Source organism: Brienomyrus brachyistius, chromosome 18, assembly GCF_023856365.1.
Source record: "Brienomyrus brachyistius isolate T26 chromosome 18, BBRACH_0.4, whole genome shotgun sequence".
Classification (NCBI taxonomy): domain Eukaryota; kingdom Metazoa; phylum Chordata; class Actinopteri; order Osteoglossiformes; family Mormyridae; genus Brienomyrus; species Brienomyrus brachyistius.
The window spans coordinates 22,256,962-22,370,882 of NC_064550.1; the positions used below are offsets into that span (position 1 = coordinate 22,256,962).

General features: G+C 48.2%; 3 protein-coding genes and 2 long non-coding RNA genes across 9 annotated transcripts; 3 read left to right on the plus strand and 2 right to left on the minus strand.

Moving 5' to 3' along the window:
- Positions 1-39,544: 39,544 nt before the first annotated feature.
- On the minus strand, positions 39,545-43,198 carry mafba (v-maf avian musculoaponeurotic fibrosarcoma oncogene homolog Ba). Its single transcript, XM_048983685.1, has 2 exons — positions 42,977-43,198; positions 39,545-42,752 (listed from the first exon to the last, which is right to left on the minus strand). The coding sequence occupies exon 2, from the start codon at positions 42,697-42,699 to the stop codon at positions 41,566-41,568; it is 1,134 nt and encodes a 377-aa protein (XP_048839642.1). The 5' UTR covers positions 42,700-42,752; positions 42,977-43,198; the 3' UTR covers positions 39,545-41,565.
- Positions 43,199-46,099: 2,901 nt separating this feature from the next.
- Positions 46,100-73,795, plus strand: LOC125713137 (uncharacterized). Its single transcript, XR_007383485.1, has 3 exons — positions 46,100-46,328; positions 73,224-73,325; positions 73,504-73,795. It is a non-coding gene; the product is annotated as an uncharacterized LOC125713137 (long non-coding RNA).
- An 11,943-nt stretch (positions 73,796-85,738) lies between these two features.
- On the plus strand, positions 85,739-87,909 carry LOC125713279 (uncharacterized). 2 transcript variants are annotated; one of them, XR_007383526.1, is made up of 3 exons: positions 85,739-85,764; positions 85,986-86,113; positions 87,645-87,909. It is a non-coding gene; the product is annotated as an uncharacterized LOC125713279 (long non-coding RNA). The 2 variants fall into 2 exon arrangements; XR_007383527.1 differs by lacking the exon at positions 85,739-85,764 and adding an exon at positions 85,893-85,908.
- A 357-nt stretch (positions 87,910-88,266) lies between these two features.
- On the minus strand, positions 88,267-95,193 carry rnf114 (ring finger protein 114). Of its 3 annotated transcripts, XM_048984279.1 has the most exons (6): positions 94,504-95,173; positions 91,739-91,889; positions 91,214-91,317; positions 91,000-91,114; positions 90,302-90,409; positions 88,267-89,966 (listed from the first exon to the last, which is right to left on the minus strand). In XM_048984279.1, the coding sequence occupies exons 1-6, from the start codon at positions 94,638-94,640 to the stop codon at positions 89,901-89,903; spliced, it is 681 nt and encodes a 226-aa protein (XP_048840236.1). In that variant the 5' UTR covers positions 94,641-95,173; the 3' UTR covers positions 88,267-89,900. The 3 variants fall into 3 exon arrangements, with proteins under 3 accessions (XP_048840236.1, XP_048840234.1, XP_048840237.1); XM_048984277.1 differs by having other exon boundaries at positions 91,000-91,317; positions 94,504-95,193; XM_048984280.1 differs by lacking the exon at positions 94,504-95,173 and adding an exon at positions 93,720-94,491 and having other exon boundaries at positions 91,000-91,317.
- Positions 95,194-95,536: 343 nt separating this feature from the next.
- On the plus strand, positions 95,537-100,859 carry spata2 (spermatogenesis associated 2). Of its 2 annotated transcripts, none has more exons than XM_048984272.1 (3): positions 95,537-95,669; positions 96,731-97,197; positions 97,621-100,859. In XM_048984272.1, exons 2-3 carry the CDS (start codon positions 96,874-96,876, stop codon positions 98,839-98,841), a joined length of 1,545 nt encoding a protein of 514 aa, XP_048840229.1. In that variant the 5' UTR covers positions 95,537-95,669; positions 96,731-96,873; the 3' UTR covers positions 98,842-100,859. The 2 variants fall into 2 exon arrangements, with proteins under 2 accessions (XP_048840229.1, XP_048840230.1); XM_048984273.1 differs by lacking the exon at positions 95,537-95,669 and adding an exon at positions 95,691-96,345.
- Positions 100,860-113,921: the final 13,062 nt, after the last annotated feature.

Here is a 113,921-nt window from a genome sequence, read left to right on the forward strand (position 1 = left end):
CCTTCCTGCTTCACTGTTTATTCATTAATGAGAGTATCTAACTCTGCCTGGGGTAGAGAGGTGAAGTATATGTCCATTCACAGGTGGGTGGAGAGGAACAGAAAGTACACGGAGCATAATCCATGCGTACGAGAAACCCTCTCTATCGTTTTCCCCTTTATCCTCCAGAACCTTATCTCCAGGTGGTTTAGACCACGCCCCCTCCCCTCTTCATCTGCCCCTGTGTGCATGGCCTGTAGGTGAAACTACCCCCCACCCTTCGAATATCTGCAGTAGGCAATCAGCACGTCATGCAGATTGGGATTAAAGGAAGCTGTGATGAAGCATTATTGTGCTTTTGGGGGGGGCGGGTGCTTGGAGGGGAGGGCCAATAGGCACAGTCACTCGGCGTTTTAAGCTGAACATCCGATCAGACAGACCTGGACAGCGGGCTGATCTGCACTCGCCTGATAGGCCGCGACGATGACCTCGTTTTCATCTCTTTGGAGATCCTTTTCAGACGTGAAGCCTGCACCCCCTACCTCGACACACCCTCAGACTATTTTAATGAATGACATTTCGCGTGTTGTCCTGGGTTACCATGGAACAGAGACAGAGTAAATGGCTGCACAGCGATTGCTTCCAAATCATCAGGTGACAAGGGGCAGGGCCCAACAGGCCCCATCTCAGCAGAGGTACTTGGTGAAGCATGACAGGGCAAGTCAGTCTGCGAACATCTGGAAGGTCCCATCTAGACTCCGTAATGGAGCTGTGATCTGAGGAGGCAGACCTGTGTGGGATGGGGGAGTTAAGCCGTGCACCTCCTAATTTCCCCCCCCCCATGCCACAGGAGATGTCATCAGTACGATTTGGAGTCCTACTATTTTAACCCTAACCCCTTACATTTTTTTTTCCCCCAGAGGAAGGCGCCAGACTCAAGCATGAGGAACAGCTGTGACCGTTTGGCCGTGACGCGTTACTTGAGGCGACCCCGTGACCTCACTGCAGGCGTGACTGACCAATGGGTGACAAGGATCCATGGTGAAACAGGGAATGTTTTAAAGAGGAAGCTGTCTGGTACAGAACCCATACCCTTCTTTCTTTGCCAGGCTCACAGAGAGCCTGCAGGCCATCCAGGAAGTGCAGGGTCCAAGGCAGGGGACATCCAGGGCAGGATACGAGCCCCATGCAGGGCACGGACATACTCACACACTAAGGGCAACTTAGAGACACCAATTCACTCTGACCAATGCATATAACAAGCAAATTCCACACACACAGAGCAGGGGTGGGATTCGAACCCTATCCCTGGCGGTGTGAGGGTGCTCTGCTGCTCTCTGAACTAATGCATCCCCCACATCACCCCCGCACCCTTGATTTCTGCCTTTCGAAAGCCCACTGGCAGCAGTCGAGCTGGACGTGGAGACGAGCCACAGGTACAAGATGCCATGACCTATCGGAACGTAGAGATCCTGCCGATGAATGGGGCTGCCAGCCGCAAGGCAGGATGTCAGCAGAGCCACTTCAGCGCTCATCAACCGGGCACTGATCCCATCCCATTCCGAGCCGAACTGGCTGTCTGTCCAGCAATGGACATCAGACTGGGGGAATGGGAAGACAATAATGCAATCCGAGATTATGTAACGGTGATAGTTCATCCAAAATCAATCCATAACTGCTTATGCAGTACAGATAATCCTAGGGAACACAGACAGCTAGTATCCATCCCATCCATCCATCCATCCACACACACATCTTCCACGAGCTTATCTAGAATAGTGTTGTGGGCTTTACACATTTCACAAGTCTCTCTCTCTCTCTCTCTCTCTCTCTCTCACTCCGGGTAACTAGCGTTCTCCTGCTGTATCTCAGGAGCGACCACCACTGCATGTCTGTATCCAGCGCGAAGGTAGACACACTGTTGCAGCCGGCGCGTTGTTAGCGTGTTGTTAGCGTGTTGTTTTCAGAACCATGCGAGTCCAAGGGTGGGGGGGAGGGGCATCACGGGTCACAGGAGCATGCTCCAGGACCCTTTTCACCCCCCCCCCCCCCATATTATTCTTTAATTTTCACACCCTGTGTTGACAAAAGACCCGGATTGTTCTGGCTCCAACCAGTCCCTGCTGACTTGCTGCATAAATGGCCACCTGATTACCATCATCAGTGGGAGATGGGAGGGTGGTGGCAGAAAGCCTCAGATGTTCTTCGGGGGGCGGAGGAGGTCCTGTCGATTCTGCCATGCGAGGAGGGAGGTTTCCCTTCATGTTTCCAAGGACCGTCAGACGTGGGGGATGCAAATGCACAGAATTTTATCAACATGCCATCTTCCCCCTTCCTGCACTGGCACAGCAATATGGAGTGTCGCTGTGGCCAGGATGGGGCGAATGCCCCCCCTCCACCACCATGGGGAGGAATGCTCGCAGCGTGAAAACGCTGGCTGAGCGCAGTGCCCCTGCTGGGACTGCTCCAGGGCAAGCTGATTCCTCTAGGCCCCCCGGGGTGCCCTTGGCCCCATCAGTGTCCATTACGGCCCAGGTGTGATTCACAAACAGAGAGGAGGACCGCCAAGCAGAGCAGGATCTTCTCCTCCTAGGCAACGCGCCTCAGAAATTGGAGACAGATCTCAGCAAATGATTCACGGAGAGTACAGAGTGTCGCTGACATACTACCCCTCACGGCCTGGAAAGCCAGCCTGGTTTCGCCTTGCTGATGCCTTAGGTAAACTTACATAGTGCCCCGTTTGCTTCAGAAGCACTTCAATGGAAGGTGAGTTCAGAGAAGCCTTTCTGCACACTGCAGCTGTACTGAGCTGTTATCTTTTCACTCGTGTCTTCCCTGCTACCTTTAACAAATCTGGCCATCCTCCTCTGGCCTCTCTCATCAACAAGGTGTTAATTTTGCTGACTCCATGCTTTTTGTTCGTCATATCATTCTCTGTAAACTCTAGACACTGTAGCGTGCCTGAATCTCAGGAGGGCGGCTGTTTCTTGGATGCCGGAAACCGCCATTTCTGGCACCGGCAATCACGCCATGTTTAAAATCACTTAGATTGCACATCGTAACCATTGTAAAGCTCAAATGAACAGTAACCAGACCTTTTGACCTTGTCTGTGTGCTGTATACATTCAGTTGGAGCCACGCGATTGGCTGTCTGTGTTAACGAGCAGGGTGTACCTATTAAACCAGCCTCAACCTCTTGGCTCACCTGGATATTTTTGCCTCACTGATATAATATGCAGACAAACCTGCTGGATGTTTCCTCGGCGATATAATATCCCGGGAAAACTGCCTGATGTCTCTGCACTAATGTGATATCCTGACGTTATTCACTCGTTAGCAACACAGAGCCGAGGCAGCCGGAGCCGTCAGGGAACAAGGAGGGCTGGCGTCACGGATGAGTGTGTTACACCACCCACCACACACACCCGACACTATTACCGACTACTTACCGACTACTTACTAGTTGGACATGGTTCGCTGCTTTGAGAGCGGCAGATGTGACCTGCCATCGCAACCGGCAGCCAGGTGCTACCCGTCAAGTGAGGCCTCAAGGTAAAGAGGACCCTTTTAACAAGACATACGCGAAAGCACTGGTGTGACTGGGAAACCCTGTCCTCTGTAACTGGAATCCAGTCAATCGTTCACTTCCTGAAACGCGGCCCAGTTGGGCTTCATCTGCCTGCTTGTCGAAGCTGACCCGACACGGTCGTTTACCCTCGCCTTCCTCCCTGTTCCCGGTTTCGCCGAAGCTTCTGGGTCGGCGGTCCGAAAGGAGGCCAGCAGAATTCTGGTGATATCATGGATCGGGAACGAGCCCTGCGGATCTCCCGCCGGGCCTCGCCGCGGATTCCGGACGCCGGCTAGCGGCCAGCCATCTCGGAGGCCACGCGGCGCTAATCGTGCCGAATTAAGCGCGAAGAGGAGCCGGCCGTGCCAGGGAATGACATCATGAAGTTGGCAGTGCAGGTGTTGCAGCGGGTGCCTTATGGTGAGAGCTGGGGGCGGATGGGGGTGGCGGTTGGGGTGGAGGTGTGGGCGCTCTCACAGATTGGACCTGTCTTTCTTGGCATCGTAGCTTAGCATGACTGGATACGATGAACCTGTTAGCATCTCATCCACAGAGACCCCTTGACGTCGTCAACCTCTATCATGGTATCACTGGGTAGCTTTGCTGCAGGAGTTTTGTCGCGGGATCGGAGACAAGCCAGCACTGTGGGGGGAGCCCAAACATCTGCTAGCGTTTGGTTCCTGTAACAAATACCAGCTACGGGCTTGAGGGACGCCGAGTTTAGCTTGTTAAACACACCGCGTCTTGCGCAAATAGGATACGCAGGGAAGAAGGAGTCAAAAGAGAGAAGTGAGATACAACAGGAGTGAGAACGGGGGGCAGAGGAGGAGCCGTGAACTCAAGCAAATGACCAAGAGAAGTAGAGGAAGAGAGGGAGCGTGGAGAGGCGCCAACTCCACATCTGAAAGGAAGAGTTTGCTGAGGCCAGAGGAAGCCAAGCCAAGTCAAGCTCAAGTTGCTTTCAGCTGAATCCTCCAGCTACTGTTTTGACAGTAAAACGTTTTGAGCGTCAGGGATATAATATCACGTTATGTCCGCCACATGATATTACATACAACACACCAGCAGCTGTGAAGGTTGGCGAGTTGTTTACTAGCGGAGAAGGTTTACATTCCTCTCAAGCTGATTTTTTTTTCAGATGTTGTTTTCTTTCTGCAGAGAAATGTGTCCCTAGCGATGCAGTAATACCTGTCCACACAGGACAGCGAGCGCTGCCAAGGCGACGGCTGGGAGGCGTCCTTGGCTTGCTGGGGTGTTCACGGTGAATCCCGGAGTCCACCCACACAGGCAGGCCTAGTGAAGGCCTTCTGTTCGCTCGGCTCAGCCAACGTGACACACGTGGGCACCGTGCCCGGAGAGGGCCGGCCCGGACACATAAACACATATACACACACCTTCTCCAACACGCCATTCCCACTTATCCTGATTTACACCGCATGGAATTCCAGCCTCACAAATGTCGTCCCCAAACAGAAAGACACATCAAAACATCCAACCCCCACACTCTGAGGTCTGCTCTATACAACCAGCGGCACAAGTCCCTGAAATCCAGACCCAGACTCACACGCACTCAACCTCCATAAACTGCCCCCGTCTCCCAACATGCACCATCACCCCACACACCTGATTTCACACAAACACCACCACCTCCTACCACCTTCTCCCAACATGACCTCACACGTCTCCCTTCCCAGCTACGCCTCCTCCAAACAGCATACTCACACACGCTCCGGGTGAACGAGGGGATATTTTCAGTTTAGAGACACTCCAGTAGAACTTTCTTTTGGACCACGAGTCAACACTACACTACCGGCTCAGGAACAACTGTGGCCCATTGCACCAATGCTAACTAGCATCAGTTACCAGCCAGTTGTATCTGCTTCCGGAAGCTGCATATTAAAGTAGCGGAACCTCTTTTTCTCTGTACGAGAGCTTCTTCGCATCAAGAAGGAGAACCAAACATTTAAACGGTTATGAGTCTTTTGTTATGTAATGTCCACCCAGTTCCTGAATGAAAAATCATCACAATACTAATGGGTATACCAGTTACCATGGGCTGACAGAGATTTATCTAGTTCACAGGGCCCTGGGAATAAAAATAACTAATAGGAGAATCCAGAGTCCTTACAGGAGTTTAGTGTCTGCTAGCCTGTTAACCTTTCTAATGACCACTTTCAGTGCCTCGCTCAGAAGTTCGGGCGCCAATCCCGATCCTTCTTATTGCTGATTCACGTTATTAGCTAAATATGTCACCGGAAATGGCTCAGCAGAGCGGATAGTGCCTTGTCACGAGTCACGCTCACGGGTGGTGATGGAAAAAGTTGGTAGCAATTGCCAGTGGAGCCTGCTGGCCCCTTGACCAGATTTCCAAACCTTCACGTGACATTCCTGACGTGGGTCGGAGTTTGAGCTTTCACGCGACCTCAGGCTTGCGACACCGCGTCTGGGTGGGGGTGGGGGGGGGCGCTGTGTGTGAATCATGCCAACTCCCCGACCACGTTGAGGGGAGCACGACACCCATCTCCACAGCGACCCGCACCAGCCCCTCTCTCTGCTCCCGAGCTCCTTCCACATAGTCACTTGACCAGACCACACACTAGAGTGAAAGAGGAAGCTTCCAGGCTACTCGCCACTTGCACGTGGTGGGTGGATGGGATCAGGTCATAGTGGGGGTACTCTGCTGCTGTTGCTGAAAATAACCCCAGGTTCCAACTGGTTCTGTCAGGCTCCATAGGAGGGGGTGATGCAGAAACTGGACCAAATTGGGTTGCCGGTGCTGAGAAAGCCGCTGGAATATCACATGTTTGCTGGAGATGATGTGTTACCACTACAGATGAGATCCTCAGATTCTGAGCCGTAAAACACGTATTAATACTGCCACTGCCTGCACAATGGATCCATGCTTTGCTACACAGCTATCTAACATACCATCAACAGGTCCACATGTATGTGCGTGTGCGTGTGTGGTGTGTTTCATTGGGGAAAATATGACCCCTACAATGCGATAAAAATCTCTTATTTTGATATTGTGGGGACCGTTTTTCAGGTCCTCGCAAAGATCTGTATAGGCAATCAAAACAGAAAAAATGCCAAAAGCCTCGTATTTTGTTTCACTACTTATGGTGAGGGTTATGGCTGGGTGGGGGTCAAGGTTAGCGGTGGGTGGGGGTTAAGGTCGTCATGTTGGGATTACAGTTTTCCCCATAGAAATGAATGATCATAGATAGATCCCAACAAAGTTATAATTACAAACCTGTGTGTGGGTGTGTGCATTATTTTTTTATTTTAATTTTTTATTATTTCTAATTTGTGTTTCCATTTGTGAGTCCTTTGCTAAATGAGCGGCAGCTCCGTTTCAGTCGACCCAGAGGTACCAAGAGGGACTCCCAGCATGCCCTGGGCCCAGCCTTTCACAGAGGTGCATTTCGGGAGTTACCCCTGAGTTTTGGCACCATGGAACATGCCTTTTTAGAAATTTGCTACAGTAGGGGTGGTTGGCATGCCCCCCCCCCCCCCAACCCAGTCACGCTTATAATGGGGGGGGCCTGGTGTTTGCCGATATTGAGGTGACCTCCTCTGTTGATTAGTGGAACAAAGGAGCTCCTCCCCCCAACCAGGGCCCGGTGCCGGAGGCGCTGGCGCCGGCCCGGCTCCGTAGGAGGCCCCTGCGGTCTCACTAATTGCATTCCTGCACCTCTCACTCCATAACAGGACAAATAACTGGGATTCCAGCCGCCATACCCACTCAGAGAGGAACGAGCGCGCCTTGGAGCCAGCATCCGGGGCACTAGCGCCCCCAAAAATCACCCCCCCTCCCGCAAAGGAACATCTCAGGCTGGCCGTACAGAGCAACACCTAACAGTAGAAGAAGAGCACCAGGGTGGCTTACATGCCCGCAAATGATGGGACGCGTAACCGACTCGGTTTTGTTTTCCATTTTCGTTTTGCTCCGTCACTGTTTCACCAAATACGAAACTCACTGGCACGGCTCTGCATGCAGTTCTTCCTCTCCTCCATCCTCCACCCTTTTCAGTTCCTTTCTTCCCATCTCATCCTCCCGTCTCCTCTTTCCCCATGTGCCCTCTTCCATTCTCTCCTTTCCTCTCTTCTGCTCATCTCTAACATTCACCTCCTCTCCCCCATTCCTCCTCTTTGCTCCTCACACTATCCCTTCTCCTCCCTTTATCTCCTCTCCCTCTCCCCCTTTCCCTTCTCCAAAGGCCCCCCTCCCCACCCCACACACACACCCACCCTTCCACAGAATCCAGGAAGGCCGCGAGTTTTGATTTCGCAACGTCTGTTCTTTCTCGTCCGACGGTTCTCGACCCCTGGGGTGAGTCAGGGTGAAATGAGGAACAGGCCAGAGAAGAGAAGGAAAATAAGAAGAGAGAAGGAGTCTCCATCCTCCTTTCAGTTCTGAACAATGACCAGCTCTGTCCCCATCTTGCAGGCCCAACAGACACCGCAAACGCCACAGGTTCCTCCGTGGGTCACAGGACTCATCTCTGGGTTGGACACGCCGGCACCACCCTCTGAGCAGAGGACATGCTCCGTCCATACCTGCTCCCCCCCCCCCCCCCCCACAACATCATCCAGGAATCTTCTGGAACGACACAACGACACCAGTCATCAGCCCACCTTTCCCACCAGGGGGGCCTGCAGTGCTGGGTCACGGCCGTCCCTGTGGTTCAAGCACAGCTGGCTTTCAAGACCAGGGGTGAAGATCATGGCACCCGTGCCTCCTCAGTGTGAGGAGACTGTCCCAACCCGGGATTATCCCAACCTGTGGCTAAAAGCTGCACAGGGATCAGCCCATCCATCCACTGCCAGGGACTCCTCTCCTTTGTCCATCCTGTCTGATCTTTCTGTGGTTCCCCTGAGGCCGTTGAATACAAAGGATCCCGGTATCACACGACACAGCCTGGCACGGAGCTTCGCATGTGTGATACTGAGATACCCGGTCACCGGCCACCTCCTGCCTGGGCAATTTATATAACCGGTGCCGTTTGATTTCCCGCTCAAAGGCATGAAGGGGTAACGTAGTCGGACACAACTTCCCGACGGACCTCAGAGAGCCCCGGGAGATGCCAGAAGGGCCCGGAAGCTGGATGAGGCTTCCATGGAGATGCGGCCAGGCTGAACAGCAGATCGGAACTGCTGAAACGTCTCTGTCAAGCAGCTATGCGGAGTCAATGTGATGTCTGTCATAGCAGAACCAGATACAGCTGTACAGTCAGATTTATATCTGGGGGGGGGGCAGTATTTCTGTCACAGTTCAGTGTAATGGGCATTTTAACCCCCCTCCCCCACTCAGAGTTAAATTTGACGTGTAGTTTTTACCAGTCCTGCCACATATAAATCCTATGTCTCCCATTTTTCCATTCATGATGTTTTTACATCCAAATTCTGGCCTGGTGTGAAAAAGGGTCCTTCCTGGAGGGGGGGTCGGGGGTGGTGGGGGCCCTGTGGGTGGGCACGGAAGACAGGGGGGCATAGGGAAAGGAGGGAAAAAAAAGATTCACCTCAAATATATGCGAGTATGACACATGTGTCAGCAGCCCAATTTAACTGGCCCCTCTATGTGGGTCTGTCTATTTCACCACCTCTATCTATCTCCATCTATCTCTCGCTCTCCCTCCATCTCTTGCTCACACCGGTGTAATCCGGATACTGTTCTAATTAGGGCAGGCTTGTTATTTTAAGTGTGGAGCACACAGTAATTATCCGGACTCAGTTGTCCATGTGGAAAATGGGAGGGGGGGGGAAAGGCAGTAGTTAAACCCAGTGCCCTCCCAGTCCCTCAGGCCAGGGACGAGTGGATTACTGCAGAAATGGGATTTATCTAATGACCCGCCCCCCCCCACGTCTCTCCTCCTGCACCTGGGGGGGGGGGCACTTTACTTTTGGGTGATGACTCACATGCAGCCAACACAAAAGACACCAGGGTTCCGGGCGTGAGGTCACGCAGAAACGGGACGAGCGGGAATGGCGAGGCAAGAGCTGAGCGGACCGGATCTGCCGGAAGAGCAGGTGGAAAATAGGAGGGAATAATGTACTGGTCTCAGTGGTAATGGAGCGGGGACACCGAACAGTGACATGTGGACCTCAGTGGGAAAGAGGCGAGCACGTTCCTGACATGGAATCCGGATCACGGCAAACAATGACTTGGAGACAAGGCGGACTGGAACCTCATCTGGGCTCTTTCCCCTGCACAGGCAGAACATCCACTAAAGTTCCGGGTTTATCCCAAAAAGAGAGCAGTTCCCCGTAATCCTATTAAACTTTTATCATGCCGGAACACTGCTGTGAGGGTCAGATGACACACTGAGGGTCCCAAACACACAAACACGCAGAAACAGCTGTCAGAAAAACATACAGAGCAAACACCCCCCCCCCCCCCCCCCATAACAGACTTGCACCTATTAACCAGAATTCCTGGAAAGAAAAGGCGTCCGTTAAAAACAGAAGGTCAGGCAGACGCTGTTTAACTGCTGCAGCTCTTTCCCGTGTTCTGTAAAAGCCGCTAAGCCCCATCTGTCAGGAATATCGTGCTTCCGGCGGCACTGGGTTCAAACCCGGAGTCTCTGTGCGGGGGGTGGCGGCAGCAGGCCGTCACCAGAGGGGCCCCCGGAGCTCAGCTGGAGCGCCACCTGCTAGGCGGGGGGGGGAAGTACGCTCAGACAGACAACACAGGGAGAGAATGGGGACACCGCGGAGATGCGGGGAGGTGCACCCCGGGTTCGGCCCAGAGGCATGGCGGAATGAGGGGTCAGTCAGGGGTGTCCAGTGGGGGAGGGGAGGGGTGGCACTCTGCTGGCATGGGTGCCCGGTTTTCCAGGGGGTCTGCCAGCGAGTCCACCCCTTTTATCAGGATATGACTTTCACCAACCGACCAATACTGAGCACTGAGGGGCACGAGCATCACTGAACGCTGCAAGAAATTACCATTTCTGAACACCATAGAACACGGTGATAACTGTATGGTGCAAGGCATAACTCATACTGAACGCCAAAGGACACAGGTATCACTTAACACTGACAGATAGACCATCACTAAACACAGCACAACATGACCATTCCTGAACAGCACAGAACACAACCATTACTGAACACAGAAGGACATGAGCATTCCGCTACCAAAGCCCGACCTGTAGGAGGCGCTGGCATGCTCCTCACAGGACCCAAGCACCCAAACCCTGCGTCCAGCGTACGGACACTCTGTGGCAATCAGAGCCACCGACGAGGCTCGAAAATACCGTGCAGCGATCAGGACAGTGAGTAAAGCACATTCTCCCATCACCAGGACACAACTCTCAAGCTCACATCATGCTATGACGATCAGGATAAAACAGCATTTCAAATAGGCCCTTCTTGTAATTTCCATTCTGAAGTTTTACTTTTAAAAACAATAACTCCCCCCCCTCCACATACAGCCTCATACCTTCTTGACATGGACCATAAGGGTGAGGGATTTCGTGCAGGACCCCTAGTGGGTGCACATGGTGACCATAACAGTCTGTTAGCTAGCTGGTGTGTGTGTGTGTGTGCGTGTGCGGGAGGGGTTATCACTATTACAACCCCTCACCCCAGCACTTTATATGCAATACAGTTTAAGCCTATTTCAAACCTGGGGAGGCATTTTATAACTGCTTATCCTGGGCAGGGGGGCATGGAGCTGATCCCACTTCCACGACACACCCTGGACGGGATTGCCAGTCTATTTCAGGGCACAAACTAAGTATACTCTCATCCAAGTGCACTTATGCAAAGTACATGTGTACTACAAGTGAGAGTTATCTGTATAGCAGCCAAAGACTATCTGCCAGCACAGCAGATAATTAACCAAACAGGTTAAGTGAACTTCAGCTTTGAGGGTCCATCTGATGATCCGCGTTAATAAATGTGTGCGCTCGTGTCTGCGTGCGTGTGTGGGCGTTCATGTGCAGGCGTACGTGTGTGTGCGTGTGTGTGTGTGTGTGTGTGTGTGTGTGTGGGTTCGCAATTGCATGATTCCAGGAAAGCAGCAAATTGAAAGCAGTCGGGGTAAAAAGCGGATGTCTCAGCCCAGCCTTCTGCAAACATGCCCCCGGTCGGGCACTCGGTCTCTCGGTGCGGCCCGCACTCTCTCCCCGAGCCTTGCCAAACCCCAGCGGTTGTGTAGCTACATGTGCAATAACGCACTGGTGCCTGCCTGTCTTTGCCTCTAGGTTACGCACGCATCGCCAGGGAACGCCTTTGAGGGGAGGGTGTAGACTGGCTCTGCAAATCGGAAAGACGCGCTCCCGTTTTCCGCTTTTCATAACTTCAACATTTCGCCCTCGGCGGCTGGGAGCTGTATGGCTCGTCAAGACACAGCCAGCCTGATACCCGTTTCATTCTAATTGTTTCTAACGACCCCATATGAGTCGAACCCCCCCCGTGCCCATCATGCTGTATAATTTATACTCCCGTATATGATATTATCTGAAACCTAATTAATTACGCAGGGCGTTTGTAACTGTGTGTAATATCCGATGTCAAAAATCACATATATCACGCATCGCGTTTTTCTATCTATGATCAAGTTTATAAGATAGTTATGGGCTTTCATCCAGTCGTCTGTAACTCTCTAATGACTGGCAGGGAAGGCAGCTTCTGCTCAGCGGCGTATTGGGGTGGAGGGCTGTCATATTTTCCAGCAGAGACGTCTGCCTGCGATACCTCAGGAATGCAGTGGTGCCTAAACTCTTTAAACGGTAATTATCAGTACCAATAAAAATATATAAAACACACGCGCACACACACACACACACACACAGACACACACACACAACAGCGCAGTTCCTCTCTTCCCGATCAGACTAATTTCGGCACAGAGTCAGATTATGCCTGTAAGCAAATCCCACAAATAACAGCACTTCTCAATCACCCCTCTCCGACCACAGCGAACTTTACATACAGTACTTGCGCAGATGCATTTCGTAAAAGGGAGATATTCCAGCATCGCTCAGAAAAGCAATAAAAAAATACTATATATAGCAAAAAAATTGTAATATTGTCATATGCAAATTTGGCATGCCTATTTAAAGAAAGCAGATAATTATTCACTAGTTAGACTGGATGCACAGGTATGCACAGATGGGACTGCTATTCTGGTTTAACTGGGAATTCCGATAGACAGAGGAAGGTGATGAACAGTGTGGATGGAGAGGAAGATCATCGCGTGACGGCAGACGTTGAACCCGCTGCGTTGATCGTGAATCCTGGCACTGCTAGGAAAACAAATAAACAACAAGTCCCCTTGGGAGTCGCCGTGTTTGTGCACCGTCACTGGGGACCGATGTCTGTAAACAGCGCACAGCGGAGCCGGCAGCGAGAACACACCAGCGGGAGTGCGCGTCGTGGGCGCGCCGGGCTTAGCGGCGTTGTATTCATATTACTTGTTTGCGTCTTTATTAGCAGCTACTTTATTTTCCTACAGTTTTGTTGCTAAATGGTGAATCGAAAACAGCAGGATGTATATTTCTCTCCTCTTTAAAGTAACCCCTGACCCAACTCGTCAGGGAAAGTCCTCTGATCTGCCAGTATCGTTGTCTCATCCTCAGCTGGGAGACAGACGATAATTGACCAGCTGGCCCTCGGTTTTTTGCCCTAAATGCTCGGAGCTTCACCCTCACCTCGCTCTCCAACGCAGCCCTCCCCCCATCCCCAGTCTACAGATATATAATTACTAGACAGACTGATCTTTGTGGACTCTTGGTTTAATCCTCTTGAAGGTTAGATATAAACGTGAGATTCTACTTCTATATCAAACTTGAGCAACAGCATATATTGGTCCTGCTAAGACGTGGTATCATGGGATATTTGAATGTGTGTTACAATAACACCGTGAGAGACGGATGAGAATACAAGATATAGTGGGCTTTCCGGGTCACAATGCAACAGACCAGGGAAACTTCTATAATCTGCAAGAAATTATGTTTAAATCGATGAATATGTATCTAGTGGGATCTGATCACATGACAAGTGTGTTTGCCATGATATATGAAATGATTTTATCAGCAGTAAAGACGTCGGGGGTGACAGACGGCTAAAATGCTCGCTGTCAGCGAGACCCAGCGGCGTCTGGGACGGGACGCGAGTGCGGGGCGGGGTGACACCGGGAACAAATGCCGCAGTCCAGAAGAGCGCATAATTAGCCCCGGCGCTAATCTGCCATATTTCCCTTTGTTTGTTTGTCTGGGACAGAATCCGGCCACATGATTCTGCCTTTTAGCGGCAACACTGTGAAGGGAAAATTACCGCGGTGCATTAATGCGCTGTATAACGGCGGGGGCTCCCTGCCCTGACCTCTTGTCTGAGTCTCTCTGACGCCGCGCCAGGGCAGACACCTTCGTTCACAGTTGACTCAGCGCTTAGCCCCAGGCTAAAGGGGGTGGTGGGGGGGCGGTTAGAGGGGTGTTTGCCTGAAAGGAGGTCGAGTTGGTGGCCGCTATTTAGAAAACAGCACGGTAATGACTTTCACAATCACACTCACTTCTTGGTTTTGGGAAGCAGGCTGCAACCATGCACACGCATGTAGAGACACACACGTGCGGATCGACCACGTGTACTCACACACACACACACACACACCACACACACACACACACACACCCTGTCGCCCTACACACAAGCACAGATTTTCTGCCCGGTCACACAAAGGGCTGGACACCATGCTGTTTTTATAGCGGGCTGGGGGGCAGATCCATGTCGCTGTGGATTTTGACAGGCGACGCCGTTCCTGCCAGTGTGACGTATCCTGATTTGACCTGGTACCCCCCACCTGCCCCCTATCCACGGATCCCTCGGAATCCAGCAGGGGTGCACAGAGGGTGGGGGCGTTGAGACAGCGATTTTTATTCTGGGCGAACATCGAGAAGAAGAACAACGTGAATTTCTTTGCGCTGCGGGAGAATGATGGAGGTCGGCCGTCCAAGGAGGGAGAGTGAGGTGACCTGGCTAATCTGTTTTAATGTGACATCTGCCGCTGCTTTCCGGTGATTTAAACATGCGTGTGTCCGGTTTTGGCCTCCTCTCCGGTAACCTGGACTCCAGTGTTGATCACATCCCAAAAAAACTCCGCTTATCCACTTAGTTCCCCTTTTCTTGGCTTGATGGTAACACCTCTATGTCCTGTCAACTTGCCCCACACATCTGAGTGTCCTCGGTGGGCTTGGACATTGAATCTCCAATGGAAGGTTGCTAGTTCAAATGTCGGAGTCAGTGGACTGTTTCCTCTGTCAGGACTTTGAGCAAGGCTTTCAATCTCCAATTTCTCCAAAGAGCACATGACACTTTCAGTTGCACATGACTTGGAATAAAGATACTGCAAAAAGGGCAGAGTATATTTTTTATTCAACCAGCTTCTTACTGCTCCATTTTCAGGTGTAGTGTGGTTTTTCGCTGTACATTATAATCCAAAGACAAGCAATTAGGCTCACTGGGGTGTCCAGTGGTCTCAGTTCATATGTCTTTGCCCTGCAATACACTGGCATTCCATCCAAGGTGTCTCCAGACTTGTGCCCTGTGATGGACTGGCATCCCATCCATGATGTCCTCTGCCTCATGCCCTGTGCTTTCTGTGGATAAGCTGCAGCTGGTCATTACCACATACTGGATAAGTGGTTGGAAGATGGATGGTGTCACATGTCAAAGAGCTTACACATAATATGTGGGGGAAAATTCTGCCCAGTGCATTCTGGGGGCACAGCACAAATTTCACAAATTGTAGTAGTGTGAAGCCCAACCCTGATGCAGGTACTCCTGATGTTTTAGTGCCCCCGTTTTCCGGTTCGTTCTCCACGGTTTCCCATAAATTCTGAGCAGGGAAAATATCGCGCTTCGCTCTTTTCCGATCACGGAGGCGTGACCCGGTGTCGCGCGGAAGGCAGGAACATTTTTACGATCGATGTCGTCGCCAATCCAATCAAGGCAGATGGTCATTTTAATTAGTAATCATCACTTTAACGGAAAGATTTATTAGTTTGTTTGTTTGGTTTAGTTTCGTACGGCGATATTTCATAATTCGTCACCCGAGTGCTTCGAACCCATTGCAGTTTATTAGAGAAATGCGACGATTTTCTCACAGACGTAAAAACACATAACAGCCCGCCAAAAGGCCGCAAGACAAATGTTAACAATAGTTATTAAATTTCTGAATAAGTTTTGTTAATACCCCCATGTAATACTGTTTATTTCGGATCTGGTACTATGGAATTCTGCGCAATACTTTCTCTGAAATTCTGTACTGTCTATTGTATATTACTGTCTATATGTCTTTTTACAATGTTTTTGCTACTGCAAACCTGCAATTTCCTATCTATCTATCTATCTATCTATCTATCTATCTATCTATCTATCTATCTATCTATCTATCTATCTATCTATCTATCTATCTATCTATCTATTTCCTTTTTATGTACCTAACAAATAAGGGATGGATGATATGAAACTTTTTTCAGCTGCTTTCTTCTGGTTGTCTTTATTTCCCGCGGTGCTGCGTTACGCATCCGTGTACTGCTGTTGTATGTAAACTGCCTGGATCTGGACACCTGCATGACCCCCCCCCCCTCCGCCCAGCTGATCAGCTTTGGTGTTACACCGGGGGTGGCGCAGGACAACTGAACACCCACGGTCACAGACCCATACTCAAAAATATGGCTAAAACAAGTTTTTTTTGCTCCACGTCTGATTGGAGTAATTATCTGCTGAATCAGATGCCGGGGGGATGGCCGGGTGGGGGTGGGCTGGGGGGGGGGGGGGGGGGGGGGCAGAGCCTTAAGGATTCTAAGAGTTCATCCGCATTATGTTGCATTTCATCATCTTGTCGCGAAGGAGACGGTCTCATAGAGCTTCGGATGGCTGTTTACGGTTTTGAGTTGCACCCTCTTATGGTCATTTGCTGAGTACCCCCCCCCCGGCACATCTGATTCATACCCCCCTGAAACCATATTCCAGGACGTCATCCCAAACCTGTAGGTCACGTGTTAGCAGCTCCGGAGAGAGGCTTGAGGAGCACAGTGGTTGAGGATAACTTATTTCTAGGTTAGCGGAACACCTCGCTGTGGAGGATTAATCCTGACAATTTAATAACAAAGTTTTTTTTTTTTTTTTGTTAATACAGAATTATTGCTATTATGAAGATAAAGTGCTACTCTTAATTTCCCCAGTCATGTCTCTCATCATCCTTTTAGGCCTGAAGAAGATTTATTTGAAAACAGACGGGATCTTGTTGGGCGGGTGAGTTCCGAGGTTCTTATTCTGCCGCCGGCGATCCGCAGAGAGATAAGAATCCAGCCGGGATAATGGTAGCTTGTTTGGCTGGAATTAAACGCCCCCCGTCAAAGCTCGCCTCCTCGCTCACGAGACGGTCCAGGTCGCTAATGCCCGTTCCACACCGCCTCCATCTCCCGGCGAGGTTCCGGAAAGATCCGTCGGCGTCGGAAATTCTCGCCGACGGGCTGAGAGGATGCCAGTGCTGACACACATCACTCCTAAGAGTCGTCTCCCGTGCCATCGCCCGGTTCAGATAGTTTCGACAACATAGAGCAACACCTTCACATCTTCATCCACTTATTTTAAATCACCATTACATGTTATTTATGTAGTAGACTTGTTTATCCAAAATAATGAACATTTTTTCAAAAGCAGGGTCAGACAGTCTCAGATGCATGTCGGTGCTGAGGGGCTAAAAATACTCGGGGCTCGGCTTATAATACTAGGGGCTTCAGCCCCGAGTGATCGGACCTAATGACGCCCATGACAGGCACAGCAGAACCATAACCTACTGAGTCACAAACCACAAACCCTGCAGAAAGAAACATTTTCTTCTGAAAACCTGCACTGATGTAAATCCATGAGCAATTTGCAACAACAAAAAAAAAAAATCAAACTCGTGCTTGAAGTCTTGTGCTGATTAGAAACAGCAATGGACGGATATGAATATGTTGTGTAAAAAGAAAATTACAGCGGCTGGGAGGGATCCTGGTTTCTGAGAAGCCTTTATTGAAAATGATTGCCCTCATAAAATCCATTAAATACAATTACTTCTTACCTCCCACTAAAACATTTCTTTTAATTCCAAATTTTAACTACTTGGGGAATTAAATAAAAACACCTACTGGCTCAAAGGACGGGCTGACAGATCACAGATTCAGCTTTTTTTTTCCGCATCATAATTCAGTCGCCAGGATTCTGGGGTTGCCGTGATTCGGTCTCGCTGTGTCTCCCGGTGACGGGGGCGGTGGAGGACCTTAAAAGGGACCTCCATGTTTGTGGATCGAGACCCAAAACTGTATGGGGGCTGGGAATCTCCTGCGTGGGGGTGGCAAGCTTGACAGAGGACCATTTCACTGCTTCCTTACTCAAATGTGTCCTATTTTTGAAGAGAGAATGATAAGACAGAAGGGTGTTACTCTCCCCACCACTGAGAAACCAGGGATGCGCGGCACATTCGCTTGTCTGCGGGCTTGTACACTCACGAGGTTATTTTTATAAATCTGAGAAATGAACGCAACAACGTGTAATTGCAGGTGTGGCGAAGAGTCTTTATAACAATTTAACAGCAAAGTTGGGCCCCAGGACATGTTTTGGAGAAGCTTCGCTGCCCCAAGAGGGTTTCTGGTGCTTCAGCCAGGCAGCAAAACAAAGATTGGCTCCATTCTAACCTTTTTGGCACCGAGAGCAGTGATGTTCGGTGAGGTGTGTGTGGCCACAAACACTGTCCCCTCTGCTACTGGAAAAACAAACTTCTCGCTACGTGACTCGCATCACCACGGCTGAGTGTCTCTCCCGTGTCAAGCTGATTTCCGAGAAGAAACTCTTAGGAAAGTCAAGCAGGCAGCGAGTAACTCTTCCCAACGGGAGACCGACATTTTGTTGACACTGCAGATGATCTATAACAAGACACTCCAGATGTGTCCAAAATATATAAAACACCTTATTAAGGCATAACGAGACAAAAGTCTTGGATAAAAAAAAAAAAAAAAAACACATTTCAAACACAACACAATCATTTTCTTTGCATTTTGTAATTAAAACTTTTTGTATTACAGAATTACAGTTTCAATCAATTAAAATAATACATTTTAATTGTAATTGGGTTCAATTTAAATTGAATTAGAATGCTGTGCAAATACAAATTAATCGCAGATACTGCTCCAACTACCATACATGTATGTTTGCTTTACCGGTGCAGGCAGAAGCCACCAGCTCCATACAAAATATCCGGAGGAGGGTGTGGGGGTGGCCTGCTTGGTGCCCGAGGAGAAAGTTTGTCCCATCTCATCCCACGCAGCTGTCAGGCACCCTCCGAGGTCAGCTCACGCACCCACCCCCCCCCCCCCCCCCCCCCCCCCCCCCCCGGCTCACAGGCCGGCTTAGCAGCTGCTTCTGCCTGACCTCCGAGTGAAAGTCGGAGAGAACAGCCGACGTGTCGTGAGAGCAGCTGACACGTGCCGAGGCCCCGGAGGGCCGCCGCTGTGTTAGCGCAGCGCTACCTGCCCAGCCGCCAGTCACCTTTCATTCACATGGAGATGCACTCTGCGGCCTCTTCATCACCCACACCTGCCCGCGGGCAGCCAGCTGGCCGATCGTGAGGCTGGGGCCCGAGTCCCTGCAGCGCGCAGGTGAGGTCAGGAGGTCAGGAGTCAGGACAGGCAAGACGTCCCACCATTTTAAACGTGGTGGGGTCGACGCTCCCAGGCACGGTGCGTCCAGCCCTCAGAAAGAGCTGCCCGGCTGGAATTTCACACGCGACAGAGTTTACAGAGAATGGCGGGATGAACAAAAATCAAGCAGCCAGGGGACTTCAGTGGCTGAAGGCGCCGAGTTGCAGACAGCGGTCAGAGGAGGAAGGTCAGACTCGTTAACAGGCAAGACACAAGTGAGAAGATAAGAGCTCAGTACAGCTCTGTGCAGAAAGGCGTCTCTGAACTCGCCCTTATAGTGGGTCCTACCTGACACTAGCCAGCAGTTCCTAAGTGGCCACCGAGTGTATAAATGCATTCATAGGTGAACTGCTGTCTCTAAATTGCCCATAGTGTCTGATTATGTGTGAGTGTGTGTATATGTGTCCTGTATGTAGCAGCCACCCCACCCTGACTGCATGCTCTGTCCTTACCAGTCTCCAGGCCCCTTCTGTGATCTGGGCCAGGATGGATGGAAATATGCAGTTTTTGTATGACTAGCCATTTTCAAATGCCCCTGTTAGACCTTTTTAAAAAGGATTTCATATTTCTGGAGCCCAAAAGTGCAGAACTTTTATGTGTACCTAGTGTATGATTTATATACGTCACGAATGAATAGACCTATTAGAACTCCCCATGACTCCAAGTAGTCGACCAATCAGAGCACTTCCCTATGGCTTCATGTAATTAGCCAATCTGAGCACTTCTTGCACTGGGTCAGCAACAATTGTGCTTGTAATATTTGTGCACTTAACAAGGTTAAAATGACCTCTGAGCTGCAGCTCAGCTTTGAGTGTTTGCTGGTCACCGGACCATGATTCTTGTACAGCAGAAAAGTGAAGGGATAGGCTCCGCCCCCCTGCCCCCCCCCAGCATCTGTTTGACCACTTTTCCCCGCCTCCTCAAACCGGCAGCAGGTGTGACAGCCACCGCTCATGACAGCCTTGACCCCTTGGGGCACAGAGGGTTGCCCCTTGACCCCGTCCTAACAGGAGGGCTGGATGGGGGACGTCAGGGAGAGGGTGGACATGCCGGAACGAGGGGGCCTTCCGTCAAAGTCATTACGGCCAGGCAGCTGAGGAGGGAACGGGAAAACAGCGATGGAGGCGACACGAGGGGTGTAAAAATAATCACTCGTCCACCAGTGACCTGTTTCTGTTTACATGCCCCCGCCACCCTCGGCTCCATGCAGGACAGTGTGGGAGCTACAGTGCACTGGTAATTAAGCGTTACACGGCGGGACAGCCAAACCACCGCCAAGAGCCGGTCACCACGGCAACCTCGGCCAACTCCGCATCGGACACAGACTGGCCCTGTTTGTGATTAAGGGTGTTTGTGCCCAGGCTGAGACCTAAGCCCTGCCCCGGCCTTCCCCCCCCCCCCCCCAGCCCAATGGTGATGTTTATGTTTAATTAGGGCCCCCAATTACACGTCTCCCTCACCCATCGTTAATCACAGTCTTTCGCCACGGGAGCCGTAATTAACCCTAATGCTCGCATGTCTACCTGACGTTAGCAACAGCTGCTTCCAGAACTTTCCGGCCTGCCTTACTCAGCGGGCGAGAACCGCAGAAGTGGGTCGTTAGCGGTTAGCACTTTTGCAGGCGAGACGACCCCTCCCGTCCGTATCCCAGAATCCCGTGGGCCAGTCCTGTGTAAGCGATATAATGTGACAGTGGCCCGTAGTGAAATGAACCCCCCTGTTGCTTTTGTGAGGATCTAGTCATCTCCACCACCTTCCCACGGTGGGACGGCTCCGCCCTAAATGAGATTTGAGCAGTGCGTGTTGTGCGATATCACAGAGAAAATATTTGCGAAAAATTGTACCTGCCTTATCAGAGTTCAAACAAGTGGGGGGGGGGGGGGGGGGGTGGGGGTCAGAAAATGAAGAAGGAGGAGGAGGAGGAAGGGGGAGTTCGGGAAAATGGGATGGAGGAGAACTTCGACAAATGATTCGCAAATGACGAGGTGGGACTCTCTGTTTGCCTGGAGCACCAATGGGTCACCTCCAAGGTTGGGGGGCATGGGGTAGTTTCCTCAATATTGATAGTTTTTGCTTTTGCATCCCACTTCAAGAAAATATGGCTTCTCTGGCCTGAATTCACAGCTCATCCACCCCTCAGCACTGTGCCGAAACGGGGCTCTCCCAGTCTAGACATCCCGGTGAGGCATCAGTCTGATATCGCCCCAGGAAAGGAGAGGAGGACTGGGGAGATCTTTGTGAGTGTTTGGGGGGGGGGGTCATCATTTTAGGGTTGGGGGACGGACCTGTGACCACCCCCCTCATGACTTCACAGCTTGTCTGCTGTATAATTGCAGAGATATGGATGGGATCAGCGTAAAGGTGCAGGGGAGGGTGTCATTATGGGACAGGCTAAGTATCATCCCGGGAGGCATGGAGCATAGGCTTAGCTGTGGTTAGGGGTGTGGGGGGGGGGGGCAGGGCAACAGGGGAGCTATCCTATCCCATCCCAACCCGCTGCCCTCGAACCTAACCGCCGTCTGTCCCAAATCAATTAACAGATCTCAAGGTGATTTCAGGCTCGATAACAGTCCAGCGGCTGGAGGGTGACAGGAAGCACATGGCAAGCAACAGTCAGCAAACGATCACGTCACATCAGCGCCGCTGTGGGCCAGTGGCGTCAACGGCAACCCGCGTAAGCGCTCAGGGCCCAACCGGCGCGTACCACTTATCAGCTGGTACGGAGATGTAATTAACTCGCCGGTGCTCCAGGGAGGCCGCGCTCCTGTGTTCCCTCCCCCGCCGCTAAGTCCCAGGCCAGATAAGTGGCAAGGTTCTGATAGAGTCACCGACAACTTCAGGCACACCGTACCAGGGCAGTGCCCCTGTCATCACAGGACCGTGCTGGTCAGGCTGGAACCCACACTGGAAATGTCAAGGTCAGAGGGTCACAGGGTCACTGCCCTTGTCTCCTTTCGGTGCCATCTTGAGGGTGCTTGAGAGAGCGGACACAACACTGCTGTCTAAAGAGCACATTACTACAGTGGGTTACGACACTATACCCGTGATCGGAAGGTAGTTGGTTCAAATCCTGCAGCTGGCCGAGTGATTCCCCCACTGGGCCCCTGACTGAGGCCCTTAACCCCCCAAATACTCCAATCCCTGGCCAGCCCATCTTTCTCAATCTTCAGATAAAAGCGTCTGCTACATATGTATATTTACGCATCTTCTATTTTCCTGAGCATGACTGGGTGGTTGTGGGCAGAGGAGGGGGGGGTTCCTCTTTGACAGACACCCATCAGCTGATGGAAAAAATGAATAGAGAAGAAGCAGCTGTGCTCTGCTGGTTCTGCTCCCTACCTCGCCTTCCCCACCAGCGATAAGCTGTTTTTTTATCCCAATGGCCCGTTTAGGGATACGGTGCGTCTCACAGCAGCAGAAAGGCCTATTTAAGGCCCCCAGGCCGCAAGTGGGGAGCTGTTTGTTTCGGTGGGTCACATTTATTGCAACTTACGATCACCGGGGTTAAAATATACCCCAGCGGTGCATTCACATTAGACCCGCTTAACGAATAGATCAGAACAGCAGCCATCACCCCCCCCCCCCCCCAGCCCACCAAAAAAGACTTTCCTGAAACAGATTCTTTGCAGGACTATGGCAATAAACAGCCTATGTTTTTTTTTTTTTTTTTTTTGGAGGTGAGCAGTGTGAGGTTTTATTATTTGCCGGGGAGGAGGGTGAAAGGGGCACCCAGGCCTAATTTCTCCCTCCCCATTATCTGCATATCTGCATGCTTCATGTTCAGGCAGAGAGGGCCTGCCCCCCCCCCCCCACCCCACCCCCAACTTTCTTGGTCTGGAACCTTCCAGGAAGCCCCCTCCCCATCAGGGTCATGGAGTGACAGTGAAATGAGGAAGACTTATCCTCCCCTGCCAACTCAAATACAGTGTGTATGGCGGGGGGTGGTTGGCAGGCTAAATGGGTGCTTTCACATACTCCCATTTCTGTTGCAACACGTTCTATCTCGGGGGGGGGGGGGGGGGGGGGGTGGCATCAGGGGAAAACGCGCGGTACGCGTCGGGCGCATGTGTCTGCGCCTCTGTGCATGGCTAACTCTGAGGTCTTCAGCTAAAACGGTGACTGCAGGTGAAGAGTCTAAACTAGTCTTTTTTACACACCCCCCCCACCCAAACCACAGGGTTGGCTCTGAGACAGGATGGGCAGGGAGTGGGTCAGGCCCAAATTGGCGCGTTCTAGCAGCCCCTCAAAGCTCTCAAGGTATTTCCTTACATAAATATACACTGAACTTAAATGCTAAGCTATGTGCTAAGCTATGTGCTAAGCTATGTGCTAAGCTATGCCGATTCCAACTTCGCGCCGCCCCTGTCGCTCCAGTGGCATTCAGGACCTATCACGGGGTTGTGAGGAGCGAGGGGGCTGAAACCTGAAAAGGCATGGGTGTTGTTTTTGCAGTGGGGTGGGGGGGGGGCGGCACAGAGTAGCAGGCCTCATGTTTGCTTTTCCTCGCAGCAAGGGATGGGGCTCCTTCTTACCGGTGGGATCTCGGACAGGAAGCGGCGAGTGGAGGCAACATGGAGTGGGGGTGGGGGGAGGGGCCTATACGGGAAGGCCCCTGACAATCCCCCCCCCCCCCCCCCATTGCCGGGCCAGAATGGGGCATCTGTAAAGAGGATCTGACCCCTGCACTACAATGACAGTCGGCCCCCACCAAAAGCGTGCCCTTTATACACCAGCTGCTGACCATCCCATCGTACACACACCACACACACACGTTAGGACAGTCCTTAGTGTCCCCCCCCCCCGGTCCTGGTTCCCCAGTCATATTCCCCCCTGCTGTGTGTGTGTGTGTGTGGGGAGGGGGGGGGGTCTTCCAGGGATGGCGCGGGCTCTTCCCAAACACCCCACGAAGTGATCACTGGTGACACTGGAGGAAAGGTCCCACCGCCAGGGATGAGAGATTTGCAGGGGGTCCCACAATGGGGATGGGGGCAGCCATGGATTTGTCACTGAAGAGAGCAAGAGACACAAATAAAAAAAACAGCCGATGCTGTAAAATCTGCTCCCATACAAACTGCCCATTTATGAAATCCCCTCCCCATATGGCGTCCACCTCCAGGCACACTCCGAGCACATTCCGGGCACACTCTGGGCACATTCCGGGCACACTCCGGGCACATTCCGGGCACACTCCGGGCACATTCCGGGCACACTCCGGGCACATTCCGGGTACACTCCGGGCACATTCTGGGCACACTCCGGGTACATTCCGGGCACACTCCAGGTACATTCCGGGCACACTCCGGGTACACTCCGGGTACATTCCGGGTACACTCCGGGTACATTCCGGGCACACTCCAGGTACATTCCGGGCACACTCCGGGTACATTCCGGGCACACTCCAGGTACACTCCGGGTACATTCCGGGTACACTCCGGGTACACTCCGGGCACACTCCGGGTACATTCCGGGCACACTCCGGGTACACTCCGGGTACATTCCGGGCACACTCCGGGTACACTCCGGGTACATTCCGGGCACACTCCAGGTACACTCTGGGCACACTCTCGGGTACACTCTGGGTACATTCCGGGTGCACTGCGGGCACACTCAGGGCACACTACGGACAGACTCTGGGCACATTCTGGGTACACTCCGGGTACACTCTGGGCACACTCTCGGGTACACTCCGGGCACATTCCGGGCACACTCTGGGCACACTCTCGGGTACATTCCGGGTACACTCTGGGTACATTCCGGGCACACTCTGGGCACACTCTCGGGTACATTCCGGGTACACTCTGGGCACATTCTGGGTACACTCCGGGCACTATGTGTCAGCCAGGGAAGACCCAAGCATCACCAACCCTCCGGTGTGCAGTGGGGGGTCACACTGGACCATGGGTTGTTTGAAATTTCAGATTACAATGAAGCACCGTGTGACCCCCACCATTTTCCATTTGAAAAAGGAGAGCGGAACAGGGGGGCTTTCAGAATCCTGGATGGCTGCCTTTGCACACCCCCCCCTCCCCCATTTGTGTCCTTGGAGGGTATGTCCCGGTACCCGTGACAGGAACAGCCCCTGGTGCCTGGTGTGTGTGGATTGTGTTTATACTACATGATAAAACCTGTTATTTTGACGTTATGGAGACCATTTCTCAGGTCCCCATAAAGATCTGTGAATTCAGTCAATAAACTAAAAATGCCAAAAGTCTCATATTTTGTTTGGCTACTTATGGGCTGGGTAGGGGTTAAGGTTCTCATGTTAGGATACAGTTTTCCATAGAAATGAATGGAGAGTCCCCACAAAGATATAATTGCAAACCTGTGTGTGTGTGTGTGTGTTTGTGTGTGTGTTTGTGTGTGTGTTTGTGTGTGTGTTTGTGTGTGTGTGTTTGTGTGTGTGTTTGTGTGTGTGTTTGTGTGTGTGTTTGTGTGCGCTCGTGCGCGTGTGGCACTAGGGGCCAGCTTGTGAAGGACAGGAAGGAAAAGCTGCACATCCTCTGATGATCCACTGCCGGTGGACCCGTGGAGATAAGGCCAGGGGGGTGCGGGGGGCAGCAGGCAAGTACAACCCCCCACCTGCCTGCCCCACACAGCACCGCCTTCCGGACCCTCAGACCAGACCGGTCCCAGCCAGTTCTATCGGGTCTAACCCAGACCCTGTGTGTGGGGTTACATGACTGCCATTAAGAAAACAGCTGAGCCAGTCGCGTGAATCAGCGCAAACTGCACAGCAATGCCCCCCCTCCTCCCCCCCCCCCCCTCGCGGCCACCATCTCTCCCTCAGCAAATACAAGAAAAACTCATTGAAAACTTTATGTCCAAGCGGATGACTGCCAGGGGCTTTAGTGCAAAACCGCGAAACAGCATCCCGCTAATGACCATCATTCTGTTAGAGTTACAGTCTGGGGGTGGGGGGGGGGGGGGGGGCAGGCTATCACCACTGATCAGAATCAGCTTATGCCAAAATTACCAGAGCTTTGGGCACTCGGGGGCCTTACAACGATGATATAGGTTGGCTTAATGGCTAAAAGGAAGAGATGCTTTAGAGCCCCTTTCTGTTAGTCGGCACCCTGTTGAGCCAGCTTGCTGCTGTTAGCTGGTAGCATGTAGCGTGTTACGCAACATGCCGACATCACACAAAATGTGCCCAGAATGGGGAAATTCCTCGGGATGCTCCTGCTGAAGGCAGTGCCCCTTATCTCTCTCCCACTCTGTCAATTTCTCTCTCTCTGTCGTTCTCTCTCTCCCTCCATCTCCCTCTGTCTCTCTTCCTCTATTTCTTTCTCTCACTCTGTCTTTCTTTCCCTGTCTCACCACCTCCCATTCCCTCTCTCTCTCCGCCACTCTGCCTTTTTCCTCTGTCTCTCCCACCGTCTTCCTCCCTCTTCCTGTCTTTCTTTGTCTCTCTCCATCTCTTTCTCTTCCTGTCTCATCACTTCCCACTCCCTCTGGCTCTCCCTCACTCCATCTCCCCTTCTCCCTCCGCATGAGGTAATGCGGACACCTCGCCCTGGCATCCCAGTGAGGGTGTGAAAGAATGAGCCAATCAGGTCACAGGAAGATTATACCGGGACGCACCAAGGGGTAGGGCGCTGGGTAGGCTGAAATCGGGCCAAGAGCTGACTGACAGCCCAGGGGAAGCTCGGGGGGGGGGGCATCAGGAGATCCAGCAAGACCCCCCCTTTCATATGGTGACTTCCCCCTTAAGAGCAGAATCGGCCGCCCGGGGAAGGATTTAATCGCATTAACAAGTGCCAGTTGCTAAAAAGGATTGATATAATTATAGGCATCGAACGCGCAGGAGTTGGAGCCTCTGATTAAGTGTCTTTAGGGTAATGGATCCCCCCCCCCCGCTGGCCATGACTGGACTCTCACCAACACGCTGACAGATGGGCACAGGAGTGTCTTTACGAGCAGGAGAGCATCAGTGGGGCCCCCGGGCAGGGCCAGAAAGGGCCTCATATCGCCGGCTTCTCTTACCCATGGACGCCAGACGCCCCCCCCCCCAGATTTATTTTATCCCTCTCGAAACTACCCCCCCCCCCCACATGGGGAAAATTGGAGGTGCACAGAGTGTACAGGAAACATGTCAGAATGAAGCGGCAAAACAGCGTAAAAACAGTGAGCGGCAGGAAATGGGCGGGGGGGGGGGGGGGGGGGGGGGGGGGGGGGGGATCCTGTAAGCTGGCACTCATGGGCATTCTCTGCCCGCTATCTGGAGACGGATGAGGGACATTAGGGGGTGGGGAGGCTGTTGAAGTTGGTTACAGTTCAGCCCAGGATCACCTTCAGATAGCTGATCTAATCCCAAGGTGGGGGGGGCAGGTTCCTCCGTAGGGGGGTTGGAGTGGGGGCCCTTGGTGTCTCTCTCCCGCTGGCATGCCAGCACATGCCCTTCCCCTGGCGAGCATCCCAAAACGCTGCCGCACGGGGGGGCGGCTGCATATTCCTGACCGTGTCGAAGCACTGCGTGACGCGCGGCATGCAGGCTTCTGAACACCGTCTGCAATTCTCACTGGACATCACATCCCCGGCTGCTTACAGATTTCAGCCCCAACTCCCCCATCTGGGAAAGTTACATATGAGTGGTTGGAGTGTGGCTGTTAGCGTGTGCATTAGTGTATGAGAGTTAGTGTGTGTATGTGTGCATGTTTTTTTACTGTGCATGTGCATTTCTTTACTTGTGTGTCTGCGTGTTAACATATGCAAGTGTGCATTAGTGTTTGTGCATTTGCATGCATGCTAGTGTATGTGCCAGAGTGTGCATTAATGTCTGTATATGCCTTAGTGTGTGCGTGCATTATTGTATGCATGCTCGCATGTTAGTGTGTGTGCCAGTGCGTGCATTATTGTATGTATGCGTTAACGTGTACGTTTGTTTTATTGTGTGTGCGCACTAGTGTGTATGCCATAATGTATGTGTGTGTGTGTGTGTGTGTGTGTGCGCGTGTGCATTTAGCACTGATGAGAGCTCCAGCCCTGTCTGGGTCAGTGGTTTGTTTAACATCAATTAGAGCCTCTGTCTTCATCAAGGCAAGCGTGCAGAGGGGGCTAACGTGTGCTGCAGATTCCCCCGGCCGGCATGTTATTACACAGAGCGCTTCATCTGGAACGGGGGGGGGGGGGGGGGGTGTACATCTCCACATGCCCCTGACTGACAGGGAAAAGCATCGTCAGACCATCGGTGCGTGTGTCTCATCTGATGTTCCACGTATTCCATAATTACAGCTTACATTAGTGGCTTTTGAAGGAATTTTACCATGAAATTACTCCACTTCCGTCGCCAGGGGCAATTCTAGGATTTTTTTAAAGTCTCGGGGCAGAAGAGGGGCCAACCTTGTCATTAGCCAAAGATGTGTTTTATGTCAGTGAGCGACACCAGAAGGGGTACTTGGGGGGTCAGATGGGGCCAGTTCCCATGTGGTCCCGCCCCTGCATATGATCCTGTATATAACTTCTTTAGTTCCTTGAAAAGCACCTTTATTCCCCTGAGCTCATTTTCACAGACAGTCTTTTTTTTTACTTCGCCATATGACAGTATTGTCACCAAGGTCCTCATTGCTCTCACCGCAGCCCTCTTCAATCTTCCATGTCCAGATATGCAGTATAGTATCCCATACATCTTGGAACCTCCTTTGAACAGAAGGTTGTTGGTTTGAGTCCCGCGGTCCATAGACTAGCCACATCTCCCCCGAAGAAGTACAGGGTAGGAAATAGGTGACATCGTGTTTTTGGACTGTGGAAGGACACAGGGGATCACACAGGGTGCCCCATATACGTAAGGAGAACAGAAACAAACATGACCTCAGTACTGCCCTCTGAGCCACCGTACCATCCTAGAGCATGATTCTAGGGTTAAGGACCTTGCATAAATGCCGAACAGAGATGTGGCTAGTCTATGGACCGTGAGACTCAAACCAACAACCTTCTGTTCAAAGGAACAGCAGAAAGAGGGCCCCATTCCATTACACCGCTATAGTACACGTGACTGTAGCACCAAGTAACATTGTATAGCGAGCTATGATGTGGCTACTGAAGACACAGGAGCAAAGGCCTGAACCCAAAGCGTGGAGACACTCTACAGCTAGAGAGAGGTACTGGGGCTGGGCCGAGCCCACGACAGTATGCTGTCGAACGAGAGCGGCGCTCGAGCAACGCCCAGGGAATTCCGAGCAAGACGCCTGCCCCATGTAACTGTTTCGACTCAAATGAAATAAATCAATCTCATTATCGCTTTTGTGGAAATTGCTTTATCGAACAAGAGCCCCCGCTCGCGTTTCAGGATCTCGCTAATCTTAAAAATCGTCAGCTATTATGTGCAATGTGAATTTTTCTTGTCACATTGTCTCTTTTACCTGGAGCTTAAGTTGCTGATACAATGAAAAAGCCTCATTTGCATGAGGTGACATCAGGCAAGCCTTCACTGTCTGTGTTATACAAAGGACTGTCACCGGTGCCCTTCACTGGTTCCCTTCACTAGTTCCCTACACAGGTTCATTTCACTAGTTCCTGACATATCTTTGCTTCACTGGTTCCCTTCAATAGTTCCTTTGCTTGTTCACTACATTGCTCCCGGGATAGGCTCTGGACCCCCCGCGACCCAGTAGGATAAGCGGTTTGGAAAATGGATGGTTCTCTTCACTGGTCTACTTCGTAGGTTCCCTACATTGATTTCCTTCATGTGTTCCTTCACTGGTTTTCTACATTGGTTCCATCCATAGGTTCCCTACATTTTTTTATTGGTTCCTTTGGTGGTGCTTGATATTAATTATCTTCCCTGGTTCCCTTTACTGATTCATTATATTGGTTCCCTTCGATGGTTTCTTTACTTGTTCCCTACGAAGGTTCTCTATATTGGTTTCCTTCACTGTTTCCATACATTGGTTCCCATAACTCATTCCTGTCACGGGCTTCCTGCATAGTTTCCCTTCACTTCCTTTTGTTCAGTTTTCGCAGTTCCCTTCACTGCTGATGTCACAGGCCCAGCTACTGATCTTAAAGACTCTGCCGTTCATAAATCTTCATTTAGTTGTCTGACATTAACAACAACAGAAAAAGCCTCATTTTATTACGGGTCTGACAAAGTAAATTAAGGGGTGTTTGCTGTTATTTATCATAAAAGTTCCCTAAAATCGTTAGGAAAGTAAAATATACAGACACTCCTGTGCTTCTTACAGTATCAAGCTCCCTGCTTGGGCTATTCAGGCTCCACAGAGCACTGGGGGCAGGATGCATCCCCCAAGCCAGGAGGCGTTAGCCTAAGGTGATATCTACTGAGCCCCCATAATCAGGCAAGGTAAAAAAGCATTAAAACACCAACACGGTCATATCTAATGAGGGAAAAAGACAGAAATCGCTAACGAACGTGTTTGTGTTAAATAAGCCCATTAAAGTTTTGCAGCTGCTTAATTAAAAGTAAATCTAGTTTATTGACGTGCCGCTCATTTCACGCCAGCGTGCGGCAGACTCCTCTAGTGCTGAAACTCTGGTCTAGAATTTTCCACTAAGCTCAGGAGCACGGTGAAAACCACAGTCATTTCCCCACAGAAACCCTGCAGCTCTCATCTCGCCATCAGGGAGTACGGGAAGAAGCCGGCAGAGAGACTTCATCGGCAAAAGCGATCACAGGAAGACATGTTCGATCACGGCGGCAGCGTGGAGACGGCAGAAAGCGCAGAGACGCTGTCGTCGCTTAGCCGGAAACGCCCCCTCGGCAGTTTGTCAAGCCAGATAATGCCGTTTGGAATTCGAGCTGCGATGGTATGCCATTTGCGGTTCCGCTGGGATCGGTGCTGATGGGAGACACCCAAGTGTAGTCCACCCCCCCAAAAACCACGGGCAGGAGTGCCACGCGGTTCCCCCCTCTAGTTGGAAAGTGAGAGTGCCCCCCCGCCGTGCCTTCACAAAGAGGGGGGATATTTTTACACGCCGCTTTGCGCTGACCCAGTCCCGTCAAATTAGGACTCGGCGGTGTTCTGGCAGCCGGTCGCTCCCTGGGTTTCAGAGTTCCGTCCTCAGACCCCCCAGGGAGTAGGGGGTGGAGAAACCTGCACCCCACCTCAAACACATCTGTGACTCCCCAGGCTCCCAGCCCGTAAAGGACAGCGGTCCCGTAAAAAAGCCCTTCGCGACACCCGTGCCGATTAGGCGGGTTGTGCTTACGGTGGCAAATCGGCAGAGAATGCCCCCCCCCCCCTGTTTTTCGTTTTTTGTTTTTTTAGGGGAGTTTCCGCGGGGCGTCATCAGCCTCGGTGTCAAGCCGAGCGTGTAGGAGCGGACCTGACTCACGCACCTGGACTCGCCGAGCCGTGAAAGACATCATCCATTGGCTGTTACGGGAGTGAATGCGCCAATCAAACTGATTGATCCCCACCCCACCCATTAATTAGCACCTTAATTTCTTAAGCTGCCCCTTATGGGAGTGGCCAGCATCCGTGCCACCCACCGCACTGACGTCCCACCAAAAAATGTTCTTTAAATGGAAACACAGTATTGAGATTAATATTCCATGCCCTGAAATACAGGAGAGTCAGAACTTACCTTTTCTTCATGTCTCATTGTTTACATGCACATTGCACACAAACCCCTATGTCCAACCCCCCCATCTCACATTGCCCTAAAATGTTTTGCACTTTAAGTCGGATGCTTTGGAAACTTTCCTCTTGTCACTTGCTCGTAGTATATTTCCCCATGGCTGTTGGGGAACGTTATGTTGTGTTAACAGTGAATAGAGTGACACCTCATGTATTATAAAACGGGGCACCTGGATATTTACAAATGGTCATTTCTATATTTTCATTCTATTTTAAAACATTTACTTTTTAAAGCTAATGTAATGCTACTTCGCTGCATCAAATATTCCAGTTACTTCCCTTGTCCTGGTCTTTCACTTTAAAAGAAGGTTTGCAGAAGACCCTCAGACTTTCCAAGTTAAAAAATGTAACTCTCAACCTTGTACTGAATAAGTCATTCGGATGGATGGATGGATGGATGGATGGATGGATGGATGGAATAGCTATGATTGCATCTGCTCTGGTCGTTGGCTGCAGGTTGAAGGCAGGCTTTGCATGCTGGGAAATTTGGGCAGGTCCACTGATGTAGACCATCCCGTGGGGTTCTCAGCAGCGCCCCTCAGCTCCACTGGGTCGTGTTGTGGGAGGCGGGGCCACAAAGCTCCAGTGTAATTGGCCTCACTGGGAGTAGCTCTTCTTCTCAATCGCTTAATCCCTACAGAACTCCTTGTGCTTAATCTCGATCTGCCGGAACGCTGCTGATGATTTGGGTCAACCCACCCCCCCACAGACAGACACACACAACCTCCCACCCCTCATACTTCCTGCCTCAGGCCTGCTCTCCCCCCCCCCCACCTTTCTCTGTGTGGACATTGTCGTCTTTACAAGTTTGTTCTCCCCGCAAATGGCTAGGCGGAAGCTGACTGTTAACAGAAAGCAGTTACTCTTCCATGCTGGGAAAAATGCCCTGAAAAAAGACGACAGGATCCCTTAGCGTTCAGTGACAGCCTGAGGCTGCCAGAGAGAAGCAGCTTCATGCTGGCATTCGGGCTTTTCCTCAAGATCTCGATGAACCTTTGAGGAATTAAATCCACCTTGTATATAACAGTGCCCACCGCTAAGCCCCACACTGACGAGAGGTGCAGTGGCAAGTTCGTTTTTGGGGCCCTACTCAAAAAGTCAGTATGAGGCCCCCTGCTCCCCCTAGTGTAGTGACTGTATGGGGCCAACAGGGGGCCCCCAGACCTCAGGGGCCCCACACAAATACATGGTTTGAATGTTGCCAAACACCGCTGCTGATTCCAGGGCAGATGACTAAGACCGAACAGATTTGAGATTTGTTCAGAAAACGAGAAGATGCTTCAAATTCTTCACATATGCAGGTGGGCCAAACTTAATTACTAGCGAAGCTGTTTGTATCTCTCTCTGACTCTCAGAGTTTGCCAATGCAAAGCTGTTTAAGGGTCCAAATAACTGTCTGTGTGGGAAGGATCCCTTTAGGGCAAAGGAACGAAGGAGGAAGGGTGGAATTTGACATAAACGGTACCTGCCAGAGAAATTTACCCTAAATGACTTCAAAAGGCTTTGTGTACAAATACTCCTCCGCCTCCTCTTCTGCATTTCCCACACCCAAATCACAGGCTAATGACAGAAAGGTCATTGGGACGCAGGACAGATATCACTCTAATCTAACCCCATTATTGTCAGCTGAGTCTTTAAGGATGCACTACATAAATGCTGCATTTTACTGGTTTCATTGGCAGTGGAGATATGAGGGTTTTATTAAGGTTGTACTTTAGCTGTGGTGTGTGGCTTAGTGGGTTCGGATGCTGTGATCATTAGGTCCCTGGTTCAAATCCCAGCAGTGATGTCACCATTGGTCCCTTGAGCAAGGCCCGTCATTTTATCCAGGGACTGGCTGACACTGCCTTTCGAATTGTATGTCACTTTTAGATGAAAGCATCTACTAAGTAAATGCGGGATGGTGCTTCTGTGGTTCGGTTAAGCTGGAGAGTCAGATACTGGGTGCCCTGGATCCCAGCAGGGTTAGTGCTAGCGGGCACCTGAAGGTCAGCCTCACAGGTCCAACAGAACATCCTCTCCCACGGCTGCATCCAATGCTGGCACACTCTCCCTGCCACCCCCGTGCCACAACTGATGAGGAGGGTCCAGCGGAGTCCCGGGGGAACGTTCACCTGCCTCAGCCCCCCTCCCAAAATACCGTCCAATCCATAGGCTGTCCAAAGCAAGCACACACACACACATGCACACACACACAAGCACACACACTCACCTAGACGGCGCAGAAGCTCAGTGTCTTGACTCTGTTCTGACTCCCACACCCTCCCTTAACCACCCCCCTGCCTCCTTAATAATTAACTCTCAAATATTTAACTTCCAGGCCAGGATGATGTCAGACACAGAACGGCAAAGTGTCTCCAAACTCCAGCAGATCCAGTCTGTTTTTGTCATATAAAAAAAAATAAAAAATTACGCACCATAGAGCAGGTGCACACAACATTTTGACATGGCCACGTCCCTTAAGCACCTCCCTACCTTGCTGCCACACCTCTAAAGCTCCTCCCTATTGTGTTGCCATGCCCCTAAAGCTCCTCCCTGCTGTGTTGCCACACCCTTAAAGCTCCTCCCTGTTGTGTTGCCACACCCTTAAAGCTCTTCCCTGTTGTGTTGCCACGCCCCTAAAGCTCATCATTGCCATGATGCCACGCCCCTAAAGCTCCTCCCTGTTGTGCCGCCACGCCCCTAAAGCTCCTCACTGCCATGCTGCCACGCCCCTAAAGCTCCTCCCTGTTGTGCCGCCACGCCCCTAAAGCTCCTCCCTGTTGTGCCGCCACGCCCCTGAAGCTCCTCACTGCCATGCTGCCACGCCCCTAAAGCTCCCCCCTGTTGTGTTGCCACACCCTTATAGCTCCTCCCTGTTGTGTTGCCACACCCTTAAAGCTCCTCCCTGTTGTGTTGCCACGTCCCTAAAGCTCTTCCCTGCTTTGTCGCCATGCCTCTAAATCTCTTCCATGCCATGCTGCCACGCCCCTAAAGCTCTTCCCTGATGTGTTGCCACGCCCCTAAAGCTCTTCCCTGATGTGTTGCCACGCCCCTAAAGCTCTTCCCTGATGTGTTGCCACGCCCCTAAAGCTCCTCCCTGTTGTGTTGCCACGTCCCTAAAGCTCCTCCCTGATGTGTTGCCACGCCCCTAAAGCTCATCCCTAACATTCTGCCGCACCGATGAAGCACCCGCCATGCCGTGTCCCTGTGCGCCGTCCAGCCAGACGCCAGTCGATGGCGATCATATTACGCATCCAAACGGGTCGTTCACATCGGGCCACTGCAGCCAGTGCTGTAACGGACACCGCCGGGGGGCAGGTGTCGCACCGAGGTTGCAGAGAGGTCGCCACGGTGATGTACTGCCCGTCTGAGCTGCGCTTCAAACTAATGCGGCAAGTTTTCTACAGACCAGAAAGACGAAGGAGTGGGAAATGGGCAGCGAAAGGGGTGGGCTGGCCACCAAAAGAGGGCCACTGCCTGTAAGCGGGCGAAGGGGACTGAAGCGGTGCTCAGAGAATCTCTCCTCTGTGTTCGATTCCCGGGTCAGACACCAATGGGGAAATCAGGGAGATGCACTTCCTGAGCGTGATTTTCTGAAGCCTGGCCCAGCAGAGCCAGAGCAGAGGAGCGCTGGTCTGAAACATCTCTGGAAGGAAGTGCATAGATATGGGGGTTATAGAGTAAGCAGCCTTCATCTTGCAGGTTCATTTGGTTGGGTAATGAGCACCATGCCCCCACCATCGACACCCCAGTGAGGCCACGCCCCCCCACGGTCTCCCTCGTGTGCAGTTCGGGCTCCACGCTGCACAACACGTGGGTTTAATGGCCCATGTGGTCGCACCACGTCCTCTGTGACCTCCGCCCCCCCCCTTCCCCAGGACCATCAAGCTATTGAGTCTCATCCAGCTCAGCGAAGCAATTCTCCCAGTGCAGGAGTTTGTCCCAGGTGGGGGTGGGGTCGTTTTAATTTGCAAGGAAATCACTCTGATTTGGAGTAGCAGGAACGTCTGTTCCAATAAAAATCAATGGGATCGCTGGTGGTGGTGGGGGGGTTGTGTGTGTGTGTGTGGGGGGGGGCGTAGTGGAATGATGGGCTTCCCAGCAACATTTCACATGGATACACCAGGGCTGAGCTGAATCAAACCCATATCTGTATCCCGTATCCAACAGCGACGTATCAGAGGATTCCTGAAAAAGGCTCCATGGAATCTTCTTCACTCGTGCTTTCTCAGCAAACTCCAGAACAAGTTCCAGGACTCAGGCAGTCATGTGACACCACGACCCCCTGTGACCTCTGTGATGTAATCATTCCAGAAGTTCCACAGTGAGTTCGCGAAAACCGAAAATGTCGCTGTTCGCATCAGCATAGTCACACCTTTTCAAAGGCGACGCATGGATCAATTAATGTTAAAAATGTTTTACATGCCTAAATAAAATAGTTAAGTGAGAAAAGGTGAGAAAATAGTGTTTTTGTCCATTTCATCAATTTGTGTCCGGCAGGGCCTAGAAAGGTCTTTGTGTTTTAATTTATTTTATTGAAAACAAAGGCAGGGGGGGGAGTGGGCTGAAGACCCCAGTGGCTGATAACGGAACTTGCTTTTCCTGGGTAAGGAGACCTGGCAGGTTCCCATGGATACCGATAAGATCGTCAGGGGGGTGTGAACGTGCGATCTGAGCCTAAAATCGTTACCGCCTACTGGTCACCGTGCCCTTGGTTGATCCACCTCTAAAGATCGCTCCGCCTCAAGGCCATGGTCCTGCTCTGGAAGGTTCCGCAGGCTATCCATGGTCTGAGCTTCTCTGCGACCCAGAATGAGAGTTTGGTACGAAATGCACAGAGAGAGTGCGATAGTGCACTCAGTACGACTGTGCTATTGGGCGGGCAGGCGGGATGTTACCGGGGGTGTTTTAGGTCCCATAGTCCTCCCAGCAAGCCCCCTGACTCATGCACCAGTGGTGCAGCGTATAATCGACGGCTCCGATAAGAGAGCTGACTGGCTGCGCACGGACCATGAGTCACGCCACAGCACTGAAAGTGAGAGTGCTGACTCTAAGTGACTCTGACTCATTCATCACAAATCGTTCATTTGCTAACCCCTTCTAAGATATTTCACTTAATTTCCCTGCTCAGAGCTGCACATTCCTCCAGCTTGCACATCCCTCCAGAATTTTTTTTCCTGCTTTCTTTTCATTCTGCCTTTTTTTCACCGGAGTGAGCGTAGTCAGGTGCTGCCCACCCCACCTTTGCTGAGCAGCGAGACAGACAGCCATACTCAGCACAGTACGACCCCCCCCCCCCTCACGTCAAGCATGGACATGGCCAGCACGACCAGCCCAATAAAGCACAAGTTAAACCTGCAAACGGGACACATCAGGCCAGCCCGAGGCATATTCCAGCAGGAAAAAAACTACACATACAAAACATCTACTGGTTACATTTTGCAAAAGTACCAATAAACGAAGAGTGGATAATGTATTCGCCACAAATGGACAGACGCGTACACAGATACACTGTGCACACACACACATATGCGCATATACATCTACAGGCCTACAGTGCAACTGTAAAAAAAAAAAACTGCCGTAAATTTCTGGGATGTTCCCGCATGGCTTCGAATGAGGAAACGGGCCAATTTCCACCCGACTCGCTGACAGGAAGCACATGCAGCAAACTAGCCACGGTGTACATTTCCTGCCTTTGCTTGTATGTGCCAAATAGCACAAGCTATACCTATAAGAGCAATTATACACCATGGTATAGGCACACTCCAGTTCTCCGACAACCTGACACATACAACCATCTCCTTACTTATAGAAAGCTCAATAAAGGGTGTTTCTAATTATCATAGAATTATTAAACATTTTTAATTTACTATAGAATAACAAGGTATCATTATTATGTCCTCTGTATGTTATGCATCCATTCATTTTCTAGACTGTTTATCTAGTACTAGGTGGCACTATACATAATATAATATAATATAATATAATATAATATAATATAATATAATATAATATAATATAATATAATATAATATAATATTAATTCTCATGATAAATGTTGCATCTTTCCTGCCAGGACTCTCTGGTGCTGGGACGCACTGCGTGCCTCGTAAGCGCTTCCGGGACCTGAATGCTGTGGATGCGACACGCGCCCAGTCTGCCTCGATGGGCCGGGGGAGCAGCGCTGCGCCCTTGAGAATGTGCAGACGCTGGGCAGATAATGTCCTGACAGCGGAAACCCTAAACCTTTAGGAAATGGCAGTGCTCCTCTCCAGCCTCTCTCCCCACCTCCCCACTCGCCTCCTCCGCTGGCCTCCTGCCTTGCACTGACCCCACCGCCGCCGCCGCGGTTTGGCTGCATCCTTAGGAGTGAGCGGGGGGGGGGGGGTCACCGATCCATAATTATTATATCGCATTCAACTGAAAAGAGAGAAGAAAAAAAAACACTCCAAAACTGACTAGTGGGAAAATGTTACTCAGATGCTCAAAAAAAATATTCCAAATAATCCGTAAGAGACTGGAAGTCCTATAATCCAGAAACCAGAGACCCAACCCTGTAGCTTGCAGGATTAAAAAAAATATATATATATTGCGGATAAGATTTTGTTTAAAAAGCACGGCTTTAGCCTGTTTTTGGCACTTGATGACAATAACCAGTTCCATTAATTGTGGCCACTGGCACAGTTACGGGTGATTTGACAAATTATCTGCTGCAGATTACTGGAGATTGCGGACAATGAAATATTTGTGTATGGACACTGCAGGAATTGTACCATACCAAGTAAGAAAATACCAAAAGACCTCAAATACTGAATATATCAAGTACAATGACTGAAGCTTTATTATAGAGCTAGTATAGGCTGCTTATTTGCATTTTGAAATTTTCCTAGAATTAAGCATTACAATTCTAATTTATATGTCATATATGCAATATATGTGTGTATTTTTAATCTGAATGCGATTACTCATTCATTTAGTTCATATTCGACAATGAAATGGTTAATTGGCCTCACGCGGCAGGGCGCGCGCTGTTGCAAGGTCAAAGATCTCCGTTTACCGTTCGCACGTGCACGCTGCATTTCTGCGCGCGTCAGCAGGGCACAGGAGGAAAGCGTGCACATATGCACTGTAACAACTCCAGTGTTTACTGTAATTAACCACGTTATCTGCGCTGTAACGCTTTATTACAAGCGCATATCTATAAAAGTAAGGTAAAAGCGTGCCGCAAGACACAGCTCGTTAATAACGAGAGCGACACTGGTACTGCGTTTAATGCAGTTCGTGGAAATTATACCAGCATTCTATATGAATATTAACCTTCACGTACATTTATTACCCATAAAATTTCTAAATCCGCGAAAAAGTAGCTTTGCACAGCCACACGCCAGTCCTATTTCGCATTTACAAGGCCAAAAGAGGCAGAAAGTGACACTCAGGTTTGTATTATATTTAATGTCGGAATCTTGCATGCAAAATGGTCCCAGGTGAAAGAATTTGCACCGGATGCACGTTGATTTAAATCTGAAAAAAAAAACGTACGTGTGCTTGCAAAATGAGTAGTGCTAAGCTCTCAAGCATGTGCGTTTGCGTGTGTGCGTGTGCGCTGCACGGGTTTGCACAATCTGCGTTGGTTAGTCATGCGTGCTCTGCCAAACTTTCTTTTTTTATCGCTGAAAATTCTTCAGTGGAGGCGAACTGAAAGACACGAAAATGAACAGCCTCGAATATTTGCCATTTCAATGACTTTAATAAGCAAAATATGAAACCATTTCTTCCAAAAACAACGAAAAAGACGAAACAGAAACCAGCCTGAATGGAACTACAACAATCCAAATTTAACTTTTTTTCATTTATATAAACAGGACTGAAAATTGATCCCCTCGCAAAACACATGAAATAAAAAAAAAATCCGCCGCTGCAGTTTCGATTTGATTTCAACACAGTTGAATCAGCATCAGTACAAACCAAAGATTGTTAAATGCGTGACTTTTAACAATAGTTTTAAATGCAAGCACCATGCTTATTCCATATGATCTGACTGTTAATTTAAATCATTAAAATAAAACTTAACTATGCATCTGGCCAGCAGAACCAGAACATCCAAATAATAAAACAAAATGATAATAAAATATAACCATACACATATATAGTTTTCATTTTGAGATTTTGCAAAACCAGAATCCTTTTTTTACTGACCGGCAGAAAAAATATAGGAAAACATATAACATTTATCGTAAAAACTTTGATTTATAATATACACAATGACGAAATAATACGCAAAACGTAAATAAATCCCTGATTTTGTGCATGCTGACAGTTATTTACATAGTGTGTGTCATTATCTGAGAAACCACCGGGTTGAGTACAGCTGTCCCGCACGACTCCGGTTGTAAAGTGGAAATTATATGACTTGTATATTTCGTTTGTGTTATATAATAGACTTATGCCATAGGTGGCGGAACTGTTATTTGTTGTTAAACTCTCCAGCTTAAACAGTGAGCCACAGATCATCAATTGCAATTAATTTCGCACACCGTATTTGACAGCTAATTTGTAATGTGTACTTTATTAACAACCTGCGAGACAAAGCTACTGACGTACAGGACAATTCATTAACGGCGAATATAACTGCGAATCTCTTAATATAACAGTTCGGTACGCCATTATAGCTATTTATTAGTACTTAGAGTTGCCACGCCTTGGGCTTTCAAATACATCATATAATAATCCATATATAGTATGTCTTCCTTGAAGGGGGTCTGCAAAAGCCCAAAATGAAAACTTAAAATACCAAAATCATGATCCAGAAAAGTGCACTTAATATACAAAGTCTGTTGTCATTTAATGCAACTGCAAAAATGCCCGTATCTCGGAAACGCAATACCCAAACAATGGAACAAAAGGAAAGTTTAAAATCAGCCTCCTTAACCCCGTTGGTGTCGTTTGCCGTTGCGTATATTTACAAGCTTAACCCAAAGAACGCGAAACTGCACGATCTTTAATGTTGACACTGTCACTACCTCATTTCTAAAACCCAAAAACGGCTAATGGAAAGCTCAGATCAACAGCATGCTTTGAAAATACACAAGGGAAAAGAAAGTACAAAATAGAAATTATTACCATACATGTCCAGCATGCAGGATTAATATTTAATGCAGTTTTGTTTTTATATATATTTGTATATAACCAAGCAGGCAATAAACCGATGAGATGTTGCATAAAATACCCCGCTTTTGACAGTTTAAAGTTTGAATCGGGATACAGGAACGAAATAAAGTTTGCATATGTTGAGTCATTTTTTTCCCTCTCATTTCTTTCTGGTATTTTTTTTTCGGGCAAGTGCAGAATGCAAGTCTTAGTACTCTCCTTCCAGCGCAACCGTTTTATATTTCTTAAATCGAAAAGAAAAATAAATCACAGTAAAAAGACTAGTCCGATATCATCCCATGCTCCTAACAGATTAAAGCGACCTACGAAGAAAGTTCAGATTCAGCTTCTCGTCTCTTTTTCGGGGAGAAAAAGTCTTCTCTACAAGCTACTATTCTACAAAGATGGTGCACTTCTGAAAAACGTAATTTCTTGTTCTTTGTATTTCAGTCGGATGGAGATGGTTATATACGAGATTATTACTTTCAGGATATTTCTTCTAATATGAATACAGTTGTTAATAGTATACTCGGAATCAGTAATATCGGTTATTTTTTTTCCTTTCTCTTTCTCAGCATCAGTTGTCGGACATCAGAGTAACTCACATGAAAAATTCTGGCGAGGACGGGTTGTCACTTGTGGACCCAGCCTCACGGAACCCGTTTGTACCAGTAAGTTTCTCGCATTTCATTTTATATGCATCTCTTTCGCGGGCCAGCCGGCTGATCTCCTGTTTGAGCTGCTCTACCTGATTAATCAGCTGGGTCTTCTCGTTCTCCAGGACATGCTTCTGCTGTACGCGCTTGAAACGGCACGACTGAGCGTAGCCGCGATTCTTGAGGGTCCGGCGCTTCTGCTTCAAGCGAATCACCTCGTCCTTGGTGAAGCCGCGCAGGTGTCGGTTGAGCTCCCTCACAGACATGGACACCAGCTGGTCATCGGAGAATCGGTCCTCCACGTTGAGCCCCCCTCCTCCGCCGTGGTGACCCTGCTGGCCCGGATGGGCGTGCGGGTGATGGTGATGGTGGTGGCGGTGATGGAGCTGTTGGTGGGCCCCAGGCGAGGTAGGAGATGGGCTGTCGGGGTCCTGGCTGTGATGATGATGCTGACTGTGTGCATGGTTGTGTGCTCCAGGGTGTCCTGGCAGGTCGTCCGGGTGGTGGGAAATCCCCGGGTACTGATGGTGGTGCTGCTGGGCATGGCTGTGACTGTGGTGAAGATGTGCTGCCCTGTATCCCTCGAAGCTTCCCTGCTGAAGTTGCTGTTGGATGTGAGGAGGCGGAGGATGCCCGTGGGCCGTGGCGCCGATCAGAGCTTCCACGGCGTCCTCCGGCGTCAGGTTCAACGTCTGCGGATCGATCTGCTGGTGGTAGCCGCTGCTTGGCATCCAGTAAAGCTCTTCCAGGTGGTTCTTTTGCTCGGTTGGACTAAAGCTTGGCGAGGAAGGTACTGAGCTGCAGGGGGTGCTGATCGGAGTAGAGGACACGGAGCCCTGCGCCTGGAGCCGATTGCACTGCCGGACTGAAGCACGCTCGATCCCAGCCACGGCTTCTTTTTTAACGTCGAACTTCATCAAATCAAAGTCATTCACGTATTCCAGTGCCAGCGGACTCGTCGGCAGGTCCGGACCCATGTTCAGTTCAGCGCTCATCGTTTCTTTGTTTTGCAAATAACTGAACGTACTTGCCAGCGCCGCAAAATCCGACTTTTGACTCGCTTTCCTTCTTTCTCTCATGCAAAGGTCCTTATTTCAAATGTTCCTCAGCCACTGGAGTTCTTAACACGCAGCTGTGTTTGCATAAAAAAAGAAAAAGAAAAAAAGAAAAAAGGCGTTATTTTAATGTACGGCAAATGACATTGGAAATCGCGCTGCTATAAACTACTTAGACAGTAGAGTAGCTCAGGAAACGAAAAAAGAGGAGGTAGAAATAATGTCTCAGTGCAAAAGTAAGAAACGAAGTCCTTTCAGCAGAAACATACGAACATAAATAATAATTAAAAAAATAGGCTACCAAGCTCGGCTGCCACCCCAACGACGTCCCGGAGCAGCAATTCTGTACTGTATGTCCTTTTGCCAAAAAGAAAGAGGTAAAGAGGAAGACGACAGCGCCTGCTTTTCGCTCGGACAGCAGCTTTCCAGCTCTGCACCGCAGAGATTTGGGCCCGCTTTCCCCGCGCACTCGCTCGCTCGCTCCCGACTCTCAGTGTGGACTGCGCCGAAGGGCTAGCCTGCGCTTTGTTATATCCCGGCTGATGTCAGAGAAGGCTGGTTAAAGCCGCGCTCCTCTCCAATAGCGGGATCCTCATTAGCATAATGATCCTGGGAGGGGACAGCTAGAGACATCAGCTAACTCGCCGTGGAAAGCTAGAGGAAAGGGACACGCGGAATGAATGCCTTTACATTTTTTTTCTTCATTTCATGGCAGCGGCGAATTTGCACTGTTGTTACTATAAAAAATAAACAGTGTCCCTTTGTTACACATACCGAATACTGCTAAAGTTTTCAGTCAATAAAAAGAACTTATTTAAACAGAACTCCCCACCATATTAAAAAAATATATATAATAACACGTGTTAAGGTGCGTTACAATCCAGTTCAATAAAATGATTGATACGAATCAAAGACAAAAAAAGAACATGAAGCATTCAAATATTTAATTGTAGTTCAACCAAGCAACGTGATGAGAAGCCAAAGTAATGTATGAGAACGGATGAAATATTAATAGATAGGAATAAATTGTATCTTTACAGGGATCACACAATATGTTTATACGTGTCATACTGTAACTATGACTAGTTAGGCACATTTCGCTAAGACCATATTCTGCATGACCTGTGCGTAAAAATAACATTGTGTCACACTATTATAAAACCGCTTGAGATTGCATTTTGAACCAAATGGAGAATCTTATCTATTGCAGCGTATATGTGTCATTTTTATAATGTATTTCAGCAAGGCCGGTTTAAAATGTGCATTATCCAGCTGTTTTCATGTTCTTTTTACCCGATCATGGCTAAGTACTGGAGTGTTTGACAGCGCTGTCTGCACGGACAGCGCGCCTCGTTTCTCGCTGAACGTTTCGTAATGTTCCCCAGAGTCGCAGAGCGAGAGCGGTCGTCCGGCCATCGGAAAACGCGCTCAACACTGACCCTAAGTGGTCATTTTACACCCTAGACCAATACCGAGTCCAGCATGCAATACAAGGTGAAATTATTTTACCTTTTTTTTTTCAAAATACGGCGCATTTTCCGACCACACAACAAAACTTTAGTAATAAACTCAATATAATCATGCGGATGCGCACCTTTTGTTAACAATGGTAGGTTGGGTTTATATGTGTCAGTAAACAATTCAGGGCGTGTGTCGTAAGAAAACACACGCAACAATATAAATATAGAAAACGGAGGATTTAACAAAATCCCTATAACGTTTTCAGATGTTTTGCGCAAGCGGTAAACTGCTTGATAATTAGCCACCGCAAAGGAGAGATACAATTATTACTGCTTCCTCTAAGTGTAAACGCTTCATTTCAACGTCCTATACATCCTTATCGATTATTTAGTTTATTAACCCGGCCGAGTGTAACAGACACTGTTATTCAATAATCAAACAGCCCTGTTGTTTGATTAAATTCTCCAATCATTTGATCAAAGGATTGCTGTATGGAAATGGCGCTAAGGGGCAATTATTACACTTTGATCGCTATCGAGTTCCTCACTATCTGAAAGAAGTAGGGTATACGTTTAAGGCAATACGACGACCACAAGGCACAGGCCTACGACCTTAGTCAAAATTCACTGGTGATTTATCGCAAGCGACATAGGCCTACTAGGTTTCTTTGCAAGCACAATGATATCTGAGTAATATTCTTCGTAATCGCATGCTTAAAATGGTGAGGAGACACTAAACACTGTATTATAATTCGATTTCGGGGAGCTTGTTTACTTGTTTACCTGCGTAGCGCGCAATGGACATAAATCTATTCCAATGGATGTAAGGGAGTCTGCTTTTCGCTATCTTACGGCCGACGACCTTCACGCATTTTAAATGAACATCTGATCTGTCTGCACAGCACATCTATGACCTAAATATAACATCCTTCCGGATTTTCAGTTAAAAACAATAACAATAAACAAACAAAACGGCCTTATTACAACGGCATTGCTAGTATTATTTGAACGATATGAAATGATTGACGTGTTGAAATAAGTAGTTTCATCTGGACCTATAAACCAGTATAAAAAGTAGGACAATAAGCACGCGGAAAGCACAGAATACATCTTCCTTGGAAACCCATTATCCAATTCGTCAATTTCCACCAACGCGAACAAACACCACCGGAAAAAATAAAAGTTGTTCAAATGTTTGACACCAAGGGTTATTATCTTACATATTATCGCAATCATTTTTGAGGCTCACAGCGTCCTGTTCTCACTGTGGATACGCGTTTAATGTTTTACAAATGCATTGCCTACAGATGTACCAAACTATAACCAAGATTTGATTTAACACTCTATCATAATGATGCATACTGATTCATTACCAACACACAGTAAGCGCGCACACGTTACACATTCCCGACACCGACTATCTCTGAGGAATCATTACGCTTTACTTACGCCTGTGAAATTCGTTTTGTTAAAAAAAAACTCTCATTCTTAGGATAGAAATGCCGCTAAATACTTAACCGAGATGTTTAAGGTAAATAATCAGAAGCCGAATGCGAATCATTAGCATAAGCTATAAAACGTAGCATGGAATCATCTACAGGTATAGGCGTTCATTTGCCACACTGATCCGTATGTTAGTCTACACCGGGACACGCAAAAAACACGTTTTCTCTGAGGCCAGCCTTCCAGCAATGCCATTAGCTTGTAGTAATGCGTTCTAATATAGCTAGGCCTGCTGTAGGATTGTACTCCTTTGGTAATAGCAGGTTGTAATGGAGAGGAGATGTAAAAATGTCTAAGTCAGCAGCGTATTGGCGGTTAATGATCTATTAAGTGATCCGTGTGCTTACAGACAGCGAAAAAAAAGTGTTGATGCTTGCTTATTCAGACTAATGAGATTCCCATCCTACGAATTTTAAGAATGAATAACAGAAGTAAAATCACCTTTATAATGTTGCTTTTAACGGTTTGACAAGGTGCCGAGTGGCGGACCTTATAGCTGGAAATGCACTGTCCCCGCAGCACGCGCTCCGCCGCGAGCTCTTCGCCATCTGAAATTGCCCAGGCCTGTCATCGGCCGTAATAACACGGGGGGGGGGGACACTTCTGTCGTGGCAATGCCCAAGACTGCACACCGGACTGGGACATTTCTAGGAAGAATTTCAGAAGTATTGCTACCGGGAGCCGATGTAGGTAAGGAAGGCGTGGTGCGTTGTCAAGGGTTCTCACTTGCCTGATTAACGACTGGATGCATTGCAAAGCGTCATACCGTTACTGCTTGTTTTATTTATTTTCTCACATATAGATGCATTTTTTTAATTTTTAAGGCAAGCTTTTGACAGATGCGTATAGGTAATGGGTCTGCCCTATTCATCCAAGCCGCTTTTAGGCACAATGATTAACATAAACAATTCCAATAGATCATTAATCAAATCGAGGAAAAAGCAAGCGTGGCGGGCTGTCAGATCGTAGTGTATTTACGGAGTTGTATTCTTTAAGCAAAAACATATAGTTCTTAATCTGACGATTCATCTACTACGCGCAAGTCATAAGTTCAGAAAATGTGAAAAGTAATGAATGAACGATCGTGATAGTTTTGTATAGATATTTTTGTGCATAGAATATGCAGTTAAAACTTTTTAATCCTAATAAATCATCAAGTTTGAGTATAGATCAATACGCATATTATGTGATATATGGAGTTTTCAACACTTTATTTATAGCGTATGTGTGCATCCTAAAACGTGGAAAACAGTCCGGCTTACTGGTTTAGTGTGCAGCTAATGCCTTGGGTTAATTGACCGCGCAAGTTATAAAAATATAGATTAAACGCTATTCAATAGATATTAACGGAACAGTCCTTTTTCGTTCGACACGGAATGGAATTAATTTACATGGTTTTATTTACTCATACTTAAATATGATCGTTTGCACCAGCGCTGTAATCTTGCGGAGCAGTAAATCTGGCGATGTTAGACCATTCTATAAAACTCCTTTCTACAAAATTGAAATGTTGCGTCTCTGTTCACCTAAACCACACGCGCGTTACTTAGAAAGGTTGAACCCCATCGGTAAAAAAAGCGTCCAAAATCCAAGATAAATATGTTTTTTTATCTGTCAAATTTTCCTTGTATACGTTTGGTACTATTCGTTAACAATACTGCAAAAAACTCAAACTTATCTAAAGCAGACTGGATTTCACTTAGGCAGTGAGACATAGGATACTTGGCATTTCAGACGTTCTCGTTGGAAAAAATATCTTACTAAGCAAAATAATTTATTCGTGAAATTCTGTGCATGTGCCCTGAAATCTGATGTGTATATAGATCCTATATCTTACAGTTTTCAGTGATATTTTACATACGAAAAATTTAATATTAAATCATTCCCACTGAGAGTTGTCAGTTATGTGAGAGGTTTGAATGACGTGGGACTGATTACGGCGACTTTCTCATCGGCTGCCCAATCCATATGAATTCAAAAAGCTTCAAATTAATCAAGTAAGGTACGCTATAGATGTCAGAATTTGTCCTCCACCTTACAGTCACTGAAAAAGGATAGCGCAGGTGGAATGTTAAATTAAAATGCAAAATACCCGAGGAACATCAAAAAATTGATTGACTAAAACAGTCACATATTCCAAGCCTCGTTCGTGAGTAAAATATATAATTATTATATTAATGTTACGTTTTTGCTTTTAATTACTAGTTGTAAAACGTCAAATGTTCATTAAAAGCGAGGTGGTGGTAAGGCTGAAGACTTGTACACGCTTGTAAGGTGATTGAAATAGTTTATTGTGAAGAACGGTTTCCTTAAGCATTCGTTAGGCTAGAGCTCCCCTAGTGGGCAAACATGGTAAGACCCGCAAGTTCAAAAACGAGCCAACGTAACTAAACACCAATAAATAATGCTTTTAATAAATAGAGATTGAACAGTTTGACTGATCATGTATATTCCTATGCCAGAATTAACTAAATGTGCTCCATTTGCTCGTAAACATCACGTGTGGAGAATCTCTCCTTTTGCCCACATAGAAAAGAAATAGCAATCCAATACATTGATGAATTTGGCGCCAGGCTATCACTATCTGTATCGAAGCAGGAAAGAGAAACGCCGCTTTGCTTAATTTCATAGCCAATAGTGATATAAGCTGAAAATTGTTAATGATGAATAAAAATTATGGTGCATCAGAGAGACCATCAATGAGGAACAGTGTAATGGTAAAGTTTTATTTTTAGCAATAAACTTTGCACGCATTCAAAATAATTACAGGTTACACGTTAGGCGAAGCAGTCATTTGCGGTTTGTTCGCATTCTCCCCGTCAGTTTGCCGCTCTAAAAACGAAAGTATTCGCCCACAACACGCACAGGGCAGCTCATGTCCCAGGAAAAGTTTACTTCTGTGTCTCGAAAACATGTTGCTTGCGGAGGGGTATTTGACCGCTGCGGCAAGTTTCGAAATACCTCTTGCCTTTTTGTCGGGTGGCTCGATGGAGACCATCATTAAACTGAAAACTTTACCCAGACGTAAACCTACATAGATGATTCACCCATACGCCGAACAAAGCGCTCTCTATCTTACCTTAAATGACGGTTAAAACAGCAACATTAATACTACTACTACTATAATAATAATAATAATAAGGAGAACAACAACAAGAATAACGACACATGTAATGACCTATCGGTGTCTGTAGCGGTTCAGTACTTGCTGGGTCTTCCATTTTTGACTGATACTGTTCGTATATGCGGTCAAATTTTTTGGAAATTTTTAGCGTTGGGTTTAGACGGCCACCTTAAAAGATTTTGTAACCACCAGCTCACTTGGTGAAAAAATCAGTTTAATATAGTGATGAAATTTAGGATTTAATATATATTTCTGTTAATGGAAACTCTCCTGAAGAACCTGTGTCTTTATAGGTGCGTACATCCATAATAAATTATTATACCAACTAGCGTGCGCCCTTGCCGTCAATGACAGTGCGATTCTGTTTATTCATTGTCTGTGGTTTCCCTGGGCTCCTCTTTAGAAGCCAGTGTAAATTTTGTAAGGGAAAAACACACACACACACACACACACACACACACACACACTTGAACAACATCAGAAAGTCCCTCCAAGGACCATATGCAAACAGTCCAAAACACATCCATGAAGCCGGGGTTTACCGACGCGTCACGTTTACGAGCGGAAAGCTGGTTGCGCTCAAGGGGGTGAATTCGGGCGCTTTTAATTGGAGACGATAAAAGGCGGTCGGGCTGGATGAGAGGCTGTCCAGAGCTCGCCGTGGGAAGGCAGGGCAGCCGCGACTGGTGCCTCAGCCCTGGGGGTGGCAGTGTGTGTGTGTGTGTGTGTGCATGGGGGGGGCACGAAGCGCGAGGAGGATAAAAACCAAACCCCTGCTAAAAATCATTAATCTTCTGCGGATCTGTGTCACCCCAAGTGGCGACACAAAGAGGGGTGTGAGCAGGGAGCGCGATGGCGCCGCTCCGGAGGCACTGACCCGGTACCGATTGGCTCTGAAAAGCCCACCAGCCTTTAATAGACTTTTGCTGATCCGACACTTGTTTGCCGGTCGGCACAAAGAGCCGATTGCAGCAGCTGACAAGGCCTTGCAGCCCTGGGGTTCCTCTGCTGCCCTGTGATAAATGACCCTGGTTTTGGAGAGGGTGGGCAGGGGAGAGGGGGGAGGGGCTATTTCGACCTGATGGGGGTGGCAAGATTGAGAAGCTAAAGGCGGGTGCTCAGTTTGAGGGGATCACCCACCCTGCTCGGCCCCGAAAACGGCCTGCCCTGCCCCCTGTCCCCCCGTCAATCATGCCCACGCGACACATGGGATTAGTGCCCCCCTCAATTTGCCAGTGCCCTGCTGTACTGGTCATGCTTCACATGGGCCCGGACAGCTACAGCGCCCCCTGTCAAGCAACAGGGTTTTTCAAGGCTATCGAACATGACAGCGTGGTGTCCGACACGTCGGAGGATTGATGGTAAATGAGCAAATATAATTAAAACAAATAACATTAAATGATTTAGGCTGGACCGTGCTTTTCCAAGGACACGGGGGAGAGGGCGGGTGGTGGGTCTGTGGAGGAGATAAAGGGGAAATTTACTACAAGAATTTGGTTTGATGATGTGAGCAGTAACAGAAAGAAAAGCAAACAAATGTACATGTATACACATGATTATATTTGTGCATGTATTGTGCATCATTAATTACATGTATTTAATTATATATAATTGCTAATTAGGTGAAGTGGCTGTCAATTAAAATTTAATATAATACTTAACTTTTCCAATGTGCATAGCTATAGAGGCCAGCATCAAAGCAGGTATTTTCAAGGATATTTACAAACCTTTTGGCACATTACTATCCGAGAGGACCTGCGAAATGGATGGATGGATGGACGGACGGATGGATTGTTGGTTGGTTGTAATGGGCCTGATTATTAGAGTGCAGGTCCTTACACTCACATAAATATTCAGGCTCCTGCCTCAGAGAAGCGCAAAGCCAGCTTAATTATTCAGGCATCATCATGTTAGGCAGTTCTGGACAAAGTCTGCATTGTTAGCAAGGAGATGCTGGAGGGGACAGAAAATGGGGAAACAACAGCATTCTGGCCCTGGGAAGAAGGACCAGCATGTTGTGCGTTAAAGAGTCGCATTTTCGGGCTACTGGGGGCTGGCTGGCTGCTCCCACAGTCCATTAAACTCGATCTTCCACTGACGCCATCGTACCACGAGGATCCCAGCCTGCTAAGCCTTTGACCACAGCTCTGCTGTGCGGACGAGGGCGAAACAGGAGAGTGGAACCTCACACATCCTGGGTACGAGGAGTCAGCGGAAGATTCCGCAGGCTTCCGTTTGCAGTTGTGAAAAGTTCAGGCTGAGTTTGACGGATCCCGCTATTCCTCTCGTCTCCCCAGAGCCTGAATAGGTCAGAAAGCACAGGTGAGGAGTCTGTGGGACGCTGGTGCTGGGGACTCGGGCCGGCTGGCAGTGCCTTTCCTGGGGCCTTTCGCTGAGACGCAGACTGGGTTCCCCGGGGAGCAAGTAGGATTTGGAAGATGATCCACACACGAAACGAGTAGATTCTCCTTTTAGGGAAATGATAAAGCAGGTTGTCCCAGGGATGTGGGTGTGAGCAGACAGGGAGGCCTGTGCAGAGATCTGGAGGTGACAGCGGGGAGACTGCACTGGCCAGGTAGGCCCTGAGAGCACACTGATAGTACAGTACTACACTGATAGTACAATACTACACTGACAGTATCACACTGATAATGCAGTATTACCATACTAATACAGTACTACACTGACCATATGATATTAAACTGATAGTACAGTACTACACTGATAGTACAGTAAAGACATAACACTGTAATAGTACAGTATTAGACTGATAGTACAGTGTCATGTTGATAGTACAATGCTGCACTGACAGTATCACACTGATAATGCAGTATTACCATACTAATACAGTATTACACTGACCATATAATATTAAACTAATAGGACAGTACTACACTGATACTACTGTATTATCCTGATAGTACACTGATAGTACAGTACTACACTGATACTACTGTATTATCCTGATAGTACACTGATAGTACAGTACTACACTGATACTACTGTGTTATCCTGATAGTACACTGATAGTACAGGCTCAAGCCATAGTTAGCCGGGGGTGGGGGGGATTTCTCAGTTAGCTTGGTTGACTTAAGCTAGAAGTCCTGATTGTCCAATAAGAGTTTAGGTAAGGAGCACTTGTATTGGACAGTCATGAGTTCTAGCTTAAATCAACCCATCTAACTGCGAAACCCTGCCTTGTGGAACAGCCTGCAGTGCCCTCAGGGGATGAGACATTCACAGACACAGAAACACCTCACACACAGATGCACAGAGGATTCTGGACTTATTGTCCCATACAGACACCAACAGGCATATTTGTGGTCTGTGGAGGTGGGGGGGGGGGTTGTCATCTCCAGAAGGGTCCTTAGCCCCATCCGAACTGTTTAGGAGCCACAGTAAACACACACACACACACACACACACACACACACACACACACAGCAGCACTGGCCAGCCTGGCTCCATGCGCTGGGTGCGACTCCGCTCAGCTGGAATGGATGGGCCCTGCCAGCCTGGTCGTCGGTCCCCCTGACCGACAACTGATTAATCTCCCCTGAGCAAGGGGTGCGTGGGGGGGGGGAGATGTGTGTGTGTGGGGGGGTGCCGGGGAAGAAATGAGCAGAGCGGCCTCGGGATTGTTATAAATGGGCCGACACCAGTGGAGTGGCAGGCAGAATCATTACTCACACGTACAGGAGCCCAGGACCGCGGCTCCCCGGCCCCCCCCAAACGCCCCCCACCCTCCCACCCCATCCCCAAAACACCTTCCCTGGGGTAGCGGCTTGCCAGTCACCGCTTGACATTTCACAGGTCCTATCCCTCCATTTATTAATCGACGGAGATGAAGGGCATGTTGTTTTTTAAGGGAGTGTGAAAAATGGTTAGGCTATTTGTTTGTGCCCCCCCCTCCCCCACTGCTGCCTCCTGTACAGGAATAAAGGAGGCAGGTTAGAGTTAAATCCAAATCCTGGAAAGTCTTTGACAGCTGCGATCCTGCAGCAACCACCAACGAAAGGGTACGGAAATGCCAGAACCCCAACCCCCCCACCTATGCTTGACAAACAGCTACCCCAGGACCCACTGGTCATGGGACAACAGTTGAATTATAATACATGTATGCAGGAGGAATGGGTAGGGGGGCTTTGGTGAGCTGGGGGAGCGGCTGTTTACACTTTGACAAGAAGAGTATGGGGGGGGGGCACATGCCCCCCACTCAAGATATTAGCAACACAACAGCAGGGGAACAACAAATGATACCCCCTAAAAATAAAACTGGACTCTCATGTGTTGGGATTAAGCCAATAAATATTTGAGACTCACAGTGGGGTCACTCAGAAGTTAATAGACGGTCCTCAAGGAGCAGGGAAAGGTAATCGGTGCCGACGTCAGGCTGGGGAGATTTTCTGAAGAAGAAACGGTGGAAAAATAACAGAGACGGCAGCGAAAACACCCCAGAGAGACATAAGGAGCAGACATAAGGAGCATTTCCTCACGTCGTGTTTCACCAGGAACAAGCCCGTTTATACTCTAATCAGGAGCCTGGTTCATTGTGTCATGGAATTAAGAAAAACCTGGAGAGAGAGAGAGAGAGAGAGAGAGAGAAACTAGTTTCCTCTTGCAATGGCGTCAGATGTTTTCCCAGGGCTGACGGTTATGAAGCTCAGAAACAGGAATACGAGAGTATGGCTTGTAAATATATCTGTTTGGGGACTGTGTTGGGGGCGGGGGTTGGTGCGGAGATGAAATATGGTCCCTGGATGTGGAACAGTGTGAAAAACTCAGGAACGCCAGCGAATAACAAATCTCCCGCCACAGTTAGCTGGAAAAATAAATACAACGCTCCCAAAAAGCTATCCATCTGGGATATGGATCTTAACAAAGACACCTCTCCCAGTGCACCTTATTTATTGATGAATTTGCGTTATTTATTTGTTTGTTTGTTCACTTAAATGAAAGCTTCTATTTATTGGGCTTACAAATGAACGTTCTCTGTTTACGGTTCTGTGGAACTTTGACCGTGGCCGGATCGTGGAGGTCGACAGTGTCACCATTGATCATCAGGGGGCCAAATAATTAAATATTACTGCTGATGACACAAAAAGTCAGAGATATTTATTTAAATGAGGCCTCAGAGCTGAAGGACTGGCCCGTCAGCCAACCGCAAAACTGCTATTACTGAAAACAAACATATAAATTCAGTCGCGGATCTGGGAAAAAGCACATATCGAACTGGTTTTAGTTCACAATTTAAGAGAAGGATTTAAAAAAATATTTTAGTTTCTGGTGTATTTTATGTCGCTTTCCTAACAGTCAAAACAAGAATGGGATTTAAGGACAGTAGGAATCGAGTAGAGCGCAATTTGGTTTAAATGCAGCCCCTAATTACAATAGCTTTTCATTCTCCTTAATTGGGTCAGAGGAAGCCCTGTTTGTAGATGTGTGTGGGTCACTGGATCATTCCCGGAATGAATATTACCCCGTTGTTTGCAAATAGGTGATATATGGCGGCCATATTCTGCCGTGATGAATGTTTTTTAAGAATTTCCTCTCCTTTATCAATTGACTAACAAACACATGTATCACTGCCACTCCGCTCGGCATTCCACATAAATTAGATATCCTTATCCCTGCTTTCCTCCCTTGTTTTTTTCCCTCATTACTTTATTTTCCCATTCCCAGCCACGGAATCGCCATTCCCGCTTCCAAACATTATCGCGACTTAATGCACGCAGGTGAAACATACCGCCTGATTGCGTTTGCATGAGATTCCCCCTGCCCCCATCTCCGGATGGTCGGTCTCCGATGCGGTTTTCCAGACCGGCAGAGTACATCGAGCGCTTAAGTGAATAGATGGAATAATGGCTGTTAAGGAAATAATTCAGCATGGAGTCGAGCTGTTTAATCTTGGCCAGGGGGGCTGTTGTATGTTGGGGGGGGGGGGGGGGGCGGTTGGCGTGTGAATATGGCGCTGAGAGTTGTTGTGTAATTACGGAGTATGTATCAAAGGGCTCAGGTCTCTGGAACCAGGGAAAAACAACATCCGGGGCTCCCCAGCCAGGTGAACTTACCAGAGCGGCGTGATGAGGCAGGGTGGCAGGGCAGGCGGGCACCAGACGCCATGGGATGGCGCAAGCGAGACCTGCAACTATGGTTAGGATTTAATCAGTCGACAGCTGGTGCCGGTTTAAATGTGCCAGCCTGAACACAAAAGTACCTGCGATGGTCGAGAAGAAATGGCAGGGAGAGCGCAGGAAGTTACCCACTGCTCACATGCTCGTTGGCGTTTGCCGAACCCTGGGGGAGGAGGTGGGGTTGTGCGGCACATGTTATGTAAACAACCCGAACAGGTCTACGAGTCACCATCAGGTGTGATGTAGCAGCCTGATGCTACTAGGATACGACCAGAAACCCTCTGCTTGGATCCGCTTGGTCTGGGTTGGGGATCCTAACATACGGCAGCTGAGCAGTAGCCCAAACATCTCAAGGGGGGTGAAGTGGGTCCGGTCTGCGGCAGAAAGCCATTTACCGTGGTTTAGTGGAGTCGGCAAAAATCAGCCCGAACATGACGCGAACTGGGGGGGGGGGGGGGGGGCTCGGAGCCACCCTGAGCCGCGATAAAGCTGCTCGCGGGGGTGGCAGGGGGGGACGTTTGTATGCAAATGCAGCTTGCGCCTCCGCAGGGCTGCGGCTAATGGCCGCGATCGAAATTAGCCAAAATGAACCTGGTGGTGATAATCAGGCAGATCTTTCCCGGCGCAGTGCTGTAATGTGGAGAGGGGCGTGTTCTCCGGATGCTCCATCTCGGCATCTAATGGAAGAGCATCGCAGGGACCGCGGCTTATTGATGGAGCCGCTAAATGTGAAATAAAGCCGCCGAAAGCTGTTAAAATACTACTCTTGGGCAAATTATACCCACTATTTCCACAGAAACATCTCCAGGAGATCATGAAATGCCACATATATTTTTACATGGGGCCTTAATGTGAGTTGTACGCGGGTCGTTCAAATTAGGGTACGACGAGTGCCTTATCAGCAGAGTTCCAGTTCTTTGGCTTCCCGGGCTGAGGGTGGGGGTTGCTGTCTTTCTGCAGATCTTACTCTCTTAGCCTGGGGGGGGACGCCGAATGGCCACGAGGACAGGGTGTCCTAGGGCTTCCCCGCAGGCCCCTCCCAGCATCTTATTTGATAACCGGACGGGAGTCGTGGCCTGTAGAAATGCGGTGAGCCTTGGGAGTTTCCTTCGGGAAAGACCGGAGTGAGGTGGGGGGGCACTGTTCAGCATAACGCACTCGGGAAACGTCCGTGATGAGCCTTTCTTTGTCACTACCCGGTGCAGCGTCACACACCGGCAGGTCCCTCCCCATCTCCAAGCCCCCCCCCCCCCTCAGTCCACGGGGAGGAAGGGGGACAGAGACGGGGGTCCCCAGCTCCCGCCTCGGCCAGAGCTACGGCCTTCCGGTCTCCGGGAGACGCCAGCGGAAAAGCCGGACACGTTTGCCTGCGGCCGCTTGAACAATCGAAGGTAAATACGGTGCCGACAGGCCATTTGTTTTGGGCCGGCGGTGATACATGGTTTTGCAGTGGGCAGCACATTTTTACAGAGCTGAAACAGCCAGTGAATAATGAAGTGGTCCCTCTGTCCACTCTCACCGCTATTTTTATTATTGTCTCCCTTATAGTTTTCATTTTTCATATTCCGCCGGGCCGACCCTCTGGATGGCCGCAGCCGGAGGACTCTCTGTGGACTCTGCCTCCATCAACCCCCCCCCCCCCAATTCCTCCTCTCCCTCCTCCCCGACACCTCCCCTCTCTCCACTTCCCGAGCCCGTGCCAGCTGACTGCTAATATAGGTTAGCGACCGCGGTTTGCTTTCTTGCTAGCTGCAAATAAAACAGCCACGTGGTAACAGAGAGACTGTAAACAGAGGCTGATATATTTTTCGCCTCGGTAACGGACTTTCCGGTGCAGGGAGCACGATGTACATCTCCGGACGGCAACGCTACAGGTGTGTTACGTAATGAAACTTATTACCAATCCGACGCATCTATTTACACCTTATTGTGTACTGGCACCAATGGGCTAAATCATACCTGCCAATATGTATGTGTTTATTGCCTGAACAATACAAAAATAAAATTTAAGTTAAATTAGATAGACCTTTAATAAATGGGTCCCGCCGCTGATTAATGCAGTAAGCCGGCTCAACAAACACAGATCAGGTCGCGAGGTTCGGCTACTGCTCGACGTAGCATTAAAACAGCTAAGGCTCCCGATCGAAGTGATTTTAAACGTGCTGTGATCGATGGTGCCAGAGACAGCGGGTGGAGCATCTCGGAAGGAGCCGCCCACTTGGGTTTATAGACAATGGTGTGATGAAAGATCATTGAAGACACCAAGCGGGTCTGACCAAGGACGTAGGTTTGGTTTCAACACTGGTTTCAACACCAAACCAGCTCCAACCTTCCCGCCCCCTTAAATACACAGAAATGCCACAATATTGGTAAGGCCATGTACCGATACCCAAATCAACACCTTTGGGCCTAAATGTAATTTTATAGTCTATTAATATATGTAATATGTCTAAATAATTTTTGACAGCTGTGTAATTGTATTACTTTGAATTTTGCACTTCGTCAGTGCATGAAAATGCTAGTTGTTCCATTGCAGTTCTAAAGCTCAGTCGACCGGTAACTGAACATTATTTTGAGGGAAATAAGTATCCAATTATAATGGTCCATCAATACACCCATCCATCCATCCATCCATCGCCTTGACCCAGTACGGGGTCACAGTGAGCCTGTCCCAGGCAGAGGAAGACTAGGGGCGCCTCACATAGGATGCTGGTCCGACACCACGGACGTGGAACCGTAAGTGGATTCAAGGAGCATCTGTGCATTCTTCTCTTTAGACTTATCACCGTGTGATAATCCCATGATCCATGGATGCAGGCATGAGAACCACTGGCAGTGCAGACGCGAGTCAGCCCTCCTGATGTCCCGGTAGCGGGAGATGCAGATCCAGGTCAGTGTTGTGGGCGGAGCCTGGCGCATACCTGGATGATTCACTAAGCGTCTGGAATGACCCGGCGGCGGCGGCGGCCCCAGGGACCGTGCCGTTTTGCGGCTCTTTAATTTAACCGGAACCCGCTTCTCGCACCCATAATGGCCCCCTCTTAATTCAAGTGACATTTTTACTGGTGCTGAAATATGGCATCACTACACCACCCTTCATTATGCAGCTACATCCTTCATGCCGGCCTACGCTAATACGCAGCTCTTAGTCCAACAGCCTGCCCCCCCCCACATACACACATACACCCGGGGGAGAATTAATAACAGCACGTTTCAGATGCTGTTTTAGTGCCGCCCGGTTACGGCCAATGCGACCAATGTCGACGTTTTCTTTCAGGAAAATGGAACAAAGAAAAAAACGACCCGCCTGTATTTTCAATGAACCTGGCAAGAGAGGCAAGAGAAACTAGTATGTGATGAGAGAAACTAGTATGTGATGAGAGAAACTAGTATTTGATGAGAGAAACTGGTATTTAATGAGAGAAATTAGTATTTGATGAGAGAAACTAGTATTTGATGAGAGAAACTGGTATTTGATGAGAGAAACTGGTATTTAATGAGAGAAACTAGTATTTGATGAGAGAAACTGGTATGTGATGTGAGAAACTAGTATCTGATGAGAGAAACTGGTATTTGATGAGAGAAACTAGTATTTGATGAGAGAAACTGGTATTTAATGAGAGAAACTAGTATTTGATGAGAGAAACTAGTATGTGATGAGAGAAACTAGTATTTGATGAGAGAAACTAGTATTTGATGAGAGAAACTGGTATTTGATGAAAGAAACTGGTATTTAATGAGAGAAACTAGTATTTGATGAGAGAAACTGGTATGTGATGTGAGAAACTAGTATCTGATGAGAGAAACTGGTATTTGATGAGAGAAACTGGTATTTTATGAGAGAAACTGGTATTTAATGAGAGAAACTAGTATTTGATGAGAGAAACTGGTATGTGATGTGAGAAACTAGTATCTGATGAGAGAAACTGGTATTTGATGAGAGAAACTAGTATTTGATGAGAGAAACTGGTATTTGATGAGAGAAACTAGTATGTGATGTGAGAAACTAGTATTTGATGAGAGAAACTGGTATTTGATGAGAGAAACTAGTATTTGATGAGAGAAACTAGTTTGCGATGGGGGAAGCTAGTTCTGACCAGAGAACCTACTTTGTTTCAAGAGAAGCTAGTTTATAGCTAGTGAAGCTGGTATGTGATCAGGGGAGCTAGTTTGTGGTGAGAGAAGATACTTGGGAACAACAGCAGGGGCGGATCATGTTCCTCCCTCCCCCACCAGAAAATTCCCCAGTTGCCACCCCTTACTAAAAAATGAAAGTGAAATCTGGAGCCTTTAAATCTGTAAGCCAGAGTTGGCCGACTTGTCGATCAGTCGATCATGGCATAGCGGCAAAATGGCCCCGGTGGGCAGAATACCTTGACTACTATACAGGAAGTGAATGCTAACAGTACTGTTAGCTGGGGGCAGCTCTGCTCATTCTACATTTACATTCGTTCACAAAGCACATGCTTTTGTTCAGTGTGTGGCAGGTAGTACATCACAAGCTAAGGAGCAAGCTAGGCTTATGGGTAGCAAGGCTAAGCTTCCAGTAAGTGACCAGTAACAAGTAATCATCAGAGAAGGAGCCATACTATACATCACAAACATAGCGAGGATCTAACAGGAGAGCTACTCAAATCAACGACAAAGACAAGTACAAAAACACAGGAGTATTGGGGACACACAAGGGAACAGTGAAGGGATCACAGAGGGAAACAGAGCAGAGCAGCGGCTGCATTAGTTAGCTGAGGAGTTTCTGGAAAAGACTGGTCCGGGGGCTCATGCCGCCTCGCTGTCTCTCCCGCGCTGGCTTCGTATATCATGCTAATCCTCCTCCCTCCTTCAGCAGGCCTACCTTCCTTCACACTCTCGCGCTCCCTGGCTCATACAGACACCAGTGGTCATGACTGGGGAGGGTGATCCATCTCTGTCAGGGGGCAAAAATGATAACGCCAATTAAACGAGAGGAGTAATTGCCCTCCGGTGCCTACAGCCGCCTCCCCCCAATAGAAATGGCAGCCATGGAATATGAATGAGAGCAAGGCCCCAGGAGAAGCAGGACGTGGGTCGGAGGGGGGGCTAGAGGGACTGGGGTGGGGGGGGGCAGTGATTTGTAACTTTTAACCTCTGCTGATCACCAGTGTCCCTGGCAGGGGCGGGCAGCCAGGGGTCCTCCTGACAGGGCCTGCAGCCCCCCCCATCATCACACGTGGCAGTTAAACCATAACCATACAGAGTCACTCTGCTGGAACCGAAACTGCATCTAAGCACAGAAGAGACTGCAGAGCGACCCGGAAAAACAAACACAAACGCCAGTCACAAGATGGATGGATGATCGATCATTTAAATAAATACTTTTTATGCTTTAAGCTAAATACATTATTGAACCACCCAATACAGGTAGCCCCTCATCTTACACAAAACTGACTTCAGTAAATCCAGAGTTTGCAGAAGCGCTCATCTAAAAGGCGACATACGTCTGAAAATGTACCGTTTGACTTTATTCTTGATTTCTTTAACTTGTGTTTTTTGGTGCGTATTACTAGTATAGCTTTGGCTTGTGTGTTTTTTGCTGTGAGGTGTCTTGAGTGATATGGGAAGATGAATACAACTTGTGCAAAATTTGCGGGGGGTATGTGGAACGAGTTATTTATGATAGTCAAGAGCTGCCCCTAGTAGGGTTTAGTACCTTGAATCAGTTTCCCAATCCGGTCCTCAGGGACCCACAGTCAGTCCACGTTTTTGCTCCCTCCCAGGCCCCAGCTCCCTACCTGAACCATTGCCCTAAATAATTAGGAGCTCACTGCTGTTACCTCTTTAGCTCCCCACTCCACACACCTCCGTAACCCCCCCTACAAACCTCACCTCCCTCAGGTACCTGACATTAGCGTGTTGCCTGAGTTAGGGTTTCTCCATGCAAGCTCAGGAGTGACCCAGTACAACCGTGTAGAGCTGACCAGCGTGGCCATGCCCTTCTCGTGGCTTCTCATTGATACATGATGTGTAGTAGCTAGACCTCGACAGCCGGTCGCTGGGCACATGGTCAGCAGTTTCTAAGGGACCTTTATGGTTTTGTCCAATGGGGACAGAACCTGTTCATTTGGGAATGGAACTTGAAAGAACATCATCGTTTTAGGGTTAGGGGTGAGTTACGCACTGGGACTTAACAATCACACTGAGGAGAACCAGTTAAAAAACGGGAGCACGCAGAAAGTTCCAGAAAATACCAGCCCTGTCTTACGTTACCTTATAGCTGCATCCCAAATCAAATCATCTCAGCTAAAGCAAACTGCAGCTAAATGAAAACTTTAGAAGGTTCAGAGTGCAGTTTAAAAGCCGAGACAGATGTAGGGTGAATCTCAATATGCGTACTCTACCATACTTGTGTTGTAATGTACCTGTTTCATGTCATCTTCCATTGCCGAAGATCAGTTCCAATACTCAAGGACAGAAATACGAAGGACAGTAAAAATCCCTGGATGTCATTCCTCCCCCGCCCCAAATATCAAGGATATATTGGTTGCATCCTTGCCAAATGACACCAATCCCAAGATTCACCCCAAGTTCGCCCTTGGGAGGCAAGTTAGCAAGACCAGTCTTGTAAGACTACAAATACAATCTTTGTGTTCTTGGTATTGAGGAACACCCGTAGCCTCCTGCTCAGGGGTGGGGCCAGCTGATAGCCGATTGGCCGAGTGCCCCTTCCTTTGTCACTTGATTGGTTGACTGCCTCTTCCTCTGTCACTTGACTGCCTCTTCCTCTGTCACTTGACTGCCTCTTCCTCCCTTTTTTGTGTCACAGATTCAAAACATATTGGGTAATAAGTTCGGCCCCCTCCGTATGCATTATGGTCCTGCCCTCAGCAATGTCCGTGCTCCTGCTGCATGGCGCCTTCCTCTCTGACTTTAAAGAGTTTGAGCCGTTGGAGTCCCCAACAGGATGAGGTGAGGACCGCGAGGGGGTCCGATTCGTCACCCCATCATAGTGTCTGTTCGTTAATCGAGGACTGACCAGGTCTCTGATCAGTAATGGCAGCCCCTGCTTGTTGTCCCCCCACCCCGTTTCCAGGTCATGAATCAGGGAGGGTTAGTGACAAAAAAGGTTCTGCTAATAGCCAGGTCCCCCCCGGTCCCTCCCTGCAGAGACGGGGGGCTGTCATAACTGCATCGTGATTCATGGCCTGTCAGCTTTGAAGTGCGGTTGGTTTGTTTCTGGGGGTGGGTGGGGGGGTGATGAGGTCAGAATCCAGAGGCGGGCATGATGCGGGAGACCCGTAGACCCAAAATGAACGGATCCCAGATATACAGTGACATCACTCTGCCGATCCCAGGATTTGGACTAGTGACATTCTGATCGCAAGTACAGCATCCTGGGCCCAAGGAGACCCGATCTCATGTTGGCTGGTGCCTCCATGAGCCCATCAGGTAATGGAAACGAGGGTCTTCAGATGACGATGATCACCACTAATCTTTTTATTAGATTTTATTCACCCGCTGAGTGACGTCCCTCCTTTCCCGCTGCAGCCCACGCCATACCGTCCCGACACACGGAAATAATAACAGCGATAACGGCAATACTAAGACGCGCGCATCGATCCCGCCGGGGGAATGCTGCCGCGATGTGTTGACTTATTACACAGCGCTAGGCGCCAAATCCATAATTAGACTCTTTTGTTGCGAAATGTTGTTGTTGAAAATGTAATTATGAAAGATGAAACGCAGCCTTCAATGGGATCGCCGTAAAATGGCATAATTAATATGGGGTTTGCGAGAACAATTCTGTAATACTGGGCCCTCAGTTGCGAGTGAAATTAATTAACTGTGCCAGGATTTATGAGGGAGGCGCCAAAATGAAAAGAATTAATCCGGGGAGGGGGGGGGAAGATGGATGGTGGCTGAAAAATGATGATACCCAGGATGGGGTGCTCTCTAAACGTTTTAGGGGGGCAGGTTTTGGGGACAACTTGGGATCGCTGACACAATTAACCACTGTGAGCCGACAGCTGCGATGCAGCAGGAATTGGGTAATTTTTGGCTGGGATTCTTCCATAGAAATACCCCCCCCCCCCACCCAGCAATCACACTCTCCACGCAGGAAACAGGTATCAGAGGCACTGAACCAGCACATCCCTCAAAATCATTAAAACAAAGTTACGAATCCCCTCCCAAAATAACACCACATTCTGGAGGGAAGAGATGCTCCACAACTGGCTTAACTGGTCAGTGTTGCTTTACTGGTGTTGATAACAAACTGGGGAGACATTTAAAAAGAGCTGTTCAACACATTCTGCCAGATAATCTGCGCTAAGGCCAATATCCAAGAGAGAAGGCAAAACTTTCCCAGAATGCACCAGTGTGGGTGAAGCTTTCTAATATGTAATAAAACAGGCTGAAATGAGGGGGAAGCAGAATATCACCATGGGGGCCAGTGGCTAAGCACCCCCCCCTCCCCGGCCAGTGATAATCTCAGCCTGGATTATTGAGCCTTTGCTGGAAACTGTCTCCTACTGGCTGGTGATGTGGGCGTCAGAGACAGTGGGTAGGGAGGGGCTTTAATAGGGGGCTAATTTGCTAACTTCTCGCCCAAACTGGCGTTGCCGCTGCAGAGCTATGGAGCTGGAGAGTTAGAAGAACGATGAGGGGGGTAATTAGATCCCTCCCCCCCGACACACACACTGACAAGATAAATGAGGGGCTCAGCGCATCCGCGCGCGGGACAGTTGATTAGGGGGGTGTACTGGGATCAGCCGGCCCTCTGGAGCGTGTCCTCCCTGATAATTAACTATACTCCACACGTGTTGGGGGGGGGGGGGGACAAGAAAGAGAGAGCTGGCGGGGGGCGGGGGGGGTACTAGGGCTGGGGGCAAACCAAGAGTCACAAATTGACATCTTTTGTCCCACCCTCAAAGCAATTATGAAATATTGTTTCATTTGCAACGCAGAAGCTGGGCTGATTTTGATGGATCTTACGTATTTATTTCTCTTTATGTTGTTATCGTTTGATGGCAGGAAAGTTACCAGGAGTAGAAAAAGCACCATTAAAGAATGGGGTCCTGGATCTGGGTTCGAATGGTTTTTTTTTTCTAGAGATTTTCATCCCACCTGGGCGTCCAGAGTTGTGACCTGAGCCGCACCTCACACATCCATCCGTCACCCAGATCCAGTGACTGGGGGGCCAGTACCAGGAAGCACGGTGGATGCCGAGGATGGGAAACATGGACAGTCTCAGGGCAATTTAGAGGCATCATGTTTCTAGACTATGGGAGGACACTAGGCTAGGGGTACCAGTGATGCACAGTGCAGACAGCAGTGATGGAGTCCATGGAACTCTGGACCACAACACCTCCTGTTCGCAGAGAATAATACAAATAAATCTGTCTATGGCGGGGGTGTGTCCAAACTTTGACTGGTTCTGTAAGTCACAAGATGAAGGTTTGCTTCTCAGGCTGTTATGCACCAAAAGTCCCAGATGATCCCAGTCGAGGGAAAAGAATGAAAATCATGGACCAGACTCGTACCTTTGCTGGTCAAGTTGCCCTGTAGTGAGGTTGAAAGTTCAAGAAACGTCCCTCTGGTTCTGTTCGATCATGGATGGCCATCAGTGAATGGATCCTCTATAGGGAGATACCAGAACATCAGAGTTAAAACAGTAGCAGTCAAAAGTAAAGACACGCCAAGCTGCCTACAAAGGAGAGTGATAGAGTGTTGTGTCACATGACTTGGCTGCCAGACCTAAACACAGTAAAAATGGTTTCGGAGGAGTTTGACCAGAGACTGAAGGAAAAGCGACCAATGAGAGCTCAGCCTGTATGTGGGTCCTAAAGGGGCAGCTGAAGAAGCATCTCAGGAGGCACCTCATAGAAGCGAAAGTAGGATCTGCCAGTGATTTGAGCAACTGAGGATAAGGGTCTTGCTCAATGGCCCATTGGTGGGATCAGTCTGCTGATCCAGGGATTTCAACCAGCAACCTTCTGAGTCCCATCCCACAGAGCTACCCACCAACAAATTATTATGTTTTGTTTCATATTTATTTGGTTAGTGCATAATCCATATATGTTATTTTACAATTTAGATGTCTTTATACTTATTATGGGTAGGTGTGACCAAACTTTTTACTGGCACTGTAAGTCATAAATTTGATTTTACATTGGATAAGTAAGCAAAGGGGCCTTATATTGGAGGGTAAGGCAGGAGCAAGCAACCAGCGAGAGCTGAAGCTGGGGGTAGATTCTGGAGCTGCGTCAGTTGGGGGGGGCAGTCACGTATGGCTGCAGTGCCAGGCACAGTTAGTCCTGGTCATGGGCGTAAATTACGGAGGGGGGGGGGGGATGAGTGGGTTGTAACCCCCCCAATCAATCAAAACCAGCTAATACAATCTGCCCAATAATTATGTTTCCCTCGTAATGGGTGGAGACCTCAACCCCCCAATATTCCAGCCAAAGTTACGCCCTTGGCCCTGGTAATGTACCGGTATCAGGCAAGCTAGTGTGGGAAGGGGTGGGGTGGAAGGCGGGGGCAAAATATAGGAAAGAGCGCCAGATATGCATCTGAGGATTACTACGGCTCGTCCACCCAAGTTCATATCCCATCATGCAGCTGTCAGTGAAGCGAGGCCGACTCTAATTCATCTAATGGCCATCGACAGAGACCCAGAAAAACAGGCACTCAGTTTCCCCTGATTGAATTAAACACCTTTTATGGTGGGAATCAATACAGTGAAGATGCGGAGGAGCCGGGGGGCGGGGGAGGGCCGGCACTGATATGTGGACTCGGGATCTGTCTTGGGCCAGCCCCGCCCATGCTGCCGGGTTGGGGTGATGTTGTAATTCACGCAAATCAATGCTTTTAAAGCGTTTAACTGGGCCTAATAACGAACTTCTGTCAAAACAGGCCCGGATTGCAGTCCACGGGAAAGACCCTTATCAATCATAATTGCAGAAAGGCCCGGAACCCAAGAAACGGGGCTCCACGTCGCGTTATTTTCTGTTAATCTACGTAAACGTGAAGCGTTAAACAAAACAAGCACATCAAATGTTAATTATGCAGTTTGGGAGGGGCAGGGTGGTTGAGTAACTCATCACTAATAGATCAACAGGGGGAAACTGTGGTGCGTCTCAGGCCGAAGGTTGTAGGTTTGTATCTCAGGAAGTCCGGCGTTAGTGTCCTGGATTTCACACTCCAATGGAAAATCCCACTGCAAACTGTAATTTGAATGGTGATCCGGTGGGATTTACCCTTTTTCCCAGTTATACAAAGTTGCATGTTCATGCTTTTGGAACGTATTCAGTTTAAGCTGTGTGGTCAGATCCCACAAACAAAGTGGCACTTGGAGGGGAGAGCAAGTGGAGGAGAGTAACATGAAGACAGCATTGTTTATTCGAGATGCATGCAGCAGAGGACCACAGCTGTTAACCTGAAGTTCTTCATTATGAGTGATTCTGTGGGACAATTCCATTCAGGTTTCAGGCTCAGTTACATCCTGGGATTTGGACCAACATCCTACAAAGCTGTAGCCTTAACTATTATGCCACCTGCTGGCAGCACATGGGGTATGCATCAGCGTTGCTTTGCTCTTTATCTTGGGTCGATCCCAGGAAGCTTCAACGAACTGGCATTCTGAAAAACTGGTCTAGTCGTGTGGGATAATTAGAGAGACCTGCGTCATTGTTCAGTGTTGAGTGATTTAGCTGAACATCAGGCAGCAGATCAAACCCTGACTGGTGCCCCCCCTCCCCCCCCACATTGTCTCCGGCTGAAAAACAGCTGGGGTTGAAGTACATGTGACGCCACCCACACAACATCACCTTATGCTGCTATTTCAAATAAAAAGCTAAATCACGTGGTTTCACTCCAGAACGCTTCTCCGGAAATGCTGGGAAATCAAATCATGTGCTTCATGTGTATGATCAGCTCAGATCATCCTCTGTAAATGAACACAGGGGAGCCACACCTTGGGAATACCAGACAGTGCGAATACATCTTCCAAACATGGAAGATTTTTAACGCTGGGAAAACTATGCTTTTGTCACCATTAGTACAGGAACATCGGGCTGCACTTTTTTCGCATGGAGGTGCGAGGGAAGCTTGGGGTCGGAGTGCAGGGTCAGCGATCCAACAATGGTGCGGTGCGTGGATCTGTGGGGGTAAGCCTCTGTGTCTGTGATTGGAAGGTAGCTGGTTTGAAGCCTGATCTTGGCAGGATAGATGCATGTCTGTTGAACTCCTGAGTGAGGCTCTTAATCTCTAGAATTGCTCCAGGGATGTCTGATAAATGTCCAGATCCCAGGCTCAGACCCCATGCTATACTCTCAGCTGTATGCATGCGTGTGTCAAAGGAGAACAAGATGGGCTTTGTGAAAAGAATCATTCCAATCTACTGCAAATATAGGGTTACTTTAAGGGCCTTTCCCGAGGGCTAAACAGAGATTCAGGTATCTCACCAAGCTCAAGATTCAAACTGACAACCTTCTGGTAACCGGCACGGACACCTAACTCACTGAGTCACAAACAACACCCCAACACAGGTGGCTAACCTGTAAGGGTCTCCGTCCAGGCACAATTCCACACAGGGGCGGGTCGTACCATCTCTCGGGGGTGGGGGGAGTAGCTCAACGAGTTTTTTCTGTTACACATTTCACCAGCTAATGGGCATGCAACTTCGATTACCTCTGATAAGACCTTTAGCTTACCCTGGGGGACACAGCCGGGTGATGGACACAGTTCTCTATGAACCTTTTTACTGCCAGAATAATGAAATCAATATTGCATATAAATAAATACCCCCCCCCCCAACTTATTCGTGATGAACCAGCTGGAGATTTTAAATCACTGAGCTGCCTCGCACTGCAGAGGTAATCTCAATACTGGTGCTAGAAAGCGCCCACTTTGGTGTGCGGCTCCATCAGAAAAGATGCTGTGTTTCTGATTATAAGGTTGCTGGTTCTAATTCCTGGATCAACAGAATGATTTTACTGTTAGGCTGTTGAACAAGACTCATAACTCCCAGCTGCTTTAGGGATTGTGGGATCTTATTTGGTCAAAAATGTATGATGCTTTCGTTAAAAGTGTCTGCAAAATGAAACTCTTCCTGAAAATTGACTGGAAATGTTTCCTTCTTGAGGCCAGTGTGGACATTTGAGCCGTGGGGTGGCAGGCTCAGCTCCACCAAACGGATCAGTACCGGCCCCCGTCTGCGTTCCCTTAATCACTGGAAACACATTCGGACTTTGAGGTCCTGTTTAAATTATACCTGCCACTTCCTCTCCTGGACGGGGCCCAAACTCTGTCGTATATCCTCCCCTTTCTCCTGTCATTTATTAATGTTGTAAATTGTTCCCGGGTCTTTTTTAATGGATGAGAATCTAACCTGCTGGTTCTTGGCCACGGAGATCACTGGATTGCGTGGGTGGGAAGGATAGAAGCGAATTGGATGGGGGGGAGAGGCTTAAAAACAGGACAGAACGAGGGAGGGCAAGCGCGGGATGAATTGTGGGCTTTTCTTTCACGTGGTGTCACCCACAGCGTCGCTGTGAGACAGAACGGCGCGTGAGTTACGATCAGAAAGGATGAATAATCTCCAAGCTGTTCTCCATGCTCATTTTTTTTTCATAAAAACACCCCCTTCTTCACCCTGAGCTACACAACTCATTGTAAGGCAATTCTGCTTCACAGCTTAAACTTCATTTCCAATCCAAAAGGACTGCAATCTTCTTTAACAACTTGTTCATCGGTAAGTTTCTCACTTGATGCTGAATGGGAATCGAACCAACAACCACTCGGGTTACACACACGCAACCGTTGCCCCTGTGCTACCTGAGGCTTACGCCTCATCTTTGGTATAGAAAAGCAGTTGATTAGAGGTGTGAAATGCCAGCTAAAGTTCCTTAAACATTATAAACATTCGTCACGTGTCACAACACCATACTGACATTTTGCCATGGCCATGCCTTTCAGCAGTTGTCATGATTGCAGTCACCGCTCTGCCATCATTTAAATCTGCAGGCCATGCCACCTCCCAGGTGTTTTCCCCTCCCCCAACACGCTGGCGTATCCGCCTCTGGGATCCGATGAGAGATGATCTAATGGCTCTGACGGATGAGCCGATGGGGGCATCAGCCAATAGACAAATTTGATTTAGCGGCACGCAGGCCGGTGGGAGGGGAGGGGCGGGGCGGCGTCTCCACCTCGCCTCGGCGGACGAATGTATCAGTCTAAATCAATTATCAATCGATACGGCTTTTCAATTTGCATGAATCAGGAAGCTTGCAGTCGTCTATCTCTCCCTCTCTTCTCTTCTCGCTCTCTCTTTCTCTCTCTCTCTGTCCTGGGCTCTCAATTGCCGGTCCACATGCAGGATGTGCCTTTATTTACTTTGTGCCCTGTCCCGTCACCCCCCCCCCCCCCAATCCTCACCATTCCTCTCTCCAGCCCCCGAGGTGACTTTGAGCTTATATTAGTACGGGTTCCCGTTCTAACTCTGCACATACCACCCTGACAGAGCTTGCCGGGCAGGTGCCCGTTTCAATGACACCTCCGGCTTTTCCTCCTACATTATCTATTTGAAAACCCAGTCTCTCTCTCTTGCGAACATGCCCCCATACCTGTAGGTTATAAGAAGAAGGGAAATCCAGACACATTTATCATGCAATCAGACCTAGAACCTCAATTAAAACCCACAAGAGTGTCAATAAAATATCATTTATTTATGACTAGGAGAAGGAGGAGGTAAGGAGCGTGCAGTGATTACAGCGCGTTGCCGCACCCACCACCTCAGGGATGAGAACCTGAGTGCAGCCGTGCAGTGACCATGTTCCAGTGGCTGGAGTGCCAATCCTGCCACCAACCTCCAAATTTTCCCTGTAAGTTGGAGGATCTCCTTAAACAGCTGGATGTAGATTAACTTCACACTCTGGATGAAGCAATTGCAGGTCAAGGGAGTTTGTACTCAACGGAGTAGAATCACTCTGCGCATTTACGGGATTTGAACTAGCAACCTTCCGATTGCTGGCACAGATCCCTAGCCTCAGAGTCACCATTCCACAAAAGAACTAAGGACAAGAAATGTGCCCAAATAGGAACAATTCACCAGAACTATATCTTTAAAAGTGTAAAAAGTTAGTAATAAGGTTAAAACCTTCACATTCACTGTGAAATTTCTTTACTCAAATAAGAGAAATATCATTAGTCACCATCTAAACCAGAGGTATCAGCAACGGGCCGGTGTGTGCAGGATTTTGGGGATATCCTTTAGGTCAGTGGTTTAAACCCAGGTGTGAAGACTCCTCAGCCAATCAGTTTTCTAATTAAGGAGTTGCAGCAAAAACCCTCCACACACAATGACAGTTTCTAGATAAGACTGCATACCCCTAATCTAAACAAAGAAAATGGCCTGATCTTTGTATGCCTGATTACATTGTAGCCTGAAGTTAATATCTCAAACAGGTCTCCACCTGTGAGTAATTATTCACGGTGATTGGGTCGCGACCCCAAAGCAGCCGACTGACTGAAGGCCCCGCCATGCCCACACTGACCTGAGATCAGCTAGAGGCATCACCTTCCCTCCCAGCCGAACAGGCATGACCTAACAGTTAATTAGCTAAAGTGATTTTTTTCCCAGTCTAAGACTGACGAGCGTCACTCATGGTCTAATAAATCGAAAGACCAGGAAAGACGGCGGATGCCGGGTGGGACCACGGGCAGCAGGACTGAGGATCTGGCTTTTCACATCCCGTCAGACTGTCCTGGGAACAATTTCGGACCACCGGCGCCATCTGAAATGTCTCTCTGCCAATTAATATCCAATGACTGACACTCAGATAAAATGCACATTGGTGGGCATTGCTAATAACTCCCCCCCCCCACCCCACCCCCCGTCACCCCTCCTGTATGTCATGCACACGTTTGCTTGCTTAAAACTAGAGGTGGGTATAAATTTCCTTCAGCTTTGACTCCTAAGACAAATAGCCAGTAAAAATGCCAGGCTTGTTCATACACACAGTGTGGCACGATTAAATCAATTTCCCCTGAGTAGCCATAAACATGCCCCCCCCCCCCTGTAAAACCTGGAGGCCCTGGGCCTATTATCAGCACCACAGTTCACCCCAGTGTCCCGGGGCAGAGGTCAAAAACTAAGCCCTAATCTATCTCATTAGCCTGTCCAATTAATCCTGGCTGCTTAAAAAAATACTACGTCATGTTTAAGCTGGCAGCGAGCCTTTTCGATCGTTGGACGAGCACCGTTAATCATGGGTCTTCGGGGCACCTCTGTGACAAAGGGCCAGTGCTGCTTGAAGCCCTGCAGGGTGCTGGGCCTCTAGGACTGGCCGCTCAGTAACCCTAGCCCCAGGCTTCGCTGCGGGCCTGTGGAGCACCAGCCGACAATGGGGAAGATCTCGATCCTGAGAGGTGCGGAGGTCTGGATGTTGTTTATGACTGGTGGTATGTGACTAAGTGCTGGGGGCAGGCCAGGTAAGCAGAAGCTGATTGCATAGGAAGGCGAAATCCAGAACAAGGCCTACAAGCTCATTGGCCAGGGTCATTACCGGTCATAATCTGAACACTTCATGTGTCGATGAGGAAAGATGAGACACCCCAAAGGGTACACCTGTGGGGAGGTGTGTGGCTCAGTGGGTTAAGCCTCTGCACCTGTCATCAGAAGGTTGTTGGTTTGAATCCTGTGCCCAGCAGAACAGTCACATCTCTGTTCATCCCGTACTCCTTGCACCCCCCAAAAAATGCTCCAGGTGGATGGCTAACCCTGTGATCAAATCCCAAGCATCTTTATCATACGTTTGGCTTTAAGAAGGAGAGCATGATGGGATATGTATCATTTTTATGAATTCAGTGCCAAGGGTGTATTGGTGACATGCAAAAAGTCCACCAACGTAATAGCCAACAGTGTACTGTGTTCCTTCATGTCTGAGCCAGGTGATCCACGCTCTGTTATTGTCCTGTGGTCACTGGGGGGGGGGGGTCCATGAATATACAGTATAAACATTTTGCTCACAGTGGTCTGGTTGGAGTCTATTACTCCAAGGCATTTTCCCTGGCAGAGGTGAGACCAGCATTCTAGCAGCATCCTGTCTGTAGGTGTGAAGATGGGAAGACCGCAGTAATTGACCACAATAGGCCTCTGCGTGTGAACCTTCAGTAACCTCTCCGCTAATACCATGTTAATCCTCAAGGGGGCAGGGCACATGGTCCCGTGCTAATTAATATTCAAAGATTCATTAAGAAACGAGTCCACGAGTGATAAAAACAGGAACAATTATGGTTAATGATTTTGCGACCAGGCAGGAAGACTCCCAAGTTCCCCGTTTGGGGCTCAGCGATACATGGACGAAAGCCCAGGGTGGTTATAAAGACCGTTGCGCGGACCAGGATCCGAATTGGTCCGTCGAGGCGGCCCTTAATTGCCATTTTTAAATGTTCAGCATTTCAGCCCCCCTCCCCCCGGAGATACCGGAGGTGGAATTACCCACCCCCATGTGTCGGATGCAACGCGTCCATGTGCCTGCGATTTTCAGGCCCCCCCAGCAGGGGACCTCCTGGGTTGGACCCACCGCCCACCCCGCTCGGCGTGGAGAGACGCTGTGGGGGGAGGGGGGTGCAGCGCACAGCCAGGAGTGCTGACGGCAGCCTCCCTGTGACCCCCCCCCCCGTGTGTGGGCTCCTGGGGGCCACGCCCAACGGGGCCGCAAACACAATTTCTCTAATGTCATTTGAGAGCACGAGGGAACCGGCTGTCATCCGTGTCACAGCAGTTCTTGGGAAATCTGTCCCGACGGCTGACGGATTCTTACACTCGTGCGAGTGGACAGCTGCCCCCTCCCCCCCCACCCAAATGGCCACGTCCCGAAATTAATACATTATTAACTTTCGCAGAGGGTAATCTAATGGAGCCGCCGGACGACCTGGGTGCCGGCACTTATCCTGTTGCCGATTGGCTGCTGATGACGGGACCGGGGCAGGGTGACACCCCTCCCCCCACCCGCCGTCCGTTATTACACGGGTGCCCCGCTACACGTAACCTGTTACGGACTATCCCGCATCACAGAGAACCACGTGTGATCCATCGCTCGGCTCATTTAGCAGAAGAACACTGCTTCAGATTTGGAGAAATATCCAGGATATCCAGTAGGATTAACAAAAGGCTCTCAGGCTCTCACGCGATCATCATGCATAGGATTATGGGTAACAGGACTGATGCTAACAGTAAAGCCGTTGGGCCTCTTTTCTTCTGATTATGATGTACATATTAAATAATATTAATAACACCATCTTTAATCCATCTATTTTGCATGACTCCTAAGTGCTTGTTTTTCCATACAGGAGAAAACCACAGCACCCAGTAAGGCCCAGATGACCGCGTGGGGAGCACGCAACCATCACACACATGGAACTAGGATGGGAATAGAATCCATAACCCTGGAGGTGAATTATTTCATTATCCATCCATCCATCCATCCATCCATCCATCCATCTGTCTTCCAAATGACTGCAGTCGTGTTGTTCATTTAATTACGCGTTATTAAATTCCACTGTTTCTACAGCTGCACATTTAAATGTAAATATTTACAATGTCTCTTACTTCTTTCTCCTCTATCTGTAGCTTTTCCAGCCAAAAAAAAAAAATGTAAAAATTCACCAGAAAAGATGGCGTGAACCAGCTAGTATATCTCTGGACCCTTATGCTCCTTCAGAAACGCTCTCCTGGAAGAAGATCATACTGGAAGCCTTCCCACCAGCCTGCTCCCCCCCCGCCCCCATGTGAGAATCAGATGGGCACCTGGGAGAGAGTGGGCGGCCGAGGAGGCGGGGCTCAGAACATGCCTTGTGTCCGCATCCCGTAGTGGAAAAGAAGCAGGTTAAACTTTAACCAGTCCTGCCTGTTTTTGATTGACCCCCCCCTCCCGCCTCCTCCTCCCACCTCCCACCTCCCACCTCCCGGCCCCCTTTCACAGACAGGGGTGATGAATAGCACCAGGCCATGTGGACTGAGAGGCCTCCTTGTTAATCTGACCCCTTGAGTCAGAATGGACAACGCAACTGCACCCTGAACCCCCCCCCCCCAACCAAAAATAGCACAGAACCATCACCAACACGGCGGCCCACGCACTCGGATACGCGCCTGCATCCCCCCGCCCCCGTTTCGGGAAGTCATTTGCTGAGAATTGTCCTGAGTTGTGGAGGGTTGTTACAATGGGGATGATCATGAGCTAAAAAGTCAGGTCAGTTCGTGTCCGTGGGAAACACGACAGCATCCAGCTCATTCCGAATGCCGTCAATCGAACGATCCGTCGGAAAACTGCACACGGAAAACGTCGAAAACATTTAGAATTTTGAAGTTATTCCTGTAACTCAGTTTTGAAAAATCACTTTTTACTAGCAGAACCTGAAGTCTGCCTTTGCTTCCTGAAGCATAAATGTAAATAAATGTTTCATTCCGAGCAAAATTCCCGCTTGTTTCTGGCTAACACTCCGTCTCGCTGCCCCGCAGCCTGGTGCCCCTTCCTGTCTTACTGGGTAAAAAGGGAAACGGCATTGAATCAAAGCTTAACAGCGTGTTTGTGAGGAGAGGTCTGGCTGCCAGCGCAGCCCAGTACAAGGGAGGGGGTTCTGACGGGGGGGGCACGGCACCTCCAAAAAGTCTCCCTGCCAGGGTTGAGCCCGCGAAGACTCATCCATCACGTAGACGCCAGCATGCCCTGCGCCACTGTTGACACGGGGTTAACAACTTGACACTGACTGCGGCGGGGGGGGGGGGGGGGGGGGGGGTCCACAACCAACATCACCCACTTCTGTTCCAGCATGTGCAAATGAGATGGGCAGAGTACTCCCCCACCCCACCAGTACCAAAAGCTGGGGGTGTTACAGCAATGGTTCCTGTTAATGGGCCAAACGGCGTTGAGGCAGGGCTGCTGTCTTACGATCACGCGTTCAGGGCTGCTGTCTTACGATCACGCGTTCAGGGCTGCTGTCTTACGATCACGCGTTCAGGGCTGCTGTCTTACGATCACGCGTTCAGGGCTGCTGTCTTACGATCACGCGTTCAGGGCTGCTGTCTTACGATCACGCGTTCAGGGCTGCTGTCTTACGATCACGCGTTCAGGGCTGCTGTCTTACGATCACGCGTTCAGGGCTGCTGTCTTACGATCACGCGTTCAGGGCTGCTGTCTTACGATCACGCGTTCAGGGCTGCTGTCTTACGATCACGCGTTCAGGGCTGGAACAGTAACAGGCAGAGTTTCAGACCCTGGTGGGCACTGAAAAGGGGGGGGGGGGAAGCAATATCACCAGAGCCACACTCTGAATATCATTGACAAACGTCACCGTAAGTCTGGGAGTTGGACCCTGTGTGAGGATTGACCAGTGGGGGGGTTGGGGGAGTGTTGAAGGGCCAGGTAAGAAAAAAGGGCAGAGAGAAGGACAAAAGAGGGAAGTTGAAGAAACAGCATGAGAAGGGATAAAGGAGGAGAAGGAGCGGCGGTCGACCTCTGGCGGTGCGGCGCTGACCACGGCGGGGGTGGAGAACACGTGCGTTCAATGACAAAGGGAACTCTGGGAGAGGGCGCGTGATTGGCCGGGGATGCCAGAGCCCTGCGCTGTGACAATCAGTAACAACACCTCGTTACGGGCCGAGGCGAGGGGAGAAGGGCTCCGCGATGGACGGACACCCGCCCCGCCCCCCAGGACCAGACACATTACTCTAAACCAACGCCATCTGCTCCCGAGGAACGCGGAGGCACGCTTGGCTGACCTGTCCGAGAGTCGGACTCGGGCCGCTTCACCGAAACGCCGCCAGCTTGGCGCCGGGCCGCCGTCCGCTCCGACCAGCTGGGCAGCGTCCGGGAGCTGAGCCAGAGTGCCACGCTGGCAGGAGGAAGTACCGGGGGGGCAGCCGGGGCGGGGCGCGTCCCGCCGAGACGGCCCGTCGTGCTCCGGAATGACAAAAGCAACATAGGCATCCAGTTGGGGGGGGGTGGGAATCGTGAGGGGGGGGGGTCCTTATCGTGATCCTCAATGAGCCGGGGAGCCCGACTAGTGAAACCCTGATACCCAAGGCGCCCATGTATTGGGGCCTGCACTTGGGGAGCAGCGACAGACCCCCCAGGCTGCCCCGAGGAGGCGAGGCATCCCCGGATTCAGGCTGAACTAATCGCTCCCTGAATTACAGATCCATCCCGCCAGGCCTGTTTTTAATTGCACTTAAGGCACAGTGGTGAGGCATCAATCTTTATGAGTGAATCTGCATCCCCATTCTCGCCGGCCAATCTATCACCATCGCTTCCCTCCCCCCCCCCCCTCGCCCCTCCCCCACCCCCTCCAACACACCGCAGGCCCCCATTCATCGTCCTGCTACTTCATTACGGGACTGGCCCGCCCGGCATCGCTGGGAGGGACTTGGACGCCCGCCTCGACACGCAGGATCCTCACGAGGAAGCGTGAAGCCGCTATGAAACGCTGTAAACATCTTCCTGGAAGCTCCTGGGTTCCTCCATACACTCACTTACACGAGTGAGATTCAAGATCCAAGCTTCCCTGTTTGCCTTTTGTACATCAGTACATATGATTCCTCACGCCAGCCAGTCAGTAACATGTGACAGGGACTGACTGTGTACAGCAAGGCAGGTGTATATCTGGGAACTGCAGAGGTATTCATGGAAGAAACGTGATATAAAGAGAAATGGCTGAAACACAAAATACAGCTAAATCAAGTATAAACATCCATCCATCCATTTTCCAAACCGCTTATCCTATTGGGTCGCGGGGGGTCCGGAGCCTATCCCGGAATCAATGGGCATGAGGCAGGGAACAACCCAGGATGGGGGGCCAGCCCATCGCAGGGCACACTCACACACCATTCACTCACACATGCACACCTACGGGCAATTTAGCAACTCCAATTAGCCTCAGCATGTTTTTGGACTGTGGGGGGAAACCGGAGTACCCGGAGGAAACCCCACGACGACACGGGGAGAACATGCAAACTCCACACACATGTGACCCAGGCGGAGACTCGAACCCGGGTCCCAGCGGTGTGAGGCGACAGTGCTAACCACTGCACCACCATGCCGCCCCCCAAGTATAAACATATAAAATAAATATATAATAAATAAATAAATAAATAAGTAAGTATAGCACAGTAAAGTACAATGCACGGTATCCCTCCTCCCTGTCTATCAGGTTGGAGTTATTTTCACTTCTGTACTGAGTTGTCAGTTTGCAGGAGGGTAGAACCGGCTCTATACTGGACATCAGAACTGAGGAACCAGCTGTACTTTAAACCGGCTAGTGGCAACCCTGATGGGAGTAATCAGCTGGGGGGGGGCACATTTAAATATTTATGTGTCCACTTCTCCCAATACCACTTCCCTAAGTAAAGAGACTGGAAAGGTGGGATGAGGCAGAGGGGAGATGATTGGGCTTGTGGCTTAATTGGCCTGCGATCGGAAGGTTGTCTGTTAAATCCCAGGATCGGAGGAGTGATTTCAGTTTTGGGGCTCAGTAGGTTACCTCACTGAAGGTTGTGGGTTCAAATCCCAGGATCGGAGGAGTGATTTCAGTGTTGGAGCTCAGCAGGTCACCACACTGAAGGTTGTGGGTTCAAATCCCAGGGTTGGCAGAGTCACGTCACCACTGGGCCCTTGGACACGGCGCTTAATTCTCAAATGCAGCAGCGTCCCTGTGGAGGAAAAAGTGGAGGAAAGGGGAAAGGCTTAGGGGGGAGAGTGATGGGTAAAGTGGAGAGCAATGAGGTGTTGGGGGGGGGGGGGAAATGAGGACCAGGAGCCGGAAAAGAAGATGGGGAGGATGAAAAATGGAAAAAGGATGAAGGAGTGGGAGGGGGGCGGGACTCATCAAGTCAGCTCTTTTAAATAGGGGGACAAGACGGAGAGGACAGCTGACATGGGCAGCCTGAATGGGACGCTTCCCCCTACACGAGGCCTTTGATCAGTCTGCCTCACCATCCAGTCAGCAATACTGCTTAACAGCAGTGGGTTAATGCGTTACCCCGCAGTGGCTTCCAGACTCCGGGGGGGCTTTCGGGGAATCCAGACCCATCTGATATTAACATAAGAGCCGACAGCTTGTCAGATACATGCGACGGCTGCTTATATCACAGATCAAGACATTAATAAAAACCGTTCCTGCACAGAGACTGTATGGGAGAAGGCTTAAAGGGTTAATTTTATAATGAATTAAGAATGCGGGGTTTAAAATGCAGTCTTCTTGCATTTATCTGCGATGCTGCTAGATACCCACTGCTGCTTGGGGGGGGGACATACATATGCTGACTTTAAATCCGGCTCGTTCCCCGGGCCTAATTGGCCCAATTAAGAAGGAAACCATACGTGAAACTCGCAGCCCGTCCTTCGCCACAGAATCACTTCAGCGAAAATCCTGCACTTATCGGATACGCAGAACGGAAAGAGGAGCAGTCATTAGCTTTGTGTTATGCTATTAAAAAGGAAGCCTTAATTAAGCACAGGCTGCTAATTAAGCGAGAGGTTTTACCTGAATTAACACGCGCCCGGTGTCCCGGGAAAGCGTTTTGACCGGGGGAAGGGGAGAAGAGGAATTACTCCCCAGGTAAAGAAGCAGAAATTTTCCATCAGTCTAAATCAAACTCAGCATCGGGGTAGAAGATATAAAAGCTCCTTTAACAGGCCTCCCCATGGAGGTACAAAGGAGGGAGGATGGTACCAAGTGCCATCACTCTGTGCCCCCCAGGTCCAACATCTGCACTTCCCGAAGGCGATAGGAAGGAGAAGGACAAGATCCCTGCCACCCCCTTACTGAAGGTTAGGGTTAATGATCCTCCGCCCAATGCTGCGGGCCGGGGTGGGGGGGGTGGGCACTCTCCTTTCGCTAAAACGTGCGTCTCCTGCCGAATTGGAATCTTGTGACCGTGCATCTTTCACACACATAAAATAATTAAAAGCATACACCCTGTTTTAAGTATGTAGCACTGGGGCGGCATGATAGGGGATATTATCTGTGCAAAGGAGAGCTGAGTACATATCTGGATGGAGCTGCTACTTTTTTGGAGAGGGGGGGGTCCACCAATGTCCAGGCTGTGTGTTTTTTCCCACTTTTGACACCAAAAATAAAACACCAAGATGAAATGACAAAATTCATCATTCATTCAAAATCTGTGTGGCACAAGTTAACTGTTTTGGGGAATTTTGGAAAATTCTTCCCATTTTTAAGTTGATCCCATTCTGTACACTGCATGTCCCGCCCAACACCCACGTGCCCGCTAGCGCCCCCGCCCGGCAGTGAGAGACAGGCCATCCGTCACGGACCCGCTGAGGGGACGTTTCCTCTCTATGTCGGCCCCCGGACCCCTCCGATGGCCCCTGCCTCGGCAGAATCATTTCATATGGCCCAGGTTAATCATCGAGCCAGAGAGGAAGCGTGAAGGGTGGGGCCGCAGTGAGGAGGGTGGCCTCTCCGCAGGGGCTGGTGAGTGGGGGGGGGGGGGGGGGAGAGGCCTGCAGTGTCTCAGACGAGGAAGCAGCTGGTCACTCACAAGCGAAATGTCCAATGGGGTCCCCGTGTCCCCGATATCTGGGGACACTGCTTCCGCTGTCGGGTTTCCAAAAGCTGACCAGGTAATAGTCCAGTAACCGCCCAGTGCACATGTGTGAGCGTGAGCATGCGCACCGTGTGTGTGTGTTTGTGTGTGTGACATGGGATACGTCACCCCCCCCCCCCCCCCCCCCAGACGCATGGACTTCCTGAACGTGACGCCAGATCCATCATTCGCGAGCTTTCACACCATACAGAGCCCCGTTAATAATTCAAGGGGGCTGGAGGAGCAGGAGGACATAGACGTGTGACAGCATCGGGGGGGGGGGGGGGGGGGGGGGGGGTGGGATCAGGATCCACACTCTAAGTGACCGGCGATCGCAAACAGCCTTTTAATCCAGATTTGAAATCCACGGTGCTTGGGGCTGATCCAGGGTAAATGATTAATGACCAGGAAAAATGGGGGGGCCAAGAATCGGCATAATCCAGCCGATTCGCCGTTATGTGGCGCCCTAGCTGAGCTGGCAATCCCCCCCCCTCCCCAGCAAACCAGCCAGTTTCACTTACCCTCAGATGCATACATGCTGTATTGAAAGACAGTCAGATGAGTGATGAAAAAAACCTGTACCAAGGGGGGTGGATGGGATGGTAAAAGTCGTTGATCGGGGGGGGGGCCATCCTGGTCCTGCCAGGGCCCACCGGCCTTCGGGGAAACACAGGCTCAGCTGACCTCAGCCCTGTATCCACGGAAACCTCCGCCGTCCGGCAACACGCCCGTTTCCTGCCACCTCACACCTTGACTGTCAAACGTTACACAACGAGCCCCTTCCTCCTGCCCCGGGCCATCGAGAATCTCCCCCTGACCTCGGGACGCTTTCAGAAACATCAAAGCCGCATGTTTTTCCCGCTCTTTGGGGCTCCCCTGAGCGATGAGTCACGAGGAAAATGTGAAATATGTGCCGGGGAGGTGGATGGGGGTGGGGGGGGGCAAATGGTCCAGTTTTGGGGAGGAACGGGGAGAAAAGAAAAAAGCAGGACCATAAAAAATATAGGAAAGCAGGAATCTGCTGATGGCGCAGGTCGGCAAAGAGGATCAGAACAAAACCGGCCCGGTCCTTTTGTTATCCGGGGCTCCGCCCGCGATTCCGCCGAGGGCCGGTTAATGTTTAGCCGGGGGGGGTGCAGTGGGCCGACGGGCACTCACTCCGCTGGACAAGACTTGGGGGGGGCCTCATCAAAGAGGTCGGTCCGGGGGTGGGGCCCGTCCTCCCACGGGGGGCAGAGTGAAGATGTCCCCCCACAGGTGGGGCAGTCACTGGTGCCATTGTCCCATCATTGCTGCGCCTGCTGTCCTCTTGCTGTCCACCTGCCCCCCCCCCCCCAACACTCTTAGCATCCAGCACATCAGCACTATGATTCAGTTCCTGGCAGTTAATGATTGAGCCGCTCAGGGCTGGAAGTTCCTGGATGGATTTAGACAGACGACTCCGGGAGGAGGGCGGGGGGGGGGGGGTTCCGACTGCTCCCCGTTCTCGGTGGGGAACGTCCCTACTTGCCAGCGCAACCAGTGACACGAAACGCAGGAAATGGTGGGAGGTTAGGGGGGGTTGGCAAGCAGTCTGACGTCAGGGGTAGCGAGGTGGGGGCAATGGTGGAGTATTTCAATCTAAAAGGTTCTGGGCCAGTTCATTACCAGGAAATATTACAGCGTTTATTCGTTATGCCCCGAGGGACATTATTCAAGACAGTTATTATATCAAAAGAAATATTGTGTGTTGGGAGAGCTAAACTACACAGAGCGCTCGAGCTATACCTCTCCGGCAGCCACTGTCCATGTGATGAATTTTAATTACAGAGAGTTTTTTGACTCCTTAGGACGAGACAGGGGGTAAAAATGGGTACATGGGACAACACGGAAACGATCAGTGTTCTGGGGCACCATGGTTTGGGGTTTGCGAGGTGTAGGAGGAAGGACCCCCGATAGGTGTCCAGTTATGACGCCCGCGCTGAAACGACGGCCAGGAGAACCGTCGATCTGCCCGCCAGCTGCAGAAAGTTCGTCTCCGGCGTAACCCATCACACGCAGTGTTCATATGAAGAGAATGAGCTCTGAGGACCACACCTGTTGCACGATGACCCTCTAGGTCCCGGGAAATGCTTACAATCTGCAGGTTTGAATTCGGTGTAAATAAAATCCCTCACATGACCGAGTAAATGAATCACTTCAAAGAAAAAAAAAGAATCGCTGCCCTCCTGAACATTAAATATTCATGCCTTTATTAAGAAGGTCGCACTCTGTCGTTAAACATGCATGCTCTTGTATATTATCAGAATAACGTCATCCAAAAGCTAGTATTTCAGTAGCACTCAATTTTATGATTTCAGCGGCAGACATTAATGTATATGTAATAGCGTCAGATTAATAATTATTCCAGGCCCCCCTTCCCAATTAGCCTGATGTGTTAAGTTAAGGGAGAAATGTTCTGATGGCTTTGACAACTTAAGTAGGGGGTGGGTGGGTCAGTGGGAGGCGGGGCGGCATTGTTTTTTAAATCAGGCATCGCCGGCCAGTACGTTGGGGCCCTGATTCAGTGCCTGGCAGTTAATAATTGAGCCGTGAGCGGCTGGAAACGCGTCGCTCGAACCGGGCATGACTGACAGATCAGCTAACTGCAGCTCTTTTCAAAGAATGGGGGAAAAGAGGAAACCGGTGATTTGATTTTTTTTTTTTTTAAGGGGGATGTCGAGGGTGGGGGGCGGGCAAGGACACAAAATAGAGATGTGAGAAGACTAGTTACTTATTGCACCATATGCTTCCAAAGCTCTTCCTGAACAAAGGTTCTGGCATTGTCGGACGTGAGTGATTTATATCCAAGGGGGGGGGGGGCAGGCGGGGTGGGGGGGGGGGGGGGCAGATTTAAAGGGTGACGGAGCAAATGCTTTGCTTGAAGCCTTAGAGCACCTCAGGATGGAGTGTCCGGTTTATGCCTTATATCAAGTCAAGTGGGTGTTATTGTCCATCGATATACAGGTATATGGCGTCACAAAACAGCATGCCCCCCCCAGGGATGCAGGCAGCGAGGGGCAAGGGCAGGGTTCGCACTGTACTTATGACACAAAGGGTTTATATACAAAGTGCAATGTATAAGTGAGCTATAAGTAAGGCAGCAACAACATAAGAGGGTGGGAATGAGTATAGCGAGAAACTACAACAAATACATACATAATAATAAGGTTAAGATACGTATCCCCACTTGCTGCCATCCGGAGGGAGGTACAGTGAGAGGCCTTGATTTGTACCAAAAGTCTTTAAAATACCATAAATGCATAAAGAGGAGGTTAAGGGATTTAACCTCTCCGTCCAAAACCACAGCGAGGTCTGGAGGATAGGCCAGCAGGACAGAAAGCCACGATGATAACGATGATCCCTGCACTAGGATCACACATCCATCCATCCGTATTTCATAGCCAGGGCCATGGCATGAATGGATGGTAAGTCGCAGGTTTCCATTTCGGCTTTCGATTATCATTCCTGCTACTTGAGGACAGTGATCGCAGGCCTGCTGTACTCTGGTCGTCCTGTAGGACGCCATCGTTCATTCACAAAAGGGCTGCATCAGAGAAGGCCCAAGTGACACAGAGCCCCCTCCCACCCCATCCCCGCACCTATACCACTGCAAACAAACCCGCCAGTGTCGTAGAGGATTCGTGCGGAGGAACCCCAGCTCAGTAGAATGTTCCGGAAGGACTCCGTGTTCCAGAGGAATGAGGACAAATGAATCATATTTTGGGAGTTTTTTCCCCCACGAAACGCCAATAGTCGCTAATTAACAGTGGCTCCTCCAGCGAGGGTAACCAAGAGTCGGTTTCGAATGGGGATATGGCATAGGGAGGCCCCCCCAGGCTCGACTGGGACAATGTAGGGTGTGTGTGAAAGCAACCCCCAACCCCTGCATAATTATCTGCTGTTTTGGAAGCAAAATTGCCTCCCCTGTTGGACATTAAAGCAGCTGCCACCCCTGCCAGCCCTCTTGCCCCAATTCCCCCCCCCACCTTCCCGGTGAGGCTTGATTTCAAATGGAAAAATTAATGGGGGAATAACAGCCGTAAGCTTTGCCGCAGCAGACCCCCCTTCATTCCCCGCCATTTTAATAATTCTGCAGGGTGGGGGGGGGGGGGGCATTCAAAATTTCAGCGTCTTTCCTCCTGGTTCAGAACCCCCCTCCCCCAGTGTGGCACTCTGGGGAACCTTGCTCACTCACGCAAACCAACCTCACATGGCTAAACTTTCAAATATTAGTAAAAAGAGGGGGGGGGGAGTGGATTTCAAATAAATAAATAAGATCATTATTAGCAATCCCCAGAGCCATCGTCCCTGAATGCTTGTTTTATTTCTAGAGGAAAGTGTGTCGTTCCTTGAGCTTCCCAAGGTCTTCAAAGAACCTCCAGGTTCTCTAGACCTTCTGGAATGTTCCACAACGGAGCAGATAAATATATGCTGTGTTTTCTGTTATCTTTTGATCACCTATGTTTTAGTGCACTAATAGAGTGTTAGGCCGTCTCTCGTGTTCTGTGCTGAGCGAACAAACAGACGTGACTTTAAACCGCCCCCCCCGAAATGCAGATAAGCCCATCGTTTCAGGTTGTAATCGGCAAGAAAAAAAAACAGCAAGAACACGAGACACAGTGGATGTTGGGGGGGGGGGGGGTGCAGGGGGCAAGGTCAGTCCGGTTCGGTCCGGCTGTCCTTGATGGGTCCGAGTTCGTTGGAACAGTTTACAATTTAGCAGAACAATAGGGGTCAGGGTGACTTTAGAGTGTCTTTTCGAGAAGCTCGCTCCCCCCTCTCCCCTCCCCCCAAGCCTTTTCCGTTTCGGCAAACTCGCTTCCTGGCATCGGATCCTCCTGCCTCAGAAACCGACATGTCACCAGCGGTCTTTGTCTGTGGAGACGGACTATGACAGCACGGTCAAGGCTGCAATTATAATCAACGAGCCGGTCCTCCGCGCCAAGGCCCAGGCTGCCCGCCCCACACCGATGTTTCATTCCTGGTCGTGTGCAGAGAGCTGAAAGGGACCGCAGGGATGAAGTGTCCTCGAGGAACACGCCATGACGGCGCCTGTCGAGCCTGAAGTTTAGCGATGCTAATAGCATCTTTAGTGAATCACTGCTTTCCCTCATAAAAGTCAAAAATTAACTCCCTGCGTAGGGCTGCAGTGCTTAAAGACTGAACAACAGCCATCTGAGGAAGAGGTCCAAGGCAGGGACACAGCACCTGAACGTGGATCCCATTAGCGCCGTGCTAACACATCTTAGCATCAGTTAGCGCTGGGCTAACACATCTTAGCATCAGTTAGCGCTGGGCTAACACATCTTAGCATCAGTTAGCGCTGGGCTAACACATCTTAGCATCAGTTAGCGCTGGGCTAACACATCTTAGCATCAGTTAGCGCTGGGCTAACACATCTTAGCATCAGTTAGCGCTGGGCTAACACGCACTGGTGCAAATCTGGCACAAGGCTAGCATGTATTAGCTCTGTGCAGTGATGCTGCAACTTGCAGCCATGCTGGCTGTAGGCGCCACGACATCAGGCTCACAGCGGAACCACAGAAGACCCACGTGACGGCAGTTCTGCAATAGCTCTGAGGGATCCCGGCTCTCCTGACTTTTAGGAATTTGCATTTAGCTGTTGATGCCCCTGTTCCGGCACAAGGCAGAATAACCGTCATCAGCAGAAATATCAGCCTTTGGAGTGCTTCAAACTTCCCAGGCACAGAGATGTATGTATATACACACACACACACACATACAGCAAACTTCAAAGGACAGTGTGAGGTTTAGGGGCATCCAAGCGATGTCTGAATCCCACCCTTTCAAGAAGCCTTCGGTAGCTTCAGATCAGTTTATTTCTACAGACATTAGAGTGCTTATCGTTATACCATGTAAAAAAAATCAAAAAAAGAAGAAAACGGGAGAGTACAAGAAACAAGAAGTCCCTCCGGGGCACCCAAAGCCAAGTGGCTTTCCAGCCCCCTGAAGACGTTCCCGCCGCGGTCAGTGATGGTCAGACAGTGCTCCCTGCTAGCACCCCATACCTGCGCGCTAACCCTCTTCTCTCCTCCGGCAATCCCTCCTTCCATCACACCTTCAAACCCATTAGGAATCCCACGTCTTCTCCAGTATGTAATTACCTTTTTTTAATTACCCGGCCGGTGGTAAACTGGACGCCCCCGTGACTCTTACACGTGTAGATAATCTAATTACATTAATTAATCTCCACAAGCCGCTACGCCATAAAAAATGTCTATGTAGTTCCCTTCGCAGTTTTGAACAAAGGTTTGTTATTCTTTACTTAAAGCTGCTGCTAAATCCAACTATGCATTTAAATTACTCATACTATCTGTATCTGTACATATTCTTAATATGAATACATTTTTACTTGTGACTGACTTTCGTACGTACTACTTCAAACGTGTTTAAGTAAGCATCTACTACTTAAACTCTCTATATGTACAAATTACTTAGTCAATACAGCGTTGCGTTTCTTTAATGCACAGGTATTGTGTTTTACTGCAAAAAAAGGCGTTGCGCTCCATTAATCTGCGATCGCAGCTTCTCCAAAGTTGTGCTTCTCAGCACCAAGAAGCAGGAACCTGGAACCAGACTAGAAACCGCCGAGATTCAGGTGAAACCGCTAAATTTATGTCCGATTGTAGTGTTTTTAACCAACATTGCATCGTGCTTCAGTGAATGTCATAACTTTGTTAAAACACTATCACTGACCCTCACCAAGACAACCGCATAGAACACTGACGGACGGATGGATCTTCAGTTACAAAGCCAAAAATTGAAGGCATAAGTTCACCACCTTAAAGATCCAACCTTATCTCATGAATATTGACTTGTTTCTTGTGTTGGTTTGGAGTTTATTTCGGGAGCGGTGTTTCAAACTATCGCATCACGCCAAAGCTGGATGAAAATTCATGTTCTGTAATTGCACACATAAAGCGTTTTGTAGGGGCGCCCGCCTTCCGTAAGCCGCTTTCCCTCGCCGTGTTTTCGCGCACCTCGATGCCCCGGCGCGCTTCCTCCTCGCCGGCTCTCCTGGTGGAGCTGCCGGGGGTGGCGTGTTGCAGTAATTGCTGCCTCTACACAGCCCCAAGACTCAACATACTTCCTAATTCTCTCATCAAAGAAAACCACGCACCCAACTTTATTAAATTTTTATTCAACACGTTCCCTCCTCTTTCCCTTCCTTTTGCAATTTTTTTGCTACCCTACTGCCGGCACCAAATCACAAAAAAGCAACCGTATTTTTAAAAATTTTATTTATTTTTATATTTCATTATTATTATTTTGCGGGAGCACTTCCTTCCTGCCCAGAAGCGGTTGAGTGTCTCGTTAGTTCGTTTCACCTAACTTTTCCATCTGCCAGGAGCAAGTTTTTAAAAAAAAAAATTTTTTAAAGGGAGGGGGGGAACAGCATCAGGGAAAAGGGATTGCGGGATCAAGAACCTAATCCAGTAGATTCTCTGCATAACGGAGTTCTAGACATCCTAACCACAAAAATAAAAAACTGAAGAAAGTCGGTTGTAATCTATTCGACAGACAATTACGCCACCACAAATATCCTGCATACCTCATTAGAATGCGTACAACACAGAAAGGGTTTAAAAGTATTTTTCATAGTATTAATCATACATACCCCTTCAATTTTATGGTGGTTGTATGCAATGTAGCTACACCATAATTTAGAAAAATATATTCCAAACAAGTATATATCTCACCCACACTCACACACAATGATATCACCAGCATTACGTATAGTGTGTTTATAAATATGCACAATTACATACTTACATAAGTAGGCATTTACTAATAACTTAATTTTCTGAGAGCAGAAGGCCCCCTTTTTCATGAAAGCACAACATGAACCAAACAGCCCCCCCCCTCCCACACACACACTTTTTGGGGTAAGTGGAAGGGATTGATGTTGTAGGAGAGGCAGAGAGGTTGGGGGGGGGGGTTGTATTGGGGGTATAAAGTAAGCCTGGCTTGTGTGTCAGAGAGAATCCAGGATCAGTGACTGCACTCATGGGTGGGGGTTCAGTTTTATGCTCTCGCAAGAGTACAAAATCATGGTTTGCGTGTTGCTCAGTTCACCTCCCCCAAAATATCCCAAACGTGTTAATAAAATCTCCCGCTCCACCCCACAGCTCCAGTGTCCCGTGGATCCGTTTGCTGGGAGATGGAGGCTTTTTCGCAGGGGCTCGCCGGTGTTTTCACGGACATCCGAACGCGGCGCTTCCTGCGGACACACTCAGCTGCGGAATGGGAGCTGGGATTCGGGCCGAGCATCAGGCGTCGGGGAAGATGTGGCCCGTTTATGCAGAATCAGCCGCCCTTCCCATCGAAGCCCACGGTGTCGGGTGTGAAAGAGCAGGGAGGAGGAGGAGGAGGAGCAGATGGAGAAAGACGCAAAGCCAGGAGAGCAACCTTCTTGTTGCTAAAAGCGGCTGAGACCACGTTTTAAGAGCAGGATATAAGGTCAGCATGAACAGCACTTGTGAAGGGCCAAGAGCAAAATAAATAAATAAATAAATAAAATGTGTTACAAGCCACATTTGTCTGAGGAGTGACAGGAGGATGGAGGCTGGCAGAGACATTTATCAGGGGCTCGAGGAAGAGTTTTCCCTCAACATTTTGATCAGAAAGTCACAACTTACATAAAAGGTACATAAATTAAGACTAGATTACTGAACCTAAAAGGGTTAACTTTAACGTCAAAGGGTCAACATAAAAAGATTATTCCCAAAGATAAAAAGAACAAAACGAGACTGTGTTTTAGTTCATATATTTTGTGAAAAGCAAAGGGTCACATCCAAAAGATCCGACATCTCATCAGCTCCATTATAAATGAAGATACATTTTAAATCTTCGAAAACTTGGCTCTGGGCGAAATATTGACCAACACAAACAAACACAAATAAATAAAATAGGAAAAATCCTAATTCTCCTTTCATGAACAATTACGTTTCACAGGAGTACAATTTTTATTATTGTTTTTTTTTTTTGCATTTAGGGGAAGGAATTCTTGAATTGTCACAAATGATCAGAAGTAACCAAATGTTCCTCTCAAAATGACCGCGTTTGACACCTGACCATCCAGATTTTGGGGAGATTTACCGAGGATCACAAGAAGACAGCCCCCCCGAAAAAAGATACCAAACTGCGCAGTCTATATTTCTCCTGAAAAGTGGGATATTCGTTCAGTAGTTGACATTTGGACCAGTCATACACTTTACTCCAATAAACACAAGGTCAGGCTTCCTAAAATGTTAGCTTTACGAATTCATTGTCATGGGCAAAGAGAGAGGAAAAATGGCAAAACAACAAACACACGTTATCAAATCGGGCATATCCGTGGTGTCAAACCGAATGGAAAAACAGATTAGGAAAGGATCTCCTAAGTGTGACAACAGAGCTTAATATTTTGAGCTGTATTCAAATAAGAATATTAGTAAATAACTGAAGGTTTAGCGTCGCTTGCAGTGTTGCACTATGCAGTGTTTTCTGCATGTATAAGAGCTTCGTTTGGAGTTAATGTACGTGATCACGAAGCAGTATTGATGGGCGCACAGAACGGCGCTGCCGGAGATGAGGGACGTGCGCTCACACAGAAAGGGAAACACTGCCCCCTTCTGGTCATATTATAGACTAACATTCTATTCACAACTTTCTTCCCCCGTACTTGCTTCGGTTATCGTTTTTCAGATGATCTACTACTTACGACGCTTTTTTTTTTTTTTTATAAAAAAACCAACCCTTACAAATACCAAAAAAGGAAGAAAGGGCAATGCTTAGTTTTACGTACACCGATGCGTGACACCTTACAGAATTAACAACCGACGCCTTCCCTTGAGGAAACTAGCTAAGCTCAGAGCAAATATCATCGAAAGCAACGCACGCAGGAGTGACGCATTTTCTCGTATACAGATACATACCGACATAGGGTGATGTAAACAACTTAAAGAAAGAAAATATTACAAAATATGGAAGTGAATTTTCCTCCAAATTTTTAAAATCAGTTGCACAGAGTAACCCCGATGCACATTAGCATTATTCATGACCTTCAAAGGCTGCCGTTTAACTACTCACCACCCATCTTAATTTCAGGAAGACATGTTTCGAAATTTAATTATAAACATTGATAAACGCATAAGGTTAACAGATCAGATGTCACTCATAACACCAAACACTTCTGATTTCAGTACTCCATAAATTCACCTCACCCCCATTACAGTGGCGGAAGATTAAATGATAGGTATTACCGATTGTGGACGAATTATTAAAAAGTACCGCTACTGGAATTATTCCAGATCGCTCTGCTTGCGCCCGAGGTGCCACCATTAACTATAAGGCTTCCACGAGGCGGCCGAGCAGCGCCTCAGCAGCGACCCCTGTCGGTCTCATTATTTGTCCATCAGGGAGCGTTGCAGGGCCTCCTGGATCATGGTGTGTTCGTCAGCTGAGTAGTCCTAACAAGTAGGAATGGACATGATAGCAGGTTAAGTATGGCTATAAAAATATGGTGCAGAGAAAACGCTTGACGTACATTCTATATATATATATATATATATATATATATATATATATATATATATATATATATATTTGGGGCTTTACAAATCCTACTGTGGTATATAACATTTCAATGTTTGCTTGTGTTTTCTGAATAATATTTATTCTCAAATCCAATGAAGTCCCCCCAGATGATGCTCAGCCTGCACACTGGAACTCTGCCACACAGAGTACCATAGGCACCTCAGGAACCAAGAAGGCAGCGTGTGGACAGGCCCTCTGAGATACGTACCACGAATGTGTCGTAGGAGAACGTGTGTCTGATCTTCAGGTGCTGGAAAAAGTCGGCGCTGCGGTAGTTGGGGTCTCCCCAAGGCATCGAGGCACAGATGGGGCACACCTTAAAACGGGAAATGGCGGTAGGCGTCATTTATATGCCGAGAGTGAAGAGGGCCGGGCTCCGTGCAGCAAACCGCCCCCCACCCCCCCACAGAGAACCATCCAGAAGCTAGGAGGAGGCCCGGTGGTTTTTGTGCCAGCGGACTGTCTGCACCGTGAAACGACTGACCTGCAGAGACCACACAAACCTACGCTTTGCCGAGCGACGTTTTAAAGTCTTTTTTTAAGTACTGATAACAATCACTGTCACCAACGCCAGACGGCAGCCATTTTGGGGGAGCATGTCTCAAAGACCACCCCCCGGGCTCATCAGCAGACTCCCCCTTCTCTTGTGGATATGATGCTATGCTAATCGAAACACTCTTCTTAAGTGTCAATCTCCTCATTTGTCCCTTAGGTGCTCAGTGGCTACGCTATTGACTTAGAGTCGTCTGGCAGACGCTAACCTTTTATACAACAGGACAGACCAGCGAAACAGCAAGACACTATTTCTCAAAGGCGAAACAGCAGGAAACGGGACTTGAACCTACAACCTTCCGTTCACGCAACTCAGCTATGCTGCCCACGGCCCGCCACAGGGGGGCGCCTCACCACGTGGCGCGTATCCCTAGCGTGCAGCGACGTGCAGTGCTCCACCAGGCCATCCTGGTCCAGGTTCTGGAAGTTGCAGTACGGACAGGAGAACGTGAAGCGGTTCGGAACCGAGCTGCGTTGGGGAGGAGGGAGGAGGATTGGAGGGGGATTAGGCACCGGAGGATCAGCTGATGGCTGGAGACAAGAGAGAGGCCACCTGCCAGCGCCCCACCTGACGGCAGGCTGGGACTGCGTGGTGCTCCTGACCCCCTCATCGATGTACTCCTGGTATTTGGAGCAAACGGCTGTGTGGCTCCGCATTTGGGATAGGCGCACCTGCGGACAGGAGGGAGGAGAGCGTGAAGATGGTTCCTAAAATAACACAAACCCACAATAACAATGAGGAGGAGGAGGAGGGCATTGGGAAAGTGGGCCACTGAGATTTCCTTTGCAATATCCTGCTTCATAACTGTTTGCTCGTTAACATGTTATTTTAGCTAAATCCTCTTCGACGAGAGAGAAGCTAGACCACTTGGGTTAATCTACCTTTAATTGGGCTGGGGAAATAATCCATGTCTGATTGCAGAGCACACACACAGAGGTATTTACACAAAGGCACAGGCTGTGGGGCACGGACACGCAGGGGCACAGACACGCAGGGGCACATGCTGTGAGACAACCGACAGAAAGCACGTATGTGTGTTATGAGGACACACATATACACATCACACACACGCACAAACTCCAGAAGGCTTACCTGTGTCTGGCAGCCTTTGCATGGGCCCGTGTTCTTCTGGATAAGTGTCTCTATGGCCGTGTCTCTGGCCCACTTGTCCAGTGTGGTCCGACACACGGCACAGATAGGCTTGTGGGTCCGCAGGCACTCCTGCAAGCAGCTGTTACAGAACCTGCAGAGGGCGTAGCAGAGGTGGTATTGAATGGAGAGCGGCGGAACGAGCCTTGGGGGGGTAGTTCTAACACAGAAATGCAGGATGTTCCAAGGTACAAAAATCACAAAAACCAAACATCACCCCAACTCTTTAAAACTCTTAGTGTGCACAGACTTTATAACGTCATCTATTATCATGTGTGACGATTAATTCAGCATGTTTATGTTTACGGTGAAACACGCATTTACAGGAACATTTAGAATAGGAACATTTAAAACAGTGGTACAGTGGCTCAGTGGGTGGCGTTACTGTGCTCTGTGCAGCCTGGGACAGGCCACAGGTTCCCGACTGCAACCCTGACCTGGATACATGTAGCACCCGGCATTATCTTGTGAACATATGTGTAAGTTTAGGCTGCTGAGCATGGAGACAACACAGAAAAGATTCATTATAGTTTTACATAACCGTGTTAAAAAAAAATACAACTTCATTGCCCCTGCATGTCTTTGAACTTTCTTCGTCCAGTGCCACAGAGAGGGAATTCATCACGGGATAAGAAATACAACAAAAGGTGGTTTACGCAAGTAAAAACTGACAAATACATGAAAGAATATCAGTTATAGAATAAACATGAAAGAAATAAAATGTAAATAATAAATAAGAGAACCGTGCAAAACGATGTGCTGCTATGGGGAATGCAGTGCAAACTTACAGTTGAGCAAACAAGCAGCCATTATGGATGATTCTGCATTTTCAGGCATGTTAATGGATTTGTGAAATTCTTTTTTTATGCATTTTTACAAAACAATGCAAAGCCCAAACATTCCAAATCTATCATCCCTCCGAGGCTTTGAAAAAAAATCCAACTGTGGTTATCTTCTTGTGCCAATAACAGATGTTCTTTTCCTGTGAAGTTTGCTCATGTTATCAATCCAACCAACCTTATAACCATTGATCAGGGTCACTGGGGGTACCTAGAGCTTTTCCCAGGTAGCAAAAGGCAAAAGGTTGAGTGCACACACTGGGTGCCAGTGTACACAAGCACTAATTTATACACTCACCCCTGATGGACAATTTAGAAACGCCAATTAAGCAAACTACATGTCATTGGACTAATGGAGAAAGTCAGAGTATCTGAAAGGAATCTACACAATGTGAGGAGAACATGCAAACTCCATACACAAACAAGAGACAGATTTGAACCATGAAAGTGTGAGACAACAATGCTACCTAGTGGTGAAGAAAATGACACCCCACGAACCATTTGCTGTAATTTGCTTCTGGTTTGCTTTGGAGCATGTTTTGAGCCCTTTTTTTAACAGAGCGCCATCTAGTGAGGTTAAAAATACAGCAAATGGCTCATGAAGTGTCATTTCGTCCATCACTAGAACTATCCAAAGACCCACCCTCTCATGGTGTTTACTTTTGTGTTAATCCCCCAATCAACGTCAGATGCATACATTACTGATAACTTATTTTACTGCGTTGACAAGATTTGTTCCGGATTTATATTGTTGTACGGATTGAAGAACAGAAGTAATGATTAACTTCTTAGTCCTCGTATTTTTGCCACTGCAGATTTCTCCTTAACCTTTTAACCATTCTAATAAACACCGACAGCTTAAAAGCATTTCAGTCTCCCGAAATGCATATTTATTAAACGTGTGAAATTTCGCGCAGCATACTTGTACATTTAAAAAACGTCACAGCAACTGCTTTACAGATCTTTTATGTTCCGACATATTTGCGTTGATTTACATCATTTTACAATATATTTTCAAGAAATAACCAGAGCACAAAACATTTTCACGTCTGCTTAAACTACGCCTCGAGCGAGTATTAACTCACATTAAGGTCAAAAGTCTGTGGCAACTTGTTAACGGATGTAAAATTTCCTGACAAATGCAACTGTGTTCGGATTCCCCTTTCTTCTGATCAATTGAATCCCCTCCTTGGTTTACTTTAGAATTGTCCACGTATCTTCTAGAAATAAAGTACGTCTCTTTATATATACGTCTCTGATCTTTAATACTAAATGTGAGGTTATAAATTCTGTCAAAACTAAACGATCAAGTCTCTTAATGACTACGTTGGGTGTGATCGTTTACGAGGAATGATACATTTGCCAAATGTTCCTAGCTGTTCGTATGAGGGGCTTCCGGGAAAAAATGCTTGTCACATACTGATAAAGTGACAAAACTACCACATCAACACAATCGGATCAAGCTTTAGTTTCTAAGATTTCTGTTTCCTTTCCCTACCCGGGCATTGTGGAATTTGTAGTCCAAAGCAAACATCACACTATTGAAAACTGCATTTTTGAACTACAATTCCCATAATTTCGATTAGGCTGTAGCTAGACGTAAACAAAACTGAAAGTAAGCTGGGTTGTACATTTTGTGCATAAAAACGATCTTTGTACACCTTCACATCTAATGCCCTACCTTGGCTAGTGTATAAATACAAGATAAACACGATGACATATTGTCCGGCCTGTTCATTGGCAATAATTTAGCTAACTACCCGCCCGTGTACACACAACTGAGCAATACCTTTCCTCTTGCCTGCGGTTCTCATACAGACGTGCGTTCGTGTGATTTAACAGAAGAAAATGTCCCGTCTTCGTACTCACGTATGGCCGCATTGTGTGGTGACTGGACGATCAAATATCTCCAGACAGACCGGGCAGGTGAAGTCCGAGCTGTCCCCTTCGCCGTCCGCGGTGCCTCCGCTCCTGGCTGTGGGGTCTGGGGCACCGATCATCGCCATGTCCAGTTTGGCTTCGTTTATTTAATTATTTTTTGTGCTGTTTTTGTTTCCTCCTCGGCGGTACGCGATGAGAAACAACTGAACTGCGTCGATGAGGAAAGACAACGTCACGGCGCTGAACCTGAGGGAGGATGAGGAGGAGGAGGAGAAGAGAGGAAAAGAGGGAGGGAGGGGGGGCGTGTCTGGGTGGTCGGTCTCGGCCGGCTCTCAGCAAAACTCCGGCCCCGCACCTGTTTGTCATCACCCCCCACCCCATACGTCGGATGACCAAAAAATTAGATTCATTATGCCTTTATGAATGAGACAATTGTAACTCACGTGTACGTACTAAATCAAATGTAAAGCTATTTTATAAAACATAAGAAAATCCCGAAATCATACACATTTTGGTGCCTTTAATTAATTTAATTTTAACTGTTAGTGTGACCTACAATGTATCACAACCCTTAGAGTCGCATTGTTATATCAATTGTCTTGATTTATAAAGTTGTCAAGTCAAATGGGATTTATTGTCATACCATTCATATACCAGTATACAGTGCATTTATCATTAGATTAAAAGGATGAATCTACCACATTGATTACTATTATGAAAAGTAATCTTGCCGCGAACATCATATATAGCAGTTAGTATATGTTAGTGCGAGAAGCAGTTCTTAAGTCTGTGCATTGCCTACCTGAAAAAAATTAAATTCCAATTAAATTCACTCACCCTACCAAAGGCCAGCTGTGACAATCACACGCTACATTCATCTTGATGCCATTCCAGACATTATAAACCATTCATAAGCCACGCCTGCCTGTGAAACCTGCCTTGAATGAGGTATTATGAAATTCACAGTATTTGTAAATTGAAACCATTTTAAATGTATGTTTAAATATTTAAATTAATATTCTTACATGTAAATTTAAACTACGCATGTGCGCTGCGACCGTGCGCCTATCGTCCATACGTGCGTCAAACTGCCGTACGGACCGAAGTCTGCGCATGCGCTGTTAGAGCATGAGCGTTTCCTGCAGAATGCGAAGGTAGGATGCTACTCCGTGCTGGTGTTTTTTTGGTGTATTTTTATCTAGGTATTTGTAAAATTGCGAGTATATTTTTAATCACAAGTGTTCGTGAGCGCACCGTGTTTCATTCGTTGCTCCCGTTTTTATCACCGCTGTTTACGACGGGTACCTACGTATGATTTTCTTTGGTTTGTGCTAGCTTAGCTAAGCTAGTCGCCTTCGCTGGCTGCGCTGGTCATCACCCATGCGCCTTCGTTTGGGGGGCCGGCCGCATTTACACACTGTCTTTAGCAGGGATATGGCTGATCATTTGTGTCGACACTGAAGCTCCGTATGAGAAGTGTGGTTTCGCAGCTAAGCTTAAGTCGCAGGGAGAAGGTGTCGTCTGCTTACTTGCAAGCCTGGCGTAGCCACAAGTTGAACAATTTAATGAAAAGCTAGTAAGCAAACATTGAAATCAATGTGCAGGTCGAGATAGCGTGTTCCCGCTGACCGAGGACTGGATGTTGTAGCAGATTAGTGGTTATGACACTGTAGAAAAGATATGCGCGTATTTTGTTATCCTTTTAAGTGATTTTGAGGTTATATAATCATTTCTGGGTTTGTGGGTGCATGCAGGACGGTTTGATTATATTTGGCAATGAAAAATGGTGGTCAGTGTTGAAGTTTCCGGTCCTTACACGGCACATACATGGTGAGTCTCGTAAAGATGGAACTGGGTGATGGGGTTTGAGATGGACGCTTGAGAAGGATTTCACTGCTGATTATATATTAGCCATAACTTAACCCACATCCACATTTCCCAGTCCTAATCTGTGTTGTGCTTCCCAGTTTGATCTAACCTATCTGAAGTTGTCAGCTGTTTAAGTTTTCATGTGGATGATTCGAAAAGTTTGTTTTAAAATTCTGTTTATTAACAAGGACCTGTAGGCTGGGTTTGGCATCCTGAGGCAGTATCGAAACTGTTTCTTCTCAAGTCAACACCACCTACACTGTAATAAACCGGTTTCTTGGGTCCTGAGTCAGAAGTTTACTTTTGCGGTAAGTGGCTTATAAATAGCTTGCGGCTCTTCTTGCAGGTGGTTCTTGGTTCGATGACCCATCGCCGGCCCTCTGACCTGTGCGTGCAATGAGAGGGGCGGGTTCTACGATGCCCTGATAGGCGTGGCCATCGTTGGTGGGGATATGTGTTTGGCGCTTTTAGTGCCGCCTGCTGCCGCTGATGGATGTCAAGCTGCGAGAGGACCTGTTCAAGAAGTACGCCCAGTCACTGGAACGTCGGCTGGAAGAGGAGGATGATGCGGGCAGACAGGGGCCCACCACGGACGGGATGCTGCTGTCTGCAGCTGCCGCCTGGCTCGGGGCCCATCAGGCTGACCCTGGTCAGCGGTTTCGTCTCGTCCGCTTTTATGAGCTGGTGGAGAATTCTCTGCTCACTCTGAGGGGTGCCAGTCTCCATGCCCTGGAGATGGCTTTCTCCATCTTGGAGACCGTCTGCACCAACCTGTTGCTGTTTCCCTGGAAGAAGGAGTTTCGATGCATCAAGGTAGGGGTCTCTCGTTAGGGTCAAATCTGAGGCTCTTTGTCCTCCATCTGTTTGTTCCCAGATCTTCGTAATTTCATTAAAAATGTGTCTAGAGGCTGTGTTGTTGGGGGTGATTTGGTCACAACCTACCAGGGTTTTGAATTTGAACCCCCCCCCCACCACCACCAGCTCTGGGTGTGTGTAGAAATTTCCTGTATTTGCCACACCACAGATGTGTCCTCTGGTCGAATTGGGGACTCCAGACTGCCTTACATTAGCTCTGTGTTCTTGAGTGTGATGTTCTAAGGTTCCTTTCAGGTTGCGTTGTGCTTTTTGTCCTCTGTCTTTGTAGAACCTGAATTACCCAGAATGGGTTCAAAGACTGCTTGGAATTGGCCCCCTTTTTGCTTAGAGGTTTGACAGCATTTCTGTGCTGCTTTGCAGACCTTCACTGGACCCTACGTGTATCACCTGCAGTCAGCAGTGTGTGACTCGGACCTGCGCTCCCTTCTGCGTTCTATGGGATACTCCCGCGAGGAGCTGCAGTTCCAAATCCGTGACGTCCCTGGGAATGCCGTGCACCTGCGACTGCTGGGCTTTGAGCTCTTCTTGGCCCAGGCAGAGTGCCGGCTCCTGGGCGAGGTGGTGATGCTGGCTGGGGGTGCCACGACGGAGCTGGAGGCACTGGAGGCGCGCCGAGGGAGCTGGGAGGACGCGGCTGCGTGTGCCGAGGCCCTGAGGCTCCGTGATGCCCTGGCTGGGGATGTGTCGCGGCTCTCGGTACGGCAGGATGAGCTGGAGCGTGTGCACCCCAGGCGGGCTGGACGGCCGTCCAAATCTGTGGATGTGACGGACGGGGCAGGTCATTGGCACCAAGCCAGCAAACCCGTGCTGAAGGCTACGCTGAGCTTGCGCAAGGAGCCACTCTTCGTGGATGCCGAGGAGGACCTGCAGGACGAGATCATCCGGCCGAATGCTTCCCTTCTCTCCATGGCGGCTCCTTATAGCCCCGTGTCGGACTTCTTTCCCGTCCAGTCCCCGCCGACGGAGCCTTATGCTTACCCCCTCTCCTCCCTCGACGAGGTTGACCTGTACACTGAGCGTGGTGTTGGCCGACAGACGCCATCCCGCCCGCCCAGCCGCGACGTCCGCGAGAGCTGGTCAGTGAAGACCCACGGCGGAGCTCCTCTCTGCGTCACGTGCCAGGGCTGTGGTGTGGGTTGCTCCAGCCTCACCTCCTGCCAGAAATGCGACATGATCCTGTGCCCTGCCTGCCATGCGGTGGATCCCTCCCCTTGCTGCGGCATGCCTGATTACCCCAAGGCATCTCATCCCCTTGACAGCTACCTACCAGCAAAGGAGAAGTCGTCCGCTTACAGTAACGCCCACGCCCAGCTGACAGAGAAGCCGCTGAGCAAGCTGTACCCCAGCAAGTCTGTCGGCGCTGGCAGCAGCGTGCCAGTCGTTGGCGTTTCTCGCTGCGGCTTCTGCAACAAACCGGGCGCATCACACACCTGTATGAATTGCTCCAAGGTCTCTTGCGACACTTGCATGAGCCTCTATGCCAATGACATATGTAGCCGCAAGAACTTGCACCATAACTTTGTGCCCAACCATCAGCTCAACTACAAGTCCAGCTCTGTATCTCATCTGGTGTACCGATAGACCACAAGGCCTTGCTTGTGGCAACTGGGGAGTGGACTGTGAGATTTCTCATCAAGGATTTCTAGAAGGTTGGAAGGCCAAGCTACTGCTTCTATCCTCTATCTCTCAGTCCTTCGAAAGGATCCCAACGTGTGTTTGCATCCCCTCTCTCCTTCCCTGCATCGGCTGTCTGGGTCTTTCCAGCTCACCGATTTGCAAACCAAGTAGAAAACAAGCAGCTCGATTCTAACATCATCTACTCATGTCTGAACTCCCCGTTTTTATCCTATGCTTGTGTTGTACGGTGAAATCAAATCTTGACAGCATCTTCAGAATTGACAAGTATGTTTGCGTCATGCAAATGATATCAAGTAGTATATACGTATTTTAAATGTTATTATACGAACTCACTCGATGTGTTGGGGTGAGTCAGTTGTCTCATCAGCTGCTGTCAAGTCTGGTCAAGTACAGATCTGCCCCGGTGGACTTGATCTCCTACAGCCTTCCCTGGATCTGTAGCTGCTGTTACTGTTGGTTGAGTTAAATTTGTATATATCTCTTGTAGCCCCCTTTAATTATTCACAACCTTACTGTAAAGACCATTCTTCTGGGTGGACAATGATAGTTCTTGAGGTTGTCTGGAGTTTAGAAGTTTGGTTGAGAAACTCAATAGTCCAACACCTGAAAATGAATAATTTTAGGTTTTTTTTTTTTTTTCTTGAGCAGAGTTGGAACACATGCAAAAAAAGTCTCAGAAAATTTGAGAGACCTTGAGAAGTGATCTATAATAGTATAGGGAGAGATCCATCTTGTGTGGATTCGGTGCATTGTAGTTTTAATGCTTTCAGAAATGATCAGTGCTCATAGAAGATCATAAATTGTTGGATATAATATGTATTGTGACATTGATACTAGACTATTGTGTAAATTGTGCACTCCACCTCTGTCATCGCGAAACACCAGTGAACTTTCTCGCAGTGTGGTATATCATCCACGAATTGCCAGGATAGCTTACAGCATCCTGCGTTTACAGTACGAGTGGTTTACAGAAGCCGACATGGAAAGTTACACGTTTACATGCAACACTTTGACTGCCAAAGTCCATGATGCTCACTTTTGGTTTATTTCCTTGTTTTAATTCTGCGAAGCATCAAAACGTATTGTTGGTTTTGCACGTTACCCAAGTCGCCCATTTCCACAGTGGCTTTTCTGCCCTCATCCCAAGGCATTCAGTTTCTGCATGGTTCTGTTCCTACTGTTGTCATAGCAACGGGTATTTAAATGGACAGCCCTATGACCCTGCCGTTTTTTGTGTGCTTTGAGCGGTTGGAAATTCTACGTGGGTTCCGAGAGCCCCGTTAACGACGTAGCTTGCGTCTCAGACGTTTCTCCCGCCATGACACATGCTGCCAGTCTGTCCATTGCGATTTCTTGGCCGTGGGGGGGGGGGGGGCGGCTGTCTGCAATGTTTGTTTCCTGAGAGTAATTTTGTGGGCTCACGCGATACCAAGTACAGATGAAGGACAAAAGGACCCAAAAAAGTGTTCCGAGGCCAGGATTCTTTACAACCTTGATTTTTGGTTCTTCACTGGTTCCAGTCTGCAGTGGTCCAAGGAACATGGTGGAGTTCCAGATTATTTCACTGAGCTATGCAACCTTGCAGGAGGTTCATGATGCTGGTTAGGTGTGTGTCTACTGTAAAGGCTAGGGAAGGGTTTACTGTCTGAATCTAGGGCTGTCAGTCCAGACCTGTGTTGTTAAAATGTCTTTTTTGCATTAACTTATTGGGTTCTGGCTGTTTTATGAAGATAATGGAGTGGGAGGATTATCTTTGCAGTATAATTGTTGTAATAACACTGTGTGAAGTGTACTTGTGTCATCAACATGGTTGTTCATTCTCCAGTGCTGTTAATTGTCAGTGTCCGATAAGGAAAACGTTCCTTTTGCTTTCCTATTAAACAGTGTTTAATTGTTATAGAAATCTGATCATCTATTGTATAAAGCCCAGCAAAGAAAGTAAAAGTTTTTATGCATTGAAATTTAGTCATTCAGTTAATCAGATCAGATCTGCTTGGGATTTCCAAAATGGCTGACGTCTGCCCGTTCCTGGTTTTGTGTTTAATCCTGAGATACCATTCCCTTGTTAATTAATTTCTGCTATAATGCTAGGTGATGATCACTCTGGGTGTGTTCCAGGTAAGGTGAAAGCTGACTGTGAATAGTATCCCCTCCGGCAATGTTTCCCTACACAGTCCTCAGGAACCCCCAGAAAGTACACATTTTTGCTCCCCAAGTGAGGTCTTGAACCTTCTAGTGCAATGCCCAGGAGACCTCATTCCTGGAAGGCAGGACGATGCCACTGGCTTGCTGATGCTGCTGCCTGGTGCTCAGGGAAGGTCTCGTTGTGTGATCAATGGAGCCATCTTCCTGGAATATGTGGAGGTACGTGCTGAACGATGATGTTCATCAGGTCTATTCAAGTGTTTTTGAAGAAATGTGAAGGGAATGATTTGGTAGCTTTGCCACATCCTATGCTGAGACACACTAGCAGGGACCCCAGAACATTGTCTTGGGACTGGCTTTCCTCAGGATGGAACGTTCCTTGGATATCCGTCACCTGACAACCACGTCCTGATGGTCTGTGTGTTTTATGCCAGTTTAATGCGTTTCGGTTTCTGCCTCTCTTCTGGCAAATGCCACCATGTGGAGGGTCAGTTACACTACATGACCACGATACACATCTAAAAACACGGAAAGGTGTCTGAGAAGAGTGATTACTTTCCTAAACTTTATCTGACAGCAGTCTGGTGTAGTGCTGTATGATGTGATCAAGTTCATGCTGGGGTTTTCCCCTTGGTAACTGGCCCCAAGGCTGCGTTTGGCCGAAGCTGGTGACGTGCATATATAATCCCCCGAGTGTTGGGTCTTTTGATTGGATCGTTGCAGATGAAATCTCCTGCAGCTCAAGCCCTTGTGACCTTCAGTTCCCGCAAATGCTCTGCAGCGTAGAGGCACTAGGGAGAGGTCCATACTTGATGGTATGCCAGTCCCTCACGGGACACATTCTGCAGGCGATTTGGAGTCGCCTATTTGCCTTAGTTAGCAGACACTGTTGTTCAAAGTAATGTACGAGTGGGGCTCAGACGGTCAGTCCCTGGAGCAACTGGGGTTAAGGGCCTTGCTCAAGGACCCAATAGTTGGATCACTTTGCCATCTAGTGGAATTGAAACTGACTTTCTGTTCTCAGGTGAGGTGTTGTAACCTTGTAGTGCCACACACCGTATTTTGAATTGCGGCATGGGGAGGACATGCAGAACACACTGACAGAGGTGCGGCATGAGGCAAGTCGTGCCCTCTAAGCCACCATGATGTCCCAGCTTGTAATAACGGCTGGCAGCCATGCCCAGAACTGCACGGCAGGAACAATCATGATTACATCATCACTGTCTTTTGTCCCAATGAGTGGATTGTTTTGAGCTGGGTAGGGTAGTTCTCCTTGAGTCTTGCTCTTGGTTTGGATTCCCGTTTGCCGTCCTGCTCTAAGACGAGAGAGCACCCTACGCGTTTTGTCACCCTCTATGCTAAGAGGTTTGAATGTCTACACCAAGACTTCCCAGAGCTTTAATCTGTGTCCTACTGAACTTCGGCGTAATGATGCCCCTCCCCTTACATTCTTCCAGCTGGGGAGAAGTGTTGTTATTCACCATTAAATTTCATTCCACCCAGTGTAAGACGATGTCTGGAACACGATGAAACCTAATACCAAAGTGTTCCCACAGGAATCCTGCTCTCTGATGGATTGAATCTGAGCTAAAAATCTAGAATTAATCTAATTGAGCAACAGTAGCATATCATTGGTTTAATTTTGAGCAAAAGCTGCCAAAGCTTTCAGTGGATCGCGGTTTTTGGAAGCCCAGGGCTGTCTGTGTGACATTTCAGCTACACGGGTTACGGCTGTAGTCAGTGTTGCTGAGTAATACTTGGGCAAGTGAGCCAGTTTCCATTTTCACTTTTAATCTGTTTTTTTTCTTCATGCAAAGATGCAAGGAAAATTAACTCAACGAAATGCGTTAATATAAAAATAGCATATTTTACTTGTACCATATTCCCCTTAAAATATGCTCCAAGAAACCACTAGAGGGCACTGTAACCTAACAAAAACTTCTTGGTTTCAAATAAAGGTAGATTTTTACATAGAATGTACGCCGTCTGTAGTCACACAGCTGCAAACTCAATGCCGTAGCCTTCCTCATCACTTCCCCAGAAGTGTAGCTACGTGTCACCCTACAGCATAAGGTACGCAGCCACGCCACACCATCGGCATAGATTCTTCACTAAAGTATAAATTAGCCTTAACTAGCTACTTCTATCCAAAAGGCCCAAACCTGTAATGAGCACCAGTTTGCCAAAAGATTTATCTTCTCAACTAAAACATATGACTGCCTCTATTTTATGACGTTTTACAAGTATTCTGCCAAATTCAGTTTTTTTATGTGTAATACAGGTTTTTATGAAACCAGCATGATTAGGAAGGTCGGAGGTCAACGCTAGCAATGGCCAATGAGATTTCGCCCCTTTCTGTACCTCGGGGTCGATACGAAAGCCTTACACCCTCCCCATCAAGGACCCTCAAGCTGCTGTAGGAGGATCACACCGTCAGACACCATCAGACACTTGGGTCTTTGAGTGGCAGCTTGTTGGACATGGTGCCTGTTCACACACCCTTTACTCTGAGGCTTTGCTCACTCTATTCATCTGTTGTTGTCCAGCAAGGCAAAGCTAAGAATGACTGAGTAAATCTCAAGGAATGGGGACGCAGGACAAGCAATGGAGTCCATTAGGTTTGGATTTTAAAAGAAGATTTTGCTGTCTGTGAGATATGGCCAGGCACTCATCTCTGTGACTCGTCTATGCAAAGGGAAATCTGAACGTCCTTGTTTGTCCTGGTACAATCCGGTGCTCATAATAATGTGTCTGTGTTAAACTGGCATCGTCCTTGAAAGAAATTTAATTTGCTTTTATACTGATGTACTATTTTTACTACCCTTTTTAAAACGCCAGCAAGTATAGTTAGCACATCACTCTAAATTCCCAAAACACCTTTTCTATCATCCATCCAGCCATTTTCTAAACCGCTTATCCTACTGGGTCTGGAGCAAGCAATGGGCATGAGGCAGGGAACAATCCAGGATGGGGGGCCAGCCCATTGCAGGGCACACTCTCTCTCACACACACACATACACACACACACTCACACACACACACCTGTGGGCACTTAAGCAACTCCAAGTAGCCTCAGCATGTTTTTGGACTGTGGGGGGAAACCGGAGTACCTGGAGGAAACCCCATGATGACATGGGGAGAACATGCAAACTCCGCACACATGTAACCCAGGCAGAGACTCGAACCCGGGTCCCAGAGGTGTGAGGCAACAGTGCTAACCACTGCACCACCATGCCCCCCCTCACCCTAACCACTGCACCACCATGCCGTCCCCCCTTTTCTATCAGTATCCTTGAAATGTAAAACAACTTCATATGATGAATTAATTTGCCTTAACTGCATGGTTCATATGGAAAATGAAAAGGCTGTTTACACCATTTTAAAACCTCATTTTTGGCAAAGGCCTTTCAGTTTTTGCACTGAAGGTGAACGCTTAGTAAAGTGATGTTCACATGTAGGTTATGAATACAGAGCTACTTACTGAGGTACCAGTCCACCCAAATAAACAAAAATCAAAATCAAACCTGGTTTAATAAAACTGTTAGCTTGGTGCATCAAGCTAGTTCCAAATCGAACTGACATTTGCCTCCAGAACCACTATAAGGGCGAGTTCAGAGAAGCCTTTCTGCACACAGCTGTACTGAGCTGTTATCTTTTTTACTTGTCATTCCTGTTAGCGTTAATGAGTCCGGCCACCCTCCCCTGACCTCTCTCTTTCAGGACACACACATGCCATTAGTAATTTACAGGTACCAGTTGACCTAACACTTTGTGTTAAACCTATTTAGTAGATGCATTTATCGAAAGAAAAAAAAGTCTCTGGAGAAATAGTGAAATCACTTTGCTGGTGCTGGGATTTGAACTGGCGACTTTCTGATTACATGAGCAGTGACCTAATCCACTGAACCACAAACCACCCCCATGGGTGGAATACAAAGTACCTCACTAACGTACACATTATATAAGGGGAGCAGGTACAAACTTCACTCACCCAGTAGGGGTGGGATTTGAACCCACAACCCTGCAGGTATGAATCAGCCCATTGAGCAGCTTCCTGCATGAAACATCGATCCATTTTCTGTAACTGTCGTATTTAGGGTCATGGGAGGTCCAGAGCCTGTGGGCACAAGGCAGGGAACAACCCAGGATGGAGCACCGACCAATCACAGAACACACTCACACACACCATTCACACCTTTGGGTAATTTGGAAAATCCAGTCAGCCTCCTCATGTTTTTGGTCTGTGGGAGGAAACGGGAGTATCCAGTGAAAAACCCACATTGACACTGAGAGAACATGTAGACTCCACACACGTGGAATCCTGGTCCCAGAGGTTTGAGACAACAGTGCTAACCTCGCCCCGCATGACACGAACAAATGGAAATATTTCGGCAGCAATGGCAACATTTATTACAAACGTTACCTCTCTGGAAAGAGGCGTACAGCGGTGCGCTTTCGGACCCACCTTCTTCGGTATAAATGCATCTTTTTAAGAAATACACAGAAAGCGGGAAACGTATAAGCGCCAGAAAAACCGACAAGAAAGAATCTGTTCAGTCCCCTGGACTACACTTCCACGTTATAATTCAGAAACTATGGTAATGATTACTCTACACAGGGGGCATTGCTCCGAAATAATCAGAAATACTGAAATATGACCAGCATTTCTTTAAATACTTAAACGATTTTATTTCAATTTCCACGTTGCTTATGCAACATGTAGATGACTGGTTAACTGCGATCAGCATCGCATACATGCAACCTAGTAATTAGCTTATACACGTCGATGCAAGTTAAGCTTGTTTCAAGAGTGTAGCATGATTGAAGTCGCCCCCCAGGTCCCCCGTTGCAGTGGTTGGAAATGCAGCTTGAATTCCAATGAAATGGCATAATTAATTAGGATCTGTGCGCTGAGTGCGTTGATAATTACCCGACAGAGAAGACTCACCGCCGCAGCTGCCAGTCTGTCTATGGGGGATCCGCTACCTAATCATGCATTAGCTGTTAATTGTTAAATCAGCCTGGGAAGCTTCTGCTCATTGCTTCCGGAAAGCTAACATAGGAGCGTACATTAAGGAGTTTATAAAAAGATGCATTACAACGTCGGGAAAGCTGTTTTTACGGCCGTGCGTATGGACAGGGTATTACCAGCTCGACCCAAACAAACAGATGAAATAGCATAAATGCATAGCAACAGATTAATAAAATTAGCATACTAATAAAACAGACTTCATTCTAATTTATTGCAGAATTATTTTAAATGGCATTAACAGTCACATGATCTATATTCCGCTTCTCTTCAGCAACTCTAATCTGTTTCCATTTTTGTTCTGTTTTTACATCAATGGCATAAAAATGTCCGCGCAGTCCGTGGACTTTTTGCCTGAATCCCGATTATTACAAAATGCTGCCAGCGTTTTAATGAGGCGATTAAAAAGTGTTGTGAAACATCTTAATTGTTAGCCACAACAAAACAATTAATATTCAGAGCGGTTGGCTGCTTGCTGCGTGGAAATTTGCCTGTTTCATACGATCTGTTTGCTTATCCATTTACTGCCTCATTACACAGTAGCCAAAAGCTTACTTACTTGGGTTAGTGCATTCATGGCTTTTGCAAAATAGGTTTACATAGCCGTCATTCCAGGGTTTGCTTTTCGATTACACGATATTAATCTAATGAGGACTGGTTTAACGACCCGGAAAGATATTTACTCATTTATGCATCCGTTTTAGAGTAATATGAAAAGCAGTTATTGAATGCAGAACAGCAGATAACATTCTCCTTTCACAAGGTACAGGATGAGTTTTGGCTTGATGTATTAGTGTGCCTGTGATTAAATGGTTGCTGGTTCAAATCCCAGAGCTGGCAGAGTAATGTCACTGTTGGGCCCCCGAGCAAGGCCCTTGACACCCATTTGACCCGGCTTTCTCCAAAAACTAAGCCTGTAGGCTTGTGAATAACTACACCTTCTGAATAAATTACATGTATGAAATTTATGTGTCCGTGATAACCCAAGAAGTCCACACATATATAGAAATCAAAACAAATACAGACGGTCCTCTACTTGCGAACTTTCACATATATAAACGAAGAGGACTGTAAGTACAAATTGTGTTCACTTGGCTCCCGTTTCCTGTCCGCAACATCATTTTTTTCTGCGCGCCAATTCCACCTAGAACGACTTCTGGCCGCTACTCCCGCCGCGCAGCAGCGTAGCGTGCGTACACCCTAGTTGCGTATACCCTTAAAACGATGTTGAATAACGACTTACAAAGATTTCAAGTTACGAACTGCCGATCGGAACGTAACTTCATGAAAGCCAAGAAACCAGCTGAAATCTGTCAGCATTTATAGAAAGCGACCCTGCATGCCGCATATCAGTGCAAATTAATATCGGCTGGTTTAGTCCTAATTGGTGACACAAAAAGCAACTTAAAGCACCTTAAAGCAACATACTGATGGCTTTGGTTACAGACGTATTTATAAACTTCTGAATGTTCCAGTGAGCACCATTGGAGCCATGATCTGGAAGTGGAAAGAACATTAATTCACTATAAACCAGCCACGACCAGGTGCTCCTCGTAAGATTTCTGACAGAGGAGTCAAAAGAATAATCAGAAGTGTTGTCCAAGAGGCAAGGAGCGCTCGCAAAGAGCTTCAGATAGACCTGGAATCGACAGATACAACTGTTTCAAAGAGAGCAATACGTAATGCATTGAAATGCCATAACCGGTTAGAGGCTTCTATGCACGCTCACTGCACACAAAACTCCACTGCTGAAGAAAAAGCACGTGGAAGCTCGTTTAAGGTTTGCTGTACGACATTTGGACAAGCCAATGAAATACTGGGAGAATATAGTCTGGTCAGATGAGACTAAAACTGAACTCTTTGGATGTCATAGCAGGCACCATGTTTGGAGGGGAAATGTCACTACACATCACTCCCGAAACACCATCCCAACGGTGAAGTTTGGGGGTGGCAACATCATGGTGTGGGGCTGTTTTTCAGCATATGATGCTGGCAGACTTCATATAATTGAAGGAAGGATGAATGGAAAAACGTACCAAGACATTCTTGATAAGAATCTGCTGCCACCTACCAGGGTGGACATTTCCGCAAGACAATGATCCCAAACACACAGCTGAGGAAACACTCAGTTGGTTTCAGAGAAAGAAAATACACGTAAAGTTGCTCGAATGGCCCAGTCAATCACCCAAAATGAATCCAACTGAAAATCTGTGAAAAGAACTGAAGATCGGAGTTCATAAGACGATTGGAAGTTTGTGTGGAAGAACGGGCCAAAATCACACTTCAGCAATGCGTGCGTCTAGTTTCTCCACATAGGAGGTGTCTTGAAGCTGTCATTACCAACAAAGGCTTTTTCTACTAAGTATTAAATAAATCTCAGTAAGCTTGTTCAATACTCATTTCCTGCGTCATTTCACTTTATTACACAAAACTTAATTTACGGACGTATTTGGTTTGATTTCTTTGTTCGTGTATATTACTTGGGCTGTTAAATTTGTGCTGGTGTAAATTTCATGTCAATACCCCCATTAGAAATATATTTAGTGATTTTGACACGTTCAATAGTTATTTTCCCCGCTGTATGTCGTCGTCGTCCCCCCCCCAGAGAAGCTTTAAATGGATGAGAACATGTCCGGCGGCAGATGTGTACTGATGTGTAAAACGACAGTGTCAGTGAGGTGCTTACACGGAAGCGCCAATCTATACATAGATGCACGGATGACAGCGTCAGAGCAGGACGTCCCTCACTCTGTCCTCCAGTAAAGAAACTGAAAAAAACAGAGAGAAAAGAAAGAATTTCTAAAGAAAGAATCTCATATAGCCGTCTTCAGAAAGAATTGGAAAGGTATCAGATCGTGTAGAGCACGGCTGATGGGGGGGGGGGGGGGGGTGTCCCACTGGGTTGGCGTTTACACGCTGCCCCTTTATGTCTCTCATTTCTGTCCAAGGCATAAGCGAACTAAACGGCTGCTTAGAACACCGTGGCCACCAGGGGGCGCCCCAATCTGCTCAACCTGCCAGAACCAGAAGGAAGATGACAAATGACCGGGTCGGCAAAATTCACAGAGGGGGACACTGCTGTATGCTTCGGGCATTTAATTTCACATCATGCTACTTCCTGATTGTAATTTCACACTATCCAATATGTTCCCTCTTTCTGTGTTTGATGAATGATTTTCATGGCCTGAGTCAAATGAGGAAACAAAATTCTCGTCAAGATTATTCATACAGCACATTTTCATGCGCAAAGATCATTCAAAGTGCGATATGGAAAATTAGATAAAAGTAATATAGTGCATAAAGCAAAAGTCGACATAAATAAACGCATGGAAATAAGTATGAATATTAAAAATTAAAAGAACATAAAACATTTAAGAAGATATTAAAAGCGAGAAAGTGCCGATCGCATCAATTACAATGAAAGAAGTGGAAAGTAAAACTCTTTTCAATTAGTACTTAAAAGCAGCAACATTTGGGGTATTTTTTATATTCACTGGAAGGAGGTTCCAAAATTTAGTAGCATAATGACTAAACAGGATTTCAATCTACTTTGTTTCAACTCTGGACGTCACTAGCTGACCAGTTCCTACCGATCTAAGCGACCTACCAGGCTTATATTCTTCAAATATATTGGCAATATCATCTGGGGCTAAATCATTGAGCGATTTACAGATCATAAGCAGCACTTTGCAGGAGACAGGAAGCTAGTGTCACATCGGGCAGAACAAAGAATGCAGGAGCAGGCGTTAGGGCAAGCAAAAAAGGGGTTTATTAAACTCAAAGGAACAACAGTCAGAAAAGAACACAATCTCAGGGATCAAAACCAGGAGGACCAGAGGAAGGCAGGGCACAGGCAGTGAGGGGGTACAACATGAACAGCAGGTCTACGGAACACAGGACCTGGAAGAACTTTTATATAAAGCTGACAAGGGGAGCAAATGAGAGGCAGCTGGAGTGATTAGTAGGAGGGCAGGAACGAGAGGTAAGAAAAATAATTACCAGGTGTGGCTCGTTAGGGCCACATTAGGGAGGAAGCGGGTGTCAGATGGGCAGGATGTGGCAGCCAGTGTAAGGATCTGAGAATGTGCTCTCTCTCCTTGGTGTTTGTTAGGAGACAGGGAGCCGCTGTAAGGATCTGAGAACCGGAGTAATGTGCTCTCTCCTTGGTGTTTGTTAAGACTCTAGAGGCAGTATTTTGAATGAGTGAATGAGGCCTGCCTAAGTCTAAAGGGGAACACAGCTTCTGATTTTGCCTATATTTTTCACATAATATAATGACATCTTAGTTACGGCTTTGATGTGGTTGCTGAAGTTAAGTTAAAGTCCTCGTCTGAATCCACTTCACATTAGAAAAAAAGCCATATTCATGTTCAGCAGATTAATTCGTATTATTTATTTTAACTGCAGTCTTTTGGATGCAGCAAAAACGATGATGATAAACATCTAGGACATTTTCAAACATAGTTTTATCTGAAGCATTTCATATACACTTTGATGAACACTCCAATGGAACCCAGCATTGGAATGCTACAATGAATGGAGGCAGTGCTGGAAAAGGCCAGCGGACTGCAGCCTATCAGTGCCGCTGTAATTCCTGTGCTGGTTAGGAGCCTTCACAGTGGACGGCCCGCAATGGTAGCTGAACTGGTCACACATGCTAAGGACACAGACAGCAGAGCACAAGGGAAATTCAGAATTCTAGAAGAATGTAAGGATGCAAAAGCTTCATTGTCATTTATACAAGTACAATGAGACACTTGCTTGCATATTGTACCTCCCTGCAGACCTATATACCATATAAGGATAAAGAACAACACCGGAACAATAACTCTCAAATAACAGAACAGTGAACGGTAACATACATTCAATATACATTAAATATATACAATATACATTGTAAAATAACATACAAGTAGGACAATAAGGTGCTGGGTTTAAAGTGGCAGTAGTGACTGGGATTATACTGTGAGCTGTGAGCACAAATTCAGCATCCTTATGATTGTTGCATTAAGCTACATGTATCAAACGTGTGTCCAGGAAATAGTAACGACTCAATTCACAAACGTACTGTTTGTTTCCCTACATTGCAATCAGTTTTTTCCTCACTTTTCCATTTTCTAAGTCCCTCGTGCCCATAGATAATTATTTGCATGCTAAAGCACTGTACGAAATCCCCTTGATTGACTACATGAATAGTCCTAATGGATGAATAATTGATATCAGAGAATTTGAATATAAAAGAGCCTCTTCTCTTATCTCATTAATATTCTCTCTTTGTAGCACCTCTGGCATGACTGCAGTTTGAAAGAGGTCCGTCTGTCTCTCTGTCCCACCGTCTAGCTTCTGGATGCTAATTTTCACTCAGTGGCTGACCTCAGAGCTAAGCTAAAACAAAGCAGTATTCACAGCTGGCCTGTTAGTTCCTGTCAGCATTGAACAGGGGCGGGGCCATAGGGACACCAGCCCCAGCTGAAAGCTGATTGGCCACCAGACTGTCCTCTCTCCTGTCACTCAGGATTCAAAACACATCATTGGCTAAGGTTGTTAAGGTTGGTCCCTCTCTATGCATTATGCCCCCGCTTATACCAGCCCACCTTTAAAAAAATCCTAAAGGTTAAAGCTTTGACATAGTTAAAATATGTGTTTGCAGTTTTTGTCTCAATTTATTATTAATATAGCTTTAAAAAACATTAAGAAGCTCATGGTTATTAAGGCGGCGGCATGGTGGCGCAGTGGTTAGCACTGTTGCCTCACACCTCTGGTACCTGGGTTCGAATCTCTGCCTGGGTCACATGTGTGTGGAGTTTGCATGTTCTCCCCATGTCGTCGTGGGGTTTCCTCCGGGTACTCCGGTTTCCCCCCACAGTCCAAAAACATGCTGAGGCTAATTGGAGTTGCAAAATTGCCCATAGGTGTGTATGTGTGAGTGAATGGTGTGTGAGTGTGCCCTGCGATGGGCTGGCCCCCCATCCTGGGTTGTTCCCAGCCTCGTGCCCATTGCTTCCGGGATAGGCTCCGGACCCCCCGCGACCCAATAGGATAAGCGGTTTGGAAAATGGATGGATGGATGGTTATTAAGGCACCATGTATTATATACATGAAAATGTGAAATAAGCTGAAAAATACGAAGGATCACAAGGGGGCGCTGTTCAGCAAGTTCTTCAGACTCCTTCAGTTAATATTGACACAGACTACTTCTGCTTACCGCGCCGTTAAAACGGGAAGCTGGTGTATGTGTGTGTATGTGGGGGGGGGGGGGGGATGCACGCCACTTCTGTCAAATGAAAAGGCACAAGCCTCATCATGTTCGTTTCTTTGTTCAACACAGCGTTTTTCCAGAATACGAATTCCTCTCCAAACAATTATCCTGTATTATACGTCATTATATAAAAATCCCAGTGCATTGCAACTGGACAGACTAGGTAGAGTGAATCATGGTTTCAGGAGCAGCTTTGCCGAAAGCCTTCTGTCGACATTTATTTGCTTTAGCTGGCGCCTACATACAAAGCAGCTTATAATTTTGATCCATTTACACAACCAGATGCTTACAGGAGAGATTTTACTTGGCTGCACGGGGTGCTATTGCACCTCCTGTTGGCCAGACGAAAATATGGCTCTGAAAAGAATGAGAGCACGCGATATATTTTTTTTAAGAATCTGCATTGTTAAATAGGTACTGGTTTAGTCGTGGTTCTGCTAGTAGAATGCGACACTGCGAGGCAGGCTGCTTCCAGATGCAAAGCTTCTATGAAAGCAGTACACAAGAACAAGGTGAAGCAGGAGACACAGGGAACGATCAAAAACCAAACAGGTAGAGGGTAGAAGTGACTTTCTAATCTCGTCACTTTATTCAGCTGTGTCTCATGAATTCAAGGTTGACCCCAGGTGACCTTCAAAAGGATTGGGAAACATTATGTGCAGGTGTAAAGTGCACTGCTAGGACCGTTCGTATCGGGCTCCTAGAAGCAGGGCTGCGGTCCCATACAGCAAGGAAGAAGCTCTTCATTAATAAGAAGCAGAGTAGATCCAGGCTGCAGTTTGCAAAACTTGCATATTTTGCACAGATGAATATCCATAACCTGAGAAGTGAGGGAAACTATAAAATTGGCTGCGGTCTTTTAAAATTTCCCAGAGTTGTATTAAGCACAGTAATATTAAATCAGATCGTAAAGTAATACTTGAAGATGTAGCGTGTTAGTCATGTCGATGTGTATTAATAGTTTATTGTAAATGCATGCACTATTTAGTTATTTATTTTACAAATGTATTCATGTGGATGACAGATTGGTTGGGCTCTCTCACTTGCACCCAGCCCGGAAAGCCTGGAGTTGACTTTCAGCAGAGACCCTCTATCATCTCAGCGTTTATCTTCTTCACAGTCTGCAGCAAAGCGGACAAGGCTGCTGGACACCCTGGATGGAATGCCAGTCCACCATAGCGCAGATACATGCGCCTGTACTCCACGGTCAATTTACACATACTCCGTCTTTCGGAATGCCGACACGCACGACATGCGGAAGACATAGACACACCCAGGGAGGGGCGGATTCAAATCCTCAGCCCTGGAGGCGTGAGGCAACAGCACTACCACACCCATGGGCGAACGTTTGGTCCGATCATTTGGGGCTGTAACCACGAATATTTTATGCCCAGCCCTGGGCATATTAGCCCCGATATCGATCTTTCTTCAGAAAAAAAGTCAAGCCCAAGGAAAACTCGACTGAGCCATTTATCTTTTCAATAGCTGGAAACCCCACGCGCCACACCTATTAGCGTGTGCAATTGCAAACATATTTACGAGAAGATCGGAGATGTTCACAAAGCGAATGCCACGCTTAAGCCCTACTGA

Bases quoted from the DNA above. Each gene is read 5' to 3' on its own strand.
- rnf114 (XM_048984277.1), bottom strand. From the start codon at position 94,640: ATGGCGATGATCGGTGCCCCAGACCCCACAGCCAGGAGCGGAGGCACC. The intron at 91,890-94,503 runs GTGAGTACGAAG...CGCCCTCTGCAG, and splicing joins ACCACACAATGCGGCCATAC to GTTCTGTAACAGCTGCTTGC. The intron at 89,967-90,301 runs GTACGTATCTCA...CCTACTTGTTAG, and splicing joins TCTCCTACGACACATTCGTG to GACTACTCAGCTGACGAACA.
- mafba (XM_048983685.1), bottom strand. From the start codon at position 42,699: ATGAGAGAAAGAAGGAAAGCGAGTCAAAAGTCGGATTTTGCGGCGCTG.
- spata2 (XM_048984272.1), top strand. From the start codon at position 96,874: ATGGATGTCAAGCTGCGAGAGGACCTGTTCAAGAAGTACGCCCAGTCA. The intron at 97,198-97,620 runs GTAGGGGTCTCT...GCTGCTTTGCAG, and splicing joins AGGAGTTTCGATGCATCAAG to ACCTTCACTGGACCCTACGT.